Raw genomic sequence first — 144,179 nt, 5'->3', positions numbered from 1 at the left:
TAGAGTGTCCTTCCTTATACTTTCTGATGGATTTATCTTTAAAGTCTATTTTGTCGGAAATCAATATTGCCACTCTTGCTCTTTTTTGATTGTTGTTTGCTGGATATATTTTTTTCCATCCTTTGAATTTTAGTTTATGTCTCTAAGTCTAAGGTGTGTCTCTTGTAGACAGCATATAGACGGATCTTGTTTTTTAATCCATTCTGCCACTCTCTGTCTCTTTATTGGTGCATTTAGTCCATTTACTTTCAGGGTAATTATGGATAGGTATGAATTTAGTGCTATCATTTTGGTGTCTTTTTTTGTGTGTTGACAGCTTCTTTATCCCACTTGATTTTATGTGCTGAGTAGATTTTCTTTATATATCGTCCTTTCCTCATATTTGTTGCTGTTAATTTTGTTTCTGCTGAGTCTGTATTTTTCCCTTGTATTTTATTTTGATAAGTAGGATAGTTTGTCTCCTTTGTGGTTACCTTATTATTTACCCTTATTTTTCTAAATTTGTAACTAACTTTTATTTCTTTGTATTGCCGTATCTTCCTCTCCATATGGAAGGTGTATGATTACATTTCTTAGTCCCTCTTTATTATATTAATGTTGTGTTCTTTTATATAATAACATCATCACCATTGCCCTGTGTTGGGCCTTTTTTTTTTAATCTTGCTTTGCTTTTTTTTTTGGATTTCCCTGCCTGGGTTGACTGCTGGTTGCTCTGCCCAGTGTTCTAGTCTTGGGTCAATACCTGATATTATTGATTTTCTAACCAAAGAACTCCCATTAGTATTTCTTGTAGTTTTGGTTTGGTTTTTACGAATTCCCTCAACTTAAGTTTATCTGGAAGTGTCTTAATTTCACCTTCATATTTGAGAGACAGTTTTGATGGATACACGATTCTTGGCAGGGAATGTTTTTCCTCAATTTTTTCAATATGTCATCCCATTGTCTTCTTGCCTGCGTGGTTTCTGCCAAATAATCTGAGCTTATTCTTATTGGCTCTCCCTTGTAGATGACTTTTCTTTTATCCCTCACTGCTCTTATAATTGTCTCCTTATCTTTGGTTTTGGCAAGCTTGATTATACTATGTCTTGGTGACTTTCTTTTAAGATCTATCTTATGTGGAGTTAGATTAGCATCTTGGATAGATATCTTCTCATCTTTCACAATATCAGGGAAGTTTTCCGTCAACAAATCCTCAACAATTTTCTCTGTATTTTCTGTTATCCCTCCCTGTTCTGGTACTCCAATCACTCGTAGGTTATTTCTCTTGATAGAGTCCCACATGATTCTTAAGGTTTCTTCATTTGTTAAAATTCTTTTATCTGATTTTTCTTCAAATATATTAGTGCCAAGTGATTTATCTTTGAGTTCAGAAATTCTAGCTTCTGCTTGCTCAATTCTGCTCCTCTGACTTTCTTTTGAGTTATCTAATTCTGTAATTTTATTGTTAATCTTCTGAATTTCTGCTTGCTGTCTGTCTATGGATTTTTCCAGCTTATTAAACTTTTCATTATGTTCCTGAATAATCTTTCTGAGTTCTTCAGTTGCTTTATCTGTGTGTTCCTTGGCTTGTTCTGTGTATTGCCTCACTTCCTTCCTGATGTCTTGAAGGGTTCTGTATATTAAACTTTTGTATTCTGCATCTGGTAATTCCAGGAGTGCATGTTCATCTAAAAGATCCCTGGGTTCTTTGTTTTGAGAGCCTGTTGAGGTCATCCTGGCCTGTTTCTTTATGTGACTTGATATTGACTGTTGTCTCTGAGCCATCTGTAAGTTATTGTATTAGTTTTTGCTTGCTTACTGTGTCATAGCTGCTTGCTTTGTTTTGTTTTGGTATACCCCTATGGGTTGCTTGAGTGAGCTAGCTTGATTATTTTCACCTTTGGAGCTCTGGTGTCCTGTCCCCAGCTGGCTAGAGCTGTTATCAGGTATATCAATCTAGGAGTCCATTCAGTTTTCTTGTACGAAATCAGCTCAGGTTTCCAGGTAGCTGATCATCAAGTGTGTGGTACAGGCTCTGTCCTACAGTCTTAGAGGGGCAGGGGTGATTTGTGTATATACCTGTATCTGATTGCAGCAGGGGATCATGCTCTGAACAAGGCAGGGGGCTGAGAACCGACCCCCAAGTGTCTCTGAGGAAAACACGTCTCTGTTCCCTAGAGCGTACTGGTGGGTGGGCTCTGCAGAGGGACCATGGGCACCCAAAGATTTTGTTGTAAGGACTGGGAGGTACCACCTATCCCTGGGCCGCTGTCACGGGTGGCTGGGCGACCCAAGTGGAGCCACCAGTCCTTAGGTTCCTGTTGTGGGTAGGTGAGGACCTTGTTTAATAGGCAAAGCAATGTTAAATATCAAACACCCACCTCCCCACCTCACCACTGAAATGGTTGGAGTTTGCCAACAAGGGCCTATTCTCCCAAAATAGGCCCACAGAGGTTCATGCAGAAGGGATATTTGCTCAAGATCCATAGACGGTTTATGCCTGGACAGGAGCTGCTTTTGTCCTGAGCTCCCCCAGTTAATAGAGCTAGCAAATTATCTCTTCCCCCCAGTTGAAGTTTTTTCCTTCCCCAAGGCCAGGACGATGGCTCCAGGTGCTCACCAGAGTCTATCTCAGGCCTAGGGATTCAGCTGCTGAAGCTGGGCTGGGGGTGGGGTGGGGGCACGGTAAAATATACGCAAGTACTTAGCTTTTGCCGAGAGCGCTCTTGTGCTCAAGTTCCAGAGGTGTGAGTGAGCTGCGGGGCTGGCTGCTTCTCCCTGAGGAAACTGCTGCTGAACGCTATGACCAGCCACTGCTGCAGCCGTAGCCACTCCAGGAATGGTGCCTGAGGGCTCCCCGCGATTCAGGCCCAGCAACTCCTCTCTGCTTCTGTATGGTCTCTTCCTTCCCCTGCCCCTCAGCTTGTTGTCTAAGCTTGCCTTTGATGCTCAGGGCTCCCAGCTTGTCAAAAATATGCTCGTTTCACTTGTTTTTTTCGGGTCTTTGTTGTAAAGAGGGCTCGACGAAAGCATCTGTCTATTCCGCCATCTTCGATGGTATATATTTTTTTAAAGTTTCTCTTATCTTCTGATTTAGCAGCTGTTGATTATCTCTTATTATTTCTGTCTGTAGATTTTTTGAGGCTTCTGTGTTGAAAATCATACATCTGTGATTGCTGATAGCTTCGTTTCCTTTTTCAAAGCCGTATGTCTTTTCTTTTTCTCCTTGTTCTGGATAATCTTTTTAGAACAATATTGAATAGAAATCAGGACAGTGAATATCCTTGTCTTATTCTTTATTTAAAAGAGAAATGCTTTTAACATGTCACTATCAAATGTGATTTATTTTTCTGCAGATATTTATCACATTAAAGAAGTTCTCTTCTATTCCTGTGTTGCTAGGTGTTTTGTTTTTAAGTCATGAACTGTCGTTATTTTATGCATCTACAAGGTCAATGTTATTTTTACCTTTAGTCTATAAATGCAACGACATACACTAATATATTCTCTGGTGCTGAACTAACCTTGCATTCCTGAAACAAACCCAAGTTGGTGGTTGTTGTTGTTGGGCACCGTCCAGTAGATTCTGACTCATTGCAACCCTATAGAGTCCCTCTTGATAACATATCCAAAGTATGTGAGACGAAGTCTTGCCATCCTCGCTTTTAAGGAGTATTGTGGCTGTACTTCTTCCAACACAGGCTTGTTTGTTCTTCTGGCAATCCATGGGATATTCAACATTCTTTGCCAATACCATAACCTAAAGGTGTCAATTCTTCATCGGTCTTCCTTATTCATTGTCCAGTTTTCACATGTATATGAGGTGACTGAAAACACCATGGCTTGTGTCAGGTGCACCTTAGTCCTCAAGGTGACATCTTAGCTTTTTAACACTTTAAGGAGGTCTTTTGCAACAGATTTGCCCAATGCAATGCATTGTTTGATTTCTTGAGTGCTGCTTCCGTGGGTGTTGATTTTGGATCCAAGTAAAATGAAATTCTTGTCAACGTCAATCTTTTCTCCATTTATCATGATGTTGCTTATTGGCCCAGTTGAGAAGATTTTTGTTTTCTTTATGTTGAGGAGTAATCCATACTGAGGGCTGTGGTCTTTGATCTTCATCAGTAAGTGCTTCAAGTCCTCTTCAGTTTCAGCAAACAAGGTTTTGTTATTTGCATATCACAGGCTGTTAATGAGTTTTCCTCCAAACCTGATGCCTTGTTTTTCTTCATATAGTCCAGGTTCTCAGATTATTTGCTCAGCATACAGACTGAATAAATATGGTGAAAGGATACAATCCTGACAAACCTTTCCTGATGATAAAACACGCAATATCCCCTTGTTCTGTTTGAATAACTGCCTCTTGATCTATGTACAGGTTCTTCATGAGCACAAGTAAGTGTTCTGGAATTCCCATTCTTTACAATGTTATCCATAATTCTTTATGATCCACACAGTTGAATGCCTTTGCATAGTCAATAAAACACAGGTAGACATCTTTCTGATATTCTGTGCTTTCAGCCAAGATCCATCTGACAAGAGCAATGATATCCCTGGTTCCACGTTCTCTTCTGAATCCAGCTTGAATTTCTGGCAGTTCCCCATAGATGTACCACTGTAACTGGTTTCGAATGATTCTCAGTAAAATTTCACTTACGTGTGATATGAATTACATTGGTCAAAGATTTCCACATTTGGTTGGATCATCTTTCTTTGAAATATGCATAAATATGGAACTCTTCCAGTGAGTTGGTCAGGTAGCTATCTTTCAAATTCTTGGCATGGACATGTGAGTCCTTCCAGCACTGCGCTGTTGTTTATTGAAACATCTCAGTTGGTGTTCTGTCAATTCCTGGAGCCTTGTTTTTCAGCAATGTCTTCAGTGTAACTTGGACTTCTTCCTTCGGTACCATTGTTTCTCTATATTTCTGGATTTGGTTTACTGTTTTTTTTTTTTTTAAGATTTTCATATCTCTTTATAAGGATGTAAATTTTAAACAGGTCTGTGATGTTTCATTCTCACAGTGGTATTTTCTAGTTTTACTATCAAGGTTAAACTCATGTCATAAAAAAAAAAAATTAGTTGAAGGGATGTCCCCTTTTTTATTCTCTCATAGACACATGCAAGATAGAGACTATCTGTTCTTTGAATATGTGTTCAAACTGATCTTTAAAGTGACCCTAGTGTTTTGTGTACATTCTTTTAAATTTTATCTATATTGCCAGATGTTGTTAATTGTATTGATTTTAAAATAAATTTTGGCATTCCTAATCCTCTCTATTGTATCATTGTTTTCTATTTTTTTCATTAAGTCCTGTGCTTAAATTTATCATTTTTCTTCTACTACTTTTTTGTGTTTGTTTTATTGTTCTTTTTAATGACTTCATAAATTAGATGCTTAGGTCAATACTTTTTAGACTTTCTTCCTTTCTAAGGAGAACATTTATGTTTTACTTCCACTGTGTCCCAACATGAATAACTTTTATTATCAGTATTATTCAGTTCTATGTGTTTTCTAATGTCCACTACTAATTCTAATAGGACGTTTGTTAATTTGGACAATTTGGAATTTTTAAAATATGATTTAAAAAAAAAAACCCTTTGCTGTCGAGTCTATTCCATCTCATAGTGAACCTACAGGATAGAGTAGAACTGCCACATAGAGTTTCCAAGGAGCGCCTGGTGGATTCGAATGGCTGACCTTTTTGTTAGCAGCTGTATCACTTAACCGCTAAGCCACTGAGGTTTCCAAATATGATTTTGGGCTTTTTAGTTTTTAACTTATTTTTATCATTATCAGAAAAAATCTCTGTATGTTTTCGATTTTTAAAAATATACTGCATTTAACTATACTTCGCTGACTCAAATTGACATTTACTATTATTATCACATTACTTTAGGAAGGAATTCATTTCCTAAACTTAAAATTAAGTAAGTCTGTATTGTTAAAACTCTGAGCTTTAGTTTTCTCATATGCTGAATAAGAATACAAATATCTACCTCGAAAGAATGAGAAGTGACAAATGTAAAGCACCAATCAAGGCTCTCTCTCAATACTGGATGTTCAAAAATGGCAGCTCAGCTGAAGCTTTGCTTGTGCATACATATATGTACGTGTATGATAAGATCAAATGTTTTCTGAGGAGAAGGTTGAGTCTTACTCTTTTTTGTATTCCACACAGTGTTTTCATATATAATACCTTACATGAGATAGTACTAAATAGTATATTTTTTATTAATTGGGTGATTAATTGAAAGTCAGCTTTTAAATTCACATTTCAAATGTTAATGTTAAACATACAAGAAAAGCATATAATAATGAATAATGGTCTGTCACTAATGTGATATTGAATTGGCTACACATCACTTTGTATATGGAATTTTCCTAAAAGAGTGGTTGCAAGAAAGATATCCCATGGATGAACCCTAATGTAAAAGGCCCAGAACAGTAATTGGAGTATACACATTATGGAAATTGAAAAAAAAAAATACATACACACGTATACACATATATGTATACGTATACATACATACATATATACGTGTATGTATGTATATATGCACACACACATATATCCACATATGTATGCACATATACGTACGTGTATATATATACACACACATATATACCCATACATATATGTGTGTGTGTACATACGTATATATATACACACACAGAAATTCATACCCTAATTCTTCAGTAATGTCTATTGCACACACAGAGTTTTGTAGAGTTTTTGGAATTAAAGCAAAGGGACATAATCTTTTCCCATGACACACCTAGGAAGGTAGTAGTAACACTGCAGCAAATGGACAATGAGCCTGATATTCCGGGTGAGTGACCAGAAATGAAGAGGAAGCCTCAGGAGGATTTGAGAGTGATATCGAGAAGTGAACAACATGCAAAAGTAGATGTAAATGGCAGATATGGACATATGTAAGTCACTACCCTTTCCAGATACACTATAAAAGGGTCACTCCTGAAGAAGATGAGACTGACCCTTTGTTACTGAGCTCTGTGCACTTACTCTGGTTCCAAAGCCAGCCTGATTTTTATCTCTAATGGAAGAAGTAAACTTGTAGGTGGATTTTCCCCCATCCATACTAACCAGTTTGTGTTTCTTCTAGTACCATTCCTTTAGCACAGAAATATTTTCAAACGACATAACCTTTTCCATCTAAAAAAAAAGATTCCCATTTTATCCTCTTTTGTAATATAGTGTTTCTAGTTTCTTCTCTCTAGAACCAAGCTCTTTGGAATAACAATTTGCATTCTTATCTTCACCTTGTCACACACCATTTTTCTCAATCTTTAGCATTTGGGCCTCTGGGGCACTCTTCACTATATTTGCTCTCTCCAAAATCACCAGTAGCTTCCTATTTGCCAGATACAGGTATATTTTTCAGTCTTTATTCTGCTTTGCCTCCTTACTTAATCTCTCTACTGATTTGACTTCTTCTTGTCTAATATTTTTTCTTTTTTTGTCTAATACTTCATATAGAATCAAAAGTCAAACCCAACCTCCCATTCATTAGTTAAGCCAGCCAATTATAGAGAAAAAACAAATTTAAATTTGCTTCCTTGTTGCACTTTCATCCTTTGTAAATGTATATCAAATTAACATTGTCAGTTAAACTATTTGGAGTGGGAGGAGGGATTTTCAGATGTTTCCTATTGGCATTGATAATTCAGCATTAATTACCTCCCTGGACAAACATGAAAAATTAGCTTTTGAAAACATTTTTAAAAAAATACACATAAAATTATTTGGTGCTATCACAAAGTTACCATCCAGTTTAATACAATGTATTTCCAGGTAATTGTTCTGCTTCCTAAGTGATCATTTTTGTTGATTTAGCCAAATCTATTTAAATAAAGAAAATGATAAGGACTTCACTTAAATATATATCCAAGCAATTTCTTAAGCACATTATATTCACTATGATAGATTGTTATGAAAAAAAAGAAAGAGGAAACTGAGGCACAGAAAGTCAAAAGATTTATACCTTGGTCATGCATTAGAAGATAGTATAACCTGCAAAGTTTCACAAACAAAATCAGTAGCAAGGCTGATCACTCACCCCCCAGCTTTTCTCATTGCCTCTATTCAAAACCCAAAAACCAAATCTGTTGCTGTGAAGTTGATTCCATCTCCTAGTAACCCTATAGCTATGAGTGATATCCTCTATTAGTAAAATGTAAAGGAGGTTAGTAGGAGAATGGTACTCAGGACAAGTTTGGAATGCCCTTTTTGTCCAGTGTTTTGTGTTTCTGACCTATTTTTCTCCTTTCAGATGCTTTTATTTGCTTATCTGTTTGAATGTTTTAATACTTCCACCAGCATAGCTCTACAGTTAAAATTGTTACATGGAATTGAATACAGATCAACGCCATTCAGTTAAAAACAACAACAAAAAAACCTTGAACTGCCATAAGTTTCTCTGAAAATCAGAAACTCTCAGATATGGGAAAGTTATAATATGAACATTAAATAGAGAAATCATGCAATCAAATTTAAGAAAAGTCAAATTAATAGTTAAATTCTGGAAATTAATAAATAAAGATAGCATCTATTTTCTGAGTACCATGTATGCACCACTTTTCTAGAGACTGGGATGGGGTGTCAGAAAGAGATGTGACAATGAATAATAAGTACAGTTCTTGCCTTCAAGGCACTTTTAATTTTGTTAGAAAAAAAGGAAAAGGATAAGCTCTTGTTATGTGCTGGTCACTGTGCTGGACATAGTGAAAGCATCATCTCACGTAATCCTGTAACCTCCTGAAAGAGAGCACTGTCATCTCTATTCTACAAATGAGGATAATGAGCCTGAAACAGATCAAACGACTTGCTCAACTCACAAAGCTAGTGATTGACTGACGAGACTCAAGCTCAGATCTATTTGAATCCAAAACTTATCTTTTCCACTAACGTACACATTAAAAAAAAAAAAAAAAAAATGGTTCCTAAATGAGCCTTACAATGTCGTCATGAAGGTCTAAATGTAACAATTTGAAAACTAGGCAGCCAGATATCAAAGTTTATACATTTGCTTTCCACCAAAATGAGATTCATTTGTTTGAATAACAAATCAATATTTGTTCTTCGGCTTACTTGGACAAAATAATGCTGAGGGTATCAAAAAGGCATAAACAAAGTCATTTATATTATGCATAAATCAAAATTGTAATAGATAAAAAAGTTAAATTATTTTAAAGATTTGATTACAGTATTTAAAACTTGTACACATGCTCAAATGTTTATAAACTGAGCATATTTTACAAATTAGGGAAGAGCAGAGTGGGAGGCAATACCTAGCTCCTGCTAAAACAAGCAAAGTTGTCAATACAATTTTAGATGTTTGGCAATTTCTCTAATTTACTGAAAAGAAAAATATAAGCCATTCTTTCAATATCTAATGTGTCATCGTGTCCTTTATTATGATGCTAATAACATGGCAGCTGACTGTGCTTGACATGAAGCATCTGGTACATTTAGACTGAGGCTTCTGAATTTTCTCTAAAAATGCATGAATTAGATCTCAGACACTGCTATATGGGCACGCTTATTGAATGAATTAATGAATGATAATTTGCATGACTTTTGTGCTTTTTTATACTTTATTGCATAATTTCTTATAGTAGGATCAGCTTTCTAAACGTTCTGGCACAATTTTTAGATCATCGTGAGGTAGGAACTTTGAAAATCTAGATGACAAACGGGCACTTGTGGCAAGAGGTAACTAGAGGTGGAATGACCATATAATTTATTGTCTCATTTGGAACACATTTTAGAGTGAAAATGCTAAACTGTATTGGTTGTCATCACAACAGGTCTAAACTGGCACTGTCCAAGGTAAAACAATGTATAATTTCAGAAGAGATCCAGTTTACACGAATCACTAAAGGGCCCGACACACCTCTGGATCCACCTTTGCCCTCTCTGTTTCCAATCTACTCCACATGCTAATTTGCGAGAACTGAATTGAATCCACCATCAGAGCATATGGAAATGAAAAGAAGAAAAACATTTTAGGATCTCTCATGACAAATTAAAACTTTAAAAATTTGCAACTATTTTCAGATCATAAGTTTCTTGAGTATAATGATTTGTCTGATTTTATATATTTTAATACTATAAGCAATCCCTTTCAGAAATAGTATACAATTAGAGTCAGTTTGTCATGTAGTGGTGACATTGCTGTAACGTTGGAAGCTATGCCACCGGTACTTCCAACGCCAGCAGAGTCACCCATGATGGACAGGTTTCAGCAGAGCTTCCAGACTAAGAAGGGCCTGGCTAGCCACTTCCACAAATTATCCAATGAAAACCTTAGAGATAAAGTAGAAAAGGACCAGACAATTTTTCGTTCTGTTAAACATAAGGTCATCATGAGTTGGAGCCAACTGAATGACAACTAACAACAACAGTTTCTTGAGTATAATATAATGATTTATCATTTTTTAAAGACTGCAATTCCTTCCACAAATAGCACACAATTAGAGAAAATTGTAGTTGTGTGCTTATTAGTTATTTAATTAAATATTTGCTGAGTACCTACTATATGTTTAGCACTGTGAAATACTTAGCAATAGGAGAATAAGATAGATGTACTTCCTGCCCTCAGAGACAAGGCCGAAGAGTGTGATTTGTTCTATAGTATAAGAAGAGCTTTATTCATTTTAGATTAAACATAATTTATGGGCACTCAATAAAGTTGATTAATTCACAAAATGAAAAGGAAACTTTTCAGGTTGCGTATTAACATTGGAAAGAATTAACAGTGAAGATAATCTGTTAAACTCCCTCAACTAATGATATAAACTCTTTATAAATATTTCTTGGCTCATCACTAATTTAGATAAAACCTTGAGTTTATAACAACAACAACAACAACAAAATGAATTCCCTAACTCAAGATATAGTTTCAGTAACTGAAACAGATACAATTAATTTAATTTGGTAAGAATATAATATTTGATACATTTTATCAAACCTAAGACTCAGCTGACAACACTGCAGAAAACATGAGTCACTGGATGATATGCAGAGTACAGCTAATAGCAATGAAACTGTCTAAGACCAATAACACTATTTCATTTGATGCATACCTAAGAGGTAAGCAAGGATATGAAATTAATTCAAATGAAAGAGCACAGGTTGGTTTTTTTTTTTTTTTTTTTTTACTATTCTACACCATATATTGGTTTAAGAGAGATCTTTTTATGGGCCATAATTTTCCTTTAGACATAAACACTTCAGAGACTGAGACATGGGCGCCGCAATTAGTAACTGTATTTCATGGTAGAGCACAAGACAGAACAACTTCCAAGCAATTTCTGTGTAAATTAGAATCCCTCCAAATAAGATTTTTTTTTCCCTTTCCTCTATAATAGACTTATATTTCATTTAATAAATTCAAAGAAAACACTTTCATTCCCTAAGATTCCTGAGGCATATGGCCTCTGATTAACTAAAAATTATAACTCATCCAAAATTGAGGTGTTTGACTGGTATCAGAATGACTGGCCCAGGCCTGAACCTCAACTGTATCTTAGCTTTTGCTTATTTCCCCTGCAACCAGTAACCTTTAGACAGACTCAAGTACATAATAAAGGTTTTCCCCTACAACCATTAGCCTTTAGACAGAATTAACTACATAACAAAGGAAACATTTTTCTCTTCAATTAAACTAAAGATATGGAAAGAATGTTCCTAAGGGAGGGTCTTGACTAAGACCCTTATCAGAAATCCCCTCAGCAGCCCTCAGGAAATATTTTACCCAAAACAAGCTATTTTTAACAGAATGTTCTCAGAAAGGACTATCCTGTAAACCCCCCTTAGCCATATATTTCTATAATTTAAGAAACTAGCCAATCCAAATAGCCCACATACGTGTTTCCGACCAATACCTGTGAAGTCCCACTTCGGGTTGTCCCACTTCGAGTTGTCCCACCTCCTGCTTCCTGATTTTACCTCATAAACATGCCCCTGGAATGCCACCATTTTGGAATGCTTGATGTCACCCTTTGAGATCAAGCGTTTTCCTCAGTTTGAACTGCCTAAAGCCTCCAACAAATCTCTTTGTTTTTACTTTAACAGAGTATGCTTTTTTACTCCTTGACATCTGTTAAAAAAAGCCATCTGTTACCTATAAATATATAGGAACTTTCTTGAAAGATTTCTCAGACTAAGCTATTCCTTAGGGTTGGGTTTTAGGAATGACAACCAGCATTAAAACCAACATTAGTTTATTACATTACATATTGAGAAACAGCTTTTAATTCTACTGGAATCCAGATTTCTAAGGTCCATGGAGTTGGGGTGACCGACCCAGGCTATTTCTCTGAGGCGATCTTTTGAGCCTTGAGCCTTGAAGAAACTGGCTTCTAAAAGTCATCTTTGAGTCAAACAATGGTTTAGGCAAACTAGTAAAGACATTTTGCCTTGGGCAATTTTTGAAGAATGCTATTTTCAAGAATTCAGTCAGTTTTGGAAAACAAAGACTCCAAAGGTCAGACTAAGGCTATGCTTTGGGGTAAACCAGTAATTATTTTAGTTGTTCTTTAAGCCAATGCTATATGAAATCCTTCCTGACCATAAACTGTTTTATCATTTTTGTTCCAGCCCTTTTCCACTGCAATGTAAATAACACGGGGTGTAAGAATACTTGGAAATTTTTTTCATCTTCAGAACATTTTGACTTCCTAGTCAAAATGTAAGGAGTCCTGGTGGCACAATGGTTAAAGTGCTCAGCCGCTAACTGAAAGGTAGGCTATTCAAATCCACCAGCTGCTCTTGGGAGAAAAGACCTGGCAATCTCTTCCTGTAAAGATTACAGTTTAGGAAACGTTCAAGGGCCATTCTCCTCTGTGCTATGGGGTTGCTATGAGTCAGAATCACCTTGATGGCATACAACAATAACAACAGTCAAAATGTTGCCATGATTTGCAAATCATATATTAAATAAACTTCAATTTCTATTATTGGCTTAACATAATTTTTGTTTTAACAACATTGTGAAACATTTCTGGTTGACAGAAAGTGTGAGGCCCTGGATCATAAGTATAACAAACTATCTAATACCAATGATAATATGTGGTTTACTGGTCAAATACCAAGGTATTGATTACCTAAAATAAAAGAATAACTAAAATCAATATTTAAGATAACTTTATGTTCTTCCCAAGTGGTTTTCCTTTCATTGTCTTGACTTTTACAAATCCCCTCATCATGCCATCCCTACAGTCTGACCCATAGTACTTCTTTTATCCATACTTTAAAAGCTATGGATGCTTGTTTTTTGTTTCTTTTGTTTTTGTTGTTTACATTTTTACTTCTTTGTTGTTTGGACAATTTATACTGTCACATGCTTACTGAGTGTCTTCTGTATGCTAGACTTTTCTTGGAAGTGGGTTTACAGCATTGAGCAAAACTGACATAAATTCCTACCCTCATGATGTTTATATTCTAGTGTGAGGAGACAAATAATCAATACAAACAAGTAAATTATAGCTTATCTTACATGGTAATGAGTGCCATGCAGAAAAACAAAGCCTATAAGAGAAACAGTGTGGAGTTTAGAATTTAACTGTACCCAAAATAATTTGGCCTTTGCCCTTATTTCCTGCAACATAACTCTAATTTCCTGAATAATTAAAGTGTCTTTGGTATCTAAATGACACCTGGGAGTTTGTATTAATGAGTAGGGGCTGACCAAGTCAGAAGGACCACCACGTGGCCTTATATCAGCTGGCTTGGATAGCGGGGGATGATTCAATCAACCATGCCTTTGCAATGAAGCCAAAAATGTTCTGAACACAGACGCTTCATGGGCTTCCTGGTTATTGAAAGACATCCATGCATGTGGGAGGGTAGCATGCCATTTGGGACATGGAAGTTTCATGTCAGGAATTCTACCAAATCTCACTCTATGCATTTTTTCATTTGTATCCTTTTTTGCTATAATAAAGCCATAATGGTAAGCACAGCACTTTCCATGAGTTCTGCGGCCTTCCAGGAATCGTTGAATCCAAAGGAGCAGTGGAAGCCGGCAGTTCAGAAATGAGGGCAGCTGGGAATCCCTGAGATTATGGCTGGTATCCTGAGGGGGTAGAGAAAATCCCTAAATTTGTAGCCAGCAGGTCAGAAGTAAGGGAATCAGGAGAGGAGGGAGGGCAAGCTGTGGGAGCCCTGGGGATTCCCATTGCAACTGGCATCTGAAGTCTTGCACCAATTTGGCATTCTGAAGCATGGTGGCTTTTTAACTTGTGGGATTTGACCTTGCTCAAGATGACTAGGGTCAGAGAAAGGAATACTGCATGGGGCAGTTGGAGTCAGAATTGAACACAGAATGGAAAGTGGAGATTTGTTATATCCTGTTAGTTGGTGTCAGAAAAAGTGGATATTTTGATATTTGATTTTGATATGATTTTCATTCGTGCATATAGGAATTGGGAGAAACACCTCCATTTTTATACAGTGCTTAGGGAAGGTCCTAAAGAGAAAGTGACAAAAGAATAAAAGGAAGTAAAGAGCAAACTGTACAGAGAAAAAGTGGAAAGCTATTCCAAGAGCGGTAACATCCAGTGTAAAGGCTGTGGGGCAGGAGTGTGCCTCTCCTCCTCCAGAAACAACATGAAAGTCCTGAGACCATGTGGTCTGAGAGAGTAAGGAAGGGAGTAGAAAGAAATGAGCACAGAGAACAAATAAGACGCAGATGAGCTAAGGACTTCTAGACCACCATGAGGATGTATTTGTTTGTTTTGGTCTGATTTAATCTATCGGGAGCCTCTGTATTAAAATAGTTGCTGTACTAAAACAGGCCGAAGGGGGAAATAAAAAGAGAGAAAGATTGTTTGGCTTACAGAATCTCAGATGAATTTTATTGAGTTCATAATTTATTGCACACTTATGGATTCATTATCTTTCTTAATAATCACGGTTAGTATTTAATAATTGCTTCGTATTCATTATCTTGCTAATACAACTAAAGTTTTAAGTAGGTTTTTTTTTAATAATATTAACCCATTTTCCAGACGTGCAAACTGAGATTTAGAGAGGTTGAGTAAACTGCCCCAAATCAAAATCACATAGGGACTAAGAGGCAGGGTCACCCAAACCCAGTATTTTTACCTATAGAAGTCAGTCGGTCACTCACTCAATGGCCCTTTCCTCACCTTCAATCACCACTGATGAGTGTGGCAAAGACTGATATTAAAGTGAGCAGTAGAAGGGAAACTTTCATGGTGTGCTATTAAAAAAAAAATTTTTTTTACCAGGGTATAATTATCCTTATGTTTAATTATTCACATTCTTCACCTTTTTCACCATGTTAGGCTTCTGTTAGAGTTTGTTTTATGTATTTTGGAGCCCTGTCATTTGGTGTGTAGATGTTTATTAGGGTTAAGTCTTCACGATGGATCGTCCCTTTAATCGTTATATAGTGCCCTTCTTTGTCTTTTATGATGGATTTTGTTTTCAAGTCTATTTTATCTCAGATTAGTATTGCCACTCCTGCTCTTTTTTGGTAGTTATTTGCTTGATATGTTTTTTTCCATCCTTTGATTTTTTAATAAAGTTACGTCATTGTTTCTAAGGTGGGTCTCTTGTAGACAGCATATTGATGGGTCATGTTTTTTTATCCATTCTGTGACTCTGTGTCTCTTTTTGGGTACATTTAGGCCATTTACATTCAGTGTAATTATTGATAGGTGTGAGTGAGTTTATTGCTGTCATTTCGTAGTGCTTTTTTTGTGGCGCTAACATTTTCTTTGTTCCTCTTACTCTCCTGTGCTGAGTTCCTTTTGTTTGTGGATTTCTTTTGCTTTTGTAGATTTTGTTTTCATTGAGAATTTGTTTTTCTTCTTTATTTTGATGAGTAGTTTGTTAACTGTCTTTGTGGTTATCTTGAAATTTACCCTTATCTTCCTAGGTTTGAACCAGTCTATTACTTGGTATATCCCCTTGCCTTCCTCTCCATTAGAAAATTCTATACCTACACCGTTTACTCACTCTTTTATTATTCCGACATTGTTGTCATCTACAGTTAATCTCTGGTTCCCTGTTGCAATTGTTTCGGTTTTCGATAGTCCTTGAGAATTCATTTCCTAGATTGCTATCTGGCTGGTACAATCTTGCATCCTAGATTCAGGCTGTGGTCTGATGTTGTTTGTTCTCAGGCCGAAGGACTCTCTCTAATAATTCTTGTAGGTTTGTTTTGGTGTTTACACATTCCCTTAATTTCTGTTTATCTGGAAATGTCCTAATTTCATCATCATATTTGAACAAAAGTTTTGCAGGACATATTATTCTTGGCTGGCAATTTTTTTCTTTCAAGGTTTTATATGTGTCATCCCATTGCCTTCTTGCCTGCATGGCTACTGCTGAATAATCAGAGCTTAGTCTTATTGTTTCTCCTCTGTGTGTGACTTTTTGCTTTCCTCGAGCTTCTCGCAGGATTTTTTCTTTGTCTTTGGTTTTAACGAGTGTGATTATGATATGCCTTGGTGTTTTGCTTTTGGGGTCTATCCTATACGGGGTTCATTGAGCTTCTTGGATGGTCAGCTTTTCATCATTCATGATATTAGGGAAGTTTTCCATCAGCAATTCTTCAGTGATCCTCTCTGTGTTTTCCATTTTCTCTCCCTGTTCTGGAACTCCAATCACTCATAAATTTTTGCTTTTGATTGTATCCCGCATGATTCTCAGGGTTTCCTCATTTTTCTTAGTTTTCTGATTTTTCCTCAAACAGAGTTGTATCCAAGTGTTTGTCTTCAATCTCACTGATCCTGCTTCCATGGTTTCAAACCTGCTCCTCAGCTCTTCTATGACACTGTCCATTCCTGAAATCTTGTTGTTTATCTTTTGGATTTCTAATTGTTGTTTTTGTGTGATTTCTAGTTGTGAATTTATTTTGGCATTTTGTTCCTGTATTATTTTCCTGAATTCTTCCATTTTTTTGTCTGTATTTTCCATGAATTTGTTTGCCTTTTCCATAAATTTGTCTATTTTTTCCTCATTTTTTGTCTGCTTTTTGCTTCAACACTTGGGTAGCTCTGAATATTAGAGATTTGAAGTCCCTTTATCAGGTTTTTTTTTTTTTTTTTTTTTTTTATCAGGTAGTTCTAGTGCCTTTTCTTCTATCGGAAAGTGGATGCCTACTGGAACCATCCTGTCCTGTTTTTTTTTTTTTCATATATTTTGGTATTGTCTGCTGTCTTCAGGACATTCAGTAGTTGTTTTCTTCATTTCTTGATTGTAGATTTGTTTGTTCTGTCCTGATTTTTTCTTTTATTTGGTTATGTCTGAGCAGGTGGGCTGTGCGTTCTTTGTTGTTTGCTTGTCTGTAGTCATGATACTTTTCACCTCCTTGTCCAATGGGTAGGACCAGTCACTCAGCTATGGTGCAGCAGGGCAGGTCCAGCTGAAGGGGAGGGGCTGGGGTGGGTCATTTGTGGCATGTACTAGGGCCGACAGGGCGGGCCGGCAATCAGTGCTGGGCAGGTTCCCATAGGCTGTGCCTGTGCTGCTCAGAAGTCTGATGTTCAGCTCACAGAGCAGGTAGGCAGGATAGAGGGGGAAGGTTGTGATGTATGGAGCTAATATGGGTATGGGAAAGAGGAGAGAGAAACAGGAGCCAAAATAAACAAAGAAAAAAAAAAAGAATGCAAAAGGAGCTTGCAGTCAGAGTGGAGAGATGAGAAACCGAGAAATGGAGAAAAGCAAAAATGGGAAAAAAAAAGAAAAAAGAACAAAAATAACTAGATAAAAATCTGGAAAAGAAGAAAAGGAAAGCCTCGGGGTCCCACCAGTGTGGCTTTGAAGGCCGGGGAAGTCTCCCAGCCTGCGCAGTATAGCCTGGCTAAAGGGAGTATAGATGTCACACAGCACCAGGTACTCAGGAGACAGGAAAGAAGGTAAGTGTAGACAAACAAGAACTGAGAAATGAAAAGACAGAAAGGGAAAAAGAGCAGGAAAAAAATGCCCCCAGGGATCCTGCCTATGCAGCTGCGAACGAGGGAGTGGCTCCTAAGCTGTGCCGGACAGCCCAGCTAGAAGGGGCTCCCAATTGCAAAAAGAGAAAACAAACAAACAGAACAAAGCAAAACAAAACAAGCAAAAAAAACAAAGAACCCAAAGATCCCACCAGCGTGGTGTCGCGGGCTGGGGGAGTAGTTGCCTCAATGAGTGGGGCTTCACAGCCTTTCAAGAAGGAGCAAAGATGCCACAGGGAGCCAGGTGAGCCAGGTGTTCAAGAAAGAGGAGGGGGAGGTGGTGGGAGGCACGGAAGAAACCAAAAGAGACAGAAAGAAGCAACACCAGCTCAGGGACCTGGCCAGTGTGGGCGAGGTGAATTCAAGTGGCCTGGGGTGGACGCAGTTGCCTCCTGGCCAAGAGACTGTGGCTGGCGGGAAGCAGAGGAGGCCAAAGGGGGAAGGGAAGAAGGGTACGGGTCAGGAAAGCATATATTGCTTGTTACCAGGTGCTCTGTCTCCTGCTGGGAACTTCATGAAGCTGCTTTCCTGTACCCCTGTACACCAATCTGCAATGTGGGTGCGGAAAATCCGAGCTGCACAGACGCTGCACTTCCTGGCCAGCTGAGCCACTGCACTGAGCCAGGAAGCTCAGAGGTAGAGCAGTAGGGATAGGATGGTGAGGTGGGAAAGCATGGTTACTGTTTACTGGGTGCTCTGTCTCCTGTTGGGAGCTCTGTGAAACTGCTTTCACGTGCTCCCTGTCAGCTGATCTTGACAGGATTTCAAGATGGCGAATCCCTACTGCGTTAGCTTATAAGGAACCCCTGCACGTATCTCTCATAGCTCTGTCCTCTGTCAGTTTCTTATTCCACTCGGTGTTGGGCTGATTTCTTGATCTCTTCGTTTGACACTTTGGGTTCCAGGAATGACGTTTGTCTCTGTTTTACTTAGTTTTTTCAGGTTTTTGCTGTGGAGGGATGGTGTGGTGCTCCTGTCTATAGTGCCATGTTGGCTGGAAGTACCATGTTAGACTTCTGCTTCTACCTTGTATACGTTCAAGATTTTGCTTTTGCATATTTTGGATCTCCTAAAGGGAAGCTAAATTTCTATCAGAGAGTCTTAAAATATTAACTATAGGAATATCGCAGATGAAGGAGAGGTATTCTAAAGCAATTAGCTGAGACCAAAAAAAAAAGGAAAGCATTAATGAAAATCTTGGGTCATTGAAGTTTATTTTGCCTCAAGGAACTATAACAGATCTCTGGAAAAATCACTTAGAAAAAGATGACAGGAGCATATCCAAAAAGGTTTGAATCTTCTCCAATTTCGTTTGAAGATTAAGCTCCAATAATAGGTTCTAGACTCTTTGGGCTTCCAACCTGTAATACTTGTTAATGCTTTTCAAATCTTTAAAGCATGGACTTCTGAAAAAGCCCTTAGCATATTACCTAACACTTAATAGAGAGCTTTGATTGAATGTATGAATGAACAAATGAATGATTAGGATCAGATCAACCCAAACTACCCTCAGCCTCCATGCATAATGGATACTTGACAGACAATCCTTTAGGCAAGGTTTTTTTTTTTTTTTTTTAAATAACATAGGTGCATTGTATTTCCAAGAAACTTAGAATTCACTAATACTAGAATTTTGCATTTATGTGTTGATTTTGCCCATCTTGACATTACCTATATACCCTTTGCTGTCAAGTCAGTTCAGACTCATAGCAACGCTATATAAAAAAGCTATATAGAGAAGGCTAAATAAAATCTTTATGAAATCAGTGGAGAAAAAAATGATTAATGTGGAAGCCCAAGGAAGGCAGTTTCATAGTGACAACAACAGTAACAACAATATAGACAGTTTTTGTAGTGCTAATCACAGCCATACAGTGGCTAGTGTTAACTGAGTGCTTATTATAAGATGAGCATTGCATGAAGAAAGTCCTTGGGTGGTACAAATGGTTTGTGCTCCACTACTAACTTAACCCAGTGGCACCGCAGAAAAAAGGCCTGCCAATCTGTTCCCATAAAGATTACAGCCAAGAAAATGCTATGAGTCAGTTCTGTTCTGCAACACACAGTGTCACTATGAGTCAGAATCGACACCACAGCAGCAGAGTTGGTTTATTGTACAAAGTGGATTATCTTATTTACTTGTTCATCACATCAGCCTATAAAGTAGGTATAACATAGTAGCTGTTAAAATTTGGGACTCTGAGTCAAATTGCCTGATTTCAAACCCCAGTGTTGCAGCTAGTTACCTATGTGAGCTTGGGAAAGTGGCTTAAATCCTCTGTGCCCCTGTTTCCTTTCTGTAAAGGGGAATGATAGTAGTATTTGCTCTCAAGACTACATCAGAGATTGGTTTTGTGGATTAAGCGTTTTACTAGATATTCAGTGTTTAGAATCTTGCCTATTGTTCTATTCACATTTCAAAACCAAACCCATTGCCGAGTCATAGCAACCCTATAGGATAAAGTAAAACTGCCCCATAGTGTTTCCAATAAGTGGCTGGTGGATTCGAACTGCCAACCTTTTGGTTAGCAGCCAAATGCTCAACCACTATGCCACAAAGCCTCAATTAGTGATTAAAAAAATATACATATATTTATCACCTATACTCTCACTTTTAACATGTACATTCTAAGTTAAAATACTATGTTTCAGAGAAATTGGCCAAATTGTCCCCAAATCAACAGCTTATTCATAGCAAAGCTATCAGGTATTATAATTCAGTAATACCAGTATGATAAGCACAAAACCAAACCCAGTGCCGTTGAGTCGATTCCGACTCATAGTGACCAGTATGATATTAACTGGGTAATTCCAAGTGATAAATGATGACGTTCATCGTGCTATTAACTTATTGCCATTAATAAGGTAATTCTGAAAGAAAACAATGTACGACTGGTTAACTGAGCAAGCACGTATCTGTTATCAGGATGGCATTAAATCAGGAGCTGTAAATAATTCATTCACATGCAATGTTTGGTATAGCAAGAAGACTCTCTCTAGTTATTAGTGAGAAATTATTTTCAATTTCTTGATTATATGCTTGACCTTTATAAAACATGGAAAAGTATATGCAGAAAGAGATTGAAAGGGTTTCAAAATAATTTCGAACAATTAAGTAAGCTAAATGACAGAGCATTTCATCATTTAAACCAGGCATCTACCTAAGTATCCTAGATAATTAATATTCTCAAAGCCGTATAGTATAAATAAATCAATAAAGTAACCATTATGATGCCAGTCGCAAAAGAATGCTTTATCCATCAATTAATCAATTCATTCACTGAACATTTGTATTTGAGTGACTAATGCATGATAATTACAATGCTGGCCCCTGAATAGGGTGCATTGCAATAAAATAGAATGGTTCTCAGGGTCCTCAGAGTATTGAGTCTGGAAAGCTGCCTCAAATATACCAGTGGGACTAGGAACAGCTTTGGCCTGAAGAGATACAGGCTGAAGCAAGTATATGTTCTATTTTACCAACTCTTAAGTGTAAACCTCCTGCACAAAGCTGATTCCTTCCACCTTCCTCTCCTTCTCATTCTAAAAGAAATACAGCCTTTGATAATAACAAGCATATTCTCTTTTATTAAAATTAGATCATGGAAACTGTGAGAAACAATGTTGCTGGAAGTTCACTATGTTTTCTCTTAGATCAGCCAGGTTTCTCCTTGCTCCCAGACTCATCTACCAACATCTATGAAAAGTAACATGATTCATTAACACATGAAAGCCATATCCCATCACCCCCAGAAGCTAGAGTAAACTGGAGTAAACTCAACTCAATAAAAATCTATTGTTTCTGTAACAGAATTAATATTAGATTACCTGATAATTTTGTTATTTTGCTTTATTTTTTCAATTATTAAACATTTAGTAAGAACCAGCAATACAAAATCTCACTCAAGAATTTTTATAAACAAACGAGAATATGAATCTATATTATTTTCTTGTGTTCAGTTTTTTCCTTAGCATAGACTTTTATCTCATCCTTGAGAAGTGATATAATCCTATCAGAGGATTTTGATTATATCTGCTTCATAAGATTTTGTTTCATATAGATATGCTACATATTTTCTTAATGAACGTTTTTGTAATTTTATATGCCATAATAATACATATTACTAATTTATTTTCTACCAAATTTTTACAGTTCTATCAGAAGATTAACTTTAAAAATGTGTATTTAATTTTTTGGTATATATGATGATATCTGCCATATAACTTTATGACATTAAAATTACTCAATAGAGTCTCATCTCATGTTAAATCAGAGTATTGATCCAAAAGTATTCAGATAGTTATGTAAGTTGACTATTATATTCATTCATTCCATACATATTTATTAAATCAAATTATGGGTAAAGGATTCTGGTAGGTTCTGCCTATGTTAAATAAAAAAAAAAACAAACAGTTGCCTTCAAGTCGATTCCAACTCATGGTGACCCCACGTATGTCACAGTAGATCTGTGCTTCATAGGGTTTTCAATGGCTGATTTTTCAGGAGTAGATCACTGTGCCTTTCTTCCCAGGTGCCTCTAGCTGGACTGCAACCTCCAAATTTTCTGTTAGCAGCTGAGCTTTTGCACTACTGAGGGACTCCATGTTCACATTATGTGATAAAAAGAAAGAACAATAGATGCCTACATAATCAGGGCTTCCTGAGGAATTAGAAACTGGACAGAGGAGAAACATGCCTAGAGTTAGTCCTTAATATATTCAGAGAGAAACTCAGTTTTCCTGTCCAATGATAGTGTTTGACTCTGGAGAGCACATGTACCTAATCAAAGCTACAAGAGATTTATTTATAGGTACGTGCTTATTGATTTACAGAACAACTGCTAAGAATATCTCATTCTAATGATCCTAGGGTTATAGGCTGTATTAGTGAAGAATATTTAAGCAAACAAATTAATGTAAGGTTACTTTGATATCACAGGTAAAGGCAAAGAAGTGTGATAATCCTAAAGACTACAATCACAAAAGTGGGAAAGCCTGAAGTACTTCCTCACTAGAGGAAGAACATGATGTGTGGTTTCGTGAAAAAAGATGGCTTTTAAGTCAGACACACATTGACTCAAGCCTGAACTTTGCTCTTTATTACTGGTTAAGTTCTGTCAAATCACCTTTTCTTTCTTTTAATATTCTCATTTATGAAATTGCTGTTACTTATAAAAGAAATAGTGGTCTGATATTAAAAAAAAAAGTAAATCATGACTAAAACATCTTGAAGAAGCAACCAAGGGGAAATCCTTTCATAATATACAACAAAAACTTCTTAAAATCCTTTCTCTCTCTCTCAGTGCCTCCTCAGGAGTGTGTGGGACCCTGGATCCCCTATTGAACAATTTGATTAAAATATGTGATACAAAATCCATGGGCCTATTGAGGTATAACTATGTATCAATGAAGATTTATTTTAATGGGTAGAGAAACGGTGATTATGTATTTGTTGTGACAGAGCCTTAAAAAGCTAGATGCTTGACATAAGGAGAGGTTAGTCATTATGAAAACATAATCCCCACTTGGGAAGCACCAACAATTCTTTGCAGTGACAGTGGGACCCATTGTACTGGACAAGTAATTAAAGAAATATGTAAGATTTTTCCAATGTATCAAAAACTTTATTGCCCTTTCCATCCACAATCTTCTGGGCTAGTAGAAAGAACAAGTGGTATAATAAAAACCCAATTAGCCAAGCTTTCTGAGTCCTTAAGCTTATCCTGGACTAAGGTCCTTTCCCTAGTCCTTCTAAATTTGAGGTCCATTCTGTTTGGGCCACATAAATAAACCTCACATGAAATTATTACTAGAATTTCTTTGGCCCTTCCTTATTTCTCTACCTACATTGATTCTGGAGCCCTGGTGTTGCTGCAGTTAAGAACTCAGGCTGCTAAACAAAAGGTTAGCAGTTCAACTCCATCGACCACTTCTTGGAAATCCTAAGAGACAATTCCACTCTGTCCCATAAGGCTGCCATGAGTTAGAAATGATTTGACAGCAAAGAGTTTGCGTTTTCTTTTTTTTTAATACTGATTCTAATTTAGTTCAACCTGAATTATTGAAATATTATCAGCATTTTTATTCGGTACTCTAAAGAGCACCTTTCACTTGTCAAAGAAGCTTTTGACAGTAAAAAATTAGAAATAAAAAAGTTATCTACTACACTGAGATGGATTGCTTTTGTGTGGGATCTCTGCCCCTGAGAAGCTCCTAGAACCAGGAGACTGAGACAGAGACAGAGAGAGAGCTGTAACACTGAAGAAGGTAAGAAACAGTGGCAGAGAAATGGTGGCAGGAGAGACCTGCAGGAGATGGCGCAGTGGGCTATCAGGTCCAGAGAGTGAGAAAGCTGAGTGGAGCCCTGGAGGTGAAGTGGTTAAGAGCTGTGGCTCCCAACCAAAAGGTCAGAAGTTTGAATCCATCAGCCATTCCTTGGAAACCCTATGGGGTAGTTCTACTCTGTCCTGTTGGGTCGCTATGAGTTGGAATCGACTTAATGGCAAGAGGTTTTTCTTGGGGGGGGAGGCTAGAGGCTTACTGGTAGACTGGGGTGCCTCAGGGCACATATTGGCAGAGCTAAAAGAGCTTTAGAACACTTGCCTTGGTCAATCAGCAGATAGTGCTTGAAATCTGACTGACTGTTAGATTTGCCATCAAATCCTGGTATCTGGACATACTAATTCAGACCCTTTAGCTATACCTTTATTTATAGCTCTGTACCTGATTCTATTGGAAATATGCTTCAGTTTAGCTCAACAGCCTCAAGTCAATGATACAGAGGAAATCTTGAAAAACTTTACCCAAAATACACAGAAGTTTTACTCATGTATTTATTGGTCACTCATATGCCCAAGGAATCCCAGGTATCTTTGAATGCTTATACAAGGACCTTGCAGCAACACCAAAGAAAAGTCATGTTTTTGTCATAACATTTACCATCCTACATACTGGGGGCTTTTGTCTATTTGTAATTACTCCTTGACTGAAGAATGGCTCAAAAGTCAACTAAACTAACCCCACTCCACAAAATGACAAAGGAAATAATATGATCTGTGCTCCTCATGAATACATATTTTTATGATAGCAGATCAAAATATCCCACTAATAAAAGCCCAAATCCAAATAATGAGCCTTATGCTTGGGCATTACCATTCCTAAAAAATAAAAGCCCAAATCCAAATAATGAGCCTTATGCTTGGGCATTACCATTCCTAGATGGTTTAAAAATGACAGGTCAATGTACACTTGGTTTTTTAGAGGTTCCCCTAAGTCTCCACTCTTATAATGAAAGTGTACAATGAGCAAATGATCTGAAATTCTTTTCTCAGCAAAAAAGAAATTATGAAAATCCTCTAATAGGCATATCCAGGGATGGATGGGCATTTTTTGGGGGTCTTTGCCATTTGTGGGTATCCCTGAACTTGATAAAATTATTTGCAATTTTCTGCTAAACCAGAAAAAAACAAAAAAAGCCTTTGCCATCAAGTTGATTCCAACTCATAGAGACCCTATAGGACAGACTAGAGCTGCCCCATAGGGTTTCCAAGCAGCAGTTGGCAGATTCAAATTGATGACCTTTTCGTTAGCAGCCAAACTCTCACCGCTATGCAACGAGGACTCCAATTTGTCTGTTACTTTACTCCAAAAAGCAAATGAAGTAGCTGATAGCATAGAAGCCAAAAAAAATTTTTTAAAACTCTCTTGCCAAACTTATGTTGGATAACAGAATTTCCCTTTATTTTCTTCTAGCACAATAAGGAGGAATTTGTGCCATTACTGATACCACTTGTTGTACTTGGATAAATACAACAGGAGAAGTAGAACAAGATCTTAAACAAGCCTGCCATAAAGCTACATGGCTTCCCTACCCCCTATGTCCAATTCCCCATTTCTTGATATTTTAGTTGGCTACCTACTGAAATTGGTTCTTGGCTACATTCAGTTTTGCAAACAGGATTAATTCTCTTAATCATTATAATAATTATTACAGGATTAATCAAATGTGTTATGAAATATTTTTCAAATGCTTGTACTCAATGCAACACTACTTGCTAGGCAAAAGATCACGCATTTTGAAGAAAACACAATTCCTTACAGAATACTTTGGCTCTTCACCTTGATCAATGTCCCTCTCTGCCGAGTACTCCTATTAGTACGGCCCTACTCTCACACACCCCCTTCTTAAAAGATCACAGAAGCAGAGGTCCAAGCTATGGCATCACAAAGACAGATCATATGGTGCCTGGCTACCTTTCACGGAAGAGTGTCTGAGGTCTTAAAAGTGTATTTTAAATAGGCAGCCATCTAATAAACACAAGGAAAATAGTCCATACAGAAGAAGACACTCTTATAATAGCGATCAGCAAATTTCTGTAGAAATTCTTGATCAGAAGTGGGGGTTGTGAAGGAGCCCTAAAAGTCTAGGTGCTTGGCATAAGTAGAGGCTTCTGTCAAAGATGTAGGCTAGACTCTTTTTTTTTTTTTTTTCTTTACTGCTTATTCTGAGCCAACTCTCAAAAGTTAGCTAGTCAGAATATCTCGGGAAGCATGCTGGCTCTCCACCCCTCTCTTCCTTTCACAGCGTGCTCCCAGGGAGGATGCTCACTAAGACTGGCACTGCCAAAATATCCATAAATTAACAAGAAGTTAACTGACTCAAACTTTATGATTAACAAAACAATGCTTAAGAGATCTCGTGATCATCTGGTGTCTGTTAAATCATAATTTTGGAAATGTCAACTAATCAGAATTTTTTTCCTTGTAAGCTCCTAGATTTTCTGTACTTAAACTCTGTGAAAAATTCCTTTCACTGGAGTGCTTTTGTGAATCCTCATGATGCGCTGACTGATCAGGATTGCTCTATTCCTTTAATAAATCTCTGCAAGCCAGCATACTGTGATACCAAAAACAGACAAAGACACCACAAAAAAGGAAATTGCAGACCAATATCTCTCATGACTATAGATGCAAAAATTCTCAACAAAATTCTAGACAATAGAATTCAGCATCATAAAAAAAAAAAAAATACAACATGACCAAGTGGTATTCATACCAGGAATGCAAGGATGGTTCAACATTAGAAAATCAATCAACATAATCCATCCCATAAATAAAATAAAAGAATCACATATCATGTCAATCAACACAGGAAAGGCATTTGATAAAGTCCAATACCCACTCCTGATAAAAACTCTCAACGAAATGGGTATAGAAGGGAAATTTCTCAAGATAATAGAGGCCATCTATACAAAACCAAGAGCCAATATCAATCTTAATGGAGAGAGGCTGAAACTATTCTCAGTGAAAACAGGAATGAGACAAGGATGCCCTTTATCACCACTTCTATTTAACACTGTACTTGGAGTCCTAGAGAGAGCTATAAGGCAAAAAAAAGAAAGAAAGGAAGGACAACCAAGTTGGTAAGGAAGAAATAAAACTGTCCCTATTTGAGGATCATATTACACTTCACAAAGAAAATTCAAAGGACTCTAAAGAAAATTACTGGAACTAACAGAAAGATTCAGCAGAGTAGCAGAATACAAGATAAACATACAAAAACCAGTTCAATTCCTATACACCAATGAAGAGAACTAAGAAAAGGAAATCAGTAAAGCAATACCATTTATAATAGCCCCTAAAAATAAAATAAAATACTTAGGAATAAATCTAACCAGGGACGTGAAAGGCCTATATAAATAAAACTACAAAACACTACTATAAATAACCAAACGAGATCTACATAAATTAAAAAAATATACCATGATCATGGATAGGTAGATTCAACACTGTGAAAATGTCAATTCTACCCAAAGCAATCTGCAAATACAGTGCAATTCTGATCCAAATACCAATAGCATTCTTTAACAAGATGGAATAAGTAAAATACTATTGAAGGAGAAAAATAAAGTAGGATGACTCGTACTACCTGACAGCTACAGTAAGCAAAACAGCCTGGTACTGGTAAAACGAAAGACACATTGACCAGTGGAACACACTTGAGAACCCAGATGTAAACCCATCTACCTACAGTCACCTGATCCTTGACAAAGGCCCAAAGTTCATTGAATGGGGAAAGACACTGTTTTTAACAGATAGTGCTGGCAAAACTGAATGTCCACTTGTAAAAAAAAAATGAAACAGGATCCATACTTCACACCATACACAAAAACTAATTCAAAATGGATCAAAGACCTAAATAAAAAACCAAAAACTGTAAAGATCATAGAAGAAAAATAAGGTCAACACTAGAGGTCCTAATACATGGCATAAATAGGATACAAACCATAACCAATGATACACAAACACCAGAATATAAGCTAGATAACTGGGATCGTCTAAAAATTAAATGCTTATGCCCATCAAAAGACTTCACCAAAAGACTAGAAAGAGGATCTACAGACTGGGAAAAGAAATTTTCACTATGACAAATCCGGCAAAGTTCTAATCTCTAAAATCTATAGGAAAATCCAACCAACACCTTTATGACAAACAACAACAAAAAAACCCAATTAAAAAATGGGCAAAGGATATGAACAGTTACTTCACCAAAGAAGACATTCGGGTGGCTAACAGATACATGAGAAAATGCTCATGACCCCTAGCTGTTAGAGAAATGCAAATCAAAACTAAAATGAGATACCATCTCACCCTGACATAATTGGCACTAATCAAAAAAAAAAAAAAAACACAAAACAGAAAGTAACAAATGTTGGAGAGGTTGTGGGGAGATTGGAACTCTTATGCACTTATGGTGGGAATGCAAAATGGTACAACCATTTTAGAAAATGATATGGCACTTCCTTAAAAAGCTAGAAATAGAAATACCATACAATCAAGCAATCCCATTCCTAGAAATATATCCTAGAGAAATGAAAGTCGTCACACTAGTAGATATATGCACACCCATATTCATTGCAGCGCTATTCAGAACAGCAAAAAGATGGAATCAACCTAAGTGCCCATCAACAGATGAATGGATAAACAAACTATGGTACATATACACAACAGAATAGTATGCAACAGTAAAGGACAATGATGAACCTGTGAAACATCTCAACACAGATGAATCTGGAGGGCATTATGCTGAGTGAAATAAGTCAATCACAAAAGGTCAAATACTGTATGAGACCACCATTATAAAAATTCACGAAAAGGTTTACAAACAGGAAGAAACAATCTTTGATGGTCACCAGGGAGGAGTGGTGTTTGGGCGGGAAACACTAACTAGACAATAGATAAGTGATGACTTTGGTATACGGTAAGACAGTATGCAATACTGGGGAATCAGCACAACTTCACCAAAGCAATGTCATGGAAGCTTAAAAGACACGTCCAAACTCCCTGAGGGCTGGGGACCATGGTCTTTGGGGACACCTAGCTCAATTTGCATAACATAATTTATAAAGAGAATGTTCTACGTTCAAGTAGCATCTGGGGTCTTAAAAGCCTGCGAATGGCCATTTAAGATACTCCACTGATCCCATCCCATCTGGAGCAAGGGAAAATAAAGAAAACTAAAAACACAAGGGAAAAATAATCCAAAGGACTAATGACCACAACTACCACAGCCTCCCCTAGACTGAGTCCAGCACAACTAGATGGTGCCCAGTTACCACCACCAACTGCTCTGACAGGAATCACAATAGAGAGTCCAGGACAGAGCTGGAGAAAAATGTAGAACAGAATTCTAACTCACAAAAAAAGACCAGACTTACGGGCCTGACAGAGACTGGAGAAATCCCAAGAGTATCGCCCTGGACACCCTTTAATTTAGTACTGAAGTCACTCCTGAGGTTCACCCTTCAGCCAAAGATTAGACAGGCACATAAAAACAAAACAAGACTAAAGGGGCACACCAGCCCAGGAGCAAGGACAATAATGTAGGAGGGGACAGGGAAGTTGGGAATGAGGAACCCAAGGTTGAGAAGGAGAGAGTGTTGACAACCAATGTTGCAGGGTTGCCAGGTTGGCTGAAATAATTTACATGTATTCAGACCTTTCCATATCCCAGACAACGGAGATGATAGGAAATTCCTGCTAACTCATTGCTGTCGAGTCAATCCAACTCACAGCGGCCCTATAGGACAGAGTAAAACTGCCCCATTGTGTTTCCAAGCAGTGCCTGGTGGATTCAAACTGCCAACCTTTTGATTAGAAGCCATAGCACTTAACCCCTATGCCACCAGTGTTTCCAGACAATAGGGATGACAGGAAATTCCTGATAGGAATTTATTTTCAAGATTTGAACTAAGCCTTGGATGTGCCTTGTATATTGAATATATTTAGGATATAAACATATTCCTATATAAGTCCAGATTTTGAATAATCATTTTCTAAATTCCTGGCATAAAAATTCAACATGTGGAAGGGAAAATATGCTCAGAAAGTGAATGTATTTTATTAATCTAATAAATAACTTTCTCAATGATTGTCACATGTAGGTAAAATTTCTAAGATCATATTACTAAGTACTTTGAAATGAAATGAAAATTGAATATTTGCCATATGCAACATAGTTATGGTCTCAGGCATTCCAAAATGAATTATTTTAGCTATTCCACCTGGATAGAGTGTCCTCTTGTTATGTTTTGTATTATTTAAAAAATTTTTTTTTGCGAATATATCTACTAAGTGCCAATAACATGCATTCTAGACCATACTGTCTAGCAATAAACTATCATATTGCACAATCTTAGAACAATAAATTCAATTCCCCTTCAATTTGGAGATTAGAACCAGATTTCACATAGGGTACAGTGATTTTCTAAAGGGGAAAAACTATCACGTTGCTCAGTGAACTGCTTGCTTATCAATCCGGACTTATTTTTAAGGTCAAAAGAGCTTTGATTTTTTTTAAATCATGAGGTCTCTAATGCCTACGGGTCGTTGATTTGCCAAACAAATCCTAGATCACCAGGTTTGACCCAATCATCTGGAGAAAGGAAGAAACATGATATTTAGTGAATAATCATTGTATGCCTTGAATTATAAGATGATTTTATTTCATTTATTTCTCAAAAGATGTAATGGGCTAGGTACTCTACTCCTCATTGCATTCAGTTCCTTAAGCCAAATGCCACAAATCAGCTTTTCATTTTATAAAGCACAGCTCAACATTTACCCTAAATAGTTAGTGGTAGCTACTGGCTGCTCTCTCCGAAAGTCATCCTTTATTCCTTCCTGGTAGCATAGCCACCCAACTGGAAACCACATTTCCGTGCCCAACTCTTTGCATATCGCTATGGCCACGTGATCAAATTCTCACCAAGGAATGTGAGCACAAAGGCTGTATGTGACTTCGGCTTCGCTTGCTTAAAACATATTGCTTGCTCAGGACCTCCTTCTCCTGTCTCTTTCCCTTCCTTTGAGCTAAAACAGAAGTGTCAGAGTTGCAGCTCTGATCCAGAAGACTAGGACAATGCCCGATTAATGGTCAGACCAAAGGCAGAAAGGGAACCCTTTGTCTCAGTATGATCTTGTGAAGCAGACATGCCCACCAGCCTAGCCATGCCTGACTTGAATGTGAGAGAAGGAAACTTGCACCTTTTACAAGACAGTATATACTTTTTTCCAGTCTCTTTTTAACAGTCACTTATCCTTTATCCTACTAGTTAATAAAAGTGCCTTTGATCCTAGACAATCCAGTTATCTAGTATTGACTTTGAACTCTCAGGGCTGTAATGAGATGTGGTATATACTTTATGCTTAGTGCTTGTGTTCCATTGGCTAAATTACCTATAATTTAGATATTGTGTCCATAACATATTTCACCTATTTTTGTTAAATTATAACGACAATATATGAAATGTGAATAAAGTTCACAAGTGGAGGGAATTAGCACCACATGTTGTGTAAATGATCTATATTGTTTACAGAAAGTGTCAAAAAAATCCAATATTTCTCTGTTTGAGTCTAGAAATGTTACGATTTGAATCTCAATGCTTTTAGTTTTTTAACAATTGACTTGAATTCATTCAATAACTCTACTTAGAAAGCAGGGAATTATTTCATGTACATTTAAGTTTTCATGATGGATGTCTCTTATGTATGGTCCATGTAGGCATGTCAGCAGACTAGGAAGGAACATTTGTGCTTTGATCTAGAGTTAAAATATTTCAACATGTACATGAAAATAGCACTCTTACCCAATGACTAATAGCCTTACATTCTTACCTTTAGAATTATTCCTTTTAGTTATTATGCTATTTGTAGAATTCTCTTGCTAAATCAAAAGATATGTTGCCTGACGGTGGAACTAATAACACAACAGCAAAATAAAAAGCCTGAAAGAATAGAACTAATGATAGTTAATTTTGTTGTGGGCAGGGAAAAGGGGTAGAGTACATAGAGGCAGAGGAGAAAAGCAGCTCTGAGTGTTATGATTCACTAACAGGCTATGGTTACTTACATGGGCAGGTATAAAAAGCAACTGATCAACAAAAAGAATTAGAAGCGAGAATAAAAGGGGTCTTTTTTTTTTTTTTTTTTAGGTATACTCAAGTAATATCTCGCCTAATTCTCAGGGTTTCTATATCACAAGATACCAAGACTTTTGCTCTGGACAAGTATCAACGTGATAGATAACTGACCTCAGCTGGCTGTATTTATTCTCCTGAAATAATACCTTCTTAGAAATGAAGGGTGATCTTAAGGGAGAGATAGAGCTAAAGAGATTTTGCCCAGGAAATCCAGGAAGGATCACTATATATAAGGTTAGGAGTTAATCTCTGCCACACAGCAGGTCTCATGGGTGAGACAGTGGTAACACTGTAAGCATTCTCAACCTCTTTGAATTTTCTCTACTCCATGAAAGTTATAAGAAATTGTTCCATTAAAAAAAAAAAAAGATCATCAAAACCACCTAGCAGTTTTAGTGTGCATTTTCAGTTGTCCTGCCTTAATCTAGAAGGATAAAGACATGCCGGGAGAGGATTACATAGATATGAAGTTAAGAGAAATGTTTTGAGGAAAGCCTGCAAAAAAGTGAGTGTGCACATAGTAGCTACACAAGAGAAGTTTCTATTATATCTCGATAAGAAGAAGGAGGAAGAAGAGAAAGCGGAGGAGATAGGACGGGAAGTTCACAGATATTGGGCACTTGCTTCATGTACTTTTCAAATTGCATTTCATGTGTTACCAATATTAATGCTTAAAACAACTCTGTAATGGGTATGATTTTTATTCCCATTTTATAGATGAAAAAAACTGAAGCTCAGGGATATTAGGTAACTTGCTCAAGCCTAAAAGCTAGTGAGTAGCATAGCCAACATAGGAGTCAAGGCATAACTGCTGCAGAGTTTACGAAAAACGCTCAGAATTCATCTTAAAAAAAAAAAAGCTTTTCTTAATTCTTTTGCTCCTCTAGATTTTCATTTACTCTACTCTCTCACTTTGTACTCACTCTCCAGCCCATTGCAACATGAGAACTGCTTCCACCTGGCCTCTCAAAGGCAGCCCTGGTGGCAGCCCACCAGCTGCTCCACGGGAGAAAGATGCAGCTGTCTGCTTTCATAAAGGTTTACAGCCTTGGAAATCCTATGGGACAGTTAGTTCTGTTCTGTCCTATAGGATTGCTCTGTGTCAGAATGGACTTGCAGGCAGGGGGTTGGGACTAACATTACTACTTTAAATGTGTTTATTTTGCCTTAAATATACTGTACAGAGTTCTACGATAAAGTAGTCTCCTGAAAAAGTAACAAAGGGTACATACAAAAAAGCGCTCATCAGTTTCCTGAAAAACACACTTCAGGCACAGAGTGGGAAACGAGCAGCACGTGACATGTTCAATGTTCTGCACCATTTGTTATTATTAATTGATTACCGACCTGACAGTCATCCATTCTAAACAGAATATTAAATATGTCAGTCTATAAATTTAGAAGCCCTGAATTTATCCAAGGTGTTTCTTTAGATTTTAAGAGTTGAAGATGAAAAAGCGGCAATCCTGGAACCAGAACCAGGCCTTTAGAAAGGCATCAAAGGTTACAAATGTTTAGTTTAAAAATATTTTATTATGTACTTATGAAGTATAGAAGAAACCTGAGAGGCAAAAAAAAAGGGGAATTTATGCAAAACAAAACAAAACAAAATACCACTGAAAATATCATAATGAAAAAATATCTACCATTTCATAAGTACTTACTGTGGTTTGGAAACTCTGGTGGTGTAGTGGTTAAGAGCTACAGTTCGAATTCACCAGTTGCTCCTTGGAAACCCTATGGGGCAGTTCTACTCTGTCCTACAGTGTCGCTATAAGTTGAAATTGACTGGATGGCAATAAGTTTTTTTTTTTTAACTGTGTTTTAGACGCTTGACATATACAAGGTCATAAAATCCTAATAGAAACAAGTTCTAAAAGACTGTGCCAAAGGCCACAGGACTGATAAATGATATAGCCAAAGGTTCACATATCTGGTAAGACAGCTAACAACAAGTTAATAGATAAGGTAATTTTGATGACATAGTGCCGTCGCTACAGCTGAGAAGTTAAGAAAACAGTAGTGGGTGGAGGGTTGAAGGGTAAGAGATGGGGGGGCAAGGATGGGAGGATGAACAGAAGAGAAGGAAGAGCAGGGGTAAGGGCAGAAAGGAGGGAAGGAGAGTGGAAGGTAAATTCTAAGACCAAGAACATGGGGGCCTAGAAAATCTCCAAAAAGAAAAAGAAAAAATGCATAAGAAATGCAAGACAAGTGCAAAAACTGGACAGATTTGGGTCATACAGATGAGTCATAAAAGACATATGACAAAAGTACATTAGAAAAATATTGCAGACTTTACAATATGTTTCCTTAGTGAGACTAAATGGTGCCCAAAAACTCCAGAAAACAATCTCTCTGAGGTTAACAAAACTCTACACTAGGGGAAGGAACATTTTTAAAAAGAGAAAAGGGAAAACAAAAAACCAGAAAGAGCTATCTTCACTCATGTCTTAAAAGTCCAGAGATTTCTCAATATGAATGACCCAGACTATAGAGGATAATATGATTTCACTGGAAAATTAATTTTGTTTAAGGAAAAGAATCCTGAGGATGTACAAGAGAAAAGTGACATTTTCCTGGCCATCCACAAGATCACATAATTAGAGGCACAAAGTTGCTCCTTTGTAAACAGAGATGTCGTTACTGCTCTCCTGTTGTTTTGTTTTGCTCTTGTTAGTTTATTTGTCTTAATTAAGAAAACCTGGAGTTTACAGACTATCTGGTTTTTAAGTATAAACATTAAAAAATGCTCTGGATATCTTTTTTTTTTTTCTTTGAGGTAAGGGTTATTCAGTTTTTGTTTGTTTAAAGATTGTAGCATTCAAGAGAGGGATGCATGTATCACATGGTTATTCCCCATCTTGGGCTCTTGTCAGTGAAAGATACTTGTAATTCCCATGAACTTTAGTAAATTATTATTTTTATTAAGCTGAAGCTTACATTATGCAAACAAAGGATTCTTTGTCAAGGAATGAAGAGTTTTCAAAAGCCAGATAAATTTAATGGAATAATTTTATGACAAGTCAGCAAGCCTTTTACTATAGAGTTGAGCATTTGCATACCAATACATTAATTTTCTGACATTTACTTTTATTTAGAGAATTAATATTCACTCATATACATCTTTTATACTAACAAATGTGTGAATAGACATTTGGTAAAAAAAATGATCATAGGAAATAAGTATGTCTGTGGTATGTATAGATCTGTATTTCCCAAATTCTTTTTTGAACTCATTGAAATTATGAATATACTTTAACATTTCTAGTTTGTAGTCTTAATTTCTTAATATTCTCTATTCTTTCCACTCTCTCTCAGAGCTCAGACTTTTTTATTTTCCTGTATGTATTGAAGGTGTATACGTGGGGCTGGGATACGAAAAAAACCAAATCCATCGCCTTTGAGTCAATTCCGACTTAAAGCAATCCTATTGGACAGAGTAGAACTGCCCCATAGAGTTTTCAACGACTGGATGGTGGATTCAAACTGCTGACCTTTTGGTTAGCAGGCAAATGATTAAGCACTAAGCCACCAGGGCTCCAGGGCTAGTATAAAAAGCAAAAAACCAAACCTATTGCCATCGAGTTGATTCCAACTCACTGCAACCCTGTAGGACAGAATAGAACTGCCCCATAGAGTTTCCAAGGAGCACCCAGTGGATTTGAACTGCCGACTTTTTGGTTAGCAGCTGTAGCTCTTAACCACTATGCCACCAGGGTTGTGATAAGGCATATTAATACCTTGACTTTTACTCGTATTTAAATAATAGGAAAATTTTTTTTTTTTACTAGCAAATGTGTGAATAGACTTTTGATTAAAAAATTACTATAGGAAATATTCAGTTATATGTGTGGTATGTATGTGTCTGTATTCCCCAGATTCTGTCCCTTCCCCTTATAGGTGTCTTCGTCCTCAATATACAGAGGGGTCAGACTTGTTAAGATCTGAAAAGATCACAGCCCTTGGTGGTTTGGCTTTTAGGTAATGAACTATTAGTTGTTTTATTCATTTAAAGCTCCAGAGAAAACAGAAGCAAAGATCAAACACAGGCTTTCCAAATAAAAGTATAATGTACTACTAGTAGGCCACCGGGCAATATATAAATATTTCAAACTACAAACTTATAAATACACAAACATTCCAGTTAATCTTCAAATCACAGAAAAGCAGCCCACACCTCTTTGTTTGCATGCCAGTATCAGGGACATTTATCTCTGCAAATTACATAAAAGCAAATGTTGGGCTTTTGTCTCGTGTTACATAACTCTAAAAAGCTATCACTGTAATTTGGTTTAAATTGTACATTGATACATATTGAATTGTATGCATTTTTTTTGTCTTCAAGAAGAATTAGTAACTTTTTTGAAAATCTAAATAGCATATTTTATTATACCCATATCTATAATACCCAGGAGATTACAAAAAGAAATATAGTTTTTAAATTTGCTACTTGTTCTTTCTCACAAAAAAATGTAATCTGTAATTTTTTTGTCATGTGTAATACAACGTATTTCAAGGCTTATAAGAAGAAACCAGTAAATGTGGCATAATTCATTTAAAAGGTCATTACTGAAATCTTATAGTATATTAAATGAAAATTTACAAAAAGAAAACAGAACAAAAAATGAAAATTTAGAAGCCTCATTCAAGAATATACTACTGGGGGAGGGGGTGCAGATTTAATAGAACCTTGTCAATAAGGAATGTGTCTTCTAATTTTTTGCAAGCAACATACTGGGAAAAGACAAATGATCTGTTTCTTGATGAAAATATTCCTTGAATTGAGTATAATTACTGATGAAGCTAGAATCTATTCTACTCAGGATAAGCACTGTTATTAGAATTCTGAAAAGCAATATATTTTATGCAGAATTAAAGGTTACTTAAAATATATTTTTTCATCACCAACAACAGAAATCCACGGGTTATGATGATGAATCGCCAAGTGTAACAGTCAAGTAGATAAATAGTTTAGATTAGATAGATGTTGTTGTTAGTTGCCCTTGAGTCCATTCAGACTCATGGGACTGGTGTTACAGAACAGAGCTGCTCCAGAGGGTTTTCAAGGCTGTGTGTGACCTTTACAGAAGCAGACCATCAGGCCTGTCTTCACAGATGCCTCTGGGTAGGTGTGAATAGCCAACCTTTTGGCTACTAGTCAAGCACTTAGCCATTTCCACCCCTCAGGGACTCCTAGATTAGATATAGATCGTTAAAACTTAATTTACTCTTTCATATCCTATATGCTGTGTAGATATAATTTTATTAACTTGTTTTTATATTTAAATAACTTTATCGATTATTTAAATAATTAAATATAATTATTATAAAATCATTCATTTTTCTAAATAAATTTATTCTTCATTAGAGAAATGCTATATTAAGTAGCCCAAAACTATGTTAATATTCACAAATTATCAATATGTGGAATTTTTTTTTTTTTTAACCTAGTCAAGTAAGGTGGCAGGATGTATAATTGGTAAAAACTGATTAAATAATCTATCTCTGAAACTTTGTTAATATAACGCTAGAAATGTACTTTAAGGAATTTTGTGCTTCTGCTGGGATTCCCTGGGTGGTGGAAAGAGTTAAGCACTGGGCTACTAACGCTGAAGGTTAGTGGTTTGAACTCACTCAAGAGATGCCTCAAAAGAAAGGTTCTGGCTACCTGCTTCTGAAAAGTCACAGCCATGAAAATCCTATGAAGCATAGTTCTACTCTGCAACACATTGGATCGCCCTTAGTTGGAACCAACTCAACAGCAATTGGTTTGGTTTAGTTTTTTGGTAATTGTTTTGGCTTCTCCAGAAGACACTGTCAATATAGCTTACAAAAGACACTAAAAAATTCTGACCTGGAATTCTTTATTAAAATCAAATTTAACTACGATAGAATCAGTGTATATCATAGATAATGATTCTAATATTTTAAATTCAGGCTAAATATGAACTGAATCCTTGTTTATTGCTCCCATTTCATTCTTCTTAATTTTTTTTTACAAAAGTACTATTTCAGAATTTTTTTTTTTTTTAATAAAAGAAAATTTCTTTAAAGATTACCGAGAAATCAATGTACCAGGAACCTGGGATGAGTTAGTTTCCTTAACAAAGAATTAAATTTACCTCTAAACCTTTGTTCCCACTGACTGAGAAAGGACACACACAAATTTACTAGGAAACCTCACCTTTATTCTAATGCTGTGATCTCTAAGGAGTTTCTTTCTTAGATCCTTAACAATGATTCTTTTGCAATAAATACAGAATAGTTTTCAAATCAATATTTTATATTACCTTTCTATAAAAATCCAAGACCTAACATAAAATCTGAATTAAGTGAAAACCTTGCTGCAGGAATCTGCTTGCTTTCTTATGCTCTAACTCTTTGAGAACCTGGAGCAATGGGCAGTTAGTGTGTCCTCTCCACATCCTTAAATATTGAATTTTCAAGCAAGCTTTCCCAAGTACTGGATCACAGTTAATTCATGGTTGTATTCTTAGACTAGTGCCTGAAGCGTTGATAGAGGATGTGGCTGAATAGATATCCATATGCTTTAGATATCAGGCATTCATGCATTAGAAATGACATTCCTGGTGAAAATTCAGGACCTGATTTGTGTGATTTACTTAGTTGGAGAGCCATCCATTTCCTCAAAGTGTTGTGATAACAGTTTGGGTGCTGGTAGATCGGACAACTTTTTTGCTTTGAAAAAAGCACTGGGTAATTTGGCTGTACCTTCTATGAAGAGGCAGAATTCTGCCAAGAAAAAATATAAAAGAGCAGAAAGGGCCAGAGCAATTTTAAGGACAATTATTTCAATAAGCAAGCCTAAACATAAAACAGATCTGATTTTGAATAGAACTGCATCATTAAGGATCTGTCAGGATGACAAGCTTAAAAACATATCTAGAAGTCTCCAAATCCATATGCCTATCGAATGAGATTACTTTTCATTATCCTTTCAACAATGAAAGAGGCTTGCTCCAAATAGCAATTCAACCACAGTGTGAAACTATTATTTCCAATAATAATTACCCTAGTAGATTTTTAAAAATAATTCCTACTAATTTTGTGCCCCATCTAAATTGCCAAGGAGTAAAAATTTTCAGATGCCATGGTTACTTTTATCTCTCTCTCTCTCTCTCTATCATCTATCTATCATCTCTATCTATCTATCTATCTATCTATCTATCTATCTATCTATCTATCTATCTATCTATCTATCTATCTATCTATCTATCTATCTATCTATCTATCTATCTATCTATCTATCTATCTATCTATCTATCTATCTATCTATCTATCTATCTATCTATCTATCTATCTATCTAATCTATCTATCTATCTATCTATCATCTATCTATCTATCTATCATCTATCTATCATCTATCTACCTATCATCTATCTATGTATCCACTCATTCATATCTTTCCTTGCTTATGTTTTTCACTCATAAAAATGAGCTTTATTTCCAACATGGAACGCTCCCAACACTATGTTCAATGCTGACGTGGTGAAATGAGTTCCTTTATGTGGTTTTTTGCCTTGGTTCTTTGGAAAAACAGCTTGAAAAATTTTTTCCTCTAAGCCTTAAGGAGTTACCTTGCCCTACATTTCTACCCCAGAGGGTCTGTTACTTTTGCCAGGTTGATTAACATTTTCTGGGTAATCTGTAAACAACTTTGTTTGATACATTTTGTCTTGCCCTGAGCTGTAGCCTACGCTGTGATTGGTATATACCTTGCAGGGATTGGTTAACAGACTATGCAAATAAGGTGAGTTGTAACTTACTATGAAAATGAAGTGTCTGTGGCCTATTGAGAATGGATTGGTCACTGGAGGGGCCATGCCTTGAAACTGACAAGCAGTTGAGTATATAAGCAGCCAACCCCACAGAGGTTTATCAAATGGAAAGAAGCAGGAAGAGCAGCAGCAGAAGAAAGAACAGAAAAGCAGAGAGAAAGAGAGGAGGCAAGGAACCTCCCAAAAGAGCTGTGACATGGGTCAAAGGCTGTAACATTGAAGACAGCAACAGGCCTGTAAGTGCCCCAGTAGCACAGCCTGTGCCCAGAGAAGGCAGGCCCAAGAGGAGCCTGTTCTGAGAGAGCTGAGAGGAGCCTGTCCTTAGGGCACAGAGTGGAGGCTTGCAAGGCCAAGGGGGCTGAGAGAGCTGTCTTGCTCTGAAGAAGTGAGACTTTGGCTCCAGGCTTCCTGGTCCTGATCCTGAGTGTAGTCTGTTGATCCTGATCCCAAGTTGTACCCTGTTTCTTTAAAAAATCACTTGAATATAAGTACAGTTTATGAGTTCTGTGAGATGTTAACAGTGAACTGCCGAACCTAAAAAGGGAGGGAAGAGGGCTGAGCAGAGGGAGAGTGGTCGGTATCCAAGATGGAATGGTACAGAGAGTTAAGTGCTGAACTACTAGCTTAAAGTTTGTCAGTTTGAACTCACTGAGCTGCTATGTGAGGAAAAATACCTGATGATCTTCTCTCATTAATATTACAGCCTAGGAAGCCCAATGGGGCAGTTCTACAGGGTAGCTATCTACTCCATAGCATGCAACAACAATAATCCTTATTGTACAGAGGAAGAAAGTGATGCATGGAGAGGTGATATAATTTGCCCATAGTGACATACCAGTCTGTAGAGCCAGAATTCACACTCAGCAGTATGACTCTAAGCTTTTGACAAACTCCCAAGCAACACCAAGATTTGAGAAGATTGCAAAGGAGCTGTCAGAATGCAAGGGGAACTGGAGAGTTTTAAGAAGGCAGGAGTGATCAAGAGAGGCAAATGTTGCTGAGAGTTCAAGGGAGAGAAGTGATTTTGTACTAAAGCAAATGGCACAGAAGAAAAGTCTTAGAATGATTCTAAAAATACCTCTCTGGGGAGACTGTATAATCTGAACAGGCATAGCTGCAGAGGACTATGTTACTTCTGTTCTTGTTTGAGGATAAAAAACCACCACTATGGTGGCAATGACACTGTAGAGGTATGAAGGGGAGAACTGAAACAAGTTTGGGAACAGATTTTGGAAGACTGGGAAGAAAAAAAAGAAGATAATTGGATGCTATCCATTTCCAGGGAGAATGGTGGTATCGTTGGTAAGTAAATAAATAAATAAACAAATAAACCAAAGGGAATAGATTGGTGTTGGAACTCAACTTGGAAAAAGACTGATAGTTTGAGGGCATATTGTGCTAGAAGTGACAGCAAGATACACAAACAGAAATAACTAATAGGTCGTATGAAAAGACGTGCTTCTTGTATCTTAACTTTCAGAGTCTTGAAAGTAATCCTCAGATTTTGAGAGTTGAAGCCGTTTGATTGGATGAGCTTTCCAAAGGAAACACCTGGAGAGATCATAGGGAATGAAGTTTCAGGAGTCTAGAGTTAAGGATACAAGTGATAGAATGAAGCAAATGGAAAAAGATCCATTGGAGGGGTTAAGTAGAGAGCATAAAAAATAGGTCAATATTTTTTTTTCAAAATGTGATGACATATCAAACTCAGCATAAATATTTCATTACCATATTTCTTTGATTATAAGAAGTATATTTTCATGTTATATAAATATACCTTAATTGGGTTATATTTCACTACAGATGTATACATTTAATATAGAAGTTTTCCATTACTGAACAGCTTTTATTAAATAGATGTTGCATCTTTTATTTGATAGTATCTTAAAATGAAAAATGTACTTTAGTGGTATTCATAGAATTTCATTTATGATTTGTATATTTTTATTATTGTTAACGAGTGAGAACTACATGTTATCCTTTATGTTAACTCTGTATAAAGAATGGGAGGAGGCAATATATTTAGGAATTTAAGATGCGTCAATAATCTATTCAGGGCTCCAGTGGTGATGTATGAGCATGAACGTTGAGGTTCGGAGGGGTAAGTGTATTTTTTAATGTCTCAATTTCCTGCTATGCAAATATCTGGGAGCATTAAAAAGATGGCACACAGATATCTGCAACATATACTGATAATACTGCCTACATTTATAGTGTGGACAAGTGATGAGTAATAATAATTAGAATGAACCAGTTTTAAGCAGGTTCAGGAAGAATTAGCCATAAGGAAAATACTGCTGAGATGCTTATGAAAGCTATGGAGTTGTCCCTTGTGATGTGCTTTGTCAGGCAGAACTAATTATCTGCGGATGATAAGAGAAAATATGGTGAAAAACAGCAGCCATTTCCCAGAGCAGGAGTATCCATTTAAAACCCAACAACTCCCTGAACCATGAGATAATTGAAACAGTACCAAAGCTGGCATGAATAACAAGGCACGAACTGTCTTTCTTGGAAAGTGGTGGGGGCAGGTAGGGAAAGTAATGTCAAATGCATCTTAGAAAAATCAAGTTTTATTTCAACTGACCAACAGTATCCAATTAGAATAAGAAGGGAATTATTTAAAATATTAAAACTAAGCCTTTCTAACCAAGAAATTGTTAGCCAAGTCTGCAGATGCCATGATCTGATGTCTTTCTATTCCATAGTTTTAATATGAAAGTACATTTTAAAGATTTTTTTTTTTTAGCACGTCAGCAATCAAAATGAACATTCAAGGACATTAATGAACGTTTGTTTCAAATTAAAAGCAATATCTCCTAACAGAACTTGAATATGCTAACCAAATTTTTAGTCTCTATCAAAAAGGGAATTATTTTGGTTTTTAGATTCTGTTGCTGGCAACGAAGAATGATTTATAGGTTTGATTACTGTCAATTTCTCCTGACACCATTCTGCCCAAACACCTTGATTTTCGAAGGTGTAGGAATTGTCCCATGAACTTACCAGGGACCCAATCTCATTGTATGGGTCTTTTCTGCTATGCTTAGGGTAAGGCCTTCATACCCTGACCCAAAATGACTGCTCCCTCCGAAGGCATCATACCCACCTTGCACATAGGAGGAAACCAAAACCCATTGCCGTTGAGTCAATTCCGACCCAATAGGACAGAGTAGAACTGCTCCATATAGTTTCTAAGAAGTGCCTGGTGGATTCAAACTGCTGACCTTTTGGTTAGCAGCTATAGATCTTAACCATTAGCCACCAGGGTTTCCAGATAGGAGGAAGGAGTGCTCAAAAGGTAAAAAGCTAAGAGAAGCCAGGAAGGTGACTTTTTAGTACCTTAGGAGATTTGGGATTTGTTAAGAAAGAACAAGGAGATAACAGGTATTGTGAAGGCAACAAGCAGTGTTTGGTAATATACAAGTCAGTTCTCTGATGCTAAGAGAAATAAGAGAACAGGAACTGTGCGTCATTTAGAATTCTTAACTAGATTCATGGTGCATAGCATAGAGACCCCAGTGGTAGCATTTAAATTAATACTTCTATATTCAATAACAGAATAGTCTGTGAAAGTTGCAGAAAATTGGAGAGAAAAAAATTTTTTTAATTCCACAAAATTACTAGAAGCATTTGCTTTTTTCAGTAAAAGATATATTTGTAAAGGGTGAATAAAAATGATGAACAAAAGTTGATATTTGAACTTATATCAATTTATGTTATCTGTGCTTTAATGTCTCATTAATATGAATAATCAGAATTTAATTATAAATGGAACCAATGTGTTAAGCTAGACTACTTACAAAAAATGACAGAAAATTACTCTCATGATTAATATACTAGAAAAATCTAAGATGTCTTCCTTTATTTTTAAAATAATGATGAGATACGAGCAAGAAGGATTTCTTTTTAATGCTCATTTATTTGTTCTCACTGAATTCCTAAAGAGGGTTGTAAGTTATAGTGAACTGCATTGCTATTCATGTATTCCTTTCTTTTCTACTGCCTATCTCCTCATCTCTTCAAAAAAGCAACGTGTTCTTTGAGTTTATAATGATACCGATAGTTAGTTTAAATGCATTTTGCAGGGAGCAATATAAAACCAACTAAAAATCAGTAAATTTCACAATTCACTTCTTTAGATGGTGATTTAAAAAAGTACATTCTAACAGAACATTGAACTTATTAGAATATTTGCAAACAGTAATAATACCGGCATATTACGAAGGTATAGTAGAGTATAAAATTGTTGATGCTGACTAACATTATGATTAGAATATAACAGTTCACATAATTGCTTGAAACAAGTAAATCTGCTCTTCTAAAATATGATGCTCATTTGTCAAAAACGAAAATTATTTCCACCCACTGTCAGCAGAAACAAATTGTCAACATATATACGGTAATATATATGGCTATAACAGGATAAGAATAAACTTTCCTGCAATTTTAAAAAATACTAACAATGATTTATAAAAAGCAACCCATCTTTTTAAGTTAAGAGGCAAGTTTTCAAGCCAATCAGCCAAAAATAATACCAGTTTCGTCATTCAAAGAGTATGCATTATAATGTCCATGTAGTAACTTCAAACAAAAATATCTATATTTATTTTAATAGGATAATATTTATAACTTACAATATTTTTATAGCGTTTGGCTTGTGATACCAAAAATTAAATTTTAAAATGTTGGTAATATCAAAGGTATAAATTCTGCTTACATGTATTTTGAAAATATCTCGTGTTTTTTTTTTTAGATTAGGCCATTAAGGACGTCGCAAAAAAAAAAAAAAAAAACTTACAAAAAAAGGTTTTTGGTGCTCCTTTAAATGAGAAGTATTGTAAAGCTGTAACTGTACTCTTGGTTTAGGTATTTGTAATACATAGCAGGCAAACCTAATTTCATACTCACACACACGCACGTATGTAAAATAAGGTGAGTCAATCTTACACACGTAAGAGGAACACCTGGACAGAAGAGTGTAAGCTATTCTCCTTATATGTAAAGGAACGATCCCTAACAGAAGTGGCCTGAAGAACAAAACTGATGTAGTAGTTGCCCATAAAGTGAGGATAGTAGAAAGGGGTTAAAATCTGTGTGGTTAGAAGAGAGCTTGAAATAAAGAAAATTCCTGCCTGAGGAGAAGAAAAGCAACTAATATGAGATGACTGTTTTTTATTTGGAGCCCTTGTGGCGCAGTTGTTAAGAGCTCAACTGCTAACCAAAATGGTTGGCAGTTCAAACTCACCGGCTGATCCCTGGAAACCCTATGGGGCAGTTCTACCCTGTCCTACAGGGTCACTATGAGTCAGAGTAGATTTAACGGCAATGAGTTTTTTTGTTATTTATTTTTTGTTGTTTGTTTGATTTTTATGTGTAGTAGAGATGGATCCAATGTGGTTCTGAAAAAGGAATGGGTAACATGATCTTTCCATGAAATAAAAGTTTAGTGAATTTAATATTTAGAAATTATTCTGTATAAAGGAATGTGGCCACCTTTTTAACTGGCAGAATTCTTGGAAAAGTGAACTTTAAGGAACTGCTTGACTGACATTTGGGAATTTGGGAGGTGAAATGAACTGAAGTCTGGGCCAAGACATCACAAATGTGGCAGTATAACTCAACAGAAGGGCCTTGCCTTGAGAGTCTTCACACAAAACAGGCTATTTCCCTGTTTCTCTGTCTTTGTCTTAAGGAGCTTCACTCCTTGTTTTCTGTCCAAGATAGTCAGTTTTAAAGAATCAAATTCAATTAAAATCACACTCGAAAACTTCCCTTTGATCATATTAGCAAACAGCAATTTCTTCTTACTCTGAATCGATTACCCTTACAATCTAGCTGACTTTTTCAATATGGCTTTGGAAATTCGTAAACCATAGTTATATACATAAATCCCTGCTGCTGTTTACTTTGGCGCATGCTCCATAGAGTTCCTTTTGTAAGATGCAGCTTAATTACAAGTCAGCTGCTACAAATCAAAGCATCTGCCTTTATGACTTTTTATTCGGGCCTCATGTTTGAAAACAGTGTTTTCTCTGACCAAATCATCTAATCAGTAGGGCAGTCTGCTGCAGTTAGCAGCCACATGGGCCTATTGTACTAGGGTTTCAGCTACTGTTTGCGTGATTGTGATCTCTTTAAATTGCCACCTGGGCCCCCTAAAGTGAATTCCATGAATGCCACATAGTCTATATTTTAAGTCCTAAACTTATTCTTCAAATTTAGTGAAAACCCATTTAGCATTTTCACATGATGCTAAAATAGGTAGTCAAAAAATTTTTCACAACTACCTATTTTTGGTGTACCACTCACTTTGAGTATCTACTGTATTGTTCCATTTTATTTGTCTATGTGTGATTGTGTGTGGGGAGGGAGGGTGGAAAGGGGGAAGGGAGAAAGAGAGGGAAGAAGGAAAAGAGGAGGGAGGGGAAAGAAAGAAGGAAGGAGGGAGAGAGAGCCCTATGCAGCCCTAGTGGCTTAATGGTTAAGTGCTGGGGTGCTAACCAGAACGTTGGAGGTCCAACCCACCCAGAGGCTCCATGGGAGAAAAATCTGAAGATATGCTCCTGTAAAGATCACAGCCTAGAAATCTCTGTGGGGAAGTTCTACTCTGTCGCATGGGGTCACTCTGAATTTATATATATATATATACATAAAATTCATATGTAGGATGAAAAGAACATAGGCTGTTTTTTACTATCTGATAGTATGGAATATATGTTATATAGAGGAATGACAATGTCTGAGCTGTATGAAAATCCTGAAGAAACCAGATTAGAGGATGGTTTTGAGGAAGCAAAATTGGAGATGGTGAGACTTTCAATAGCCCAAGTGAGAGCTGCTGAGGACAAGAACTAGGCTGGAATAAGGAAGGTATAAGAATACCTTCCTTATGGAGGAGTTGACTCAACAATCTCTTAAGAAGTAAAATTAAGAGGATTTATTATTAAGTAGGAGGTGGAATATGAGACATGGAAGAGACTAGAATGACTCAGGTGATTGGTGGGTAACTGGGTGGATGATGGTGGTATTAATGCAAATTAGGAGAACAAAAGGAGTAGCCAATTTGTTGAAAGGAGAAGACGGTAAATTCAGTTTTGGAGGCACCTGTTAAATTCAATTGTATGTGCTCATCAGGCAGTTGGAGTGCTTAGCTCAGGGGAGAGGATCAAGGTAAGGACATAAATTTGGGAACCAATGGTATACACGGTGTAAGACAAGAGAATAGGTGAAATCCCTCAAGTAGCATGTAGAATAAGAAGCACAGGAATTGTAGATAGAAAATACCAACACTTGATGGGCAATGCATAACCTGAAACAATAGATTGGACCAGAAGCTCTCGGTGCCTAGGAAATGAAGAGAGTCAAAATTTTCAAAAGTGAATAGTCCGCTCATCACCCAGATCTTGATTTCTAATACCATTCTCCAATAAAAAGAACCAGAGCTCCATGAAAAAGTGGCTGATTCTAGGGGTAGGACAGGGACTACACAAGATGTTTTTGGAGCATCTTATAGGGCCAGAATGTTCTAAGAGATACAGAAGCCAACTGAAAGAGCTCCCGATGGCCAAAGCAGGAACAATTTCACCAACAAAATAAAGTAGAATTGGATTACAACCCAAAGTGTAAAGTAAATATTCATGAATTCATACAGATATTAATAAAAGATTGCATATGGAAGTAAATGGCAGAGAACATGCAAATCCATATAGGAGAATTCCAAATAATTTATGTGGATATTCCACCCTCGAGAAAGGGGAGCAAAAATCTCCACATCTTAAGTGTGGACTACACTAGTGATTTTCTTCTAAAGAGTACATACAGTCTGGAAGTGAAATAAGGAGTAACTTTGCCATGAGGACACCTGAAAAACACTACCTCAGCCAGGTAATCATGGTTAACATTAATGGTGATAAATCGTGCTAATTGCATCTACCCTTGTTATGATGTGAGGAGAATGGCATTTCACTTGTGATCTTCCTCCCCAAAACCCTTAATCCCAGTCAAGACAAAAATCAGAAAATCTCCACTTTAGAGGCCTTCTACAAAATACCTCAGTAGTACTCCTCAACCACTGCCTATCTGTCAGTTTGTCTTACTGTGGTGGTTTGCACGTTGCTATGATGCTGGAAGCTATGTCATCAGTATTTCAAATACTAGCAGGGTCACCTACAGTGAAAGGATTTCTGAGGAGCTTTCAGACTAAGTCTAGGAAGAAAGGCCTGGCAATCTACCTCCATAAATTTAGCCAATGAAAACCTTAAGGATCACAACAGAACATTATCCAGCTGACTCGCTTTGGACACCTCATCAGGAGGGATCAATTGCTAGAGGAGGACATCATCTTTGGTGAAGTAGAGGACCAAGGAGGTCTCCCGCAGTGAAACAGATTGGCATAATAACTGTAGTAATGGACTTGAACATGCTGGCAATTTTGAGGATGAAGCAGGACCTAGCAACGTTTCATTCTGGCCTACATAAGGTCACCATGAGTCGGAGTCTTCAAAATTCAACAGCACTCTTCAAACTTGTCAAGGTCATCAAAAACAAGAAACTGCCCAAGAAACTGTCACAGCCAAGAAAAACCTAAGGAGACATAACAATTAAATGTGCTATATTGGAAAGGGAAATGCTGGTGGCTTAGTGGTTAAGTGCTACAGCTGCTAACCAAAGGGTCAGCAGTTAGAATCTGCCAGGCGCTCCTTGGAAACTCTATGGGGCAGTTCTACTCTGTCCTATAGGGTTGCTATGAGTTGGAATCAACTCGATGGCACTGGGTTTGGTTTTTTATATTGGAACGAATTCTGGAAGGGAAAAAGGGTATTAGTTAAAAACTGAGAAAATTTAAATAAAATATGAACTTTTGTTAATAATCATGTATCAACATTGGGTCATTATCTATGTCAGATATACTGTATAATGTCTGAGATGTTAGCAATAGGAAAACCAGAAAAGGGGTATGTGGGAACTTCTGTACTTTTCTTGTAACATTTCTGTAAACTTAAAACTATTCTACGAGAAAAAGTGACTAGTTAATACAGTTAAGTGAAGATGAGGAAAGCTGTAAAACAAGATTGTGAAATGCCGATTGGATTTGGCAACATGGAGTTCCTTGAAACCTTTGAGACATAACCTTTTGCCGTTGCGTCAGTTCCAACTCACTGCGACCCTGTAAGACGGAGTAGAACTGCCCCCAGGGGGTTTCCAAAGCTGGAAATCTCTATGGAAGTTGACTCACATCTTTTTCCCATGGAGCAGTGGGTTTGGACAGCCTACTTTTTGGTTAACAGCCCAGCGCTTAACCACTGCATCACCAGAGCTACTATAATATTGGTAGACACGTTAATTTATTTTTAATTCAGTTTTCTAACATTATGCATGTTTTATTAGTCATTTACATATGGAAATAAATATGAGTATACATTAATCATAAGAAATCTGGATGTATGTTATAGTCCATTTATATGAATTTTTTTGATTTTCATAAAATATAAGGGAAAAGTGAAATAAAGAAGGTTATAAATGAAATTACACAAATTTCGATAGTGCTTCCTGGTTTAATTTTACTTATATATAGTATATTGCTAATATTTATTTTCATATCTTCTAATCACTTTCTTTGGCAGTTTGTACACATTATTTGCTGCTTTCGTATTTGCAGTTCCTCCAAATAGGAATATTGGAAAAGGTAAGGAAATTATCCAAACTTGAAAGAGAAGTGTAAATTGAAGTTTGTATATATGCAAGAATAGAGCACATAATGAAGAAATAAATAAAATGAATAAAAAAAAAAATCATTAAATTGTGAAAAAAATTATCATGCAAAATGAGAGAAAATGATGTGAGTAACCCTGGTGGTGCCGAGTTAAGAATTCGGCTGCTGATCAAAAGGTCAGCAGTTCGAATAACCAGCTGCTCCTTGGAAACCCTGTGGGACACTGCTACTCTGTCCTATAGAGTTACTGTGAGTTGGAATCAACTCAATGGCAACAGGTTTTGGGATATATATATATATAAGCAAAAAATATGCATATATACTCATAATTTAATGTATATGCAAAAATATGTATATATACTCATGATTTATCATTTACGTATCTTCAATATTTTCATATAAAAAAACATTGAGATTACCTAGCATAAGTTAAAAATCTCAATCCTCATTGTTATTTATCTTATCTTAAATTTAGTATACTCTTCAATTATAAATTCTCCAGGGCATTCTCAGGAGTCCCTGGGTGGCACGAGTGGTTAAATGCTAGACTACTAGCCAAAAGGACAGTGGTTTGAACCCACCCAGAGGTGGTTCAGGAGACAGGCCTGGTTATCTGCTTCCCAAAGGCTACAGCCTTGAAAATACTATGGACCACAGTTCTACTCTGACACACATGGGGTCGCCAGGAGTCGGAACCCACTCAATGGCAACTAACAACAACACGGTTTACTTCAGAACTGTTATCAAAAGGCACAATTTACAAGTGATTTTTTTTTTTTTTAAAGTTTATATAGTTAACTCCTGAGGCTATCACCTGGAAAACTTGGCCACATTCTTTTTGCAGACTTTTCCTCCCCCAAAAATGCATTCACCTCTGCATTTTGAAAGTTTATTTTTTTCCTCTGTTTTACAGAATCAAAAGGTGAATGAAAACCTGTGTACTGCTACTGTTATTTGGGAGCTGTGGTGGTGACTCGGTTACGAGCTCAGGCTGCTAACCCAAAGGTCAGTAGTTGGAATCTACCAGCTGGTCCTTAGAGCCCCACAGGGCAGTTCTACTCTGTCTATAGGGTTGTGCTATGAGTTGGAATCAATTTGACGGCACAGAACAACAACTGTTATTTAGGGTGTAAAATATAGCCAAATCAATTCTCATAAATTGATTCTAGCTTTAATTTATTTGAGAAGAGGATATATTTATTAATAGGCATCAATAACAGTATTTGAGGGTATTCAGTATCTTTCACATATATTTTTTGAAATATATATATATTTCTACCTCTTGTGTTTACTAACATAGAATCCTGGGAAAATTACTTGTATTCTCTGATTTTAGTTTCCTAACCTATAAAATGAGTATGATAATATCCATGTCATAGAGCTTTTATAAGGATTAAATGAGAGACTACACTCAGCAAATACCAATTCCCTTAACCTAACTTTGTTTACTCTTGTTTTTCATGTGGCTATGCCACCTAAAAAGATGAGAATGGCGCATTGGAAATAAATGGTCGTGGAATATTTTGAGTATTGTACTATAATTATGTAGTAAATGGGAAAAGTGCAATGAGGATATTGATGTCTTTTGCTTTTCTTCAGCAGAGCTGCATTTAACATAAAGGGGAGTCATTTTATGGAATAATAAAAGCCTGACAATCACTGTGACTGGCTGACGGCCATTACTGCAGTGTAATTCTAAACAGCTTGTTTTTCGAAGTTCTTCTTTAATAACTCTTTAAACCCCAGGCATTGCCCAGCCTGGTTGAAAGATTCCAAGCTTATTTTAAAAGAGAAGTTTCCCACCATTGAACAACTGTGGAAAAAAAAATATGGGTTATAATACTGTTTTCTTCTTAAATGATTAGAATCAGATGGTTTCTGACAATGGCAGGAAAAATTTGGAAAATTGAACAAACTAAAGTTTAAATGTGAGATCAAATTAATTCATGAGTCATGGAAGAATAAGATCCCATTTGAAGAGATCTTATTTTTAAAACAATGAAATACAATCCATTTTACACTGAAAACCACAACATTTTATTTTTATTACCCAGATTAACATACTAAGATTTGCGAATAGAACTCAACATGGTTTATGAAGTTACATCCAATTAGATACATTTGTCTTTCTCAGTCAGTATCTCTAATCAGCAATCCTCACTCTAAAGTATGTGTAAGTGGGTGTAGTAGAGTTGGTAACTCTCTAAAATAAATATTTAAAGATATTTTAATAGTTACTTTAAATCCTTTTATTTAAATTGTGGATTAATGCTTTGGCCAGTGAATTCTGACCAGAATGTTTGAGGAACATATTTGCTGTTCAAGCTCTCTGTAATGGCTGTGTACTTAATTTTCAGAATTGTCCAAGTTAGATTCTCCCTGATGACGACATTTTATCTTAAACGTCTGTATTGGAAACACTGGGATAAAGATTAGGAGCAACAATCTGTGAACTGCAGAACACCGTTAATTGCTCATTCTTAAACGTAGAGATGCCAATTAATTTCACACAACTCATTCCAAAGCAGCACAGAGAAATGGTTCTGGTGTGAGTATTGCGCAAAAAAGAAGAGAAAAAAAAAAAAAAAAGAAAAGATGTGTTCTAGCTCCCAGAAAGCTGATTCTTGAACAGGCAGCTATAGAAGAATTCCATCGCATCCAGCGATTGGCTGATGGCATCTTTGTTAATCGACAGGAATCCTAAACCACAAGCTGGGTGGAGAAATCACTCTCTCACCCTCACCTTCAGATTCCGCCGCTCAGCCACCTGGGCTCTCGAGAGCCGTACCGCCTCCTCACTCCCGGTGCACGTCTCCCCCTCTCGACCGCCAAGGGTTCCCTCCCTCCCGGCGAGCATTCACACAATGGACTCACTTGTTTCCTTCGCACCTCTCTTTTGACTTCCAGCCCTAACCAACAACTTGAGCAAGAGTCAGGCTGGAGCCTCCGCCATGGAGCACGGAGCGCGGAGCCTTCCAGACAAGCTCTGAAACACGCGCGCACACGCAGACAAAACAAACAATGCCTGGTCCACGAATGAATAAATTAACGACACTCACACCTCCCACCTCCTTACTACCCGCAAAGAGAAACCCAGAACCGGGTTCTCCAAATGAGAGATTCTTTGTCTTTCAAACTGCAAACAACCGTTCCTGAAGAAGGCGAAAAAGACGCTGTGCGTTCTGATGGCAATAAACACTGACGGTGGCTTTGCCCGTGACAACGCCCCCAGCACCGCGCTGAGCCAGGTTCCCCGAGAACCGCGAGGGGGAAACGTAGGTCCGGCGCGAGGGAACAGCAGAGGCAAAGGCAGCTCAGGAGGGATGGGAAACGGGAAATCAGGGTGAAAAAACCGAATGAGTAAAACCAGCCTTTCATAGTGAAACTTCGAGTGGGAAGGGGTGGGATCTCTCCCCAGGTAACTACCTTGAGATGAAAAATAGATGAATACACAGGAAGTGCCAAGCGACAACAAGTTTGAGGTGAGCAGCAAGTTGTGCACCTCCTCTGAGGCGTTCGATCAGCACCCCCTGAGCGACCCCCAGCACACACGCTCCCCCAGTCAGAGGAGGTGGCGGCGGTAGCAGCAGCCGCGCCAGCAGCAGAAACAGCAGTAATAGCGGCAGCGGCAGCTGCGCGCCTCCGGCCCAGCCCCGCTCGGCTCCCCCTCTCGCCGGCGCCCTGCCTGTCTTGCGTGTGCGTGTGCGTGTGCTCAGCCTCAGCGTGAGGGGCACCTGCTAGTCTGCGCTCACAGCGGAGGCAGCCTCGCCGGGAGCTGCCGCTGCTGCCGCCCCTGGTGCTGCCGCTCTCGGGCGCCGGGCTCCCCGCCGCTGCCGTCGCCTCGCCAGCCAGAGTTGGGCTCCGTGGGGCTTCCCCCCTCGCAGCCTAGGTCCTTCCCCGCTGCCTGCAAGTCAGCCTGGCTCCGAGTCACGTGTCAGTGCCTGAGGCAGAGACTGAGAGAAAAAAACGCGCTTCATTCCTTCTTCCACCGCCATACTGTATTTTATACTAAATCTCATTTTTATTCCAACATTTTACTCCCGCTCGGTGAGTACCTTCTCAGTGGCATTCTTGTCCTATTCTTTTTTTTTTTCTTTTTATTTTTTGTTTTTCTTCTTTTTTTTTTCCACCTCTTTGATTATTGTTTATATTTGGGAAAGCTGGAGGAGCATGGTTTTGAGCCTTTTCCTGAATCCAAGTTTTTCTAGCATGCGATGGTTCTGTAGACAAGGCGCTGTGTCTGGGAGTCCGCGGCGGCCGTGCCCGCTGGGAGCGACTCCCAAGTCCAGCAAAATATGCAACTGGTTTTATGGAAAAAGCAATGTGAAGTATGGTGCCTGATTTTTTCCTTTGTAAAAATGAAAAGCATGTTTCTAACTCTTTTTTTTTGCATACTCTTTTTCTGATAACATTTTTGTATAGGTGGGATTTTACGGCAGTGTTTACAAGTTTGTGGTCTTGCAATACTGGTGCTAACCACTGAGCAAAGACATTAATTTTATATATTTTTGGTGCCCTTTTTGGAAGCCGGTAACAAGGAATTCGTTTTTTTCCCTCCTGTTTTTGATACCCATTGATAACATGAAACTTTTCTTGCAGCTGGTTACTGGGATGATTTTTAAGCAAAATACTTTTTTCCTCCTTTAAATTAACTGACTTTTGCGCATTTGACTTTTTTTTAAAAACCGAGATAATTTTATGATAGATATCCTGATATCTATAGCTATATTATTCCTTCTTCCTCCCCTTCTCCTCCCCGTAAATCAATTTTCAAATGATGGCAGTGGAAGGTTTTTCTGGAAAAAAAAAAAAAAATGAAGTGCGGTTTGGTTTCCTTGTCAACGGAGGATGAAGTGAACAGCTGAGCAGCTCGCAGAGAGCAGGTACTTGGTCCCCTTGGAGGCGTTTCCCGGGTTCGCAATGGCAACACTGGTCCTGGCAAAGAAATCTGTTTGTTTATGTGTGTGTTTGCGTGTGTGCGCGCGCGCGCGTCTCGGGCAGTGTCCGAGTCCGCGGTGGGGAAAACCGCGCCGCTAGCCAGGAAGAGCCAAAGTGCGTTCCCTGCCTCCGGATCGTTTTTGAATGTGCGCTAAATACAGTCCCTTCCTCGGCGGCTCTCGGGTCGTCTCCGCTGCGGGCGGCGTCTGCGCCGGCCGGGAATGAGGCTGCCGGGGGGCCCAGTAAGTTCTCCGAGGACCACTTGCAGAGCAGGAGTTGAGGGCGGTGGATGCGGTGCTGGCCGTCGGGCGGTCCAGGGCAGCCCCTCGGAGCGCACGCGAGATGGGGGGAGAAGTGGCAGGGGCAGTATCTTCCGGAGGGGATGGCTTCTGGCACGAGGGCCAGGAGCTGGAGACGTTTCCAGATCCTTGAGGATGGCACCAGCCCCCGAACGCTCAACTCCTGCTCCACCTCTTCGCTATGAGTAAACCTCGCAGCAGGTCTTTCCCTGCCTTTTTGATTATCCGAAGGGCTTTGCTTTTTGAGTGGTGCAGTCTTTGGCTTACTCAGTGCTTGCTTGTTTGTTCCAGGGGGTGGGGAAATAGTTACTTTCCAGGATGGTCACTTTGGTTTAATGTTGAGGACGAAACTGTTTGTTTGCATTAATGAAACTATACTCCTGAGTTATAAAAGTAGTTTTGTATTTAAGTTTTAAAGGGACCGTGTTTTCCCTTTTAACCACCTGATAGTGGTTGCAAAGAACTTCTCCTGAAAACTGGGGACTGGGAGTGGGGGTGATGAGGCATTGGTTTATTTCCGTGTATTGTTTACATTGAAATGCTTAGTGTTGAATGCATTCTGTGGATTTTATGCCTTCTTATGATTGTATTGTTACATGTTACCGGTACAGTCTTAGCACTACTTTTTCAGAAGTCTAGCAGTTGGAAGTAAATGCCTTTTTCTCTACTTAGCACAGTGACAAAATCTGCTTGGAAAACTTACATACAAATAAATTTTGAAAAGCCTTACTCTTAAAAACATTAAATATATTTAAATTGTTTTATTTTGAAGTTTTGATTTTCTCTTTTTTCCTTGAAAAGTTTAGCCTGAAATTTACCATGTGTATGTAGGGTCGCTATGAGTCAGAATCGACTCGACGGCAGTGGGTTTTTTGGAGTCTGTGGAAACATATATCAATCAAGTGAAATAACTTCTTATCCCGCAGATTAAGTTTTCTTCTAGGCTGTCTACAGACATAAAAAATAACTCCAACAGACAGAAGGGCTCATAATAAAAGGGGTTAAAAACATACGTGTAGCTTTTTCAAGGAAGTATTTCACTAGCTCTGTGACCTTAGTTTGTGTCAAAGAACAGTTTTATGCCTGTATTTTTTACTCTGGGGAAAGGAAGGAGTGCAAAGAATCATTAGCTATAGGAAATTAAAATTTATCGAATTACTTAGAAAATTATTTTTTTTATTCACGGTACAGTCACTCATCTCAGAAATCTTTGCAAGTTGCAGTGTATGTGAGTTATTTTTATATGCAGGACATCTTTTCTCTTAAGGAAGGCCTGTTGCACTTATTTAAGTAACACAGTTTATATCACTTGTCTGTTGACTACCAGACTTGTTATCTTGAAGTGCATAGTTCTAAGATTTGATGCAAATATTATGCCAGTAAGTCTTAAATTTGGATTTTCATTTTTTTGTGTAGTGAACTCATTGCTGAAACGTAGTCTTTCATATGTTTTAAGTAGTTAACATAAAACATTTAAAAAATAGCATTCTGTTTCTTATCATTTGTATCATAATAAGTAGAAATTGTCACTTATTTAAAAATGCAGGATAATGTCTTTGTATAATATTCCTTTGTATATTGTATGCAGTATAAGTCATTTAATTCCTTTGTATATATGGGGGGGGGAGGTTGGAGAACGAACTTAGTGATCAAACCTGTGTTTTCATTAAGAGAACCAGTTGCTTCCCTAAGGTCAAGGTAGTTTTTGTTTTAAGATGAAGGCAAAGCCCCAGCTCTACTGTATAATGTTTTCAAAGGAGGTTGAAACCATATGGGGCTGAAGGAGACATTTATAGGATTTCAGTGTGGGAACAGATAGGTAGTTGTACTTTTAATTCTGTGAATAAAAATCATGCTATGAGCCTTTTTTTAATGAGCCTTCAGTCATGTTTTCATTTATTTAATATCCCTTTTTCATTATATTATTTTATTATATTAAATTTTTATTCACTACATTCCAATTTTTTTCACGTTCTGCCTGAATGAATCATATTGGGAATTCTACAGCTCTTTAAACTGATGGCCGGTTCTATTAGTTTTTGGCAGAAAATCTTTGTAGTATCCGAGAGTTAGCACCGCCTACTGGTTGGTTTCTCATGGAAAAATATATTGTTCTTTCATTCACCATGCAACCCCCCCCGCCCCCGCTTCCGATTAGCATAAGTATGCAAATTATTTTCAGTTACAGGGGTAAAGCATTTGGGAGGTGTATGTTGGGGGTGAGGGAAAGCAGACACATAAATTATCCATTGGGCCAGTAATTAACCTCAAGTATTTTACTTTATGAATTATGACAGGAAAAAGTTAAATTTTCTTGAACTTTGTATGGAATGCCAAAAATTTAGGTATTTAAAAAAATCTTAGGTTACTGGTTAAACTCGTCCTGTCTCAGTGTTAGGGATCATAGAGAAAGCAAATTTTAGAGTTTTAGCTGAGTGTGTGGATTGTTCAAGAAATTTAAAATGAATACCGTATCATTCTGTTTAATGAAAATTTCCTGATTTTTAAATAAACATTTTGTTATTTCTTATATTTATTGTTACATAATCATGAGCATTTTTTTCCTTGGTATGCATCAAGTAGTCATGCTATGGTGGAGTTATGTATCTGGGGAAAATTTCAAAACACGTAATATATAAAGACATTCTTTTATATTCATAGCTACAAAAGATGTACTACCTCTTCTCAAAGATAGCTAGTTTATTTTCTCTAATTTTATAAAAGTGGTTAAAAGAGTAACTACATTTATATAAACAATTATACATTTATACAAATGGTACAAACATATGAAAATAATAAAATAGAAAAACAACAATGCACATAAATTTTATATACCTAAAAACTGTTTTCTTAGTGAAAAATACCATGTGCCACTCTTTACTAAGCAGCCCGTAAGGATATGGAAAGGCTTCCATGCCCGTTGTGTTGAAAGTTTTCCACTGAGTAAGAGTGTGGTCATGCTTTGTTTACTGTTTACTCATTCTGTAGACAACTGATTATACAGTGCATCAGATCAAATCAAAGTCTACATTTCAAGAATTCAGAATGCTCCTTTTTGGAAGTACAAATTATATAAAGTGGTTATTTAGGATTGTTTGCATTATAAAAAGGAAATTGAAGAAAACATTTTAATTGACTTACTCTTTTTTGGCTCCTGAAAACTTTTATTTTAAATGGTGATTAGCTGGAGCTTTGGGGAAAAAGAGTTACTTCACTTCTTTTTTTTTCCACTGCCATTAAGAAAACTTTAGTTTGTGCCATAAAAAAACTGAGGTAATGATGAGTCTTGTTTTTCAAGTTGTTTTTTGGAACTCTGGAAAATAAATAACATATTTTTCCCTATTGGTCTGCAGTTATTATCACTATTTTTTATTATCATTATTAGGATTTGCTACTTCTGGTGACTTCACTCTTGCATAAATGCCCTTTAACTCAAATTTTGGTTTTCAATTTATGCTTAAAATCCTATTTTCATAATTCATTATGATTTTTCTTTTATTTAATAAATTTCTCTTCAGTAATTGACAACAGCAACATGTAATTCCACATTAGTGACAACATGAATAATTAGTTTAGTTATATCGTGATCTTGAGAGCAAAAATTATTACATGAAACATAAGTATTAGGTGATTTCTGAATCTACCAAAAGTTAGTTACAAGTGTATCAAGAATTACTATAGAAATTTAGTATTTGTCATCGCTTTTGTTTTATTAAAAGTATTACATTTTTAACCTGTAGAATTCATAAATGTAACCCAGTTATGGTCAACTTTCAATAGTGTTGCTTATTTTTATAACTCATATTTTTCAGGAAAATACTGGGAGAACTTTTTCTTGGTTAGATTTATGTTAAATATCAAAATTACAGTGTGAAAGACAGACTGTGTTTTATTAATTCCCCTGTAAATTTAAAAAGTTTCTCTCTCTCTTTTTTTTTAATTGCCTGTTTTTCTGGGGCTGAATCACTGGAAATATAGAGGTGTTGATTTTTGTTTTCCATCCATTCCTAGCCCCAGAGAAGGTAATTGGAGAGCTTTAGTCAGTGTTTAGGGTAAATGTCTTCTGGACCATCCTTGGAGACTCCTCAACTTGGGCCAAGATGACAGGAGTTTTATTTTTTTGGCCGCATAATTAACCTTAGTTGGTAGGAGAATTATACAAGAAAACACAAGAACCCTGTCTGCTTTTCTGAAAGATGGATTGGAATGTATCACTAAGCACTGTCATATTAAATAAAAATTAGAGATTTTGTGTTAATATGTTTGGTAAAATTACATTTAACTCACCAATTAATATGTTTTTGGTTAGAATAACAGTTGAATTTTTCTTCTAAATGTTAACAATGGAAAGGATTTACATTCATATAGAATCTGTGTGTTTGGAGAAAATATTTATGTAAATTTTGATGGCCATATGCTAGATAATAATAGGCACAATGTATTTCTGAGCCAGTTGGTGGAATGGAGTGGGAAAGGGCTATTTTTTCATTAAATCAAGATGAGAGGGAAGCAAAAAAAGAACTAGTGTTATTGATGTGCCAAATTGAATATAGTTCCATTTGCTATTCCTGTCTGTGAGCACTTAGTATCGTCATTATTTTATATGTTTGAGGAAATTGAGCTTAAAGAGATAATTCACTTGCTCAAAGTCCCATGGGTAGTGCCTAAACTGACACCTCATGTGCCCCCGTAGAAGGCTATTTGTAGAGAGAAATTTTGTTTGTTTTGTTTTATCTGATTTGAAACAACTGCCATATACTTACTCTCAGTACATTATTTAAAGTGGTTGTTTAGTTTTCCTTAGTGAGTGCTTTGACCAAAATAACAGAAAGTAGCATCGCTGACGCAGAGACTATCACTGGTCCTGGAAGGACCTTTGGGTGACTTTACCGTTGCACATCTCTCCAGGACTGTAGGATTTCCAAGGGGTGATAATGTGTGGAAATTAATGAGAGGCCATTGGTGCCCTGTGGTTGGGACTAAGTAGGTGGTTCCATGTCTACACTGCCTTTTCTGGCCCTGGCTAAAGCATTCAAGGAATATTTACTAAGTACAAAATGTAGTTTCTGTTCTTAAAGCTATTGCAGTGTGATGTGGAAAATTAGTTCTTTGTACAAGGGAAACGGAGCAGTCAATTCTTTCATAACATAACATAACAAGTCTATAAATAAACTTGTCTCTTCCGTCTACCAACATCTCACCATCAACATCATCTCCACCTCAGAATTTCAGTGCTACACATTTGATTGTGATATTTTTCAAGCTCATTTTGTCTGTTAGTTAATAACATAAAACACATACTGTAAGACATTACTGTAGGATGCTGTTTCTAATTGCCACTTCAGATGTGAGGAAAAAAGTCTCCCCTTATTTCCTTGGAACTTGAAAAAAGTGAGTATTTTACTTAGTGGGAGGTTTACAGGAAGAATGGGACAGAAATCAAAGTGGAGACAGTGTGAATGGACATAGAGTGGATTTCAAAAACATATTGTTGGTGATTTTGCAGGTCTCGGAACGGAAGATTATAAAAGCTCCCTCTGAATTTTGGACTCTGTATGTCTTGGGAACTAGTGGCATAAAACAAAGCAGGACAAAATAATACGTAGAGGAGATCCTAATTTGGGGGAGAGTTGGGAGAATGGTTCGATTTTGGACATACTGGTAATTTGAAGTCTTGACATTAACACCTGCATGAAATAACCAATGTGCAGGTGAAATTCAGGTCTACACCTGGAGAACACATTGAAGGCTCTGAAGAGTTACTATGAAGTCATCTGCATTGTAACTCTAGGAGGCAGTAAGTCATGCAAGGGCAGAACTTTGGGAAACACCTGCATTTTTCTGAGTGGGTATGAGAATAGGAGCTAGGAAAAGGTAGAATAAGTGAAAGAATTGGATAGTTACTTAAGCTTAGGAAAGTTTGTGTATAAAGAAGGAAGTGTTGGTCAGCAGGGGTTAAGCCTGAGAAAAAGGCCTTGAATTTGTGATTAACATCCATTAGTTTTAAGAATAAACAAATGAATGAGATGTATTACACTTAAATGAAAAAGACTTGCATGATCCTGGATGTGATGTGGCAGCATCAGAAGAAGGTCATTTCTTCCCAAGATTGTTTATGTGGCGTGTATGTGTGTGTGTTTGTATCATGACTTCAGTAGGAGACTAGTAAGTTTTTTTCTGGAACTAAATAAAAAATTTTAATGTACATATAGAAAAACAAAAATGTAAGACTGTCCAGGGAAATTAAAAAAAGAGAAAGCAAAGAGGGCACTAATCTGTCAGATATTAAAATACACTATAAAGTTTTTCAAAATGTATTTATTAGCTTTGTCCACTGAAAAAGTTTCAAAGCAACATCTCTCCAGCAGCAGTGAGCATACCTAGTGCTCAAATCATGGTTTCTAAATACCCGTTCAAGAGAACCAGAGCACCTTAGAGAAATGGCTGATTTTAGGTCTGGGGAAGAAAAGTGTGAGTCTGGGGTAGTTGTTCTAAAAAGTAATCAAGTGCCCGAAGACAAATATGCAATGGAAACTGAAGCCAGCTTGAAGAGACTTCTAGTCGCCAGATTTTGGCCAATTTGAACATCAAGAATGACTGGAATAGATTATAAAAACTGAACAAAGTAAAAATCCAAAAGCCTATAGAGATGCTCTTAAAAAAACAGGGAAAAGGAAAAAATTCTGACAATAAATAATTAAACTTAAATAATTAAATTTAAACAAGTAAGTTGCTAGCCTGCCTTTTAGGAGGAACTCATCTGTAGTTGATGAGTGACAGCTCTTTATAAAAGAATCCAAATTAATAAATGTAAGAAATGATAGTATAGGAATTGCTGCTTAACTCCTGGTAAAACAGATGATTCAGGCAGGGATCATCAGTGTGCGCTAAAATCACCAGTTAAAAGTATTTTGGTGGGTGGGCTGTGCCCAAGCATTGCTTCTTCATTGCATCTGGCAGTAACTGAATGATTTTTAAAAATTACCATCACAAATGGCATAGTTCTTAAGAGCTCAGCTGGTAACCAAAAGATTGGCAGTTCAAATCCACCATCTGCTCCTTGGAAACACTATGGGGCAGTTCTACCCTGTCCTATAGGGCCACTATGAGTCGGAATTGCCCTGATGGTAATGGTTTGGTTTTTTGGGTTTTATTAATGTGAGGCACTGTGTTTTATGAGATGAAAAAAGTTTAAAAACAAAGCAAAAGACATTGAACCTACCCTCATTCACTCACAATCTACTCAGGAAGGAAATAGTACACGTGAAAAGTTGGAGTGCATAAATTGTGAGAATTATGAAAACTGTGTTGTTGAGTTGGTTCCAGTTCATAGGGACCCTGTGTAAAAAAGAATGAAAAACTGCCTGGTCCTGTGTCATCCTCATGATCGTTGTTATGTTTGAGCCCATTGTAGCAGCCACTGTGTCAGTCCATCTTATTGAGGGTGTTCATCATTTTTGCTGACCCTCTGCTTTACTGAGCATCATGTCCTTTTCCAGGGACTGATCCCTCTTGATAACATGTCCAAAGTATGTGAGACGAAGTCTCACCATCCTCGCTTCTCAAGGAGCATTCAGGCTGTACTTCTTCCAAGACAGATTTGTTTGTTCTCTTGGCAGTCCATGGTATATTCAGTGTTTTTCACCAACATCGTAATTTCTTCTTTGGCCTTCTTTATTCATTGCCCAGCTTTCATATGCACATGAGGCGATTGAAAACACCAGTGGCTTGGGCCAGGTGCATCTTAGTCCTTAAAGTGACATCTTTGCTTTTTAACACTTCAAAGAGGTCATTTGTACCAGATTTGCCCAGTGCAATAATGCATTTTTTGATTTCTTGACTGCTGCTTCCATGGACATTGATTGTGGGTCCAAGTTAAATTCTTGACAACTTCTATCTTTCCCCCATTTATCATGATGTTGCTTATTGGACCAGTGAGAAGGATTTTTGTTCTCTTTGTGTTGAGGTGTAATCCACCCTGAAGGCTGTAATCTTTGTTCTACATTGCTGAGTGCTTTAAGTGCTTCACTGGATTCCGAATCTGACATAAGATTACAGCAGTAATCTATAGACCGCAGATTCAAAGCTTTGTGTTTAGTAAAACATCTTCATTCAAGGCACTGACTGACTTTATAAGAAAGTTTTCCAAGTACAAATTGAAAAAGAAAATACAAATGTTACAACTTTAATCTGATTTAGGATTTTTTTTTTTTTTTTTTGGTAAGTTTCCATTAAAAGAAAGAGCCCTAAGGATAAATAAATTTGTAAATCACTTTCTTCATGCAGTTTTCACTATTTGCATATAAGGATACAGTAAAAGATTTTTAACAACCAACCACAACTAGTTCAATATTTGTCACTTGTAAAAAATATATAAACTCCACAGGGCTTACATCATTAACAAAAATTGATTCAAAATGGATAATAAACCTACATCTAAGACACAAAATCTTACAAGTTCTGGAGATAACATAAGAAAAGATCTAGGTGACCTTGTGTTTGATGATTTTTAGCTACAATGCCAATATATAACCTACAAAAGAAAAATTAAGTTGAATTCATTAAAGTTGAAAACTTGTGTATTGTGAAAGACAATGTTAAAAGAAAAAAGACAAACTGCAGCATAGGAGAAAAATATTTGTGAAACATAGATTGCCAAACATAGTAACAAACTGGTATATTCTACACAATGGAGTGTTAATTCAACAATAGAAAGAAATGAGCTATCCATCTATGAAAAGACATGGAGGAGCCTTACATGCATATTGGTAAGTTAAAATAGTCTGAAAAAAGCTACATAGTGTATGATTTTAACTCTGTGGCCTTCTGGAAAGGGCAAAACTGTAGAGGCAGTGAAGAGATCTGTGGTTTCTATGAGCCCTGGAATGGGGGGAAGTGGCGATGAAAGGTGGAGCATGAGGCATTTTTAGGGCAGTGAAACTATTCTGTATAATACTATAATGGCGGACACATGACATTATGCATTAAAAAAAAACACATAGGACTGTACAATACAAAGAGTGAACCTTAGTGTAAACTGTGGACTTTAGTTAATAAAAATGTATAAATATTCGTTCATCAGTTATAACAAACGTACCACATGAATGCAAGATGTTAATGACATGAAACACTGTGTGTGTGTGGGGGGGGTGGTATATGTGAACTCTACTTTCTGCACAACTTTTCTATAAACCTAAAACTGCTCGAAAAACAAAGTCTATTGAAAATGTAGATTATACCTCCTAGTTCATTGCATAGCGTCTGAAGTTTTTAAAAGCTTGCAAAGGCCATCCAGGGTACAGTTGGTCTCTATTCTCCTGGAGAAACAGAGGAAGAAGAGTCAGGAATAAGAGGAAGAAATGGAATGTTTGACTGATTGCCTCCATGAATGACTGCCTCCTTTGCTGTGAGACCAAAAGAGCTGGATGGTGCCTGGCTACCATTACTGAACGTTTTGATCAAAGACTCTGTAGGAGAATCCTGATTAAAAGGGGAAAAAATCTAGAACAGAATTTCAGTTCTCATGGAGTCCAGACTTTCTGGAGCCATTGAAGCTGGATGAACTCCCAAAACTATTGCTCTGAGATAATCTTTAAACCTGAAACCTTAAACCAAAAATATTCCCCGGAAGCCTTCATTAAACCAATCCCCAGTCTAGCTTAACTAGTAGAGAATGTCTGCCTTGAGCATTATGCTTTTTAAAGAACTATCTATATAGGATCAAATTGACAGCAGCAACTCAAAAGACGAGATAGGAAACTTTGGGGGCAGTGAGTTTATGTTAATGAGGGAGGAACAGCTCGGGAAAGAAGGGCAAGAATGCCTGCACGACTTGAAGAATGGATTCAGTGTCACTGCACTGGACATGTAGAAATTGTTGAATTGGTGTATGTTTGGCTGTGTATATTTTCAACAAAAATTGCCAGAAAACAAAAAAAAACTCTTTCTGTGCAGCCACCTGGCTGTGTCCCCCCTCACCCCGCAAAAAAAAAAGTAATTTTTTAATTTAAATGAATTAAAGCTTGAACAAAAATAAGGATTAATATTCTTTCATTTAGAAGACAGATTCTATTGTTGATTAGTTTGACAGTTTCTCAGGCTATTTTGAGAAAAGTTCATGAGTGTGCAGTTAAATGACTTAAAAGTGCATTCTTAGTTTTAATGAGGGGGATGGTGTGTGGTGTTCATTCATTATTTACTGTAATTAATAATTCTCTTTTAAGGTTGACTAAACACTGGCTTATGGTACTTACTCATTTTCTATTCCCAAGCTGTGAGTATACTTTTGGCATTAATTATGAAGTACAGTGTATTATATCCACATTATTTCATGAATTCATTAATCTAGTTACCCAATAAATATTTCTTGAGTATTCTCTTTTTCATCAGTCTGTGTATCATTAGAGTATTATATAAATTTATGAGAATAGAGCTTACAGTATAAAGAGGGCAAACAGTAATAAATTCCATAAGAGGTAAAAATAAAGTTCAGGAACTTCCATGATGCTTATTATTAAAGAAATTGAATTGGACATATACTATCATTGTTATAATTAAATACATACTATTTGCATATCATATCATCATACATAAGGAGCCCTGGTGGCACAGTGGTTAAATGCACAGCTGCTAACCAAAAGATTAGTGGTTCGTACCCATTAGTTGCTTTGTGGCGGTCTATTTCTGTAAAGAGTACAGCCTTGGAAACCCCTTGGGGCAGTTCTGCCCTGTCCTATAGGGTCTCTGTGAGTTGGAATCGACTCGATGGCAGTGGGTGTAGGCATGATTATACATGGTCTTATAAGGAGGTGTTTGTGCAGGTGTTTTTTTAACCTGCTACACAAGGAATTTACTCATCACTCCCTGTCTGCCATAGTGTAGCATCTGTGTTGCTTTAGAAGACAATGGCTGAGAATATGGCTAACCATTTTAATTCTTGCCTGCGTGTAGCTAAATGATTTAAAGGAGGTGATGGAGTTTTTCAGAAGTATGTTTCTGTCTACAGAGAATGTCCCAAAGTGGTTAGAAGATGAAGGTGTGTATGAACAGGCATTGGGTTTGAACTGAAAAAAGAACTAGTGACCATGGTACATGATGCCTTACCAGCTACTTTATTTGGAAATTAACCAGAAAAAATTACATGGGTATCACATTTCCATTTACTAATATAAATGCAGTAACATGGCTATTTTTTGGCTTGTGTTACCTACTTTTTTTTTTTTGCAAGACTGGCTGGAAGTTTGGATGCAAATAAAAAAGATACCTAAAAACCAAAATCAAATTTTCTTGAAAATTTTTATGTATTCAACAACTTTCTCTGGTGCTAAGATACAAGCCTTTAATCAGTATCAGTGGAAAAAAACACTCGGAAATAATAATTAATTAATTAAAAAAATATTTGTCAGGTGACTGTGATGGGCCAGGCATTGTTCTGAATGGCTTTGGGAATACAGCAGTGAATAGACAAAAATCTTCCCCTTGAGTAGCTGATTTCTAATATTCTAATTTATGTAAAAATGGCATCTTATTTTATATTAAATCAGAAGATAAAATTGCGTATGCAATTCAAATCACGTGATAAAGTGAATAAAGCCAAACTATCTTTCGATGACTATGTATAGAATGACACATAGTATTTGTAGAGTCTAAGAGATACTGAAGTGGCTTTGTATCTTTGGTTGAAACTTTGAATCCTCAAGAATTTGATGGGGAAAGATAATTATTGAATGTTGACCCATTATCTCTTATGATTTGGTTGTTTCAGAGCTAAAAACAAGTACAGTCATGCATCGCTTAAAGTCCGTGATATGTTCAGTGAAATAAGATGTTATGTGATTTAGACATTGTGCAAATACCATATTTTATATACTGCTGCAGCCTACAAGTCAAAGCATATATTTTATATGGTAAACTTTTTATTTGTAAGTAGGGAAAGTTCACATTAAAATAATGATAGAAAGTACAGTACATACATAAGCCAGTAACATAGGTGTTTATTTTGATTAGCAAGACATGTACTATAGGTAATGTGTGTACTGTGCTATCATACTTCGGCAGCACAATTGCTTTGTGTACAAGAGATATGAGATACATGTGTTGCCTGCAGGAAGCTGTTCCGTTTACTATGTCCAGTTATGTCCCCTATGTCCCATTCTCTGATAGGGATTTCTGAAATTTATTATAACCTTATGGGACCACAGACGTATATGCATTCAGACGTTGCCTGAATGGATGTTACATGGCACACGACTGTACAGCTATTTCAACTGTGTGTGTGTGTGTGTGTGTGTGTGTGTGAGGGGAATATGACCTTATGAGTCTTGTGAGTGCCTCTGTGGGAACTGGGAATCAATTTTTTATGAACAGCTTTAGGAAATGTTATTAGGTATCTAATTGTACAGAATCAATTTAAAGTAGTTCTCATTCTTTTTTATTTTTCTTCACATTTATTTGATTCCATGACTCTCCTAAAAGATGAATGACGTAAAATAAATTTCAAATAATTTTGCTCTGAAATAGATTTCCTGTTTTTGTATACCCATGTTGGGAGCTGGGGATACTCAAAACATGGTACTACAGATTTTGGGTTCTGAGCTTTTGGATGAATGTGCCATGGTTGAGATTTCAGATGTTTAACTACAAAAGTAATGTATTTTGAAATATGAATAATCCAGTAGTATGTTTCTTCCTTCATGTGAACAATGTTTTTGTGAACTTGGTATTTTTAATTATTCTGTTGTTGTTATTAGGGACTGTATGGCAGAAGGAAACACTGCCTGGTCCTGCACCATCCTCACAATCGTTGGTATGTTTGAGACCATTGTTGCAGCCGCTGTGTCAGTCCGTCTCGTTGAGGGTCATCTTCTTTTTTGCTGGATGTCTACTTTACCTAACACGATTCCTTCTGCAGGGACCGGTCACTCCTCGATAACATGCGCAAAGTGCATGAGATGAAATCTTGCCATTCTCGCTTCTAAAGAGCATTCTGGCTGTCCTTCTTCCAAGATACATTTGTTCATTCTCCTGGCAGCCCATGGTATATTTAGTGTTTTTTGCCAACACCATGATTCAAAAAGCATCAGTTCTTCTGTCTTCCTTATCATTATCCAGCTTTTACATGCATACAAGGAGACTGAAAATACCATGGCTTGGGTCGGGTGCACCTTAGTCCTCAGTGTGGTATCTTGCTTTTTAGCACTTGAAAGAGGTCTTTTGCAGTAGATTTGCCCAATGCAATCCATTGTTTGATTTCTTGACTGCTGCTTCCATGGATATTGATTGTGGATCCAAGTAAAATAAAATTCTTGACAATCTCAATCCTTTCTCCATTAATCATGATGTATTTATTGGTCCAGTTGTGAGGATTTTTGTTTTCTTTATGTTGAGGTGTAATCCATACTGAAGGCTATAGTCTTTGATTATCAGTAAGTGCTTCAAGTCCTCTTCACGCTGAGAAAGCAGGGTTATGTCATCTGCATATTGAAAGTTGTTAATGAGTCTTCCTCCAATTTTGATGCTGCGTTCTTGTTCATATAGTTCAGCTCCTCGGATTATTTGCTCAGCATACAGATTGAATAAGTATGTTGAGAGGATGCACACCCTCCCTGAATTTAAACCACTCGGTACCTCTTGTTCTATTTGAACAATTGCCTCTTGGTCTATGTACAGGTTCTGCATGAGCACAATTAGGTGTTCTCAAGTTTCCATTCTTTAAAATGTTATCCATAATTTGTTACAATCCACACAATCGAATGCCTTCGTATAGTCAATAAAACACAGGTAAACGTTTTCCAGGTATTCTCCACTTTCAGCCAAGATCCATCTGACATCAGCAGTGATATCCCTTGTTCCACATCTTCTTCTGAATCTGGCTTGAATTTCTGGCAGTTCCCTGTCATTGTACTCCTGAGACTGTTTTTGCATTATCTTTGGCAAAATTTTACTTGCATGTGTCATTAATGATACGGTTTGGTAATTTTCATATTCTGTTGTCACCTTTCTTTGAAGTGGGCACAAATATGGATCTCTTCTAGTTGGTTGGCCAGGTAACTGCCTTCCATATTACTTGGCATAGACGAGTGAGTGCTTCCAGTGTTGCATCCCTTTGTTGAAACATCTCAATTGGTTTTCTGTCAAGTCTTGGAGTCTTGTTTTTCACTGATGACTTCAGTGCAGCTTGGACTTCTTTCTTCAGTACCATTGATTTGATCCTATGCTACCTCCCGAAATTGTTGAACATCAACCAGTTCTTTTTGGTACAACGATGTGTGTATTCCTTCCATCTTCTTTTGATGCTTCTTGAGCCTTTCAATATTTGATCCATAGAATCTTTCAGTATTGCAACTTGAGGCTCGACTTTTTTCTTCACTTTTTTCATCATGAGAAATGCTGAGTGTGTTCTTCTCTTTTGGTTTTCTAACTCCAGGTCTTTGTGCATTTCATTATAATACTTTTTGTCTTTTTGAGCCACTCTTTGAAATCTTCTTTCAGCTCTTTTACTTCATCATTTCTTCCATTTGCTTTAGCTGTTCTACATTCAAGAGCGAGTTTCAGGGTCTCTTCTGACGCCCATTTTGTTTTCTTTCTTTTTTGTCTTTTTAATGACTTTTTGCTTTCTTCATGTATGATGTCCTTTATCTCATCCCACATCTTGACTGGTCTTTGGTCATTAGTGTTCTTTGCATCAAATGTATTCTTGAGATGGTCTCTAAATTCAGGTGGGATATTCTCAAGCTTGTATTTTGGCTCCCATGTACTTGTAATTTTCTTTTTCAACTTGAACTTGCATATGAGCAATCCACGGTTTGTTCTGAAGTCAGCCCCTGGCCTTTTTCTGACTGATGATATGGAGCATCTCCATCCTCTTTCTACAGATATAGTTGATACGATTCTCGTGTGTTTCTTCTGGTGAGGTCCCCTTGTATAGTTGTCATTTATGCTGTTGTAAAAAGGTATTTTCAATGAATAGGTCATTGGTCTATGCAAAATTCTATCATGTGATCTCCGGCGTTATTACTAAGTCCATATTTTCCAACTACTAATCCTTCTTCTTTGTTTCCAACTTTCCCATTTTAATCACCAGTAAATATTAATGCTTCTTAATTGCATGTTTGATCAATTTTAGACTGCAGAAATTGGAAAAAATCTTCTTCATTTTTGGCCTTAGTGGTTGGTGTGTAAATATGAGTAATAGTTGTATTAACTGATCTTCCTTGTAGGCATATATTATCCTATCACTGTCAGCATTGTACTTCAGGATAGATCTTGAAATGTTCTTTTTGGCAATGAATGTGACACCTTTCTGGTTCAATTTGTCATTCCTATCAATAAACTTTTTACTGGGTTTTTTTGGGGTCATAGTAGACCATATTTTTGTCTGATTCAGAAAGGCCAAGTACCAGTCCATTTCAGCTCACTAATGCCTAGGATATCTATCTTCAAGTGTCCCATTTCATTTTTGACGACTTCCAATTTTCCTAGATTCATAATTCGTACATTCCACATTCTGATTATTAATGGATGTTTACAGCTGTTTCTTCTCATTTTGAGTTGTGTCACATCAGAAAATGAAGGTCCTGAAGGCCTTACTCCGTCTGTGTCATTTAAGGTCTACTCTTCTTATTAATTTATTGTGCTTTAGGTGAAAGTTTACAATTCAAGTCAGTCTCTCATACAAAAAGGTATACACACCTTGCTATGTACTTCCAGCTGCTCTCCTTCTAATGAGACAGTACATTCCTCCTTTCCAACTGTATTCCCCGTGTCCATGCAACCAGCTCCTGTCCCCCTCTTCCTTCTCATCTTGCCACCAGACAGGAGTTGCCCACATAGACTCAAGTGTCCACTTGAGCCAAGAAGCTCACTCCTCACCAGTATCGTTGTCTGTCTTACAGTCTATTCTAATCCCTGTCTGTAGAGTTTGGACTCTACTTTGAGAGGAAAGCCTGGTGGCATAATAGTTAAGTGCTATGGCTGCTAACCAAAAGGTTGGCAGTTCGAATCCCCCAGATGCTCCTTGGAAACCCTGTGGGGCAGTTCTGTTCTGTCCTGTAGGGTCGCTATGAGTCTGAATTGATTTGATGGCAATGGGTTTGGTTTTGTTCTTTCCTGCTTTGAGGAGGCAGCTCTTCCCCATGTGTGCATTTCAACCTGAGGGGCTCATTTTCCCGCACTATGTCAGAGAGTTTTCCACCGCTATTCCTAAGATTTTACTGACCAATTTTTCTAGAAGTATATTGCCAGGTCCTTCTTCCTAGTCTGTCTTAGTCTGGAAGCTCTGCTGAAATCGGTCCACCGTGAATGACCCTGCTGGTATTTGAAATACTGGTGGCATAGCTTCCAGCATCACAGCTGCACACAAGCCCCACAGTAAGACAAATTGACAGACAAGTGGTGGTTACTTAGCCTAATGAGTATTGTGTTAGCCTATTAGTTCTTCAGGTAGGGGATGATTCCTTAGTTCCTTTTAATCTCTCTGTGTCAGGTAAGGAAACCCTGGTTGCGTAGTGGTTAAGTGCTACGGCTGCTAACCAAGAGGTCAGCAGTTCGACTCCACCAGGCACTCCTTGGGAACTCTGTGGGGCAGTTCTACTCTGTTCTACAGGGTTGCTGTGAGTCCGAATTGACTCGATGGCAGTGGGTTTGGTTTTTTTGGTTCGGTGTTAGGTAAGCGGGAAGCAATTAAATATATATAGCAGATATTGAAATTTCATGATCTCAGATTAGGTTTATAACATACCTGGTAGAAAAGTTAGTTTTTGGTTTATGAAAAGTAAAATAGTTTGGCCTTATATTTTACTTTAATATAAGGAGCAGGAAGTTTGTTATAGGATATTATTCATTCCTTGTTTTATTTTTTTATGTCATGCGAATCACAATAGAATTCTGAAAAGTACAGGAAGAAAGTGATAATTTCCCACTAGCTTATTCTAAACTAATTGCAATGGAACTTTTCAAATGCTTTTCTGACTTTTAGTCCTGGGTTAGCCAGGAGTAAACAATATATGTCAGAGTAGAACTGTGCTCCATAGGATTTTAAGTGGTGATTTTTCCGAAGTAGATTCCTGGGTCTTTGTTCTGAGGTGCCTCTGGGTGGACTCAAACCTTTTGGGTAGCAGCTGAGCTCATTAACAGCTAACACCACCCAGGGACTCCAGTCCTGCGCTAGCTATGGTTTTCTTCCCTCATATTGCTCATGATCATAACATAAAATGGTGCAACTCAAAATATGGTCCATGGCCTGTTGATTGGTAGTTTGAGTTAAGAAATTGAGACTTCCATAGCAGTTTTACAGAGTACTTTTATTTCTTTTTCTATCTCTTTGGCTTTTCCTCATTTTCTAGTAACTTCTTTTTATTATATTTTCCAAAACATTGTTTTGCGACTGGTTGAAAATAAAGAAAAAGGTCATTCACCACAAATTGCTTGTGAGGCACAGGTATAAAACATATCACATTGTTTTTTATGCAGTATTAGTTTTTTCTGTATTTTATGCTTCTTAAAAATGTTGAGTTGATGCTGACTCTTGGTGACCTCACGTGTGTAGAATAGAACTGTGCTTCATAGGATTCTCAAGGCTGTGACCTTTCAGAAGCAGATTGCCTGGCCTGTCTTCAAGGTTCCTCTGTGTGGGTTTGAGCTGCCAATCTTTTGGCTAGTAGTCTAGCACTTGACCATTAGCACCAGATAGGGGCTGTGTAATTCTGTCGTTCACGAATTATTCACCCATCCATTCAGAAACATTTTTAAATTGACAAAGTTTGAGGTGCTGATACACAATGATGTATATTGTCCCATTCTCAATTCTTATAATTTCATAATTCAGCATAGGAACAGAAAAATTCACATAGGGACTGATGACCTCAATAGATTACCTGGAAGATCTGAGCAAATACCAGAATCTGATAGAACTCTAGCTCAATAAAAAGGGGTTGGGGGGTAGGCAGTGCAAAAATACATCATTTCTTTTTTGAATTAGAATATCTGAAAGAATGTTGATTAATTGAAAATGGATAAATAATATTTTGTGATTGTTTGAAAATTAAAAATGGAGGAATAAGGTACTTTGTTTTTCTTTATGGTTACACATATTTTGACTCAGTCCATTTCATGTTGAATGCATACAAACCTGCATTGTAACTGTACGTGTTGTTACTGCCTATGGGTTCTGCCAGGATATTTCTTTTACGTATCCCTAATCGACCTCAGTGTTGCTTAAGTTATTGTGCTTTATGTTTGTCTTTTTTTTTTTTTTACAAGAACGTTGTCTCACTGTGTTCCCCAGAGTATCACTGTGATATTTTGTAATATTTTATAATATTTGGTGAATTCCTAAATGTATCACTTTTGGGCATGCCATATGGTCAGCTACTCTCTCTGATTTCTTTAAAAAGCTTATGTGTGTATTTTTATAAGCTTTTCCAAAAACAATCTACCCTGGGGACATACTTTCAGTAAGCAAAATAGTGTTTAGTATTACCAGGTCTACAAAGTAATATATAACATTTACTTGAATTATTACTATGGGCTCAGCATGCAATGTTTGCTTATTTTTTTCTCACAGTAGTCACTCGAGGTCCATTGTCATTAATCCTGTTTTATAGATGATGGGCTGAAGACTGAGAGGGATTAAGTTACTTGCCCAAGGTGACAGAGTTAGTAAGTAGCAGACCTTAGTCAGCTAAGGTCAATCTGTTTTTAAAATCCCTAAATTATGACTCACTAGGCTACTCTCCGAAGTCCCTGGATGGCGAAAATGGCTAATTGCTCGGCTGCTAACTGAAAGGTTGGCAGGTTGAGCCCACCCAGAGGCACTTCAGAAGAAAGGCTTATTGGTCTGCTGCTATAAGTTCACAGCCATGAAAGCCCCATGGAATGCAGTTCTATTCTGATACATACAGTGTAGCCATGGGTAGGAACTGACTTGAAAGCAACTGGTTAGGCTACTTCCATCTCCTGGTATATGGTGGGTTAACTAGGATTTGAATATGACCCTTTCAATTTGATGTTGATTGGGTATTTTTCTGCCTACTAAAGCACATGTTGATACTTCAAAGCTATTGGCCTCCTATAATGTTCTCAGTATACAATTACTGAACACCTCCTCCCTCAATTCAAGCCAGCAATAGTGACAATATAATGGCTTCCAGGACCCACTCTTTTTATAGCTGTTGTCTCTAGCATCCTAGGGTGAAATAAATGAAACAGGCTCTGTGGCTAGAAATGGTCTGCATGAAGGCCCTTTCTTTTCAGGAACTAAGTAGTGATCTGTTTACATTTGGATTGGAGAAGATTCCAAAAATAATATGAAAATATCACATAACCTCCCTCCTCCATGTGTAAACCCAAAACCCATTGCCATTGAATCAATTCTTACGCAGAGAGACCCTATGGAACAGAGTAGAACTGTCCTATAGGGTTTCCAAGGTTGTAATCGTTATGGAAGCAGACTGCCATATTTTTCTCCAGCAGAGCAGTTGGTGAGTTCGAACCACCAACCATTCAGTTGGCAGCTGAGTGCTTCACCCCTGCAGCAGCTGAGTGCTTCACCCCTGCAGCAGCAGGGCTCCTTTCTAACATATACACAAGGTATTAAAAGGAGAGGCCACCCTGCAGTTTTACCTTGAGATTTTTCAATATCCCATGACTTCATGACTTCCAAGAGAAGCATGTTACTTGAAGGAACAAGTAACCTAAATTTAATACATCTTTGGGAATGAATGCTAGAAATAGCAGTGTTTTTCTAAAGCACTAAGTTAGCAATAGAACAAAGGGAAATCCATGACCTCAAGACATTTATCATTGTGCATCTGCTTTTAAAAGCCTGGCTGAGAAAGGGAAAAAGGTAGCCAAGTGTAAGTTATAATCATTTCAGCAAATAAATTAGAATATCTACTGTTGGAAGCATTGTGGAAAATATTAGGAGAATGAACCATAACTGACTTCAAGAAGTTTGCAGTTCTGTGTAGGATGGGGTATAACAGTCACGGGGTGAGAGGGTGGTCTGGAGGTAAAACCACCTTAGGTGTGGCACTGAAAGTGATGTGACCGCATTTGAATGGCTGGCAAAGTGTTCTTTCCTCAGTCACTGAAAAGCTTTTCACTTTAAGAGGGCACTTTTCTTATTAGAAGATACAATTATTTTATTAAGGCTGCATACCTGAGTCACTGGGAAAACAGTTTAAAGAGAGTATCTGATTAAGGGCTGAATTAATGATATAAACAAATTCAACTAGAAGACAGTATGAATTTAATTTTTCAAATGAGGAGTTTGAGTTGTCTGTAGATAAGAGTGACTGGCATTTTGGGAAGAGGTCAGAAAGAAAGAGAAGGATTTTGAAATTATCTGAGTGAAGGTAATATGTGATAGTTGAAATGAAAATGGGTGAAATCTGGGAATAAGGAATTGTGGATAGGAAAGAGTTTCTACTCATTAATCGTGAGGAATGCCCAGGGTTTTTGAGTTAAGGAAAGCAAGTGAACGAGCGAAGTGGAAAGCTTGTGTAGTTCTGTGGAAGCTGAGGGAGACAGTATCAAAAATGAGAAGTCTGTCAAAGAAAACTTCCCAGTTTGCTGTTTAAATGCATTACAAATACATTTAATAGAGTATTATTCGGAGGGGAGATGTTAGCTGTAAAATCCTGTTAGTACCTGTCAAATACAGGTCAGAGCCCCCATTTTTCTGTCAATAATTTGAGTTTGCTTTATGACCTGGGGAACACATATCCCAGGATATTCTAGGTAACCCAGAAGATTGATTGGCTACATGAAGCTCTTCTCTGCAGAGTATTAAATTGTGAAATCGGTAATAAAACTATTTGATTTAGAAGGTCGACATTAACACAGTATAATTTAACAGGAGCTAAAATCTTTTAAAGTTTGAAATTATTTTTTCATTGTCGTCACAAAATATTCGTTTTCTCTTAGAATGAGGATTTTCTATTTTTATATGCAAGTAAATCAGATATACTAACAAATTAGAGAAATCACCACGACCTATTCTTTTTCCCTTAAAACATGATTGGTATATTACCTTATTTAGACTTATTCTCAGAGCTGAAGGAGCTTAACTGTATCTAGTGAATTTTTAAAGAGAATTTTAGAATCAGTGTTTGGCACTGTGGTTGTAGCTGTGATGGTTCTTAATCCTCTGTAGAAACATAAATTCACCAGAATTAGTGTATGCAGCTACTTGAGAATGGAGAACCACGGAAGGGGCTTGACCTGGCAGCCGGAAGACCCGCATGTAACTCCTGCCTTGCCTTTTGCACTTACATCAAATTTTCTTTGGCTGAGCCTCAGTTTTCTTATCTGTAGAAAATAACGCTAAATCTTTTGCTCTGTCTGATTATTGAAAGGAATGACAGAAATATGTTGTATAGTGTTATTCAATTTATTTACATTTAAAATGTTTAAGTTAAAAAGGTAAGTTAATAAGGAAGTTTTAAGGCCAAGGCCATAAACAAGGCTGAAACTGTTTCTTTATGATATGAGGGAGTACGCGGTTCCCATATGTGGCTATCTCAGAGTAGCAGCCCTACCTAAAAGGGAACCCTATTCTATCTTACAGGAACCCTGGTGGTGTAGTGGTTAAGTGCTACGGCTGTTAACCAAGAGGGTGAGAGTTCAAACCCGCCAGGTGCTCCTTGGAAACTCTACGGGGCACTTCTACTCTGTGGCATAGGGTCGCTAAGAGTCGGAATCGACTCGACAGCAGTGGGTTTTGTTTTGTTTTTTTATTCTGTCTTGCAACCCAGGGTAGAATTAATGAATAAAGAGAAAGAAGGCCATTAGTGGAAGATTGCATTGGCTGTATGCAGCTCCCGTCTTTTTGGAGTTAGTCAATTTTCTGCTTCAGTTTTGATTAGAGAGGGTTACACACACACACAATAATAATAAAAAGATTTAGCTTACAAATATGGCAAATATACTTCCTCTCAAGAAATACATGCATACAAAATATTACGAGGGGGCTGTTTTTTCAGGAGTGCAATGACAAGAGCTCACCTATTAACCAAAAGATTATCGGCTCAAATCTGCCCAGTAGCTCCACAGGAGGAAAGACCTGGTGATCTGCTCCTGTAAAGATTAAAGCCTAGAAAACCCTCTGGGGCAGTTGTGCTGTGTCACATGGGGTTGCAGCGAGTCAGAATTGACTTGACAGCACCTAAAAACAACAACATTTTCTCAGGAAGTACTGTCTTTTTGTTACTCCCTGAGATCCAACGGACGCATGTGCAGTTGTCAGAACGACAGCATAGCAGACCACATAGAGCATAACTGCTGTCTCTTTGTTAGCCTTCTTTCAGTTGCCACTTTGTGGCCCCTATTTTAAAGTCTACAGAAACTTTTTGGACTTGGTGTGGTGTATGATAAAAATCAGAAGTGTTGAATCAAACAGATCTGATCCCAAATTCTGGCTTTGCATCCTAACCTCTAAAAAGGCATCTTTTTGTCATCTTGAAAATGAGATGGTAACCACAAACTGTTATGGTTACTGTGAGGGTCAGCTTAATAAACTAAGCCACCACAATACAGTGTTTTCAGTGAATGATGGTTTCTTTTACTGAGCGGCCCTTACATCCAATTCAGACTCACCTGGGGAGTTTGAAGAAATCTCAGCGTGTTGACTTGAGCCCCAGTGACTCAGATTTGACAGAGTCTAGAATGGAGCTTGGAAATCTGCATATTAAAAGTTTCCTGGTGTATTTTAATGTGCCTTCAGGATGGAAACCACTGCCAGAATCCCATGAGCATCAGTCCGAAACATTTCAAAGTAGATTTAACATTCTAGTGCATTATTCCTTCACCTTTCCAGCCCCAACTCTGTGTGCGTGTGTGTGTGTTCCAGGGCAATGACTATTTCTGAATAGGCAGCTATTATTATTTGCAAAATATGCTGCCTTTTTGTATTTCTCAACTCAGATTTACTCATCTTTTGTTGACACCTTATATAATGTGGTTTACGAATTAACGCAGCTACTTTTCTTGTGGCGAAACTCACACAAAGGCAGTTACTAAAGAAGAGTGGTGACAACGTCATTGGAATAGTGTATATCTCTGGAGCTGACAACTTTGGATTGGCAGTACACATTTCAGGGTAAATATTCTGGTATATTGGTTTAAAAATGAATCTCACTACTTAATACGCTGTCTAGTGATAAAACTAAACCAAACCCACCGCTGTTGAGTCCATCCCGACTCATAGCGAACCTATAAGACAGAGTAGAACTACCCCATAGGGTTTCCAAGGCTGTAAATCTTTATGGAAGCAAACTGCCACATCTTTCTCCCATGAACCGACTGGTGGGTTGGAATCACCAAACTTCTTGGTTAGCAGCAGAGTGCTTTAACCACTGCACCACCAGGGCTCCTTGCCTAGTGATAAAAAAAAAGTGATAGAGCCTCAGAATTGTACAAGCTTAATCATAATTATACTCTTATATATGTATGTAAATGTGTTAGTGTGTGTATATATATCTTTTTACTTTTTAAATTATTTTACAGTCTCTGTATTGACAGCTGATGTGCCTTTAAGTCCTGTATTTAACATCTTGATAAATGATACTCAATACATTTAGATTTCCCAAAATGGGTATTTTTGGCAGCCTTTTTATATCATGCTATGTCTCAATACTGGTATTACCAGCATGAGCTACTTTTCTTTCTCGTTTAATGGGTTATCCACACACACAAAAAAATCTTATTATTCTCAAAAAAAAAAAAAATTAAGATGGCTACTGTGATGTGAAAAAATATATATACTTAAGAGCCCAAATAGAAATGAAGCTTAGATGACCTACTGTTCTGGATCATTCCCTCTGCCAGTGCAGGCAATTGAGAAATAATCATAATCTGTGTTTTGTTTTGTTCATTGGCAGAGTCCAGATCACAAGGTCTTGAGCCAATGAAAGTTTATTTTATACTTTGCCCATAAAATATAACAATTTTCTACTTGACAGCTGGGGGGGAAAATATTTTTACTACATTTTATTTTCACATACTTCTTTAAAATTAGTCCCTGTGCCAACATCGTTGTTTGAAAGACAGATGTGCATGGATTATTTGTTTTAGTCTGTTTCCATAATTTGTATCATATGATCATTATAACAGCCAGTTTCATGAACCTAATGTGTGCTAGGCACTGATAGTATAATCTCCACGTTGTTTATGTAATTTTAGTAAGTAATAATAACAGTTTGGTATGATTTTTTAAAATCATTCCTTGATTACACATGAAAGAGCACCGATTCTTGAATACCAACTCTGTTGCCAGGTGTTCTGTAGTCATTGTCTGATATTGACACAATCCTTGAAAGGTAGATGCTTTGTCTTCATCATTCACAGATGAAAAAACTGAAGCATTTAGTCACTTGTCCATGCCACTTAGCAAGTGGCAGAGCAGGAATTTGAAAATCTGTCTGATTGTGTTCCTGACCACTTTCTCCCCTGTCACATTGCTTCATCGTTGTAACCTCCACTTCAGGGTTGCTGTTACCTAAAGATCATAAGAATTAGTGTTTACAGAGCCCCTTGGTTAACTCTCACAACTGGTCTTGATTTGAAATGCACAGCTAGCTGCTAGACTTCCAGTCATAACTTGGACTGAGGCCTAAAACAGTCTATTGAATGTTCAGTTGTATAAATGACTGCAGCAGCTCACCCATCTTCTGCATCAAGCTACTGAATAGTAATGTAATTAGATCCAGCACTTGGATTTTGCTTTCTCCCATGATTTTTTTTATCATTTGGTGATTAGATTACAATGTCAATGATTAGCATGCCTAGTTTCCCCACTCTAAGCAATGAGGAACTCTCTGTTTCGAGCTTGAAGATGACTGCTGGGTTAATCCAGTAACTGCCTGTACCTTGATCCAAAATTATATACTGATGAATGGAGATGAATTCGCTGAAATTCAGGAAACTGCTTTGTTGGCTGACACCAAGATGCGTGATTATTTGATATGGCTGTGTATAAATGTTTATACTTAGTCAGAACCCTTGGCGAAATATATGTAGAATTATAGATGAGAGGATTGCATAGGGCTGGAAAACTATCCCCTTGAGAAAAATCTATGGAGGCAGCATAATCATAATGATAATAATAATAAACACGACCAAAAACTTATTTAGTACTTGTCTATTGCCAAGCAATTTCCTAAGCACATTGCATGTGTTAATGCCATTAATAATCACAATCACCAATGAGGAAACTGAGGCATAGGGTAGGTTAAGTAAATTGCTCAAGGTCACAGTGGAAAGCCAGTATTGCAAGTCAGGTAGTTTTTTATTGCAGATTCTGTGTTCCTAAACCACTGTGAATATACTGTGGACTGCCAGAAAAATGAACAAATCAGTAATAGAAGAAATACAACAAGAATGTTCCTTAGAGGTGAGGGTGGTGAGATTTTGACTCAATTTGAACACATCATTAGGATATATCAGTTATGAAAAAAGGACATCGTGTTTGGGAGAGGGCCAGCAAAAGCAAGGGAAACCCTCAATGAGGTAGATTGACACAATAGCCAAAACAACGGGCTTGAACTTACCGAGGATCATGAAGATGGTGCAGGATCAGACAATGTTTGGTTCTGTTACATAGGCCAGAACAACAACAAAACCATTGTGAATTCTGGCTTTCAGAAAGCCTCAGGTGGATGAAAATGTCATTTCGAGTATACAATACATATATAATTTACATAAGGATTTATAGTACAGTTGTTAAGAATTCTGAGTATAAATTGTTTTTCATGAATTACATCATGAGAGTGTTTCCTGATAAATAGAATTCTAATTTATTTCAAAACGCGTGTGCATTTTACCATGAGAAATTCTGTTTTAACCTACTGCCCCGTATAATGGTGGCCCTGTATAATGGTGGCCCTGTATAATGGTGGCCCTGTATAATGGTGGCCCTGTATAATGGTGGCCCTGTATAATGGTGGCCCTGTATAATGGTATAACCACATTTTCTTTATGCCATGTATCTTCAGAACTATTTTTAATGCGCTAGTTGATGTTAGTGGAAACCCTGGTGGCTTAGTGGTTAAGTATTACGGCTGCTAACCAAAGGGTAGGCAGTTCGAATCCGCCAAGCGCTCGTTGGAAACTCTATGGGGCAGTTCTGCTCTGTCCTATAGGGTCGCTATGAGTCGGAATCGACTTGACGGCACTGGGTTTTGTTTTGTTTTTTTTAGTTGATGTAATCTTCATAACTTTGTGTTCTCAGGGCTGGTGTTACTTAAACATGTTATGAGTTGCCTAAAATCACACAGCGAGTAAATCTGAGGCTTAAAATGGGAATACACATTTGATCTCTCAAGAGGCAAAGGCTATTACATCAGCCAAATTTTGATCAAACAGTTTTAGGCTTCAAAAAACAAGGTTTTAGTAGCAATATCTGGAGCTGTAGGTGGAATGCAGGTAGCATAAATAAGGGAAAGAAATGTGAGGACTGTACAAATAAGAAACTTCCTCTTGACAAAGAAGACAGTAATTGCCATGTTTTATTAAAAGTATACTTTAATTATGAATATGGACTTCAAAAGATCAGTATTTTTTTTTAATTGCCTTTTCATATCTGGAAATGAGCTGTTTGATTAGCAATGTTTATCATAAAGATTTTATAAGAAGATTGAAATGTACAACAAGTCACATTTCAGTAGAAAATAAGTAATAAGGTAAAAATCCCCACTTACATAAATGCAGTAAACAAATTAGGTTTTTATTTTTTTAACCACTAGAAACTGGTCTTTATAACGTGCCTCATGAATTATCTGTGTTCACTTTTCCTTACATTTTCAGGAGTCACTGGTAGCCGTCTTATTCTGTAAACATAGAAAGTTTCTGCATGTAATAAAAGGTCATTTCATATTTAAATTGACTATTATTTTTAAATTATATGTCAGATTTCTTTAAAAAATTTCTGTTTTTCTTAAATTTGTATTTTTTTGCAAGAATTAACTCTTTCCTTGAAAGAAAATAACACTTGTGTGTGTGTGTGCGTTGTGTGTATTTCTGGTTCCAGATAAAAGTAATCCTTTACAACACGAATGCAAAGTATATATTAGAAGTCAATTTTTATCAATCTACTTTTATCATTTAAAAAAAATTCCTGATATGAATTTCATATATTACACATTAATTAACCTTTGAGAAGTATAGTAATTAAATATTTGTATTTGGGTTCTCTCCTTAGAATATGTGTTTGAATGTTCAAAATTAACATCATCCAGTGCGGACAGGTCTTTGTAGAATAATTATCGGTCTGTGTGCCCTTAATACACCTCCTTAGTATAAGGATGATTTTCTCATGAATAAAAGTATTGACTTTTCACTGATACTGCTGACAGTTGTATGAACAAAATGATGAACCGAGTTTAATAATAAAAAAACTCTATTGTTAAAGCTCCTTCATTTTCCTTTCTAAATTATTAACACTTATTTCAATTTGCTTTGTCTTTAGCTAATTTGCTTTGCTATGGCTGTGCTCCATCATTGTTATCAATTGCCACAACCTGTACCTAATACTTTAGGCCAATTATTTACACAATATACTAAATTAGGTTATATTGCAGTTGTTACCCTGGGGTGGAAAAGATAAGGCAATATAATTATGCAGCATGTAAATCAACTTTGAATAATGAAAACTGGTAAGTTGCATATAAGAAATTTGTATCACTTCATATACATAAAATAGGCAGAATTTTGGGTTTTTTTGGTCAAACTTCATTTGTTATAAATAGATGAATTTATATAGAATGGTACAGAATATGCCTGTGCTTTATCAAATTTAAATAAACTAAGTAAATACTATATTTGCATGCGTCTTCATATTTGGCATGAATCCAGTGCCATGTTTACCAAAACAAAAAATCATCCTTATTTACCTAAATGTCTGTAAATATGCAATAATAACATTTTTTTCTGTTTAGCTATGTGTTAAAAATTTCAAATATTGTTAGAGGTAATTTTGTTTATATTATTTACCATAATAACCGTGATAATATATATATACCTAAATGGCAAGAAGTATTTGAAACCTTTCTTTGAATTGTATATTAGTCCTCTTTCCAGGAAAAAATGAGCCACAATTAACTCAGTGCTCTAGGCTGCTAACCAAAAGGCTGGCAGTTCAAATCCACCAGCTGCTTCTTGGAAACCCAGCAGAGCAGTTCTCTTCTGTCCTGGTAGGGTCACTATACCGGAACCCACTCAAGGGTACCTAACAACAATGACTCAAAAGTGGTCTCTGGATCAGTACTGCTCCTCCGGTGTTTGTTTCAAGATAGAAACCAAGTCAGCATTTAAAAACGTCTCTAGCAAGGTGACTTAGTAGTCTTTAACAGTTGAATGTGATAATAAACATTTTGGCTTGTCTTTGTGTATGTCATGTTTTTATATTTCTAGTAATTTTTGTTACATCAGCCCATGACAGACAGGGGGCAGGGGGAGGAAGGGAAAACTTGACCTCTTACCAAAGAGAATTTAAAGAGCACTGGTTTATCCGATTCATGCTTCAAAAAGTGAAACGCTAGAACAAAAATATGATAATTTAAAAAGTATTATCAGCGTTACTGAAAATTTTAATATTTGAGTAAATGTCATGTCCGTAATGATTTTTGACGTTTTGACATAAAATGTAAAAACTGATATTCCATTTGAATAATAAAACATTTTATCAAGGTAGTCATCAGAATTAAGATGGATCTTTTCTGTTTGTGGAGAAAACCTTTCACCCTTTACCATTTACTGATGCAGGATAATGTAAAAGGCCTTACATTAAAATATTATTCATCTAAGGGGGATGCATATATTAAGCAAATAGATATTTGCCTTTTAATTATTTATAAAATGTTTCTTATTCATTATATTCCTAAATCATATTAACTTCTCTCCTCTACAACTTGTGTCTTCATTTCCCTCTCCACGGTTCCTTCGCTTAAGTCTTCCCAGCCATGTAGACAGTGTGTCTATCTGTAGTCCATATGCCAGTCAATATTTATTTCCTATTTTTGAGGATACTTGGTTAAGTTTTGTGATTTCTAAATCTTGCTACCCACACTAACTTACCTATCCCCAAAGTGCACAGAGAAGAGCAAAGACAAAGGATCTTTAAAAAAAACTTTTAAAAATGATTTATTTGAATATGTAATTCATGCACATGAGAAGAGAAAAGATAAAAAGATGTAACCTAAATTTGGATCTCTTGCCTTATCACTATACGCATTCCCGGGAAGAAACTGTTGTCAACTACTTGTGTGAAAAAATATAAATCTTCTCCCACAAAAAGGCATATACACATGAAACAATGCTTTATGAAGTCAGATATTACAGTCTCAGATAAACATTTTAAAGAAAATTATTCCTTCAGTAAATAATGCCACACATTTGCAGTTACTTTTTGTAAAGTATTTTCTTTAATACTTGATGCTTTTTACCTCTCTTCTTCCTCAGCGTCCATGGCCCAAGGCTGTAGTTGTCTCTGTTGTACAGATACAGAAACTGAACTTTGGAGGTTGAGTTCACAGTTATGAAGATCCTGAATTTGAACCTTGGCTAGTTAATTTCTGGGGTCCCTGGGTGGCGTAAACAAGTTAATGCACTCTGCTGCTAACTGAAGGTTTGGAGGTTCAAGTCTACCCAGAGGTATCCCAGAAGAAAGGCCTGGCAATCTACTTCTAAAAAAATCAGACATTGAAAACTCCGTGGAGCACATGGGTCACCGTGAGTCAGAATTAACTTGATGGCAACTGATACTGGTAGGTAGCTGCTAGAATCTGGGTAGACATTTATGCATTCCTGAAAAACCTACCATCCTACAAAGGTATGTACTAAAATTTATAGGGCTTATGGAGACCGCATTTAAGGGCACACCACACTAAATCTCTGTAACCAGATCGTGAAGACAATAACATTAAAAAAAAAAAAAAGCACAGTTAAAAAGAAATGTCCAGTTCTCAATAAATAAAGTAATAGTAGGGTAAATGTAAGAATTAACCTAAAAATATAGTCAAAGTAGTTGGTGGACGGGGGTGAGGTTAGGGAGACGAGCAGAATGCACCAAGATAGCATGCAATAAGCACTTCAAAGACAGAATAGGTAACCAGCCGAGCCAAGAGGAAGAAGGAGGCATAATACATTACTGCATTCCTCCAAGACCTGCTGTTTTCAACTGTGCCAGTGTACTTTGTGTTCACCTGCTGCTGCTTTTTGGCACAGACCCTTAACTTCTTGGGAAATACTAAGTATAAATCATCCCTATCCTATAGAATATTCTGGGACAAGGGGAATACTTTGTATCTGTCACTGTCCAGTAGGGTAGCCACATGTGGCTGATGAACACTTCAGATGTGACGACTGACCGAGAAACTGGATTTTTAATTTATTGAAGTTATTTGCAGTACAATGGCTACATCTGGCTAGTGGCTACCAAATTGAACACAGCAAGTATAAACCAGCTGATTTACATATTATACTAACATCATTTCCCTATTCAGCAATGCATATGAGCTAATTCACATTACAGAAAAAGGTGTTGCAGCAGACAAGTGTGCTGTTCCTGTCCTGAAATAAAATTAGAACTACCCTACACATATCTGCTGTTAGCATATATTAACTTCCGTAATAAGAATAGAAAGGGTTGTAATGGGTTAGAATCCTTTTAAGTAGAAGTCTGCTCATCACTGAACACAGCTTAGCCTCTGAGCCTGTGTAAACTTTCTGTATCATTGATATGTAAATCTAACCTTCAGTAGGTAAGCTCTTTCAGAACAGTGATCCACTTAGTGTGTCCTTGTTTCTCTGTGAATAATCTTACCAGACAAGCACAGTTTGCATTTTAATTTGCTGTATGAGTTTACTGTTTAGAAACTACCATTCTATTTAAGGTCAATCTTTTTTATTTGGGGAAAAAAATTATTTTGCATTCCAAGGTGTCTGAAAAATGCATATTTAAAAATCAAATTAGCAAACATTTTAAAGTATTTAGAATAAATACCAAATATATTTGACATAAATTCTTATTTCAAGTTATATGGGAACATAAGACAATTTTAAAATAGCTAACAAAAAGGAGTGGTAAATTTTCAAAATTAAGACCTGGGGTATACTTAACTCTTAAGGTTAGATCCTCAGTTATACAAGGAGAGGGAAACAATTTCATGAATTACAGTCGAGAATGCAAATTTTTTAAAACTGCTTATGCATAGCAATCTTTTTTTTTTTTTTCTAGGCGGATAGGACTTATTCTATATGTGATGGAAATTCTTAAATCCACCTGAAAAGCAGAATGGTTGCAAAGATTTATAGTACACCACCCTTAGAAATAGTTTGTCTCACTGATTTTTTCATGAAGCTTCCTGATTTTGTTATGTTCTAGGTAATTAGGCTGTAAAATGATGGTTATGTATAAAAACTAGAGGGTCCGAATGGGATATTCCGTAACAATAGTTCTCATTACTGATCTGATAGCTTAGTGTGTTTTCTGGGCAAAAAATAATTGAGAGTCTTCTGAAGAGATACTCTGGAACATTTTATTTCATCATTTGTGAAAACTATGGGTGAGCTGCAGCCATTTTTTTGAAAGTGGATAGACTAGTCATAGACAATATATTTAAATAACTTTCCAAATTGATAGCTGAGATAGATGATGATAGTGTTTTAAGTCTTGGTGGAGAGTAAGTAGGAGGTATTAAAAAAGAAAAAAAATCAGTTGCCCTTGAGTAAATTCCTACTCATAGCGACCCTATAGGACAGAGTAGAGCTGCCCCAGTCTTTATGGGAGCAGATTGCCAGGTCTTTTCTCCCAAAAGGCAGGAGCAGCTGGTGAGTTTGAACCACTGACCTTTTGGTTAGCTGCCAAGCTCTTAATCATTTGCCACCAGGGCTCCTTTCTATAACACTAACTTTTGGGAAATGCTGGTCATCCTGGAAGTGATGGAAAGAAGAGTTCATCATTCTATAGGACTTTTCTTGAAGGTTATGACAAGTGCTCATAAAAAGAAAAAAAAAAGAAAAAAAAACTACCATAACTCATTTCCAAATCTCTTCCTGATTTTTTACCTAAGAATGTAATTTTTATCACATATAATAGCTATTTAAAAAATTTTTCCGTATTAGCCAATACTTCATTTCTCTCAAGTGATAAAACTAGCCATTCATTTGAGTTTCTTTTTGCAGTGAATTTCATGCAATTGAATCAAACAAGAAGAACAATTTCTGTAAACCACAGTCTGGAAAAATTGAATAGAATTTGTACATAAGTGATTAGGAGCACATTATTAATATAATCAAGATTTTTCAGTTCATTAAATTTATCTCAAATGTATACACTTTGTTAATCTAAACTGTACTATCTTACCAAACTATAAATCATTTTTAAATATGCTACTAATATATTTATATCATGTGGTATTAAAATGAATCTTGCCACCACTTTACAGAAACACTGTCTTCAGCAATTGCAGGTGAGGTAAAAAATATTTTTCTTGTATTTCTTCCTACTGATATGGTTGACTGTAAAAGAACAATAATTGCTATTGTCTTGGAGTAAATAGACTTTGAGATTCATTAACCAGCTTAGTTTTGCTTCAGCTATTAATCTGAGAAGGCATTTATTATTTTGCATATTACAAAGCAATAGAGTATCCATTAATTCCACTGGGAGATTTTGGTGCCACCATAAACAACTTTAAAAAAAATAAATTAATTAATCTTAGATGAAAATAGAAAGTAGAATATATATATGATATGCACAAAGAAAAATATAGCTTCAAATAATGATGATTTTCACATTCATAGAAGGGACAAGTAGTTATAACTCAGCAATTCTTTGCAGGAGTGAAGGTAACAGGGAATAGGATTTGATAGAGAGAAAGCCAGCATAGCATGGTGGTTAAGTGTGTGAACTCTGCTTAAGTCCTGGGCTCAGATACTTCGTTGATTACTAAGCATGAGCTCTCATGAAGTTGCTTCTTTTCTCAAAACCTGGGCTTAAAAAAAAAAAAAAAACCTAAAATGGAATAAAAGGTGTACCTGAATGGGTGTTTAAAGAATTAAACAAGGTACCTTATGCAAAGAGCTCAGTGTGTAAAACAAGACACTATATGCAAAAAGCCTGTGTATAACATAATAATGCTACATAAAATCTTGTTTATTGTTGTTCATAGAGACCCTATAGGACAGAATAGAACTACTCCATAGGATTTCCAAGGAGTGGCTGGGGGACTCGAACTGCCAACCTTTTGGTTAGCAGCCAAACAGTTAATCACCACACCACGAGGCTCCTTGTTATTCTTAGACACCAGAAGTCCAAGTAATAGAAATCCATTTTTTCCCAATCATGTCATGATACAAAGGGAAAAACTAAAACTAAAATGAGAAAAACATAACACGTCTCATGTTTCTGCATCTGTGTGCTTGGATGTAGGTTAACTGGAGCACAGCTGGAGGACAGCTGGAGGGGAATGCCTGTATCCTTGGGATTCTTATGTGGCCAACTTACTAGAGTGTGCCAATCTCAGGTTTTTTTTTTTTTAACACAAAACAAAATTTACTGTGTCTTTTACATGACTTTAGTATTTATTTTTGTATAATTTTAATTTATCTTAAATATCCATTTCGTGTGTTTAGGTGTGGTATGACTAAAATGTTTCGGGGTAAATGCGTACTGTGCATGTGATGTTGGGGAAGTAATTATGAGCGTTGTTTAATCATCTTTGCCCTCGTTACATTAGTATCAGTCTTTTTTCCCCCCACTGGAGTTTTTTGAGAGCTACTTGAGATTATTTCCTAAAATAGTGCATTGTAAAATATAAATGGTATGCCGAGATAAGTAATTTTTTCATTATCATGCTTAAAATATTAAAAAAAAATTAAAATCCATTTCAAGTTATGTTGAAATTTATTCATATAAATCAATAAAATCTCTATTATTTATTGAACAAAGGAGTCCTGGTGGTGCAGTATTTAAGGGTTTGGCTGCAAAGTGGAGGTTGGGGGTTTGAACCCACCAGTCATTTTGTGGGAGAAAGATGTGACAGTCTGCTTCCTTAAAGATTATAGCCTTGAAAATCCCTTGAGACAGTTCTGCTCTGTTCTATAGGATCACTCAACAGCAATGAGTTTGTGTTTTTTTTTTTTGACTTCCTGTCATATTTAGTCTTCTGTGTTGTATTTATGCCATATTCATACACCATTTAATAAAGTTGACTTTCATTTGTTTATTCAACAACATATATTTAACAAATTTTGCGTGTTATCTGGGGATAGAGATAAAACTGAGCCTTGATCCTGAATCACAGTGCAGAGTAGTAAGTGCTATAATTGAAGTAAACACAGGGATGCAAGGAAGCCTGGAAAAGGATCTATCTTGTTGATTACAGGATTCTGGAGAGTTTTCTCTAGATACCAAAAAAAAAAAAAAAAAACCCAAACCAAACCCATTGCCGTGGAGTTGATTCTGACTCATAGTGACCCTACAGGACAGAGTAGAACTGTCCCATAGAGTTTCCAAGGAGTGCCTGGTAGATTTGAACTGACAACCTTTTGGCTAGCAGCCGTAACACTTAACCAGTAGGCTGCCGGGGTTTCCTTTCTGTAGATTAAAAAAAAAAAAGTGATGCTTAAATCAGGGTGGAGGGTGTGATAAGAATTTACTAATCTCACCTTGGGCAGTGAGGAAAGAAGAGCACGTATCTGCATGTACCATCAAAATTAATTTATGGGGTCAGTAAAATCTCATTGAAAGGATTATTAAATCACTTTGGCCGATAGTAATCTGGTCCCTGGTACATCAGAAGTCCTTAAGAATTCATATATCACTGAGAACTAACCTAAATTTCTGATGTAACAAACAGGCATAGAGGGATGGAGGAAAGAAGGCTGTAAGAAGGCCAAGTCTTTTGTTGTGAGGTGAGGGTGGTGTGATTGGCCTTGACACGCATGCCCTGTTCAGATGAATCCTTGGAGCCTTTTAGGAACCCACATGTGAAAGAAGCCATTACTATAGTGTCCACTGCCTGCCACATTTTCTTTGAAATTTCTCAATTAAGAGAACAGTGTGTCTTTAAACTTGAGGGAATTTGAGGAATGGGCGGGTGGATGGAGGAGTCCTCTTGTTTGTGTCTGTCTTTCTCCTCCTCTTTCCCTCCTTTCTTTCCTTCAGTTTCTCCTCTTGCTCTTGCCTTCTCTGTCTTTCTTTAAATGTCTAGCATTGAGTACTAAATACTCTTGGCTGCTGGGGTTCCATTGGAAGGCTCTTTTCTCTTTAATTTCTCTGAATATCTCAGAGTGGTTAACCAGAATGAGAGGAAAGTCAGGTGAAGGGCTTTGTATCTTTGGTAGTACTCAAGAAAGGCAGGGTAGGATAGGCAAGGAGAGTGTTTAGAGTTTGAAATACTGACTGCAGAAAATGGAAAAGGGAGCTGAGAAAGGGTAAGTAGAGAGATTCAAGGTAATGGGACATTACTCACATCATCACGGATTGTTTATTGCCTTCATCAATACGATGGAGCAGTTCTTAATAGTAGCTCTCAGAACAGAGAATATATTTGGTTGGAAGGAAGTTTAAGGTTCCAGGGTATGATTATAGGACCCTGCGTGTTTGAACTGAAGTGATTTTAGATGACATGGGGCTGGGAACATTTCTGTCTGGTGAGTGAGTGACACATTGTAAATGGTCAGTATATACTTTTGAGTGAATAAATGAGGTCATTAAAGTAAACACATTCAGAAACTGTGAAACCAGGGTTTTGTGCATTGAATTCTTCCAAAATGGCAGTAGGAGTTGAGATGAATAGCAATGAGTCAGATATCTCAGACGTACTTCAAACAACAACAACAACAAAACCAAACTGGTTGCAACAAAACCAAACTGGTTGCCATCGAGTCGATTCTGAGTCCTAGTGACCCTATAGGACAGAGTAGAACTGCCCTTAGGGTTTCCAAGGAGCAGCTGGTGGATTTGAACTGCTGAGCGCCAGTTAGCAGCCGAGCTCTTAACCACTACAGCACTATTTTTTTTTTTATTATTGTACTTTAGATGAAGGTTTACAGAACAAACTAGTTTCTCATCAAACAGTACACACATTGTTGTATGACATTAACAACCCCATGACATGTCAACACTCTCTCTTTTCAACCCTGGGTTCTCTATTACCAACTTTCCTGTTCCCTCCTGCCTTCTAGTCCCTGTTCCAGGGCTGGTGTGCACCTTTTACACCACTGATTTTTTTTATCCTCCCCAAGCCATTCCTTTCTCCAGTACCACTCATATACACTGATAAAAAGAGATATGTGCTTGATCTAACTTTCCAGCTGCAGCCTACTCTGTGGGGCCAAATGGACATGCTCTCTGTGAACCCACGTTGCCTACCAGTTCTAGAAGAAGCTCTGGTGACTTGCCTCCCCAAATGGTCCCTCTTCTAGTTTATCTATACAGCCGTCTTTGCAGGTTAATCTTGGTAAGTGTGAACCGTGAGACTAGTGTGCTTAACTTAAAGCTCAAGGAATGGCTAATTGCAGAGGTGGGAAAGTGGACAGCGCTTGGATATTTATGTTGAGGAGTCCAGATGTATGTGAGTCAGAATGATTGCAGAGTAGGATGCCGTAAGGGCTGGAAAAGAAAGGGGCTAGACAGGGGCCTGAGGCCAGTTCTCTTCTTGCTGCCACACTCCACAGAATTCCGAGGAATTTGAAAATTCAGTTTTAAACTCAGGCTGCCATTTCATTATGAAAGTGTATTTGTCAAGGTAGGGCGATAGAACATTTTATTTAATAATTTGTTAGCCTGATTTATAATTTTAAAATACTTAAGCACGTGACTTGTATTCCTTCATTTGTAACCTAGCCCCAAGCGCTACAGATGTAATTGAGAAACCTGTTTTCCTTTAAACTTTTCTATCTCAGTTAACGGCATTAACTTCCAACCCATTGCTCAAACCAGATAACTGGAAGTTATGCTTATATTTTCTTTTCACCTTGGCCCTCCTTTGTAATATTGAGCAAGTCTTATGGGTTCTCTTAGAAAATATATGTTGAATTTTTCCACTCCCCGCCCCCCCACCCGCCATCTCCATTGCCATCTCTATCTGTAGGCCATTTCCATTTCTTGGCCAAGTCACATCACCTCTAGCCTAGAATTACTGAAATAGCCTCTTAACTGGACTTCACTGCTTCCGCATTTGCCCTGTTTAATGCATTCTCTGCATAGCAGTTAGAAGTGGTCTTTCAAAAATGCAAATCAGAGCATGCCACGGTTGGCTTAGTCCTTCAGCAGCTTTTCATTACATTTAGAACAAAATCCAAATTCCTTGTCATGGATTACAAAGCCTTGCCTGGATTGGCTCCTACTTCTTTCTCCAACCTTGTCTTCTACTCTCTCACTGATTGCGTTTCAGCTGCGCAGCCCTTCTGACTTTTTGAAAGAAGCTTTATTTCTGCCCACAGTTTTGGCCTTTGCCATTTCACTGCATGGAAATTTTTCTTCGTTCTTTGCATCACTGGTTTCTTCTCATCTTTGATGCCTCAAATTTTTTTATACCTACTCAAAAAGGGCTTTATCAGTCTCAACTTTTTATGGTGTCGTCCACTTCAGTTTTTCCCTCTCATAAAAAACAAACAAAAACCCAAACCCATTGCCGTGGAGTTGATTCTGACTCGTAGTGACTCTATAGGACAGAGTAGAACTGCCCTGTAGGATTTCCGAGGAGCAGTTGGTGGATTTAAACTGCTGACTCTTTGGTTAGCAGTGCCACCAGGGCAGTGGTGCTCCCATAAAAAAAAAAAAAACCCAGAAAACCAAACCCATTGCCATCGAGATAATTCCAACTTATGGTGACCCTACAGGACACAGTAGAATTACACCATCGGGTTTCCAAGGAGTGTCTGGTGGATTTGAACTGCGGACTGTGTTTATTTTCTTCTTAGTTCTTTTCACAATCTGGAATGTGTGTTTGTTTACTTGATTGCTGTCACTTGACTTCTCTAGGCTCTATAGTCCATGAAGAAAGATACCGTGTCTTCTTTTTCCCCCACTGTATTTCATTACCCAGCCCAGTGCCTGATACATGTGTCCAGTTAATATGTTTTTGGAGTGATGAGTGACTGAGAAGAAATGAAAGCTAGGTTGGTTAGTGCATTTTAATAGTAAAGGAACTGATCATTATGGGCATCAGCATATGAAAATATAATTTTTGATACTAATATATAGATTCTTAAGCCTGTTATTGTTGTTGGTTGCCATTGAGTTGGCTTCTGCTGATGGCAACCTCATGTACAACAGAATGAAGTGTTGCACGGTCCTGTGCCATTTTCATGATTAAGTCTGACTACCTGTTTACTAGATCAAACAAGTGCTATATTTCCTCCAATTAGATTTCCCTCATTTAGATTTTCACAAATTCATGTGATTATTCAGTTTAGAGCTTAATCATTTATTTAGATATTTCTTGAGTGCCCAGATTTATCATTTACGTCTTAATCATACTTCAGTCTGTTCTTACTACTTGTTAAAAAAAACAGAGCTATTACTTAAGTCTTTAGTCACAACACAAAAACAAAGGATATAACTAAAAAGAATCATGAAATCACCCAATTTAAATTTTTTAATTTGGGGAAAATTGTTATTCAGAAGTATGTTAAGAAAGGATGATAATGTATGCGTGTTTGCAAGGATTATTTTGAAAAATAATATTTTTACTGAAAGTTTTAGTTTAGGAATGAATATATACTTCGTACATGATGGCTAGTAAGCAGCATAGATTAGCAGGAGGGGCATTTGTGTCTGCATCTACTACCCTTCAGTTTACTTAGATGAACATTTTTTGAGAAATTCCAGTATTTTTTTGAGAAACAGTAAAGTGTATATGCTTGAGAGTAGAGTTTATCTTTCAAGTTAAGTTCTATATAATAATGTCTCGTCTAAGAAAAGTTTTAAATAACAGAAATCCACTTGGACCATGACAAAGATTTAGTGACCTCCTTCTATGGCAGGGTTTTTCAAGTGTGGGTTACAATTTAATAAGTTGGTATTAATATCCAGTGGTGGGTCTCAGGCAGCATGTTACTAGTAAAAATGGAATGGAATGGAGTAGAGCAGACAAGAAAAGAAAATGGAATTCCTCGCATTTAATAGGTTAGATATTGTTTCATGAAGCTTGCTTCATTATGCACGCTTTTGTTATGAACTTGTACTGGGTTGTAAGAAAAAACAAATTTATATCTTGGAAGTGTTCTGATCAAAAAACATTTGAAAACTATTGTTCTATGTATTGAGATTCTAAAAACTTTGGGTACTATTCTTGCTAGCTCAATCACACAAATAGTTTCATTTAGAAGGAATTTGACAGATACTGATTTATTGTATAACCTACAGAAGTGATACATTCAGTCAGTACTACTGAACAAAAGTTATCTGATTCTCTTCCTCCACAATTAGTTTCTGTTTTTATTTTTTGGGATTTTCATCTGTAGGTCCTTTTGTTCTATCAGAGTCACCCCATGTGATGATATATTCCCAATCAGTTATTCTTCCTGACTCCTGTGAAGGAACTGTGAAGGAGCAATATAAAGTTGATAAAATTTAAGTATAATTACAGTACTGATGAACCAAATCCTAGAAATCAGTTGTATTATTGTCATTGTTAGAAGCCAGTTTTTCCTCTTTGACTTTTTAAGTTGTTATCACTATCATATATGCCATTTATGTATTCATTCAACAAATATTAATCAGGGAATTACTCTGTGCTTGTCACTACAATTTACAGGATACCTTCCCGGCCCTTGAAGGACATGCACTGAAGAGAAAAATATAGACTGGTAAACAGATGACTACATCATACAGCGGGAGATGTGCTTCAATAGGTACAACATAAAGCTATAAAAGAGTGAATTGAAGAGACACTCCTCCATTCTTGAGGACTCAGTGAAAATATATTTGTCCTGGAAGGATCATTTAAACTGAGACATAAAGGGTGAATAGAAGTTAGCACAAAAATTACGTGATTGTGGTAGTTAGTGTTCCAGTCAGAAAAAAAAAAATAGCATAGTATGAAGAGATGAGGGTGGAGGAGGACTATGAGATATAACAGCAAGAATAAGCCAAATTAAAGACTTTGAACTCCATGCTTAGAGGATAGGAGATTTTGAAGTGCATGAGAGGGCACGTACAAAATTACCACTGTAATTTGGGCAGCACTTCTTATTCCAGTACATTTGGCCATAGATGGCTGAGTTAGCACTAGACTCTTGAGAGTAAGACTAACCCTGGACCCAAAGGGTGTCAACAGACGAAATCCTGTGACTTTTGTGTGAAGATGGAAACAGTAAGAACATCAATATTTAGAGTAGAATCTTCAAAACTACCAAGTAGAGGAGGAGTTGCCTATATTTGCCACATGGTGGTGGTGAAGGGCGCCTCTTTTGCTATATTAAATGTAAATGACTCTTCAAAGCTATATACGTGTGTATGTATGTATATATATGTATGTATCTGTAATCATTCACTGTACACACACATATACATGCAGACACACACACATACATCCAGACACACACACATTTTAGACATATGTAAGAAAATCTAAACCACTTCCATACTGCCTGTCTTCTTCCCTTTCAATCTGTCCCATTGGATTTTCCATTCTCAAACACTAGTTTGATCAATACGTATTTTTTAATATTTATTGTGTTTTCAACAAAGGTTTACACAGCAGTTTAAGTTCCCTTTCTACACAAATTGTTCAGTGATATTGGTTATATTTTTCACAATTCGTTTCCATTAATCTAGTTTCTCTGTCCCCTTACATTCTTATCTTTGTTTTAAAGTAATTCTTGACCATTTGGTCTTATATAGATGATTTTTTTAAAGGAGCACAGTACTCATAAATTATATTATTTTGTGAGCCAATCTGTTATTTAGGTAAAAGGTGACCTCCGGGACTAGTTTTGATTCAAGGTTTAAAGCGTATCTCAGAGCAGTAGTCTTGGGGAATACTCCAGTCTCAACCAGTAAGTCTTTTTTTTTTTTTAGAAGTTTGAGGTTCTGTTCCACATTTTTCTCTCATTCTATTGGGGCCTACCTATTGTGGCCCTGATCAGAGTGGTCGGTAGTGATAGGTGGTCACCGTCTAGTGGTTCTGGTCTCAGGGTAGATGAGGCTGTGGTTCATGTAGACTGTTAGTCTTGTGGACTAGTCTCTTCTCTGATTCTTTGAATTCTTAGTCATCTAGTGCTGCCATAACAGAAATAGCACCAAGTAGATGGCTTTAACAAAGAGAAATTTATTTTCTCAAAGTCTAGTAGGTTACAAGTCCAAATTCAGGGCGTCAGCTCCAGGGGAAGGCTTTCTGTCTGTGGCGGCTCTGGAGGAAGGTCCTTGTCCTCAATCTTCCACTGGTCGAGGAGCTTCTCAGGTGCAGGGACCCTGTGTCCAAAGGGAACAATCTGCTCCTGGCACCGCTTTCCTGGTGGTATGAGGTCCCCAACTCTCTACTTGCTTCCCTGTCCTTTTATCTCTTGTGAGATAAAAGGTGGTGCAGGCAACACCCCAGGGAAACTCTCTTTACATTGGATCAGGGAGGTGACCTGAGCAAGTGTTACATCCTAGCCTAATCCTTTTAACCACGGCAGAGATTATGATTTAAAACACATAGGAAAATCACAAAATGGAGGACAACCACACATGGCCTAACCAAGTTGACACACACCTTTGGGGTACACAGTTCAATCCATTACAGTTTCCTTCTTTCTGTTTTGCTCTAGACAAGTAGAAACCAGTAGTTGCATATTAGATGGCTGTTCCTCAGCTTTTAAGACCTCAGACGCTGCTTAGCAAGCTAGAATGTAAAAGATAAATCTTATGAACTATAGTGCGCCAGTTGACGGAGATGTCCCACGAGACCATGGTCCTAACCCTTCAAACCTAGGAAATCAATCCTGCGAGGTGTTTGGTTATGTCTAAGAAGTACTGGTAACTGTGCCCTGTACGTGTTTTATTATATGTGTGAGTATAGGTGCGTACAGTCACATGCATATGCATATACCTATATATATACACACGTATACACTCACATACACATACCTATACACATATGTCTACATATATACTTGCACATATGTTTTTTGGTTGATGTTGCTGTTGTTTCAAAATTATATATGCTTTCGCAATTGCTAAAAGATCCTTTTTTCTTTTGTACCTTTTAGTAACATCATTTACCTTTGTCCAGCTGCGCACATTCCACTCTCACTTGGTGTTACCCTTCCTATCACCAAAAATAACAAGTGTTTGGTTATGTCTAAGAAGTACTGGTAACTGTGCCCTGTACGTGTTTTATTATATGTGTGAGTATAGGTGCGTACAGTCACATGCATATGCATATACCTATATATATACACACGTATACACTCACATACACATACCTATACACATATGTCTACATATATACTTGCACATATGTTTTTTGGTTGATGTTGCTGTTGTTTCAAAATTATATATGCTTTCGCAATTGCTAAAAGATCCTTTTTTCTTTTGTACCTTTTAGTAACATCATTTACCTTTGTCCAGCTGCGCACATTCCACTCTCACTTGGTGTTACCCTTCCTATCACCAAAAATAACAAGTGCCTACTATCTAAAGAGTGAATCCCCCTCCCCCACCCAATCCCTGGTAACCAGTAATGAACATTAGTTTCCGTACGTTTGCCTGTTCATATCATTTCATAAAAGTGAGAGTATACCATATTTGTCTTTTTGTGATTGACTTATTTCACTCAACATAATGTCCTTCAACTTTAGCCGTGTTCCATGAAATCATTTTTCTTTATCTCTGAGTAGTATTCCATCTTTTGTATTTACCACATGTTATTTATCCTTTATTCTGTTGGTGGGCATCTAGGTTGTTTCCATCTTTTTACCATGTTAAATAGTGCTGCAGCCAATGATGATGTGCATATGTCTGTGTCACTTCTTTTAGATCCCTAGGGTACATACTTAGGAGTAGAATTGCTGGGTCATATGGTAGCTCTACCTCTCGTTTTCTGAGGAACCACCAGACTATTTTTCACAATGGCTATACCATTTTGCATTCCCACCAACAGTGGATGAGGGTTCTAATTTCTCCATATCCCCCGAAACACTTATTCTTTTCTGTTTGCTTGTTTGTTTGTATCATAGCCATCCTTGTGGGAGTGAAATGGCATCTCATTGTGGTTTTGATTTGCATTTTTCTGATGGCTAATGACATTGAACATCTTTTCTGTTTGTTGGCCCTTTGAATATCCTCTTTGGTGATGTGTTTTTCATGTTCTTTGCATAGTTTTTGATCAAGTTGTTTGTCTTCTTTTGTTAAGTTGTAGAAGTTTTCTATATATTTCAGATATTAGACCCTTATCAGTTATGTTATTTCCAGAGATTTTTTTTCCCAATCTGTAGGTTGTTGCTTTACTGTTCTGATAAAGTCTCTTGATGACATAAGTATTTAACTTTCATGAGGTCCCAGTTATATATTTTGTTTTCTGTTGCTTGTGCATTCGTTGTTGTGTTTGATAATCTATCGTTAAAGAAAATTAGGTTCCAAAGCTTCACTCCTATATTTTCTTCCACAAACTTTGTGGTTTTAGATTTAACATTTAGGTACTTGATCTATTTTGAATTAGTTTTTTGAGTATGGTGTGAGATATGCATCTTGTTTCACTTTTCTGCATGTGGAAATCCAGTTTTGCCAGCTCCATTTGTTGAAGGGACTGTTCCTTCACCATTGAATGGATTTGGCTCCTTTGTTGAAAATCAAATAAGCATAGATGTTTGGATTTATTTCTGAATTTTTGATTCTGTGCCATTGGCCTATGTACTGTCATTAAGCCAGCACCAGGCTATTTTGATTACTGTAGCTGTGATATATGTTTTCAAGTCAGGAAGTATGAGGCCTCCTACTTTGTTTTTCAAAATTGCTTTGACCATTCAGGAGCTCTTGTCTTTCCATATAAAATTGAGGATTAGTTTTCGTGAAGAAAGCTGTTGGGATTTTTTTGAAATAATATTTTATTGTGTTTTAGGTGAAGGCTTACACAGCAAATTCAGTTCCCCTTTAACAATTTTTTGTACAGATTGCTCCCTGCCGTTGGTTACAGTTTTTACAGTGTGTCAGCATTCCCATTATTTCCATTCTGTTTTTTCTGTTTCCATTGATCTAGTGTCCCTTTCCCTCCTTGCCTTCTCATCTTTGCTTTTGGGGAAATGTTGACCATTTGGTCTCATAGTTAATTGTTTAAGGGAGCACATTACTCATGGGTGATATTGTTTATTTTATTAGCCTAGCTATTATTTGGCTGAAAGGTAACCTGCAGAAATAGCTTCAATTCCAAGTTCAAAGGGTATCTTAGGACAGTAGTCTTGGGGGTTCCTCTAGTCTCTATCAGTTCAGTAGGTCTGGCCTTTTATAGCAATTTGAGTTTTGTTCTATATTTTTCTCCCATTCTATCTGAGAATGTCAGGTTGTCATCTGATTTCACTGGTTCTCTGTCTGAAGGACTCCCTTTAATATTTCTTGTAAGGTTGGCCTGGTTTTTACAAATTCCCTTAATTTCCTTTTATCTGGGAATGTCCTTGTTTCGACATCATATTTGAAGGACAGTTTTGCTGGATATGTGATTCTTCATTGGCAGTTATTTTCTTAAAGAGTTTTATATATGTCATCCCCTTGCCTTCTTGCTTGCATGATTTTTACTGAGAAATCAGTGTTTAGTCTTTCTCCTGCCCCTTTGTAGGTGAGATTTTGTCTTTTGTTGAGATGTTCTCAGAATTCTTTCCTTGTCTTTGGTTTTGGAAATTTTGATTATAATCTGTCTTGGTGACTTTCTTTTGGGGTCAATCCTGTATGGGGTTCATTGAGCTTCTCGGATGGAAACTTTCTTTTCTTTCATGATATTTGGGAAGTTTTCTGCCAAAAATCTTCAAAAATTTTATCTGTACTTTTTTTCTCCACCTCTTCTGGAATTCCTATTACACATAAATTATTCCTCTTAGTTGTGGTCCACATAGCTCTTAGGCTTTCCTCATTCTTTTTTTCTGATTGTTCCTCAAACAAATTAGAATCAAGGTATTTGTCCTCTATTTTGCCAATTCTTTCTTCTACTGATTCAGTTCTATTTCTGTGTCCTTCCAGTGAGTTGTCTATTTTTGATGTTGTTAATCTTCTAGATTTCTAGTTTTATGGTTTCTAATTGTCTACTTATTTTGTCATTTTGTTCTTGTGTTATTTTCCTGAATTTTTGTAGGTTTTTGTCTGTGTTTTCCTTGATCTCTTTGAGGGTCATATTTACAAGTCTTTTGAACTCATTATCAGGTAGTTCTATTACCATTTCTTCCTCAGGGAGGTTTTCTGCCCCTTGATTTTGCTCATTTGTTTGAGCCATCTTATCCTGTTTCTTCATATGATTTGTTATTGTCTGCTGTCTTTGAGTCATTAAGGTATTCATTTATTTATTTATGTATTTCTTTATTGATTGTATGTGTGTTTGTTTTGTGCTGATTATTTTTGTTTTGTTTTGATGTATCCAGTACTTGTTTCTTCTCTTTCTCTTTAAAATGTCTTTTTTCTTTTGGATTATTTTAATTATGGTTGTTTTGCAGATCTGGTCTGTGTGTGACTTTGAAGATGTCTGTTTGTTGGGCGTGATTTCCTCTCATTAGTGGACATGGTGGGTCACACACATGTGTGAGTCCTCTGTGTTTAGGCTCCTATGTCTTCCCTTACTGGATTGAGTGGAGTTGGAAGAGCAGGTTCTTTCCCTGATATTGGATGATAAATGTTGGGTGGTCAGGGTCCCTACACAGCCATTTTGGGACCATGGGATCTTTCTGAGTTGGCGCTAGCAGTTAGTGCATTCTCTGGAGGTTCATATCATCTGTGAGGGAGTGCTACCCAAATGGAAGGGGTAGGCCAGCTGTGCATGCATCAGTTGGCTTCTTAGTAGATGCTGGGGTATCAACGGCTTTCACTGCAAGTGCGGATGGTCTGCAGGAACTGTTTGGGTGTGGGATGTGACACTGCAGCCTGGCAGACATTGGATGAGGTACTAAGATCTTCTGCTCATCATTTGGCAGAGGTGTAGTGGTGCCTGTCAGCTTGTGACTAGCGTTGCTGGCTGTTCTGTCTGGCCGGTCACTGGGAAGTAGGTGCAGAGAGCGTTCTCACTGGTCACTGGGTTGGGTGTTGTGTGTGCACAACACAGGTTGCTGGGTGATCAGGGCTAGGGTGGACCGTTCACTGGGTGGGTGGCACAGGAACTCGCACCACTGGTTGCTGGGCAGATGGGTGGTGGGGACAGGGGAGGTAGGGGTTTCCCTGATCGCTGGTCTGGTGGTAGGAGAGCATGCTGGCAATTGCCAGGCAGGTGGGGTGGCATGAGAGTGGGTGGAGATGGCACAAGCATTCAGTCTTAAGGCTGACAGTATGGGAGGGTATCCCGCAGATCACCAGGCAGGGAGAAGGGGGAGCACACCACTGGCCACTGGGAAGGCAGGGGGAGGAGGAGGTGAACATGTTCTCCCAGTCTCTGGCATGGGCACTCGGACACTCCCCACAGAGTGCAGCTGGCAGTCAGGACCTGGCTCCAACCAAATGCAAAGGGGTGGTCTATCCAGAATCTGGTCATGTGAGGGATCTCTAGCTGACACTCCAAGGATCCTCCATCCCACCAGTGTCACCTAACCAAATGATCAGGTACACTGCTGGTGCGTAGTTCTGTTCTATTATCTAGTCGCCTTCTTGCTTTATGGTCACCTGGATCTCTGGGGCTCTCACCCACCTTTCTGCACTTGCCCTCCTTAGATACAGTTCATGTTCTGTTCACCTTGCTTTGCTCTGGATTTCTCTACACAGTATCTCTGTCACCTATTTGGGATTCTGTAAAGTTGCCTTCCTGTGCTTCTCACGTGGGAACACTGCTTGCTTTGTCTCAAGATGGCCACGCTGCGCCAGCCCTGTTGGCAGGGTGCCTACAGTCCATAAGTCTCCTTGTTCACAGTTTTTATTCAGTTTCTCTTTCATTTTGATGTTCTATCTAATTCCTTATCCTTCTATTTGTTGCTCTGGGTTCCCAGATTATCATCTCTTCTATTTCACTTGTTTTCTCAGTTCTTTGCTGTAGGAGGGTGGCATGGTATGTGTGACTAAGCTACCATCTTGGGCCGTCTCCTGCTGTTGGAATTATGATCAGAATTGTACTATATCTATAAATTCCTTTGGGTACTGTTGACATCTTGACTATCTTACGTCTTCCAATCCATGATCATGGACTGTTTTTCCATCTATTTAGGTCTTCTTTAGTCTCTTTCAGCAGTGTTTTATAATTTGCATTGTATAAGTCTTTCACATACCTGGGCACATTTATTTCTAGGTAGTCTGTTCTCTTAGGTGCTATCGTAAATGGAGTTGTTTTCTTAATCTCCTTTTCAGATTTCTCATTACTGGTGTATTGAAACTGATGCAACTTTACTAAATTCCTCTATTAGTTCTTCAAAAATTTTAGTAGATTTTTTGGTGCTTTCTGTATATAGAATTATGTCATCTGTGGATTTAGATAGTTTTTACCTCTTCCTTTCCAATCTGGGTATCTTTCATTTCTTTTTTTTGCCTTGTTGCTCTGGCTAGGACTACAGTATTGAATAGGAGCAGTTAGAGTGGGCATCCTTGTCGTATTCCTGTTTCAAGGGGAAAATTTCTCAGTCTTTCTCCTTTGCGTATAATGTTGGCTGTTGATTTTTTATAAATTCCTTTTAATTATGCTGAGGAACTTTAGTTGGATCAATATTTTAACTTGGCCCTCAAGGGCCAAAATTCTCAAGTCTCAGGTCCTAGCTCTCTGAGGTTTCATGATGTGAAATTCCTTCCTTCCTTCCTTCTTTCCTCTCTCCCTCCCTCCCGCCTCCCTTTCTTCCTCCTACGCTTCCAACCTTCCATCCCTTCCTTCCACCCATCTAACAGCCTGTCTACATTCATACATTGAGTCAGTCAGTCATTCAATTGGTCAGTCATTTTTTTGACAAAAATCTGTAAAGCTCGTTATACTTCCAGTTTCTTTGGTAGGCACAGCGGTCAATAATACAGTCTCTGTCCTTGAAGAGAAAACAAAGTTTTCAGAGTTGTAACAGAAGTATATTTAAATTGGGCCTTCATAGGAAACAAGTGTCTCATAGAGGTAATGGAATCTGAACTGAGCCTTGAAGAATGAGCAAGATTTGAACATGTAGAACACACAATGAAAAAACAAGTAAAGGCTACATGCACAGAGGGAAAATATATGTTAAATGGGTATTAAGAGAGAATGTTGAGCTCTTTGTTGCATAATAGTAATGTCCCATTCAGTTTCTTGAAATTCATTAACTGCATGAGAAGCCCACACCAACCCCAAAACCTTTTCTTCTCTCCTGCCTTTCATAGTTATTTGTGTACCTGTCCCTATCACTCACTAAACATTAGGATGACTCAGGTTGAAAACCCAAGTAACTGGAAAATTAATAGGGTTTTCAGAGTCTGAAAAGAGAACAAATCTTTTAGAAGAAAGAAATTATTGTTACAATGGACCTTGAGGTATTTCCTGTCCTACTTTCTCATTTTACAGATTAGGATATAAATTATATGACATTCCTATTTAGGGGCACAGATGAGATTAGAACCCATGGTTCCTGAATTGCAGGGTGTTTCTTCCATGATAGGGAAATCTGATTATATAATTCTCAAACCTGAGAATCTGAGTCTGATATAAGTGTAATGAACAGTTGCTAAAATAATAATTACACATATTTTTTGTATGCCACCCCTAGTAATTTTGAGATGTCATAAATAACAAATGAAATAATTTGTACTAGGCTGACAAAATTGAACGTAATATAATCCACAGATGCAGAATTCATTGTTAAATTTCATTAATGTCAACAGATTACATAATAATATAGAAATTGTTTCAGATTTCTAAATTCTAAAGTTGTGTATGTAGTCATTTACAAAATTTTTCTATGGTAGCTAGTTCAATTAGGGAAAACTGCATTTTGTTCAATGAGTTAATTAAATATTGTATAAAAGGCACAAAATAATTTATCATGGAGTATAGTAACATTATTAAATATTGCAGAACTATTTGTGAAAATGGTACAAATATATTCATTTAATTTGGATGAGGAAAATAGCAATAAACAAAATAATACACATAGGCAGAACTTTCAGGAAATTTAATTTATTGGTGAATTTCATGAATTATACTATGAATTATGTGATCAGAAGCAAATTTTAGTATTTAAAAGGTTATTTGTGTACATAATTCATAATATAAATTAGTTTTGTAATAAATTAATTATTTCCAGTTATTCTCCTTAGAATTCTTGCAAATACTGAAGAAATAGAACTTTTTTTTTTTAAAACCTTTCATACTGGTATTGTTACTACTGTAGACACTACTTAACACTACTTAGAACCGTTTACCATGAAGAGCTACTATTTTATGCCAAACACTGCACTAAGTCCTTTATTACATACGATATCTTATTTAATTATAATAATATTTTTGCAAGTTTGTTACCATTTATCCCCATTTTACAGATGTGGAAACAGAATCTCAGGGAATTGCTCACTCAAACAATCATTAAATTAAAAAAACAAAAACAAAAACAAACCCGTTGCTATCAAGTCGATTCTGACTCATAGCGACCGTATTAGGACAGAACAGAATGGCCCCATACGGTTTTCAAGGAGTGGCTGATGGATTTGAACTACTGATCTTTTGGTTAGAAGCCAAGTCTAACCACAGTGCCACTGGGGACTCCAGTCATTAAATAGCAGAGGTGATACTCAAGCCCAAACCTTTCTGATCCCAAAGCCCATGCCTTTAATTTCCATGCTACATTCACTTTGTCCAGTCCACACATATTTATTAAACTTCTGCATTTTCAGGTACTCTTTTAGGTACTAGGGATACCAAGATACATAAATCATAGCCTTGGCCCTTCCATGCCTTCTCCAGGTAGAGGGAATATCTAAACGATTGCAGTGGAGTTTTACAGATGCTTTTTTATGATAGGCATAAAGGTATAGTGAGGACATCAAAGAAGGTATATCAATGTCAAGGAAAGGCTTAGTGTAAGAGGTGATGCTTGAGCTGAGTCTAGAAAATAAGGAAACCTGGGATGGAAATGAGAGGAAATAACCATCCAGAAAGAGGAAAACTTGGGGAAAGATAGGGAACATGACATACCATGGGAAAAGTAAAAATTCAAAATTGATAGGAGCAAGAAATAAGACTAGAGAAAAAGGCATATATGTTGTAAAGTATCTTCTCTCCAATTAGAATTATAATGTATTTCATAGTTATTAGAATACTGTCAGCAGTTTTGTAGTATTGAAAAAATAGTCATACTTTGTTCTAAATTATTACCCTGGACATAATGTGTAATGCCATAAAAGGGAACCGCACTGAAGAGAGCAGTACTAGTAAGGGGTCTATGACAGTTGCTCAAGGCGAGGGATGAACACTATCAAAGACTTTATGTTTTCTTTCCTTCAAACATATTTATTTGGTTGTATGCTCTTAAAAATTTATGAATTTCTTTTAGTTCTTATGTAGTTAAATTACATATGTACTTCTGCAAATATTTCCGTAGATGTTGGGTTGTCATTAAGCCCATGAAACTCTCAAAGTAGCCTCTTTATCCTTTTCAAATACACTTTACTGAATAATTAACATGTGAAAGGCCTTGTCCAGGAAGAGACCTTTAAATATCCCTGGATTCTGGGTAGGTCTCCTCTTCCTGTTCAAGAAATTGGAGTGCAAATCAGGAAACAGAGAAAGAAGTACAACAGCGTGGATTTGTGAAATATATCTGATATGTATGTATGTATATGCCATATTTTTTCTTAAATAATGTGTGCAATGTTTTTTGCCAACTATGCAGAACCTCCTTCAGTTATTGTTGTAAGCGTGCTATGCCAATTTTTTTACGTGTTGCCGACTTCAACTGACACTATGAAGACATGATTAAACTGTGAAATAAGCAGACCTAACATAACCTAATGGTTTCAAGTAAGACAATCTGATAAAGGTTTTCACATTCAACTGTGGAGCTAATGTGCAATAATTATCAACTTAATAGAAAAAAATCCACGGTTTCGATTGTTTATTTTCTGATTCTTTGGGACTACCAAACTCAGGAGCCCAGGTGGCACAGTCGTTAATTGCTTAACTGCTAACCAAAAGGTCAGCAGTTTGAATTCACCAGCCGCTCCTTGGAAACCCTGTGGGGCAGTCCTACTCTGTCCTATAGGGTTGTTATGAGTCGAAATAGACTCAATGACAACAGGTTTGGTTTGGTTTACCAAACTCAATCTATGACTTCTTGACTGTGTCTTATACCCTTGTTATACAATTATGGTCAAACGTAACATTTCGAGGCCATTATTATACACATAAGTAGAAGATGAAAGACGATGAACAGAACAATATGGTTTACCTATAACATGGGAAGATAGGTGAATGAGGCAGAAGTTCACGTTTGGAAATCTCGCGAGACATGCACGGTCTATGCATGGGCGTGCTATGCCAGTATTGTTTTATTTAATTTCATTAGTTCCGTGTGTTATATGTGCTGGTGCATTACTTATGTGGATGCATTGTTTGGCAAAAAAAAAAATACTGTGGGTGTGTATATATCTGAGTCCCTGGGTAGTAAAAAAAAAAAAAAAAACACAGTTAAAAGCTTCATTCCCAGCCAAAAGGTCAGGGTTTGAACCCACCCAGAGGCCTGGCATCTTAGTTTATCTAGTGCTGCTATAACAAATACCATGAATGGATGGCTTAAAAAGACAGACACTTATTTTCTCACAGTTCAGGAGGCCAGCAGTTCAAATTCAGAGTGCCAGCTCTAGGGGAAGACATTCTGTCTCCGCAGGCTCAGGGGGAAGGTCCTTGTTCCTTGGTTCCCTCATGATCTTCATGTGGCATTGTATCTGTCTTCCCCCAGCTCTGCTTTCTTGCTCCGTAGGTTGCTCCGTATGTTCTTCTTAGATCTCAAAAGAGAATGATTTAAGACATACCCTATACTAATACTTCTTCATTAACATAACAAATAAAACCTGTTCCTAAAAGGGATTATAATCATAGGTTGTAACCACAGGGATTATAACCATAGGGTTAGGATTTACAATACGTATTTTTGAGGGACACAATTCAATAGATAACACCTGATGGTCTGCTTCTGAAAGGTCACAGCCTTGAAAACCCGATGGAACAATTCTGCTGTGCATATATGGATGTCCATGAGTAAGAATGGACTCCACGACAACTAACAACAACTATGGATGTGTATATATGTAATACATGATAATGGTGACATTTCAACTCATCAGGGAAAAGGTAGATTATTCTAAAACGGGCCCTGATGAAACCAAATAGTCATTTGGTGGGGGCAGGGGGGAGGGAAGTCAGTATTTTACTCCTTAATCCAGCATAAATTCCAGAAGCCTGAGAAATTTAATTGTCAAAGCGGAAACAATAAAAATACCCACACAAAATTTGGGTGACTTAGAGTTTAGGAAACCCTCGTGGCGTAGTGGTTAAGTGCTATGGCTGCTAACCAAAGGCTTGGCAGTTTGAATCCGCCAGGCACTCCTTGGAAGCTCTATGGGGCAGTTCTACTCTGTCCTATAGGGTTACTATGAGTCGGAATCGACTCAGTGGCACTGGGTTTGGTTTGGTTTTGGTTTTTAGAGTACAGAGGGATTGTCAATAAATTATACCAAACATAGAAATCTAAAGAAAGAAAACAAAAAATAGACTACGTAAAATTTAAAATTTTTGTACTATGAAAATAACATAAGCAAATTGAAAGAAAAATGACTATGAAAATTATTTTCAAACTAAGTGAGAAATGAATGTTAATATGACCAGTAAAATATGCATATATAAGACTCTGATAATAAATGAAAGTGGAACGATAACGAGGTGTCATTTTAGTCTGTTCAATTGTAAAATATTTTTTAAAAGTTTAGCAATATCCAATGTTTTTCTACAGAAATGGATACTTGAGTACACTTTTTTGGGGCATATAAATTTATGTACTCTTTTGGGATTGTAGCTTAATCGTATGTATCAAAAACTTTTTTAAAGCGCATATATTTAAGTACATAGTATATATATATCAAGTAATATCTTCTAAGGAGGTGTCAGAAAATTTAATAATGATATTCAGCAAAGGCATTATTTGTTGAATAATGATGAAAAACAACATTTATAAAATCAACATTTGGAACAACTGCAACTCTTTAGGGAAGGGACTGGTTTCATATATATATTATATATGTAATATAGAAATACAGCTGTTAATAGTAGATTAACAGATTAATATTTGTGGACATGGAAAATTCCTTGACATATTGTGAATATCTGTGGGTAAGTGGAAACCCTGGTGGTGTAGTGGTTAAGAGCTAAAGCCGCTAACCAAAAGTTTGGAGGTTTGAATACACCAGGTGTTCCTTGGAAACCCCATGGGGCAGTTCTACACTGTCCTATAGGATGGCTATTAGTTGGAATCAACTCGGAGACAGTAGGTTTGGTTTTTGGTTTTGGATGGGTAATTAGGTTTTGGGTGATGTCTTATTTTCTGTTTGGATTTTTATTTATGATGTATTTTTATAATCAGAGAAAAACATTTTTCATTTTGTAGGAAAACAACCTGATAGACTTGGTGGAAAAATCTTTTATCACTGTGACAGGTTTCGGGCCTGAGTTACACATGACACTGGATACCAGCTTTACGACAAATTCCAGATGCATTAGTGAAGTGACTCAGAGCACCTAGTGTATTCCTACCTTTGTCTGCTTTAGTTCAGGAATGGAGTAGAGTTGAAACAATATTTGAGTTTTGAAATTTTGACACAATAGAAAGGAGGGAGGATAACTGCTTCCATGTTACCACCATACTACCTCCATTCTTCCAGTCGTTCAAACTCAAAACCGTAGTTTTCCGTAAATCTTTCTTTGCTGTGTCTTACCAAGTCCCACTAAGTCTTCTATCCATTGTTTTTATTTCACTTGGACCAACATCATTATATTCTGGGCTCTCCTATGTATTTATGATGCAGCATCTTTCCAGTTGGTCTTGTTTCCTATGTCTCTTTATCTTTAGTCTTTTCTAACATCGCTGCTAAACTCAGGTCTGATTATGTCACATTTCAACTCTCTTTTAATACCACCTTTCAGATCAAACTTTTTTAGTCATTTCCCATTTCCTACTGGAGAGAGAGTGCCTTCCTTTCCTTTTGTGCTTCATGTGTTGGCTATGAAATATGTAGTTGGGCAGCCATTGTTCTATTAATGTATACTTGGATTTTTTTTTTTTTTTGGCTTTCAAGTTATGTTTGTCTGGAGTGTTTTGCTCTGTCATTGCTATGCCTTTCTTTCCTGTTTTTTCTTTGTTGTTGTTGACGGCCCTTTTACCTATATATCTTTTTGTACTTCTCTATGGAACAAATTATGACAGAAAAATAATAAAGGAAAGCTAGATAGCTCACATAATTTTCAGTGCCTAAGGGATTTTTTTAAAATAATTTTTATTGTGCTTTAAGTGAAAGTTTACAAATCAAGTCAGTCTGTCACATATAAGCTTATATACACCTTACTCCATACTCCCACTTACTCTCCCCTTAATGAGTCAGCCCGCTCCCTCCTTCCAGTCTCTCCTTTCGTGATGGTTTTGCCAGTTTCTAACCCTCTCTACCCTCCCATCTCCCCTCCAGACAGGAGATGCCAACACAGTCTCAAGTGTCCACCTGATACAAGTAGCTCACTCTTCATCAGCATCTCTCTCCAACCCATTGTCCAGTCCCTTCCATGTCTGATGAGTTGTCTTCGGGAATGGCTCCTGTCGTGGGCCAACAGAAGGTTTGGGGACCATGACCGCCGGAATTCTTCTAGTCTCAGTCAGACCAGTAAGTCTGGTCTTTTTATGAGAATTTGGGGTCTGCATCCCACTGTTCTTCTGTTCCCTCAGGGGTTCTCTGTTGTGCTCCCTGTCAGGACAGGCATCGGTTGTGGCCGGGCACCATCTAGTTCTTCTGGTCTCAGGATGATGTAAGTCTGTAGTTCTTGTGGCCCTTTCTGTCCCTTGGGCTTGAAATTACCTTGTGTCTTTGGTGTTCTTCATTCTCCTTTGATCCAGGTGGGTTGAGACCAATTGATGCATCTTAGATGGCTGCTTGTTAGCATTTAAGACCCCAAACGCCACATTTCAAAGTGAGATGCAGAATGTTTTCATAATAGAATTATTTTGCCAATTGACTTAGAAGTCCCCTTAAGCCATAGTCCCCAAACCCCCGCCCTTGCTCCACTGACTTTCAAAGCATTCAGTTTATCCTGGAAACTTCTTTGCTTTTGGTCCGGTCCAGTTGAGCTGACCTTCCATGTATTGAGTATTGTCCTTCCCTTCACCTAAAGCAGTTCTTATCTTCTAACTAATCAGTAAATAACCCTCTCCCACCCTCCCCCCCCGCCTCGTAACCACAAAAGTATGTGTTCTTCTCAGTTTATACTATTTCTCAAGATCTTAGTGGTCTTATACAATATTTGTCCTTTTGCATCTGACTAATTTCACTCAGCATAATGCCTTCCAGGTTCCTCCATGTTATGAAATGTTTCACAGATTCATCACTGTTCTTTATTGATGTGTAGTATTCCGTTGTGTGAATACACCATAATTTCTTTAACCATTCATCCGTTGATGGACACCTCGGTTGCTTCCAGCTTTTTGTTATTGTAAACAGTGCTGCAGTAAACATGAGTGTGCATATATCTGTTTGTGTAAAGGCTTTTATTTCTCTAGGGTATATTCCGAGGAGTGGGATTTCTGGGTTGTACGGTAGTTCTGTTTCTAACGTTTTAAGAAAACACCAGATTTCCAAAGTGATTGTACCATTTTACATTCCCACCAGCAGTGTATAAGAGTTCCAATCTCTCCGCAGCCTCTCCAACATTTGTTATTTTGTGTTTTTTGGATTAATGCCAGCCTTGTTGGAGTGAGATGGAATCTCATTGTAGTTTTAATTTGCATTTCTCTAATGACTAATGATCGAGAGCATTTTCTCATGTATCTGTTGGCTGCCTGAATATCTTCTTTAGTGAAGTGCGTGTTCATATCCTTTGCCCACTTTTTGATTGGGTTGTTTGTCTTTTTGTGGTTGAGTTTTAACAGAATCATACAGACTTTAGAGATCAGGTGCTGGTCGGAGATGTCATAGCTAAAAATTTTTTCCCAATCTGTAGGTGGTCTGTTTACTCTTTTGATGAAGTCTTTAGATGAGCATAGGTGTTTGATTTTTAGGAGCTCCCAGTTATGTGCTTTCTCTTCATCATTTTTGGTAATGTTTTGTATTCTGTTTATGCCTTGTATTAGGGCTCCTAACGTTGTCCCAATTTTTTCTTCCATGATCTTTATCGTTTTAGTCTTTATGTTTAGGTCTTTGATCCACTTGGAGTTAGTTTTTGTGCATGGTGTGAGGTATGGGTCCTGTTTCATTTTTTTGCAAATGGATATCCAGTTATGCCACCACCATTTGTTAAAAAGACTATCTTTTCCCCAATTAACTGACACTGGGCCTTTGTCAAATATCAGCTGCTCATACGTGGATGGATTTATATCTGGGTTCTCAATTCTGTTCCGTTGGTTTATGTGCCTGTTGTTGTACCAATACCAGGCTGTTTCAACTACTGTGGCTGTATAATAGGTTCCAAAATCAGGTAGAGTGAGGCCTCCCACTTTCTTCTTCTTTTTCAGTAATGCTTTTCTTATCAGGGGCTTCTTTCTCTTCCATATGAAGCTGGTGATTTGTTTCTCCATTACATTAAAAAATGTCATTGGAATTTGAATCGGAAGTGCATTGTATGTATAGATGGCTTTTGGTAGAATAGACATTTTTACTGTGTTAAGTCTTCCTATCCATGAGCAAGGTATGTTTTTCGACTTATGTAGGTCATTTTTAGTTTCTTGCACTAGTACTTTGTAGTTTTCTTTGTATAGGTCTTTTACATCATTGGTAAGATTTATTCCTAAGTATTTTATCTTCCTGGGGGCTACTGTGAATGGTATTGATTTGGGTATTTCCTCTCCAATGTTCTTTTTGTTGATGTAGAGGAATCCAAGTGATTTTTGTAAGTTTATCTTATACCCTGAGACTCTGCCGAACTCTTCTATTAATTTCAGTAGTTTTCTGGAGGATTCCTTAGGGTTTTTTGTGTATAAGATCACGTCATCTGCAAATAGAGATAATTTTACTACCTCCTTGCCAATCCGGATACCTTTATTTCTTTGTCTAGCCTAATTGCCCTGGCTAGGACTTCAAGCACGATGTTGAATAAGAGCGGTGATAAAGGGCATCCTTGTCTGGTTCCCGTTCTCAAGGGAAATGCTTTCAGGTTCTCTCCATTTAGAGCGATGTTGGCTGTTGGCTTCGTATAAAAAAAAAAAAAATTTGTATAGATGCCCTTTATTATGTTAAGGAATTTTCCTTCAGTTCCTATTTTGCTGAGATTTTTTATCACGAATGGGTGTTGGACTTTGTCAAATGCCTTTTCTACATCAATTGGCTAGAATTTTGTTGAGGATTTTTGCATCTATGTTCATGAGGGATATAGGTCTGTCATTTTCTTTTTTTGTGGTGTCTTTACCTGGTTTTGGTATCAGGGATATGGTGGCTTCATACAATGAGCTAGGTAGTATTCCATCATTTTCTATGCTTTGAAATACCTTTAGTAGTAGTGGTGTTAACTCTTCTCTGAAAGTTTGCTAGAACTCTGCAGTGAAGCCGTCCGGGCCAGGGCTTTTTTTTTCTTGGGAGTTTTTTGATTACCTTTTCAATTTCTTTTTTTGTTATGGGTCTATTTAGTTGTTCTACTTCTGACTGTGTTAGTTTAGATAGGTAGTGTTTTTCTAGAAATTCCTCCATTTCTTCTAGGTTTGCAAATTTGTTAGAGTACAATTTTTCGTAATAATCTGATATGATTCTTTTAATTTCTGTTGGGTCTGTTGTGATGTGGCCCATCACGTTTCTTATTTGGGTTATTTGTTTCCTTTCCGGTATTTCTTTAGTCAGTCTAGCTAATGGTTTATCAATTTTCTGAATTTTTTCAAAAAACCAGCTTTTGGCTTTGTTAATTCTTTCAATTGTTTTTCTGTTCTCTAATTCATTTAGTTCAGCTCTATTTTTATTATTTGTTTTCTTCTGGTGCCTGATGGATTCTTTCGTTGCTCGCTTTCTATTTGTTCAAGTTGTAGGGACAGTTCTCTGATTTTGGCCCTTTCTTCTTTATGTATGTGTGCATTTATTGATATAAATTGACCTCTGAGCCCTGCTTTTGCTGTTTCCCAGAGGTTTTGATAGGAAGTGTTTTCATTCTTGTTGCATTCTATGAATTTCTTTATTCCCTCCTTGATGTCTTCTATAACCCAGTCTTTTTTGAGCAGGGTATATTGTTCAGTTTCCAAGTATTTGATTTCTTTTCCCTGATTTTTCTGTTATTGATTTCCTCTTTTATGGCCTTGTGGTCTGAGAAGATGCTTTGTAATATTTCGACGTTTTGGATTCTGCAAAGGTTTGTTTTATGACATAATATGTGGTCTATTCTAGAGAATGTTCCATGTGCACTAGAAAAAAAAGTATACTTTGTAGCTGTTGGGTAGAGTGTTCTGTATAAGTCTATGAGGTCCAGTTGGTTCATTGTAGCAATTAGGTCTTCCGTGTCTCTATTGAGCTTCTTACTGGAAGTCCTGTCCTTCTCCAAAAGTGGTGTGTTGAAGTCTCCTAGTATAATTGTGGAGGTGTCTATCTCACTTTTCAGTTCTGTTAAAATTTGTTTTATGTATCTTGCAGCCCTGTCATTGGGTGCATAAATATTTAATATGGTTATATTTTCCTGGTCAATTGTCCCTCTTTTCATTATGTAGTGTCCTTCTTTATCCTTTGTGGTGGATTTAACTTTAAAGTCTTATTTTGTCAGAAATTAATATTGCTACTCCTGCTCTTTTTTGATTGTTGTTTGCTAGATTTATTTTTTCCATCGTTTGAGTTTTAGTTTGTTTGTGTCTCTAAGTCTAAGGTGTGTCTCTTGTAGGCAGCGTATAGACGGATCGTGTTTCTTTATCCAGTCTGAGACTCTCTGTCTCTTTATTGGTACATTTATTCCTTTTACAGTAAGCGTAATTATAGATAGGTGTTTAGTGCTGTCATTTTAATGCCTTTCTATGTGTGTTGTTGACAATTTCATTTTTCTACTTTTTTGTGCTGAGACGTTTTCTTTGTAAATTGTGTGTTCCTCATTTTCCTCGTAGTTGAATTTATGGTTGCTGAGTTGTTATGTTTTTCTTGGTTTTTATTTTGAGTTATGGAATTGTTAGACCTCTTTGTAGTTATCTTAATATTTACCCCTATTTTTCTAAGTAAAAACCTAACTTGTATTGTCCTATATCACCTTGTTTTCCTCTCCATATGGCAGTTCTATGCCTCCTGTATTTAGTCCCTCTTTTTGATTATTGTGATCTTTTACATATTGACTTCAATAATTCCCTGTTTTGAGCATTTTTTTGTTTTTTTTAAATTAATCTTAATTTGTTTTTGTGATTTCCCTATTTGAGTTGATATCAGGATGTTCTGTTCTGTGACCTTGTGTTGTGCTGGTATCTGATATTATTGGTTTTCTGACCAAACAATTTCCTTGTAGCTTTGGTTTAGTTTTTGCAAATTCTCTAAGCTTGTGTTTATCTGTAAATGTTTTAATTTCACCTTCATGTTTGAGAGAGAGTTTTGCTGGATATATGATCCTTGGCTGGCAGTTTTTTTCCTTCAGTGCTCTATATATGTCATCCCATTGCCTTCTTGCCTGCATGGTTTCTGCTGAGTAGTCTGAACTTATTCTTATTGATTCTCCTTTGTAGGAGATCTTTATTTTATCCCTGGGTGCTTTAAAAATTTTCTGTTTATCTTTGGTTTTGGCAAGTTTGATGATAACATGTGTTGGTGATTTTCTTTTTGGATCAATCTTATATGGGGTTCAATGAGCATCTTGGATAGATATCCTTTCATCTTTCATGATGTCCGGGAAGATCTGCCAACAGATCTTCAACTATTCTCTCTGTATTTTTTGTTTTCCCTCCCTGTTCTGGAACTCCAATCACATGCAAGTTATTCTTCTTGATAGGGTCCCACATGATTCTTAGGGTTTCTTCATTTTTTTAAATTCTTTTATCTGATTTTGTTTCAGCTATATTGGTGTCAATTCCCTTTCCCTTCATCTCCCCCACTTTGCATTCCAATTGCTCAATTCTGCTCCTCTGACTTCCTATTGAGTTTTCTAATTTTGTAATTTTACTGTTAATCTTTTGGATTTCTGAATGCTGTCTCTCTATGGATTCTTGAAGCTTATTAATTTTTCCACTATGTTCTTGAATAATCTTTTTGATATCTCAACTGCTTTATCAGTGTGTTCCTTGGGTTTTTCTGTAGATTGCCTTATTTCTTTTTTGAGGTCATCCCTGATTTCTTGAAGCATTCTGTAAATTAGTTTTTTATGTTCTGTATCTGGCAATTCCAGGATTGTATCTTTATTTGGGAAAGATTTTGATTCTTTAATTTGGGGAGTTGTAGAAGCAATCATGGTCTGCCTTTATGTGGTTTGATATCGACTGCTGTCTCCAAGCCATCTATAAGATATTGTAATGATTTATTTTATATTTGCTCACTGAGTCTTATCTTGTTTTGTTTTCTTTCAATATATGTAGGTGGGCTACTAGATTGCACTCTCTTGATTATTGTAGTCCTTGAATCACTTATGTCCTATTACCAGCTGGTTTGGGCTGTTACCAGATATATAAGCCTAAGAGTCCATTTACTATTCTTGAGTAGAATCTGATTTTGGGTCACCAAGTGTGTGGTACAGACTGTCACCTATCCACCTAGAGGAGTAATGGTGATAGTTGTGTGCACCAGATTCTAGTAGCAGGAGGGGGTCACACTCCAGGGGGGCAGGATGCTGACAGGCTTCCACCAAGTGCCAGTGAGGTAGGTGTGTCTATATTCCTAAAGCACTTTGGTGGGTGGGCTCTGCAGCTGTACCTTAGGCACCCAATGCATTTAACTCTACAGATAGGTAGGTGTCATCATCCTCAGACCCCTAAGGCAGGAGGCCAGGTGGTCTGGGGGGAGCTTCAGCCCTCAGTTCCCCATTGTGGGTCAGTGAGGGCTGTGTTTAATACACAGAGATATCAGACCTGGGAAACTTGTCTTTCCAGTAATCCCCTAAAACAATTACAGTCAGATCCCTGTCAGAATTGCCTTTGCATTATAATAGCCACCTTGTTCCCTGTAGGGATGAAAACCTAAGACTGTGGATCTCATAGTCTTGGCTGGAGATGGTTGTGTATTTTTAGTCCAATTTCGGGAAGTCAGGGAAGGATTTTTGGTCCCTGGGTTTTTTGTAGCTGCTTCTCTCAGGCCAGGAGAATGGGTTAGGAAAAGACCAAAAAAAAAAAAAAAAAAAACCCAAGCAAACCACAGAGCACTTCACTCTCTGGCTCAGGAAATTCCAATGTTAATGATGCCGCCTGGAAAGGGGAGGGGAAGGGAGGGGTCAGATAGTTAAGAGAGAGTAGCACCCCAGAATATAGACAGAGTTACTTATCTTGCTTGGTGATGACTGTTTTATCTGAGATTCCTGAGGGGTGTGTAGCCTGTGTGCGTTGGCTGAGTTGAGATTGCCCCCGAGGGTCCGGCCCATGTTCTGTGCTTGTGCTGTCTCAGAAGCCTTGGTCAGTTCCTCCGCTCCCAATCCAAAGCCCAGCGCCAAGGTTCCCCAGTTGGGATGCCACACTCCAGGCTCCAGAACCAGTCGCTGCCTCCCGGTGACTTCTCCTCCTGTCAGCCGCGTCGCTGCGCTGCCTGCGTGCACTGGCTGGGCTTCCTCCGAGGTCACTTCTGGGAGCTAGGGCTGCATCCCGTGTTTGCACCGTCTCAGGATGTCACGCTCAGCTCCCCTGAGCCCAGTCCAAAGCCTGGCGCCAAGGTTTTCTGACTGGGACGCTGGCTCCAGGCTCCGAAAACAGTCACTGCTTCCCCGTGGTTGCTCCTTCTCAGTCTCTGTCACTCAGGTCAACTCTTTAGATCTGTGTTTGATGGTCAGGGTTCGTAGATTGTCATGTATGTGATCGATTCACTTGTTTTTCCGAGTCTTTGCTGCAAGAGGGATCTGAGGTAGCTTCTACCTATTCAGCCATCTTGGCCCCGCCCTCCTCCTAAGGGATTTTTAGAAAAAAGTCCACAGTTAGATTGCTCATATACACTCAGGAGTCTAGTCTTTGCTAATTAGCCCTCTTAGCCATTTCTTAGCTTTGGCAGGTTATCGTGTTTGTTCATTTGTCTTTGATTCATCTAAAAAAATACTGAATCTTACTTTTCTAAGAGTACTATCAAATAAACCTTTTATCTTTTACCTTTTTTTCCCCCATGTAATAAAACAGTGTGTTGCTTTTACTGTCGACAGAAGTAGGAATTATTCTGCAAGACATCTTCAACCGGGATCCTTGGGCTTGAACACATGATGACCTGTAAACTTTAAGGGAGGTATTGGGTTTAAATCCCTGTTCTGTAACTGACCCAGCTATGTGATTTGGGCAAGTTACTTACTCTTTAAGCTTCAGTTTCCTTATCTGGATAGTGCTGCCACTTTGGAGTGTTTTACCTTCATTGGAATGTCTTTTCCTTTCTATTAATCTTTTTTAAAATTGGCAGTAAGTTTAATTTTGTGAGAGGACGTATGACTTTTTTTTTTTTTTAAATGTTTACTACAATTGCAGTATTTTAAGAGTAGTAGAAATGTTATGTTTTATTCTAGGTGGCCTTTCCTATTTTGTCTATTTTGAACATTTAACAAATTTAATCCATTGTTTCCATTAGTCAACATCTGTTTTTAATTACTTATAATGTGAAGTTTACTTTTAGTTAACTCTAATGCAATTTCATTTTAAGACTTTTAAATCAATATAAAAATACGCAGAAGATGCTGAAATATAGGCAAAGAAGTCAATAGTCAACTTAAGCTTGAAGCAAATTGAGTTAGACATAGATATCTGTTTCCAGCCTCCCCTCTTGTACAGTATACAAAAAACCAAAATCAAACCTGTTGCTGTCCAGTCTATTCCGACTCATAGTGACCCTGTAGGACAAAGTAGAACTGCCGCATAGAGTTTCCAAGGAGCACCTGGCAGAATCAAACTGCTGACGTTTTGGTTAGCAGCCATAGCTCTTAACCACTATGTCACCAGGATTTCAGCTCCTCCATATAGCATAGGACTTTGGAATCTGCCCTTTTTTCTTCATATATCAGGATTGAAGTTAAGAAATGCACCTCTCATATCCCCCTGACCCATCTTGACTTTTCCTTTTAAAACTGATTCACTGAACTGCTTATCTCTTCCCAGAGGCTTACAGATATAATATGAACATCACAAAATTATAACTGTGTTTATAGTTTTGATATAACTACCTTTATCAGCTTATTAAATGATTATTCAGTCTAGAATGTTCTCTCTTTCCAAGTACAATTAGAATATATTGGCTACTTCGTTATTTACCGGAGTCCCTTCCAAGTTCTATTAGAGCTTCTTAGTTATATATTCTATACATATGTCTATGTATTTAATTCTTAGAAGCGCACCACTTTTTCCTTTAGAAAGTCTTTTCCTGATCTTAATTTTCTGTACCTTCTAAGGACTTGGTTAAAGGCCGTTCCATGATCTAAGCTCACTTAAGGTTATAGCTTAGGTTGCCAATTGTAGCTCCTTGAAACATGATCAGATAGGCAAGTTTAGTTCTGAATTTGGGCTGTCCTCCTATGTGTGAATTAAACTATTTGTGTTGACATTGGAATGCTCTGAAAATAATCTCAGTGTCCTTCGATATTTTGAAACGTTGGGCATGTAAATTATAGAAGGAAAGCACCAAAAGCATTACTAACTTTCTAGACTGATTAGGCTAATTCTAACTGCAGAAGTGAGTTCAGGCCCTAGAAGCCTGGATGTTTGCTATATAACCATTCCATCTCCATGAACAAATGAGCTGCATTGCCACTGAAACTCTGCATGTTAGGAGGGACAGGAAAAAATATGAAAGAAAAGTAGTATGTTTATGTGAAATACATAAAATATGAGGAAATATGTGTCTTTGAAAATTTATTTTATAATTTATCAAGTTTTGCTTTTCTGCATTGCCATACACTGTCTTCGGCTTGAGGTCTCAAAGATGAGTAAAACATTATTCTTATCTTTAAGATGCTTCCAGATCCATGTGGAAAACAGACTTGCTCCAAGATAATTAGTGCTTACTGTTTTCATTTTTTAAAATTAGTGTTAATGGAAATTGAGAAGGGAGTGATTATTTCTGCTTAGGAGGTTAGAGATGTTGCATTGGAAATTATTGTAGAAATCTAAATCCATTGACAGAATTCTGAATAAGGAAGCTAATGCTTTGAAATGAAATATTTTTTATTGAAATACTTGTACAAGAAAGATGTAAAATATGCGAAGTTACATTTAAGATATCAGAAATTGCTTTATTTAACAAATAAGGAATCCAATCACTTCATTTAGGAGCTAATATAAGAAAAAAAAATAAAGGCAAAACAATTTAATCAACACAGTTTGATCTTCTGACTTGTTAACCATTTCTTGTGGGTTTTCTATGCCAATAATAGAGCCTAAAATGAAGATGAAACTTTATACTCACCCAATAATGTATTTACTCTTTCTTCTTTGCCTGTAATCAATGTATATATTTAGTTCTTTGTGGAGGGGGGGATGTAAGGGAAGGGTTTTGCCTTAGTAGGTGGTTAATAGTTATTGCCTATTATGACTTCTTGAAAGTCAGATAGGCAGCTTCATGTCTGAATTTTGGCCTGTCCTCCTAAGTTCCTTCTAATTATGAGTCTTGAAATTCATACTTGTATTTATTAGTTTTCTAGACTGGTTTATAAGAAGAGAAATTTATTGTCTTACAGTTCTGGAGACAAAAGTCCCAAATCAACCTATTTGCTGGGCTATACTCCCTCCAAAGACTGTAGGGGAAGATCCTTTTTGTCTCTTCCAGGTTCTGGTAGTTCCAGGCGTTCTTGGCTTATAGGTGCATCTTCACATGGCCATTCTTTCTCTGTCTCTGGTATGACCTCATGTTAAAGTAAATGATCACATCTTCGAAAACCGTATTTCCTGTTGACAGGTACCAGGGGTTAGGACTTCAACATATCTTTTTAGAGACACAATTCAATCCATAACAATGTAAGGCCTTAATCCAACCTGAGTGTCATTCTTATAAATGAGTGCACAAGACAGAAGAGAGTTGTTGGCTGAAGATCTCTGGGAGGCAATGGGGAGGACTAGAAGAGGGATGAAAAATCAAGTCCCTTGAAAGCTGTAGTGGCGAGATGTGAGAGAGGTGAAAAGGGAAATTGAGAGCAGTTCCCATGGGGCTTAATGGGGGAAAACACATTCTAAGTGGGGGCAGAATGGATCTAGAAAGAGGAAGGTGGTGTGGTGGCAGTTGCCGACACGCAATCTAGCACTTCTAGTGGATATAATGATCTCCACATAATATAGTTTTATGACAATCTATGGCAAGCATCCTGCTTCCTTTTTGAAGCTACAGCTCAGAAGTAGAGCTTCTACTGTGAACGTGAGACGTTGGGCTGTCAAAGTCATAAAGATGTCTTACACTACATCAGGTACCAGATTGCTGTCATATACAGCAGCTTCCTCTGTTATAGATGTTGGTGAACAGTGTTTCAAAATGACATGTTTCAGAATAGCACATTGCTGTGCTTTGTTGGTCATTGTTGTTGTATGATTTGCTGTATGATTTGACAATTCCAAAGTTAGGTATAGAGAAACTTTTTTTTTTTTTTTTTATAATAATCAGTACGTTTTTGTAACATGACAGGAAAGATTCTTACCAACTGTAGATTGATATAGCTTGTGGTTCATTCTTAACAACTTCAATAAAATACATTCTAATACTTTATAAATATAATTGAACCTCTTTGTGCATTGAATAAATTTCGGAGCATTTTCTAATTTCATCGGCACCAGTAAATATAACATCAAACTAGAACATACTTACCTGAAAAAAATTCAGATAATAAAAAATAGCTACTTGGTATTTATAATGTGCCTGACCCTTCTCTGAGCAGTGTGTCAGCTCGTGGACACTTTCATAGCATGATCGCATAGTAATTATTATTGTTCCCATTTTGCAGACGAGAAAAGTGAAGCACAGAAAGGTTAATAACTTGCTTAAAATAGTTCAGCTAGGAGCAGCCCAGATTCATGCCCAAGTCTAGCTATGGGATTTATGCCAAAATACTGCATCTTATTTGGTACTTTCTACTCAAAATGGATTTTACTTTGTAAAAGTGACAGACCAGCAATAAAAAGCCAGCTTTTTTGCTTCCTTATTGAAGAATCAATAGCAGTGATGAATAAGTTTTATAGGATTATTTTATCAGCATTGATCAATGTTATTTTAGACAGAGTGATTTAAAGTTATATATTTCCTAAACCAGAATTAAGACAAATGAATTAAAAAAAAATTCCCTAGTCTGTGAATTTAGTTAAATTTACACAGACATGAAATGAAATGAATCATAAAAGAAAAAAATTTTGATAGGTTACCTTTATTTAAATATTAAATAACATGAAGTTTGGATTATTTTCTGTATTGTTCTATCTAAAATTCCCCTTAGCCCTCATCTGGCCTGTTATACTGTCTACCAAAATGCTAATTAGCATCAATAGAAACATTCTTGGTTTTGGCCTCCTGACTTCTTGAGATCTAGAATATCAAAAGGCAAGCAACAGCCACAGCTTCTTTCCCATTATCAGTTCTAATCAACAGATATTTATTGAGTGCCTACCAAGTGTAACACAGTTATAAAGAAAGAAATGTCTTCAGAGGATGTGCGTTGTCCTTGGGAAGTTTAATTCTCCAAGATGATTGAAGAAATACCACAAGGCGATAATGTGATTCGTTCCCACGTGCATAAAACTGACAGCAAGGGCTAGTGCATTTCTGAGGTAGGAGAGAGCACCTTGGACTTTACCTTTGGTAAAGATATTCTCACAGTAAGACTGGCCTCATTTGGACCATTTATACAAATTTTTCAGTCAGTAACTTTAAAATTCTTTCCAGCTAAGCTGTGGACTTTTTCTTTTGCCTTTACAGTATCTGTTTCCTCCCAGCTTGACTTTTTTTGCTTGTTCCTGTTGAACTTTTTATTTTTTTAAACATTGGAGGTTCCCTCAAATATCTGATCACTTCTGGTTATGTTTATACTTAAAAGCAAGGCTCTAAGAAGCTCTGAGTTCTTGCATTGGTAGGTTGAGGGGTTATAGAAAGGAGAGAGGGTGTGAAGGTCTTGAAAACTGGTGGGTTTCCTAAAAGGTGACCAGTGGTTTGGACTGCACTCTCTATTGAGGAAGCCTTCCAAGGATCAATGTACAGAGTATTTTTCTTTAAGGCCTATCAGTTTTCCCAGAAACAGCTATTCTAGTCTTCTGTCTAGAGAGGTATGTATCTTACTACCCATGTCCTGGAAGCTAGGTGGGTGACGAAGACTTAGGGTTCCATGGTTAAATATACAGACTTCCATTAGTTACTCCTCCACCTTTGCCCCATTTTGCTTCACTGTTTAATTTGCTTTGTTTTTGTTGTTGTTAGTTGCCATTGTGTCAATTTCTACTCACGGTTACCCCATGTTTGCAGAATTGAACTGCTCAGTAGGGTTTTCAGGGCTATGATTCTTCAGAAGCAGATGTCCAGGCCTGTCTTCCAAGATGCTTCTGGTTGGGTTTGAACCTCCAATGTTTCAGTTAGTAGTTGAGAGTACTTAACCATTTTCATTACTCAGGGACTTTAATTTGTTTTGCCCCTCTCCATTGTTGTGTGATTGTCCTCTACTCCAAGGTAGCTCAGGTTTTAAATCTCAAGAGAATAACTCCCACATGTACTTTGTTGGATTGGGTAGTTGGGGCGTGGTGATGCAGTGTCTTAATAGGTCATTACCCTGCTGTACAGGACTGGGACCTTGCAATCTGAGTTATCCAGAGCTTCACATCTTTTAGGGGCTCAGAGAGGACATGAACGGGTGCACCTCTTTTCACTGTGTTTCTTTGAAGGCACACTTCCTCTACTCTGGTAACTAACTTACCATTCCTACAAAAGCTTTCCATCAACTTACACACACACTCCCCACACCTGCTGCTGTCGAGTTGATTCCTACTCATAGCAACCATACAGGACAGAGTAGAACTGCCCCACAGGGTTTCCAAGGAGTGTCTGGTGGTTTCGAACTGCCGACGTTTTGGTTAGCAGACGTAACCCTTAACCACTGCGCCACCAAGGTTTCCAGTCTTCTGTCAACTTAATGGTATTTAATTCTCTTACTTCTTTTCATTTTGTCCATATGTCTTAGTAAAATATTTTGTTCTTTTACTGCCATCTCAGTGAGTTATTCTACTCAGTCTTTATGCTGAGCAAATAATCCGAGAAGCTGGACTGTATGAAGAAGAGCTTGGAATCTGGATTGAAGGAAATTGAGTTAATAACCTGTGATATGCAGGTGACGAAACCTTGCTTGCTGAAAATGAAGAGGATTTGAAGCACTTATTGATGAAGATCAAGGACTGCAGCCTTCAGTATGGATTACATATCAACATAAAGAAAACAAAAATCCTCACAACTGGACCATTAAGCAACATCCTGATAAATGGAGAAGATATTGAAGCTGTCAGGAATTTAATTTTACTTGAATCCACAATCAATGCCCATGGAAGTTGCAGTCAAGAAAGCAAATGACATACTACATTGGACATGTCTGCTGCAAAAGATCTCTTTAAAGTGTTAAAAACCAAAGATGTCACTTTAAGGACTAAGGTGCACCTCACCTAAGCCATGGTGCTTTTTTTTTTATAATTTTTATTGTGCTTTAAGTGAAAAAGTTTACAAATCAAGTCAGTCTCACACAAAAACCCATATATACCTTGCTACATACTCCCAATTACTTTCCCCCTAATGAGACAGCCAGCTCTCTCCCTCCACTCTCTCTTTTCGTGTCCATTTCGCCAGCTTCTAACCCCCTCCATCCTCTCATCTCCCCTCCAGGCAGGAGATGCCAACATAGTCTCAAGTGTCCACCTGATCCAAGAAGCTCACGCCTCACCAGCATCCCTCTCCAACCCATTGTCCAGTCCAATCCATGCCTGAAGAGTTGGTTTCGGGAATGGTTCCTGTCCTGGGCCAACAGAAGGTCTGGGAGCCATGACCACCGGGGTCCTTCTAGTCTCAGTCAGACCATTAAGTCTGGTCTTATGAGAATTTGGGGTCTGCATCCCACTGCTCTCCTGCTCCCTCAGGGGTTCTGTGTTGTGTTCCCTGTCAGGGCAGTCATCGGTCGTAGCCAGGCACCATCTAGTTCTTCTGGTCTCAGGATGATGTAGTCTCTGGTTCATGTGGCCCTTTCTGTCCCTTAGGCTCGTAATTACCTTGTGTCCTTGGTGTTCTTCATTCTCCTTTGATCCAAGTGGGTTGAGACCAATTGATGCATCTTAGATGGCCTCTTGTTAGCATTTAACACCCAGACACCACACTTCAAAGTGGTATGCAGAATGTTTTCTTAATAGAATTTATTTTGCCAATTGACTTAGATGTCCCCTGAAGCCATAGTCCCCAAACCCCTGCCCTTGCTCCCATTCTTTATAATGTTTTGTATACTGTTTATACCATGTATTAGGGCTCCTAACGTTGTCCCTATTTTTTCTTCCATGATCTTTATCATTTTAGATTTTATATTTAGGTCTTTGATCCATGTTGAGTTAGTTTTTGTGCATGGAGTGAGGTATGGGTCTTGTTTCATTTTTTTGCAGGTGGTTATCCAGTTACGCCAGCATCATTTGTTAAAAAGACTGTCTTTTCCCCATTTAACTGTTTTGGGGCCTTTGTCAAATATCAACTGCTCATATGCGGATGGATTTATGTCTGGATTCTCAATTCTATTCCCTTGGTCCATGTATCCGTCATTGTACCAGTACCAGGCTGTTTGACTACTGTGGCGGTATAATAGATTCTAAAATCAGGTGAAGTAAGGACTCCCACTTTGTTCAGTAATGCCTTATTTACCCGTGGCCTCTTTCCCTTCCATATGAAGTCGGTGATTTGTTTCTGCATCTCATGAAACAATGTCGTTGGGATATGGATCAGAATTGCATTAAATGTATAGATCGCTTTTGGTAGAATAGACATTTTTATAATGTTAAGTCTACCTACGCACGAGGAAGGTATGTTCTTCCACTTACGTAAGTCTCTTTTGGTTTCTTGCAGAAGTGTACTGTAGTTTTCTTTGTATAAGTCTTTTACATCTCTGGTAAGATTTATTCCTAAGTATTTTATCTTCTTGGGGGCTACTGTAAATGGCATTGATTCGGTGATTTCCTCTTTGATGTTCTTCTTGTTGGTGTAGAGGAATCCAACTGATTTTTGTATGTTTATCTTGTATCCCGATACTCTGCTGAACTCTTTTATTACTTTCAGTAGTTTTCTGGAGGATTTCTTAGGGTTTTCTGTGTATAAAATCATGTCTTCTGCAAACAGAGATATTTTACTTCTTCCTTGCCAATCTGGATGCCCTTTATTTCTTTATCTAGTGTAATTGCTCTGGCTAGGACTTCCAGCACAATGTTGAATAAGAGCGGTGATACAGGGCATCCTTGTCTGGTTCCCGATCTCAGTGGGAATGTTTTCAGGCTCTCTCCATTTAGGGTGATGTTGGCTGTTGGCTTTGTATAAATGCCGTTTATTATATTGAGGAATTTTCCTTGTATTCCTATTTTGCTGAGAGTTTTTATCATGAATGAGTGTTGAACTTTGTCAAATGCCTTTTCTGCATCAACTGATAAAGTCATGTGATTCTTGTCTTTTGTTTTATTTATGTGGTGGATTACATTGTTTTTCTAATGTTGAACCATCCCTGCACACCTGGTATGAATCCCACTTGCTTATGGTGGATTATTTTTTTGATATGTTGTTGAATTCTATTGGCTAGAATTTTGTTGAGAATTTTTGCATCTACATTCATGAGGGATATAGGTGTATGATTTTCTTTTCTTGTGGTGTCTTTACCTGGTTTTGGTATCAAGGATATGGTAGCTTCATAGAATGAGTTAGGTAGTATTCCATCCTTTTCTACGCTCTGAAATACCTTTAGTAGTAGTGGTGTTAACTCTTCTCTGAAAGTTTGTTAGTACTCTGTAGTGAAGCCGTCCGGACCAGGGCTTTTTTTTGTTGGGAGTTTTTTGATTACCTTTTCAATCTCTTCTTTTGTTATGGCTCTATTCAGTTTTTCTGCTTCTGTTTGTGTTAGTTTAGGTAGGTAGTGTGTTTCTAGGAATTCATTTCTTCTAGGTTTTCACATTTGTTTGAGTATAGTTTTTCATAGTAATCTGATATGATTCTTTTTCTTTCAGTTGGGTTTGTTTTAATATTGCCACTCTTATTTCTTATTTGGGCTATTTGCTTCTTCTCCTGTTTTTCTTTTGTCAGTTTGGCCAGTGGTTTATCAATTTTTTTTTATTTCTTCAAAAAACCAGCTTTTGGTCTTGTTAATTTTTGCAATCGTTTTTGTTTTCTATTTCATTTAGTTCACCTCTAATTTTTATTATTTGTTTTCTTCTGGTGCGTGTAAGTTTCTTTTGTTGCTCTCTTTTATTTGTTCAAGTTGTAGGGATAATTCTTTGATTTTGGCCCTTTCTCCTTTTTGGATGTGTGCATTTATTGATATAAATTGGCCTCTGAGCACCGCTTTTGCTGTGTCCCAAAGGTTCTGAAAGGAAGTGTTTTCATTCTCATTGGATTCTCTGAATTTCTTTATTCCATCCTTAATGCTGTCTATAATCCAGTGTTTTTTGAGCAGGGTATTGTTCAGTTTCCAAGTGTTTGATTTCTTTTACCTGCTTTTCCTGTTACTGATTTCCACTTTTTTGCCCTTATGGTCAGAGAAGATGCTTTGTAATATTTCAACGTTTTGGATTCTGCTAAGGCTTGCTTTATGCCCTAATATGTGGTCTATTCTAGAGAATGTTCCATGTGCACTAGAAAAGAAAGTATACTTGGTTGCTGTTGGGTGGAGTGTTCTGTATATGTCTATTGTGGTCAAGTTGGTGGATTGTGGCATTTAGATCTTCCATGTCTTTATTGAGCTTTTTTCTGGATGTCCTGTCCTTCTCCGAAAGTGGTGTGTTGAAGTCTCCTACTATTACTCTGGAACTGTCTATCTCACTCTTCAATGCTGATAGAGTTTGTTTTATGTATCTTGCAGCCCTGTCATTGGGTGCATAAATATTTAATATGGTTATATCTTCTTGGTGCATTGTCCCATTAATCATTTTATAGTATCCTTCCTTATCCTTTCTGATGCATTTAACTTTAAAGTCTATTTTGTCAGAAATTATTGTTGCCACTCCTGCTCTTTTCTGATTGTTGTTTGCTTGATATATTTTTTTCCATCCTTGAGTTTTTTTTTTTTTTTGAGTTTTAGTTTGTTTGTGTCTCTAAGTGTAAGGTGTGTCTGTTGTAGGCAGCATATAGACGGATCTTGTTTTTTAATCCATTCTGCCACTCTCTGTCGCTTTATTGGTGCATTTGGTCCATTTACATTCAGAGAAATTACGGATAGGTATGAATTTAGTGCTATCATTTTGATGTCTTTGTGTGTTGCCAGTTTGTTTTTCCCACTTGATTTTATGTGCTGAGTAGATTTTCTTTATATATTGTCCTTTCCTTATATTTGTTGTTGTTCATTTTGTTTCTGCTGAGTCTGTATTCTTCCCTTGTACTTTATTTTGATGAGTAGGACAGTTTGTCTCCTTTGTGGTTACCTTATTATTCACCCGTATTTTTGTATATTTAAAAGTAACTTTTATTTCTTTGTATCGCCTTGTCTTCTTCTCCATATGGAAGGTGTATGATTTCGTTTCTTAGTCCCTCTTTATTATTTGAGTGTTGTCTTCTTTTATATAGTAACATCACTGTTACACTGTTTTGGGCTTTTTTGTTTTTTTTAAATCTTGCTTTGTTTTTTTGGATTTCCCAGTCTGAGCTGACTTCTGGTTGCTCTGCCCAGTGTCCTAGTCTTGGGTTGATACCTGATGTTATTGATTTTCTAACCAAAGAACTCCCTTTAGTATTTCTTGTAGTTTTGGTTTGGTTTTTACAAATTCCCTAAACTTGTGTTTATCTGGAAATGTCTTGATTTCACCTTCGTATTTAAGAGACAGTTTTGCTGGATATATGATTCTTGGTAGGCAGTTTTTTTCCTTCAATTTTTTAAATATGTCATCCCATTGCCTTCTTGCCTGCATGGTTTCTGCCGAGTAGTCCGAGCTTATTCTTATAGGCTCTCCTTTGTAGGTGACTTTTCGTATATCCCTCGCTGCTCTTATAATTGTCTCTTTATCTTTGGTTTTGGCAAGTTTGATTATAATATGTCTTGGTGACTTTCTTTTGAGATCTACCTTATGTGGAGTTAGATAAGCATCTTGGATAGATATCTTCTCATCTCTCACAATATCAGGGAAGTTTTCTGCCAACAAATCTTCAACAATTTTCTCTGTATTTTCTGTTATCCCTCCCTGTTCTGGTACTCCAATCACTCGTAGATTATTTCTCTTGATAGAATCCCACATGATTTTTAAGATTTCTTCATTTTTTCCAATTGTTTTATCCGATTTTTCTTCAAATATATTAGTGCCAAGTGATTTATCTTCAAGTTCAGAAACTCTAGCTTCTGCTTGCTCAGTTCTGCTCCTCTGACTTTCTACTGAGTTGTCTAATTCTGTAATTTTATTGTTAATCTTCTGAATTTCTGCTTGCTGTCTGTCTATGGATTTTTCCAGCTTATTAAACTTTTCATTATGTTCCTGAATAATCTTTCTAATTTCTTCAGTTGCTTTATCTGTGTGTTCCTTGGCTTGTTCTGCATATTGCCTCATTTCCTTCCTGATGTCTTGAAGGGTTCTGTATATTAAACTTTTGTATTCTGCATCTGGTAATTCCAGGAATGCACTTTCATCTAGAAGATCCCTGGATTCTTTGTTTTGAGAGCCTGTTGAGGTGATCATGGTCTGTTTCTTTATGTGACTTGATATTGACTGTTGCCTCCGAGCCGTCTATAAGTTATTGTATTAGTTTATGCTTGCTTACTGTATCATAGCTGCTTGCTTTGTTTTGTTTTGTATACCCCTATGGGTTGCTTGAGTGAGCTAGCTTGATTATTTTCACCTTTGGAGCTCTGGTGTCCTGTCCCTAGCTGGGTAGAGCTGTTATCAGGTATATAAATCTAGGAGTCCATTCAGTTTTCTTGTATGAATTCAGCTTAGGTTTCCAGGTAGCTGATCATCAAGTGTGTGGTACAGGCTCTGTCCTACAGTCTTAGAGGGGCAGGGGTGATTGGCGTATATACCGGTATCTGATTGCAGCAGGGGGTCTCGCTCTGAACAAGGTAGGGGACTGAGAACTGACCCCCAAGTGTCTCTGTAGAAAATGCATCTCTGTTCCTAGAGCATGCTGGTGGGTGGGTTCTGCAAAGGGACCATGGTATCTAAGGTTTTGGTTTGTAACGACTGGGGGGTACTAGTTATCTTTGGATCCCTGTCGCCAGTGGCTGGGTGACCTTAGTGGAGCTACCAGTCCTTAGGTCCCTGATGTGGGTAGGTGATGACCTTGTTTAATAGGCAAAGCAATGTCAAATGTTAAACACCCACCTCTCTACCACACAGCTGAAATGGTTGGACTCTGCCAACAAGGGCCTATTCTCCCGAAATAGGCCCACAGAGGTCCACGCAGAAGGGAAAGGTGCTCAAGGTCCACAGACGGTTTATGCCTTGACAGGAGCCGCTTCTGTCCTGATCTCCTCCAGTTAATGGAGCTAGCAAATTATCTGTTCCCCCAGTTGCAAATTTTTTCCTTCCCCAAGGCCGGGAGGACGGCTTCAGGTGCTCACCAGGGTCTATCTCAGGCCAAGGGATTCAGCCGGTGAAGCTGGGTTGGGGGTGTGCGGGGGCGTGGTAAAATATGCGCAAGTACTTAGCTTTTGTCAAAAGTGCCCTTCTCCTCAGGTTCCGGAGGTTTGAGTGGGCTTTGTGGGTGGCTGCTTCTCCCTGAGGAAACTGTGGATGAACGCTAGTGCCAGTCCACCGTGTGCCGCCGCTCCAGGAATGGTGCCTAAGGGCTCCCCGATATTTAGGTCCAGTAACCCCTCTCCGCTTCTGAATGGTGTCTTCCTCTCTCTACCCCTCAGTTCTTTGTCTAAGCTTGCCTTTGATACTCAGGGCTACCAGCTTGTTACAAATACACTTGTTTCACTTGTTTTTTTGGGTCTTTGTTGTAAAGAGGGCTCGCCGTAAGCGTCTGTCTATTCCGCCATCTTGGCTCTGCCTCCCTTCAGTTGCCATGGTGTTTTTAATCGCTTCATGTGTATGTGAAAGCTGGACAATGAATAAGGAAGACCAAAGAAGAATTGATGCTTTTGAATTGTGGTGTTGGTGAAGAATGTTGAATATATCATGGACTTCCAGAAGAACGAACAAATCTGTCTTGGAAGAATGCTTATTAGAAGCAAAGGTGGCAAGAACTTTGGCTCACGTACTTCAGACATTTTATTAAAAGGGACGAGTCCGTAGAGAAGGACATCATGCTTGGTAAAATAGAGAGTCAGTGAAAACTAAGAAGCCCCTCAATGAGATGGATTGACAGAGTGGCTGCAGCAATGGGCTCAAGCATAACAACGATTGTGAGGATGGTGCAGGACTGGCCAGTGTTTTGTTCTGCTGAGATAGGGTCTCTGTGAGTCAGAACTGACTCCATGGCAGCTAACAACAACAGTGAGCTTGGCCAAGAGGCAAAGGATGAACATATATCTTCAGTCTGTCACCAGCAAGTAAAAGTAGCCAAATATTATTGTTATTTCCCGTAAAATTCCCAGTAAGCCTATGAAGCAGTTGTTCCATTTAGCACGTGAAGGCATCAAGATTCAAGCAAAGTTAAATAAACGATCAAGTTTTACTCCAAAGCTTATGTTCTTTTCACGGCTTCCCAGGAAGAAGAGTAAAGGAACACAAGGATATAAAATTTCCAATTTTTTAACTCTCAGGTAAAATTTTAATAATTATATCTACCAATCAAACTGTGTATATGAAGTTTTACAGCACTGTAATATTTTCTGCTTTTATATTAATCTAAATATATAACCAAAGTTTCTGAACAGCATGAGTAGCCTGAATTGTACCACATAACAATGTTGGTTTTTAGTATCACTGTTCTCACTTTGTTCTAGAGACTTCCCAAAGGCCATGGGTTTCCACCAACAATTTGTTCAAGTCCTTTACCTTCTGCCCAAAGTGCAGACTCTAATGTACTAGAACATTTTTAGTTTTCTGAACCAACACCTCTTTAGGTGTTAGTTATTTTTGTTTCATAGCCAATTACCTCACATTTTATCAACTCGAAACAAAAATCATCATTTATTATCTCTCACATTTTTGTGGGTTCTGCATTCCCTTTGCAGCACAATAGGCATGCTTGTCTCTGCTCTACAATATCTGGACCTCAGCTGGAAGATGAAAGGTTGAGAGCTGGCATCACCTGCAGTTTCATTCACTCACATCTGGAAATTGACTCTGGCTCCATCAAGAACTGTGAAGGGTTTGGAATTTTAGCCTATGTGCAAGCTATTACGAATGCTGGCAGAAGACACAAGATTTCTGAATCAGAGACAAACAACTTTTTAATCATGAAACACCAGGCAGCTGAAGTTTCAAGTTACTCTTGTGCCTGTGTCTCACAGGGAGAACATGGAGAAAGCCAGGTGGATGCTGTTCATGTAGTGAGTTTGCATCACTGTTGAAGAATCTTGAGTTTAGGAAACCCCAGTCTTTTCAAGGGCCTTAAAGGAAACTTGCCCAACCTTTGCCCCATAAGGCAACATGATTTTATTATACCGGTAAGCAAACAAACTCACCCCTGGCTCCAGAGAGAGACACTATCTGTATCTTCCAAGGTTGTTGCCTATACAAACATCCTGGAAAAGAAAGGAACAAAGGACAGTTAGTGTCTCTGCTAGCAGGATGCACAGAAACACAGATGACCCATTGAGAATTTTCTCCCAACAAAAGGAAGAAGAAAAATATGGACATTGAAAGATAATTATTAGTTTCTGACACGCTGTTTATTAGGAAACAAATGAATAATTTTGCCAGAGTGTACAAAGGAATTTGGACTTCTTATATTTGCAGCCTAAAGATAAGACTGACAGTTCAGCTTGGATCAGATTCAGTAAAGTCTTCCAATAGAAGATGCTTGAAGGACGCAGATTAGATACTGATGAAATCTAATCATGACATGTAGTATTGTCTTTATTGTTATTGTCATTAGGTGTATGACTATATGCATTATCAAATCTAAGATGCCTCTATAGTTTTGATGGCATGTTTTCATAAGAACATTTATTAACATTAATGTAAATGTTTAGCCTGGAGAAGGATAGATTCAGGGGCATGCATGCTACCGTGTTTAAATAATCTAAAGGAGTGCTTGTGGGGGGTGGAAGAGTTTTATACTGCTGAATAATGCAGAATCGAGATCAATGAACGAAGGTTATGGGGAGACAAATTTACCTTCATTACAAAGAAGAACATTTTAATAATTAAAGCATAGCCTGGGAGGAATCTTAATTGACAAAGAGGAAGTGCAGCTTTGAAAGCAAATGCAGAGAGCTCCACAGAAAATAGAGCATAGAGAAATCAAGCCCTGCATACAGTAAAATCATGTGCTGATATTCAGAAGCCAAAGTAGGACAGTGAAGCAGTGGCAGTGGCTACTAGGAGAGAATTGCCCTTTACAAGAGGGACAAGCATTTGTTGAGTTTAAGCATTTGACTTCAAGATAATGAAGTCTGAGTGCCCCTGACGTTAACTGGGAAGGACTCATATGTGTACTCTCAAGAGGTAGATAACACCAGTGATGACAGATAGAGTAGACTCATCAGTGGGCTTCTTTCATGCACTTATCTCCCCTCTTCTTCCCCAAGCTCACTCCCTTCCTTCCTCCCTGCCTCCCGTTTTTCCTTTGTTCCATCCTCTTTTCCTTCTTCCCTGACTTCTTTCTTTCCTTCCTTCATTCTTCATTTACTTCCTTCCTATATTCTTTTTTCCTTTTATCAAATAAACATTTACTTTGTGTCAGACACTATGTTCAGATCTCTGGTTATAGTAGTGAACAGAATCGGTGGTCTTTATCTTCGACAAATTTCCAAGCTAACGAGAGAAACGTAACCAATATATGATTGTATGTCATAGATACTCTGAAAGAAATAGGTTACTATGAAAGTGATTTACATGGGAGAACTCAATTAGATTGGGTGAATGGAAAAGCTTCTCTGAGGAGGTGATATATAATCTACGATCTAAAGGCAAAAAAGAGTTTTCCAGGTAAAGAAAGAGGGGTGTCATGGAAGACATGATGAGAAAGGTCTTAGGACATTCATACACTGATAGGAGGTCAGTGTTGGAGCAGAATTGGTGCTGCTAAGTAACATGAGATGAGGATGAAGAGCTAGGCAGGTTCAAAGCTGAACTTGGCTCTGCTTGGAGGCCAAACTCTGGTGGTAAGAGAATGAACAGCCAGGAGGCTATTGCCATAGTCCGGGTAGAATGTATTTGTGGCCCAGACTAAAAGGCTGACCTCGAAGAAGAAGACATGGACAGATGCTTGGATGCTTTTCAACACCACTGAATAGAAGAATTTACCATATTTTCAAGCAAAAGACTGGTTATCCACCAGTGGTATTTTGTTAAATATGCTGTTGTTGTTAGTTCATCGAGTCAATTCCAACTTAAGGTGTGCAGAGTAGAGCTGCTCCATAGGGTTTTCAAGGCTGCAATCTTTCAGAAGTAGATTTCCAGACCTCTTTTCGTAGGTGCCTCTGGGTGGGTTCAAACTGCCAACCTTTCGTCTAGTAGTTGAGTGCTTAACCGTTTGCACCACCCAGGAAGCTCTTCAGTTATATATGGCCCTCACTAAATCACCATGTTTAAGAAAATGGGCTCTGGAACGATACTGGCTGTCTCTAGCCAGTAGCAGCTCTGCCACTTACTAGTTCCATCAACTTACTACAATTACTAAAAAAAATTACTAGCTCCATGAAATTGGGCAAGTTTGGCCTTCAGATTCCTAAAAAGCTACATAGAAGTATCTATTTCATAGGGTTTATGCCATTGTCAAAATGATGATGGTAATGTATGGAAAGACATCAACAGACTCAGATAAATATATTCATTCCCTTAATTTAAGAATGTATACAAAAACTTAACTGGGTGAGAAAGCTTGTGCAAAAAACAGGGGGCTTTACAAGTGATTCCCATTGGTGTAGCAAATGTCCCATGCTTTTAAGTACATCAAATGTCCCCTGGTATTAACCAGTCTTTCTAGATGTTCACTTTTCCATTCTTCTGTGATATCTTAAAGCCGTTTGACTTGTTTGTTCCAAGTATTTTGGAGACTTGGAATATTTGCATACTGTTCATCCGTTGTAGCTGTGAGTCAGAATCAGCTCATTGGCTACAGGGTTTGGTTTGGTTTCGTTTCATCAGTTGTATGTAATTTGTAGTAGCACTCCCGGTGCATTACTGAGTTTTCCTTAAGGTTAGTGTACCAGGTGTAGTGTCCCTTAGTAGGTCAGAGATTTAGGTCTGTTTGAAGTTGATTTCTGTAACTTTGTGCAATGATTCGATTCAATGTTCAGTGATTCAATTAGAAAACATTTGGTATAATGCCTGGAAAATAGTAAACACACGACAGAATGCAGAATTTGATTATTAGTGAATTGTTAAATAAATCTGTGTTTAATATGAGTTATTTGAATAGAATTTCTCTTATTATTTTCCAGGGGACTATAATAAAGTACCCCTTCAAGTGTAATAATCCAGACATGTCTAAATGAAGTGAACCAGCTCACCATCTGCTCGCAGTTCTGCTGTTTAGGCAGGGGTAATACTACAAACAATCTGCCAGAGTTCCAGTTATGCAAATAAAATAAGCAGGGGAATCCAGACTATCCTTGCTTTGCATTGATCTGTAACTCTAAATCCACACTCAGATAGAGACAGTCCCTCTGCATATTATGTCAAGTGAATAAAAAAAAAAAAAAAGTGAATACATTTTATAAAAGCTCTTGGTTAAATGAAACATTGTTTCCAAATATAAAATGATCCATGCTTATGGTTACTAAACTAATATATCATGATAATAAAAATAAAGTACATGTGGTAATCCTTGAATTCATTTAGGAGATACCTTCATGTGCATAACAGGAAAAAATCAGATATGCCAATTTATATGCTAGGTGCTAAAATATCTGACTGCGACAAGTGTGGTTGGGTACATTCGGCTGTCATGAGATATCTCCTCAGGGTGCTTATAAAGAACTTGGCCAGGTATAGGCTTACAGCTTGAGGAATGATTCAGGGGACTCATGGGAGTAATTAGAAGTAAGAATTCATCAGTAATGGTGCTACTCAGCAGCCGTATCAGGCCTGGACCAAACAATCTGCTGACAGGAGAACAACTTCATGCCTGTCCCAGGGGTAACACCTGATGTGTCCCTCTTAATATACGTAGGCACTCTTAGTTGTCAGAATTCGTACATCATTAATGACTGTTCTAAAATTTTCCCCACAATGATAACAGCAGTAATTGGATGTTTTCTTCTTTTGCTCTTAAAATAGTCTGCTTTTGCATAGTTCTTAGTCATCTTGTATTCTTCCCAAAAATGCTCTCTCCTGGTTGTAGATTTACATTGTGAAGCTGCAGATGGGGAAAAAATTCTTCATCTCATTCTTTTCTCTTGTTATCTGTTCTGATGCTATTGGACATTTTGGGCTGAGAATCAATCATCTTGAAAGTTGGCTTGCAATCTGTGCATAACTCAAGCTCATACTTATATGCTTCCAAAATGGGAGAAGATAAGTAGCAGCAGTTCCATTTTATGGAAAGGTTTAAACTTTCTTTTTGTGTTACAGAATATAAAGAAGACATAGTCAACACAGTCTGCTTCAGGGACTTGGTCTTTTAAAGTTAACTTGATATATACCTCAAACAAATGATCCAGCTTGATTATATCGAGGCAAAAAAGAAAGAGGTATCACTTCACATTCATGCTCATCTTTTTATATATTTGTTTATTTCATAGTCTTGGAGGGAATATTTCTTGAACTAAAGTGATAAAAGGGAAAATATGAACACTGAACTATGCAGACAATGTTGAAACAGTTGAATATCAGTATATAAGAAAGGAGACACTGAAGAAAACCTGTATTCCCAAATCGGGATAAGGAATTAAAAGAAGAGTGCCTGGAATTTGACAAAATAGGTTAAAAGTTACTGTGGTCTTCCTGTGTCCTTCTAGAATTCACTATAGTTAGTGATGTACAGCCTTGTGACACCTGTTTGGATGTCCATAGATGTTGCAGTTACACACAAGTGGTAAAAGAGTTTGCATAAATCCTTGTTAATGAGAAGAAAACCAAGTACAACTCTCATTTAAAATTTTCTCTTTATATTACTTCATCAGTTATACTTTATCAGTCAGCTACAGAATTTAGAACATTACCAAGATGTTTCTGAGATACTAAGTGAAACTTTTAACTGTATTTTTTAAAAATTCTACTGTTCTTAAAGGTCAAAAGACAGTGACTTGAAGATGTGGTAAGATGAATGTGGAATCTTTTAGTCTTAAAACTGAAAAAATAAAACTGGAGTAATTACATCTTCTGCATTTCCTAGAAAGCTAAACTGAGGTCTAGAAAATCAAAGGATGGCACTTGATTATTTCAAAGCCAGAACTAAACTCAGGTTTCTTGATGTCTTGAGAGAGCATCTTTTCCACTACAACACTTTATTTAGAAGAAGATTCAAATTTGAAGTTTATTGGAAAATCTGTTGGAAAAAATTTTCCAGGGAGAGAAAATATGAAAAATAATAATACCTAGAGTTAATTTATTATTATTATTTTTTATCTGTGCCCACACAAACTGTAACATAAAACAGAAAGATATAAACAGATGAATCTTTTTTCAATAAACATTTTGAAAAATAGTCCAAGAAACTAATAAAAATACTACCACAGAACTTCGGAATGTATTCTTGCTTTAGACTGGTTTATTGTGATGTCTAATGACTTGCTTCATTAAACAGTCAAGACAATATAGAAAGGAAACTAGAAATCAGTTTATGTATACTGTTTAATTTTAGGAAAACAGGTTTTTAACACTCAATTTTTTTTTAATATTATGACAGTCAGATTGCAGTTAACATCTTGTTCTAGAATGACAAAAGTATTTTTTGAGCTCAAAATCTAGAAAAGCAACTAAATATTTGGTATAAAATAGAACTTGACGTGTACTCTATTTTCATGTTTAATACACATTTGGTTTAATTTATATTCAAATTTAATGTGATGATGATATGTTCCTGTGTTAAGTGACTTTTTTTTGTTTTCTATTTTCCAAGAGAAGTATTGGGCATTTTTTGATGTTGTTGTAGATAAAACTTTGCTTACAATATTAATTACAGGAAATTGTAAGATAGAAATACAGAATTATATGGATTTTTGCTTAGGAAAATGGAAGTAAATAACGTGATCATACTGCTGAATTGCTAATAAAAAAATAGAAGAACATGTACAAAATTCAGAACTGTAGTTGATGCTGATTTTCCTTAGTGTAAAAGGTGATTTTTCAAAGACTCTGCCATGTACTTTCTTAGAGACTTCTACCACAGATTTATCAGCATGTTAAAGGCACAAGAGTGTTTAATGAATAGAAAATAGACTGCCAAGCAGTGCAATTCCACTCCCACAACCTCAGCATACTAGAAAGCATCCCTTCTAAGGACTGTACTTTGAAAAATATCTCCCCCAGTTGACCTGCAACTCAGACTTGAGCCTGTCAATTGATTTCCCTTCTTTCTCTGCAAAGCTATTTGCTCCTAATTCTTCAATATTAAATGCTTTTTTGAAGTTCTACAAGGAGTAATGTTGAAAGAGTGTTTGCTTTACACCACATGACAGGTAAGGAAGCCCTAGGAAACTTTTACAAGTCGTTTTTACCTTAGTGTGCCTTTTTATCTCACCACACTCTTGTAAAAATACAGGTAGGGAAGATATTATTATGCTCTTCATACAATTGAGAAAAACGAGACAGGCAACATTTAAATAGTGGGTTTTGTGTTATCGGGTTGTAGGATACAGAACTCAGACTGGGACCCAGAAGCTGTGCTGCTCCGATCGAGTAGCCCTACTGCTGTTGTGATGATGTTACATCAGGATATAGAAACAAATTTAAAATGTTAGTATCAGTGTTGAAATTTGGTAGTAATTTACTTTCATTCTCTAGTAGTAAAAGCTGCCTGGTACAAAATAGGTTAACTCTTAAAATAGCAAAATCATCTACTTGACACCACTTTTGAGTTATTGCCATCTTGTGGCAGTAAAATGTGATTATTAAGAGCTCAGACTCTAGCGTAAGACACCCTGGATTGGCATCTAGGCTCTGCCACTTGCAAGTTGTTTGACCTTGGACAGGTTAATTTGTCCCTCTGTTTCTTAGCTGCCTTTTTTGTAAAATGGGAATAGTACCTTCAGCTTGAGGCTGTTGGAATGATCAAGAGTTAATATATAGAGAGCACTCAGCATGGCACCTGCCATGTAGTGAGTGCTATATGCATTAGCCATTAATTTCTGAAAATATTCATGGTATTTTTTAGTATATTGATTTATATATTTTTAAATTTTTATATGTGGTAGAATCTCCCTGTTATGATTAAGAAGCTGGACCTAGATGTAAGGAAGTTCATCCAATAAGCATTTCTTGAGTGTTTGAACAAATATCTGGTACTGGGAAACCAAAACCAAACCAAACCGACTGCCACTGAGTCGATTCTGACTGACAGCAACCCTGTAGGACAGAGCTGCCCCATAGGGTTTCCAAGGCTGTAAATCCTTACAGAAGCAGACTGCCACATCTTTCTCCCATGGAGCAGCTGGTGGGTTCAAACCACCAACCTTTTAGTTAGCAGCTGAGTACTTTACCCACTGTACCACCAGGGCTTAGGTGTTGGGAAGAAGGCTGGAAATAACATAATGACTGCTTTCAAGGAGTTCATAGACAAGTGGGAAAGATAGAAAAACTGAGCTAATGCCAGTGGTCAATGAAAGTGTTAGGAGAAAGTTATACAATAGGTCCTTTGGAAAGAGAGTGGATAGTGTGGAAAAAGTGAGGGAAGGATTCCCTGAGGCTGGAACCAGGCAGGGGCAAACCGCAAAGGGCCTCCTGTGCCGTGCTTCATTCATTTGCTTCCTCAGTCCTTCATTCACTCCTTTACCTATCTACTCGCTGTTCCATGAGTCCCCACTGTGTTTCAGGTTAGAGTATTAAATGGTGATCAAAAAGTGTGCTGTCTGTCATCTTAGAGTCTAGAGCCTAGCTAGGGAGACTGATACTAAACAAATAAACACAATTAAAAAAAAATTTCCCTTTGCCTCAGATTAGTATATTTGTCTCTATGTGGGATAATGACCAGGCAATCTGCTCCTGTAAAAATTAGTCTAGAAAACCCTATGGGACAGTTCTGCTCTGTTTCATGGGGTTGCTATGAGTTGAAAATTAACAACAACAACAACCCTTATATGATATTTTCTTTTAAACAGGTTTTATATAAACTCATGTAACTGATTTTATTCCAACCTGATAATCTTTGTCTTTTCATAAGGGCATTAATCCATTTACTTTTGCTGTCACTACTGATAGTTTTATATATTTGCTGTTTTTTACCCTGCTTTCTGATTTTTTTTTCTTTATGCATTTGGTTTAGGTCTTTTGATATATAGGATTCATTTTCCTTATTGTTATTCTTCCTCTAATGATTTGTAGGGAAGATTTATTTCTGTTTTAAATTCTTCTGTGGAAATTATATCAATACCCCATAGGCAAAATGAGGGAACTAGCACTCTACTGCTCCTGCCTTCTTACCCATTTCACAGATTATGTTGACATACCATTATTTAAAATTAACCATAATATTTTATCTTGGAGCCATAAATTTTCACAATTATACTTTGTGGTACACGTTATTTATCACCGACATTGAGAGAAACCTCTATGCTTTACTGTTTCCTCATTTAAGTTAACTGGTAACAAAAGAAAAACCCTTAGTTTCAAAAAGGTCCCGTTCACAGGTACAGGGGTTAGGACTTCAACATGTCTTTTGAACAGCGAGATGGAGGGACACAATTCAATCCATAGCACCTACCTGGCATTATTAATAAACCACATCTTCTCTATTCTTACCATTTCTTTTAATTTATTTGCAGATCAGTTGATGCTCATTTTCAGATCTATTTTTTAAGTGTACATGAAGGTAATGTGTCAGAAGGCGTTTTCCTTTGCTTCAGACAGGATTCTCAATGTTATCTAGTTATACAATATTCTAAAGACAAGAGGTTAAAGAAATACCACAAATGCCTACAGAGTCTAAACTGGAAATGTAAATTGTGAAGTGTGCCAGATGTAAAAAAAAAAAAAAAAAGATGTAAGACAATAGAAAAGGAGTACATCAAAGTGGAGAAGTGTAGACTTACTCTGAAGGCGTTCATATTCAACTTTGACAAGCTGACAAGGAAAAAGAAATGGCTGTAGCCCAGACTTGGCTCCTGGATAGTTAATGTTTTTGTAGGCATTGCTTGAATGATTTTTCCCATTCGGTGGTGCAGAGAAGTCTGAGGCAAGTGTGATTCCCAGTGTACGTGACCTGCTTTTCCATATTTGGACTTTTTTTTCTCTATCCCTGGAAATAAAGAGAAATAAAAATAAAATCCCCTAAAATATTTTTAGGTGTAGATGTCTTTTAATTTAGTTAAATTTCAGCAGGTATTCCTTTTCAGTTTTTAAACTAAACCATCTGTTTTATTTTTTAATGTTATTTCTCTGCCATGTTTTCCGTTCCCTCCTTTTCCTTTTCTTTCATAGAGCTTTATTTTCCCTGCATTGTGGGCGAGTTCTCTCAGGTTTGCCGTTTACATTTTGGATTCAGTTTCCTGTATAAGATCCCTGTTGTCTTTTGCTTTAAATTCTGACTTAATTTGCCATTGTACTTAAGTTTAATAAAACTTCTTTTCTATTTCCTAGGCCTGCTATATTATATAGGCCTGCTATGTGGTATATACTTACCGTTCAGCCTGCGTCACTGCCCTTCTTAATAATGTGCAGGCACACAAGTGCATGTGTGTGGGGATGTGTGTAGCTTCATTTTCTGTTGAACGAAATGTGTGGCATTTGAAAAGTTATTGGTTGGGAAAAACAGATTCCGATTGTCCACTCGGTAATCACCTGGATGCTGTGACAGTACTCGTCTTATATCTTAAAATGAAAAGACATTTCATGTATAAACATCCTAGCCATACTTTTTTGGATCTTGCATTTGTGTACCTATACAGGTCTCATGAATTAGGAAGTATCTACTCAGCCACTGTCTTGCTAGGTAAAGTAGACTAGATTCCTGGAAAATTTAAAGCAATATTTCTTCTTCTGATATTTCTGGTACAGAAGAGCATTTCTCTCACAGTTCCTTTGCTTCATGCCTTCTTTCCACCAACTCCCCCTTCCAAGATGCAGCACCCATTGCCTCTCCGCTTCAGCCAAAGCCACATTGTCTTTCTGGGAATTGATGCTCCTGAATATTATTTCTCATCCTTTTGTAACCAAGATGACCAACTCGTCCTGGTTTGCCCAGGACTTTAGCAGGTTTAGCACTGAAAACCCCATGGCGCAGGAATCTCCACAGTTTTGGGCAGACCAGAATGATTGCTCACTCTATGTGTAACCCCATGGCACTATTTGGGAGGCATGAAATTCCAGCCTCCCCCAGAGATTCTGTTACTTCCACTGGATCAGATTCCTTTTACCTCCATGGAAAATCATGTATCTTTCCGTAGCAATATTAACTTTAGACATGGGGACATGTTATTAGGGGATGGATAGTTTTCCTTTCTCTGGATCTAGCCTGAATATCCTTGAGATGCCAGTGTCCTCTGGCATTTGAAATTTATCCTGCATTCTAACAAATCAGTATTGTGAGAATTGTTGAGTTCTGCAGTATGTTTTAAATGAAATGAAAAAGTGAAGGGTAAGTCAGTTTTGAATCACAAAATGCTGCATGCTTAATCTGAAAGCCTTAATTATTTTTAAAACTTAATTAAGCAGATATTTATCGAATACCTTCATGTGTGAGTTGGAGTCGACTCGATGGCAACAGGTTTGGTTTTTGGTTCATGTGTAAGGTAGTGCAACTGGGATGTACAGGGCAGAAACATTTAGATACAGACTCTGCTGTCATAGAAATTCCACTGCAGTAAATAAGAGTGCCTAACTCAAATTAAGGAGGCCTGGTGGTGCAGTGGTTAGGTACTCTAACCTACCAGCCACCCCATGGGAGAAAGATGTGGCAGTCTGCTTCCATAAAGATTTCCAGCCTTGGAAACCCTATGGGGCAGTTCAGCTGTGCCCTGCAGGGTTGATACGAGTCAGAATCAACTCAGTGGCTGTGGGTTTTGGCTTCTAACACGAATTACTAAAATTGAAAAGCCTGGGATACTGGATAAACATGACGTGTGAGTGAAGGAAAAAAAGACATTTCTGTGAATAGGGATCATGGAAGAGGTAGCCTTTGAGTTACTGTCAACAGATGTGTTTACGTTGACAGAGTCGGAGAGAAGCACATGGAAAACTGTAGACCGAATACATGGGTGTGGATAACGTCACAGTGTATTCGGAAATTCAGAAGAAGCTAGGGCTAACTGGCACTTCAGTTCCTTCATGTAGACTGTTGGCAAGTTATTCTAGAAAGTTGTGTTAGGGCAGGTGGCTGGAGAGCTTTGAAATCCAGACTTAGGAGCTTGAATTTTTTTTTTTTAATCATCTGAACTTTTAAATAAACTTTGTCATATTTATCTTTTCAATGCTGTAGAAACTTAATAAAATATTTGTGGAAAATAAATTAATGCTAATTGTAGCTGCATCGCTGAAATGGATAAATATGTACTTAAATACTCTTAGGAAGAATTTTTCCCAGAAATTTCATGAAAATTTTTCAAAATCAGTTTTATGGGAATGTGGATAAATTAATGAGATATTTCGTATATTTTTACCGTATACTAAATTATAAGGCTTCACTTCCCTTTTAAAACTAGGATACCACTTAGCAAAATTATTATCATTATGAGAAAGGTTTCATTTAAAATACCTTGAAAGACATAGATTGAATATCGTGAAATATCCAGTGTCACAGCAAAAGAGGCAATTTGCCACAATTACACAGGTCCACCTGTGTAAGGCCAGAGCAGCAAAGGGTATGTCTCATTACCGGTGAAGGGTATAATTATCTCAGAGGTTGAGAAGAGCTGTATGTGTTGGCTTGTTTACCAACATCTGTCAGCTGTTTCAGGATACCAGATTTTCTGTTCTGGTTTTTAGCTGTAGAAATGAAGTCCCCAGATATTCGTAGGTAAGAGTAATGTGCAAAAGTACATGTATGTTTGTCTCTTAGATTTGTTTTTCCACAAAGAAGAACACTTCTAGTTTCTGAACAGAATTTTTTGCTTGCCAGCAGGAACCTCTGTTTTGATACATATAACAGTTTTCATTAAGTCAGGGTTTATTCCTTAAATCAAACAGCAGGTAAAGGGCTCTCTATGTAATAACTTGAGCCCTGGGTTGTGAATGGTTAATATGTTTGGCTGCTGAC

The sequence above is a fragment of the Elephas maximus genome, chromosome 15, assembly GCF_024166365.1.
Source record: "Elephas maximus indicus isolate mEleMax1 chromosome 15, mEleMax1 primary haplotype, whole genome shotgun sequence".
Lineage (NCBI taxonomy): Eukaryota > Metazoa > Chordata > Mammalia > Proboscidea > Elephantidae > Elephas > Elephas maximus.
The sequence above is the reverse complement of the archived record's forward strand: the minus strand, read 5'-3'. Positions refer to the sequence as shown.